The 114,011-nt window shown below is 35.6% G+C and overlaps 5 protein-coding genes across 10 annotated transcripts in view; 1 reads left to right on the top strand and 4 right to left on the bottom strand.

Annotated features, from left to right (window-relative positions):
- The window catches only part of LOC127838565 (uncharacterized), a 10,512-nt gene extending 8,304 nt beyond the window's left edge, over positions 1 to 2,208 (bottom strand). Inside the window, exon 1 of one of the 3 annotated variants that reach the window (XM_052366385.1) lies at positions 2,099 to 2,208. The gene's annotated coding sequence lies outside the window, so the exon portion shown is untranslated. Of the gene's footprint in view, positions 210 to 389; positions 741 to 2,098 lie in introns of those variants that run through there. The other 2 variants (XM_052366383.1, XM_052366384.1) reach the window with 2 other exon arrangements.
- A 7,774-nt stretch (positions 2,209 to 9,982) lies between these two features.
- On the bottom strand, positions 9,983 to 19,503 carry LOC127838564 (uncharacterized). Of its 4 annotated transcripts, none has more exons than XM_052366381.1 (2): positions 19,455 to 19,503; positions 9,983 to 10,985 (listed from the first exon to the last, which is right to left on the bottom strand). In XM_052366381.1, the coding sequence occupies exon 2, from the start codon at positions 10,979 to 10,981 to the stop codon at positions 10,049 to 10,051; it is 933 nt and encodes a 310-aa protein (XP_052222341.1). In that variant the 5' UTR covers positions 10,982 to 10,985; positions 19,455 to 19,503; the 3' UTR covers positions 9,983 to 10,048. The 4 variants fall into 4 exon arrangements, with proteins under 4 accessions (XP_052222341.1, XP_052222338.1, XP_052222340.1 ...); XM_052366378.1 differs by lacking the exon at positions 19,455 to 19,503 and adding an exon at positions 19,029 to 19,151; XM_052366380.1 differs by lacking the exon at positions 19,455 to 19,503 and adding an exon at positions 16,123 to 16,328.
- A 27,477-nt stretch (positions 19,504 to 46,980) lies between these two features.
- LOC127838572 (actin, adductor muscle-like) lies at positions 46,981 to 67,476 on the bottom strand. The gene is made up of 4 exons (XM_052366393.1): positions 67,261 to 67,476; positions 64,804 to 65,027; positions 63,754 to 64,271; positions 46,981 to 47,917 (listed from the first exon to the last, which is right to left on the bottom strand). Exons 1-4 carry the CDS (start codon positions 67,384 to 67,386, stop codon positions 47,178 to 47,180), a joined length of 1,608 nt encoding a protein of 535 aa, XP_052222353.1. The 5' UTR covers positions 67,387 to 67,476; the 3' UTR covers positions 46,981 to 47,177.
- On the bottom strand, positions 48,448 to 50,907 carry LOC127838571 (uncharacterized). The gene is made up of 2 exons (XM_052366392.1): positions 50,671 to 50,907; positions 48,448 to 48,675 (listed from the first exon to the last, which is right to left on the bottom strand). The coding sequence occupies exons 1-2, from the start codon at positions 50,794 to 50,796 to the stop codon at positions 48,448 to 48,450; spliced, it is 354 nt and encodes a 117-aa protein (XP_052222352.1). The 5' UTR covers positions 50,797 to 50,907.
- Positions 67,477 to 77,173: 9,697 nt separating the features above from the next.
- On the top strand, positions 77,174 to 105,212 carry LOC127838562 (kelch-like protein 3). Its single transcript, XM_052366375.1, has 2 exons — positions 77,174 to 77,308; positions 102,334 to 105,212. The coding sequence occupies exons 1-2, from the start codon at positions 77,306 to 77,308 to the stop codon at positions 104,089 to 104,091; spliced, it is 1,761 nt and encodes a 586-aa protein (XP_052222335.1). The 5' UTR covers positions 77,174 to 77,305; the 3' UTR covers positions 104,092 to 105,212.
- Positions 105,213 to 114,011: the final 8,799 nt, after the last annotated feature.

Here is a 114,011-nt window from a genome sequence, read left to right on the forward strand (position 1 = left end):
GTTCATTTATAAATTCAAAAGCATCACGAATAGCAACAACGCCGTCGCCGATCACAACATTTTCACTTTCACAGTGAGGATGTGATTTCGCAACTCCAATAATCAGTGACACATGCGGGCTATTTTAGATGGCAGATAAAAACCAATTGGGAGTGCGGGCACATCATTCAATCAAAGCCGTTGAGGTTTAATTGTATTTATTGACGCTGACCAATAAAGCCATGACGGAAAAGACCTACACAAAACAATGACAATATTTTACAAACAGAACAAAACAAACGATACTACGAAATATGAATTAAATGAACTACACATTAATTAAACTAATTCACACACACTTCATAATGCCATAATACACAATGTTCAATAAATGAAACTGTTTAACTCACCAGGTTGGAATAAAACAACGACTATGGACTTGCGTCCACTAGACGGTCTCGGCAAATGCAAGCGTGGTCAGTAATTTCATAATGAAATCAACAGGTACGTTTGAATGAAAATCTTGCATCGGATCAATTCTAAATAACGATTGGACATGACCACAATTGCACGAGCTTTCATGGGTGAACGAACACTGGCGAGAGGTAAATGTATGTTATGTAAAAAGGGAGATAAGAAATTGACCTTACTACATCTGTCTTATTGTGAATTTGATAATACGATGTGCTTTAATATGCATAAGTGAATGAACATTTTGTTCTGTCCTGTTCTGTTATCGAAGCCACACAAACATTTTCAGACTGAGAGGTGCCCTGTACTGGTTCGATAAAATGAAGTCAAGTTAAACTTAGAAAAAATTAAATTATTGGTTTTAATCATATATATACTAAAACAACATTGAGTGGTAAACTAAATATTATTGTAACACATACAATCGAGCATTATTAGATGGACGCCGGATGTGTCGTTTGTTTGCACAAGCGAGCGATAGGCTGTGTGGGAGTTGCGGTCAAATTATAGGACGTTACCATATCAATACAATACAATGCTACGGTTGACATTCATTGATATTCATATGGTTATACATTAAAATCCAGAGGGCGAAAATAGGATAGTGTGATAGTACGATGGCGACAATGTGATACTATGATGACGACAGTGCGACAAACGATGGCGACAGTGCGATAGTACTATAACGACCATGCGATAATACGATGACGACAGTACAATAACGCGATAGTACGATGGCGACAATGCGATAATACGATGACGACAGTGCGACAATACGACGGCGACAGTGCGATAGTACGATGGCGACAATGCGATAATGCGATAGTGCGATAGTACGATGGTGACAATGCGAGAGTACGATGTTGACAATGCGATAGTACGATGACGACAGTACGATAACGCGATATAACGATGGCAACAATGCGATAATACGATGGCGACAGTACGATATGACTATCGCATTGTCGCCATCGTACTATAGCACTGTCGCCATCGTATTGCCGCATTGTCGTCAGCGTACTATCGCGTTTTCGCATTGTCGCCATCGTACTATCGCATTGTCGCCATCGTACTATCAACTTGTCGCCATCGTTCTATCGCATTGTCGCCCTCTGGATTGTAATGTGTAACCACGATGACCCTAACGGTATTCCGTACATTCCCTAAATGTATCGAGGTGACTGATTCCAAAATCGGCGACAAACACTGATCGCAATTACGGCCTGCCAAGCTTTAAAGCTGCGAAAATATTAAATTAAAGTTGTATTATTGCATAAACTCTATCTATAATGCCCTCTGATGGGGTGCAGAAACTTGGCAACATGAGGGCTTGAACGGAAGAAATCGTGCATTGACAAGGCGATTCATGTGCCGTTAAAGCCCTGTTATGTGTTGTTCATATCCATAATCTGGTCCACACGCAGTTACTTCCCTTCTCCAGCCTTCGACGACTTTCCAAGCATAAATGGGGAACTGAATAAGCACCAGTTTCCAGTTTTTAGGCAATGCCTATTTCAATCCACTTTTCAACTTAAACCATCTACACTCTCTTGACAAGAGCTTTATTGTATTGGCAACGTCAATGAAGTTAAGGTTATTTACTCAACACTTTCAAAAGACTATGCTGTAAATTTAAGTGATTATGTACCTTCAACGATCCTGCTGTAAATTCCAAAATAATTCCTCATTTCTTACTTTGCGCGGCTGCATTTCAACTTTGCATTAATCCACTGTTTAAACACATTTTAGATCGTAAACTGCCTATCCGAAGGTAAAGCCTCGTCATTTCAGATGATGACCGAGTGAGGCATATGTAAAACACAACCTTGAACTGTATTAAAATAATCAAATTATTTTATCGATGTCGAATGAACAAAACATTGTTTTCAATGTTATTTTAATTTATTTTGGTATGTGTGATTTGTTTATGCAATAATAGCGAAAATACACATTTTCTCGGACATGATCATCTGCGGGCGCTCTCAAAATCCGTTCCTGCCAAAGTGCGCAGCGGATTTCTCGAGCGCCCGCAGATGATCATGCCCTCGAAAACGTGTATTATCCCTATAATGAAGATTTAAAACGCGTCGCATACGAATGTTGGTTAACAGACTTTATTAAGTCCCCGAAAACAAAATACTGATGATAACGATGAAATAAAATGAGTGATTAATTTTTGTGTGCTTGTTACTTCTAAAGAAGTTACCTTTACTTCACAAAGTTTCCAGGTACTGTCTTCAGAATAATCTTTTTTATTTGCAAAGTTTTCATGTAATGTCTTCAGAGTTTCCTGTTCTTTATAAAAAAGTTTTCAGGTACTGTCTTCAGAGTTACCTCTTCTTTATAAAGATTTCAGGTACTGTCTTCAGAGTTACCTCTTCATTGCAAAGTTTACAGGTACTGTCTTCAGAGTTATCTCTTCTTTGCAAAATTTAAAGGCACAGTCTTCAGAGTTACCTTTTCTTGAAAAGTTTACATGTACTGTCTTTAGAATTACCTGTTCTTGCAACGTTTGTAGGTACAGTCTTCAAACCGATATAAACGGCAAGTGCTGAATTAAGAAAGCAAAGTTTTCTATGTCCGCACGTTTGCGTGTGTTCTTTCTTGGAAATGACACATACATATGTACAGATTCAGGTGATTTTCTGCAAAAAAAGTCCGTAAAACGGTCCGGATCCCAAACCGAAATAATAAAAACTATTCCCAATGTCCAAACAAAATTAAATATAACTATTTTATTTGCTTGTAAAGTGTCTTATGACTTATGATTATTAGATTATATATCTCACTTTTATTTTTTAAACAACCTACAAAATACATAACTATAATTTATATGATATTTATCCAAAATGGCCAGAAAAAGACCTGTTTTGTAAGTATTTATTGATAAAAAATCCCAATTTGATCCTTTTTGTCAATAAAAAATCCAAAATTTGCCAGTTGTATCAATTAAAAATCCCAATTTGACCAGACTCCTTTTCCCCAAATGGTTGGAAAAAACCCTGAGGTTCGATTGAGTTATCAATATACATGTTCACAGACTGGCGAATATACATCTATTTATTCCAAGGTTGTGTTACAGATTAAATTAATAATGATATCGTGAACGTCTCCCTCCAAACTATAGTATTTTTGCTGCTAGGGAATGAAGACAATTCTAGTTTTTAAACCTTAAAGGTAAACATGTAGGAACGTTGATTTATTAGAACATGACCCAGATCATTGAGACGGTATACAATATCAGTGCCTCAACCTTTAAGGTGAATATGTAGGAAGGTTCATTAAGTAGAACATGACACATCGATACGGCATAGTTTGTGAGTTTCTCAATACAATGTGAGTGCCTCAACTTTTAGGTCAATGTTTAGGAAATTGTATTAAGTAGAACATGACACAGATCATTGAGACGGTATAAAGCACTTAAGAGAATTATATATTCATAGAAGTAGCGTCGTGAAATAAAATAATTTGATTGAACATTAATATATTCATCAGAAGGCATAGACAAGTCTTGTTGAAAAAAAAAAGATTTTGACCTTCTGTTTCTATATGGTTGCTGGTCAAATTATTTTTAATATTTTAAATTGTGTAATGCATCCAAATGTGAGTACGGTTTTTACTACGTAACTACGCTAGTCAATAGGCTGAACAGAATGTATGTCAACAGTATATGCACTCACTGTATTTTGTAATGTTTTAAATAGGTATTGGAGTAATCCTATAAATTTCGTAATGTTCATTTCTCGACTGACAAGAAGCAACTCACAATTGTGTTCGTTTATACCGAAAACGAATTACGCGGATCGCCATTTTAGTTTTTCGCTTTCGAACAACTAAGGTTACTGCAACGCATTGTAAAAGTCGGTTTGCTCTTAACTACGCTAAGAACGATTACCACCGCATCTGCCGCATATGAGGCTATTAAAAAATTGCGGGAAAATATCTCTTTTGCTGATAAACAAGAATAGTGGGATGTTTTGTAACCTCGTTTTTAGCGCATGCTACATGTACTACGGCGGGATTTAATTTTATATTTCTGGGAAACGTTCTTTTTTTCTCAACAGATAGCTGCGATCTTTTGTATTTACGGGTGCTAGTAGAAGGTTAGGCTTGTTTATTTTCACTGATCTCATTTTATAAAACGTTGAACATGAGTTCACCAATTACTAATGGTATGCCATAGACAACAACAAAAAAGCTGTATAATCGCTAAAACCGAATATAAAAAACAACAACTAAATAAAACAAAAAATGAAGAATCGTCTATTAAAAAGGTAGTCGGCGTAAATGCTGACTTTGAAATAAAGTGTGCAATTTACGCTTCTAAATAATTACATTGAAAACAAAAGTTAAACTTTTGTGTGTGTGTGTGGGGGGGGGGGGGGGGGGTTGTTCACTTGAAAGTCATATTCAGCGCATGAAATGTGTGTTATCATTGTCAAACCACACATTAGTGAAAGAAGATAAAAATTATACTACTGGATTGCACATCATTTGTGTCATCACATGCCTTATTATGAGTGTATTTTTTCACGATCGAAATATATCGACTGTTCATATTTGATTTACACGCAGTTTTCTTTCGACACATTTAAATAAAACTTTCATAGCCGCGTCATGCGAAAATGGGTCTTTTGCGTTTTGATCAGCGTATCTTAAGCCCAACATGTGCATTTGCGCAGTCTCGTCAGAGGCGATGCTGTTCCCTATAAAATCACTCAATGTGTTATGGTCTCATTATGTATCTCCTGACCAGACTGAGAGATGCGCAGACTGAGTGGGCTTTATATATATATGATGGGCGCATATGGAATAAGACCCATTTTCGCATGACGAGGGTCATTAAAAATCTCATAGCGAATTGTAAATGACACATTTTAGCAAAATGTTTTTCGATACAAAATTGAATTCAAAATAACAAACTTGTAAATAAGGGCAGCCTATCCATGCGTTCAGGAACGATTTTCAGACGTGCTGACCGAGTACGGCAAACATTTGTGGTTGGATTATTAAATGATTTTCATCTTATCGTGACACTATACTATTTCGGTAATGTTTATTTTCTCATCTTGAAAATAAAACTGTGTTTATCGATAGTCAATCATATATTCCCCGGACGATTTAGTAAACTAGTACTGACCCTGAAATTCTGCGAGATTGATTTTAACGCTTAATTGTAACTGGGACACAATTTGTGTCGTTTGAACATACAGAGAGTAGTCCGGAATTCATTACACTTACCAGTGCTACATCCTTTGCGCTGAGCACAGACACAGTGATGTAGCCAACGTTCAGAGGTTTTATCTCGAATTAGCCTATGAAATATTCGAAATATTCATGCGTGTCTGCTGGCGTTATCTTAAAGTCATGTAAGGTGAAAAGCTGGGTCGAACAGCGACGCCGAAAAAGCGCATTAGTGCTCTATACCTATGTTTAGGTCAGAGTTGTTGACACCGTGTGAACTACTAGGATAACAGGTAATGCATAAACAACAAAGTACGGATCAAGAGGGCTGTCTTTAAGACTACCTAATTCGTGAGTAAACAGTAATGCTCGCAGATTTATTTATTTTTTTATTTTCATCAATTATCTTTTCGTATATTTTGAATTTGTATATGGTGTCAAACATCAACAGTTTTGGACAGGGCATTTCCATCATTAAATAATATTCTTAATGAGATAGGTATTCGATATTCCAACAATATTCATTAAATGTGATGGTGATTGCAAACTGTCTTTATATTCAACGGTCTAAATATGCTGTCGACAAGCGAGACACAACACGTGTCCTCCAATCAGCGGTCTAACTGTGCTGTCGACAAGCGAGACACAACACGTGTCCTCCAATCAGCGTTCTAACTATGAGTCACCTAGCGAGGCACAACACGTGTCCTCCAATCAGCGGTCTAACTATGCTGTCAACTAGCGAGACACAACACGTGTCCACCAATCAGCGGTCTAACTATGCTGTCAACTAGCGAGACACAACACGTGTCCTCCAATCAGCGGTCTTACCATGCTGTCAACTAGCAAGACATAACACGTGTCCTCCAATCAGCGTTCTAACTATGCTGTCAACTAGCGAGACACAACACGTGTCCTCCGATCAGCGGTCTAACTATGCTGTCGACTAGCGAGACACAACAAGTGTCCTCCAATCAGCGGTCTAACTATGCTGTCGACAAGCGAGACACAACACGTATCCTCCAATCAACGGTCTAACTATGCTGTCGACTAGCGAGACACAACACGTGTCCGCTAATCAGCGGTCTAACTATGCTGTCGACAAGCGAAACACAACACGTGTCCTCCAATCAGCGGTCTAACTATGCTGTCAACTAGCGCGACACAAAACGTGTCCGCGAATCAGCAGTCTAACTGTGTGTCGACAAGCGAGACACAACACGTGTCCTCCAATCAGCGGTCTAACTATGCTGTCAACTAGCGAGACACAACACGTGTCCTCCAATCAGCGATCTTATTATGCTGTCAACAAGCGAGACATTACACACGTGTCCTCCAATCAGAGGTCTAACAATGCTGTCAACTAGCGAGACATAACACGTGTACGCCAATCAGCGGTCTCACTATGCTGTCGACAAGCAAGACACAACACGAGTCCTCCAATCAGCGGTCTAACTATGCTGTCAACTAGCGAGACACAACACGTGTCCTCCAATCAGCGTCCTAACTATGCTGTCAACTAGCGAGACACATGACGTGTCCTCCAATTAGCGGTCTAACTATGATGTCAACTAGCGAGACACAACACGTGTCCTTCAATCAGCGGTCTAACTATGCTGTCGACAAGCGAGACACAACACGTGTCCGCTAATCAGCGGTCTAACTATGCTGTCGACTAGCGAGACACAACACGTGTCCTCCAATCAGCGGTCTAACTATGCTGTCAACTAGCGAGACAAAACACGAGTCCGCCATTCAGCGGTCTAACTATGCTGTCAACTAGCGAGGCACAACACTTGCCCGCCAATCAGCGGTCTAAATATGCTGTCGACAAGCGAAACACAACACGTGTCCTCCAATCAGCGGTCTAACTATGCTTCAACTAGCGAGACACAACACGTGTACGCCAATCAGCGGTCTAACTATGCTGTGGACAAGCGAGACACAACACTTGCCCGCCAATCAGCGGCCTAACTATGCTGTGGACAAGCGAGACACAACACGTGTCTGCCAAGAAGCGGTCTAATTATGCTGTCAACTAGAGAGACACAACACGTGTCCGCCAATCAGCGGTCTTACTATGCTGTCGACATTACTCTCCGATATATAACGTTTCCATACAGATTTTTTTTAAACTATAAATTAAAATTGCAGTTAATGACGCTAAGAGAGTCGTGTTGTGTTGTTTTTAGTTGTAAGCGTTAGCTCACGACTAATGTAGATTGGTAGATTGAGTATACCATCGCACACCGTTCCAGCAACTGTCGATATGTCGATCAAATGAGTCGCGTTCTGAAAAAACTGGGCTTAATGCATGTACTTAAAGTGTCGTCCCAGATTAGCTTGTGCAGTCCGCACAGGCTAATCAGGAACGACACTTTCCGCTTTTGTGACATTTTTCGTTTTAATGAAGTCTCTTCTTAGCAAAAATTCAAATTTAGGCGGAAAGAGTAGTCCCTGATTAGCCTGTGCGGACTGCACAGGCTAATCTGAGACGACACTTTACACACATGCATTATGCCCAGTTGTCTCCGAACACGACTTAAATGAAACCTCAAGTCTACCGGTAGTGTACATGCCCTCGTGTGGTTCACGTCCCCAAGGTAACATTGTAACAACATATGAAACATCCGTTTACCTGAATAGTTTATCGATTAATAAATCAATATTAAATCAATGCGCACTTTTGCAATTTGCTTGTATACGAAACCAGTTGCATCGTTAAAATCACAAAGAATGGTATAATAAGTATTCCAATAACGCCAGTCCGATCTTGTTTGAAACAAGTGCGAGTGAATTAACGTGATTGTTTACTGAGATGCACTTCTACCAACGTATGAAAAATGTCGTTGTCGGGAAAATTAAATAAAATTAATTTAATCAGAAGTAACTGACAAATATACTTTAAAAAATCAGTTTATTACGTCCGTTTTTCGATGTTCAAATTTATATTATTACACTCTATAGTAATAATCTTAAAATACAATTACTAAAATGTACAATTGCTATGTTCTGCATGTATATAGTGCGATGTATCAACAAAACTAGACATAAAACATGACAATCGCTCTCAGTTTTCCCGAACACATGTAGAATATAGACATGATGTTTAAATGTTTAATTTTGCGAAACCATCCAAAAAATGTCGTTCTGAAGGTTTGTTACATGAATTAGAAGGACAGATCCTTCCTGGAAGTAAGCGGGTATCCACAACGTCTAAAACATTGCCCAATATAAATATTGAAAACACACAGACGGACAGGTAAGCAAAAAGATAGAAAGAATTTAAAATAAATAACATAGACCTCATATGTAGTCGTTATAAAATACAACTCATACACTCTCATAGGTAAGTTTTCATTTAAGTTTTAACACACGAATTCATTTAAATCATGATATTAAATTGAACTAAAAAAAGCTATTGAATTGTTTAAAGAACATCTATGACGTATTCAATTCTAAAATAAATAACATATGAAATTATATACACATGATATGCATACCCTGTGATAGAAATACATATATAATGGATTACGTTATCAGCGTACTAAAATGTATAACATGCATAAATGGACATATAAAACATCATGAATTTGCATTAAATTGCGTTTGAATATATAGTAATGAAAAATAACCAGAATTATGATATTAATAAGCAGCGCCATTTTATATACAGTGGCCGTTGGTCGTTATGGACAAGTGACCGTTATTCTCATATGCAATTAAGAGTGATTTTCGTCGGGGGGGGGGGGGGGGTTGATCCAGATTGGCAGTTGACCGTTATTCTCAGGTGGTCGTTAGGTCAGTTTCGACTGTACTCATACATTTATTTGTCTCGCTGGAGGATATTGTAATGTATTTGCTGGCATTGCTGCATGTATTAATGCATTGGGTGAAGGAAAGCATTTATCTTTACGCTGGATATATATATATATATATATATATATATATATATATATATATATATATATATATATATATATATATATATATATATATGATTTGCATTTTAAGAGATCTTCAATTTAGATTGTCATTTTGATGGAGTCAAAGCTGAGTTTCATTGCGACATGTGTTGGTTATTTGTGGAATTTTCTGAAGTAACTACATTTTCATGTATGTTCAAATTGAACTTTGATATATGAAAGACATAAGGTGGCACCAAAATGTGCGTATGTCGTAAAAAGTACTCAGACACTATACATTTTTTTTCGCAATTGTGAAATATTTTGATGAAGAGTTTTTGCTGAAATACTAACACTTATTTATAAGTATTTTCACTTTTTAGTAGGGTCATATCTTGTTAGAGCTTTTAAGATTTACCTTTATTTTGTAAAAACATAACAAATACCTAAGATTTATATTTTCACGCCATTTGGAGTTACATGAAACAAACATGATGTTAGCCCTCAGATTAGCTCTCAGGAGCTTGTTGTTCAGTGCTGATCTTGTCCGGTCCTTCAAACAATCTTTTGATTTTCCAGAAATTCGGAACACTAGATAACACCGTCTTCCATGAGTCGAACGGTTGCTCATAGCTTACGCCGCGCAGCTGAACATAGTCTTTCTTTGCAACAGGTGTCCGGAAGGAGCTCCCGTATTTTACGGTCAGATACTCCGTCGCGTGTTGAGGGCAGAGGAGCCTCGAGCCCATGTAATTGCAGTAACAGAGGTCACCGAACATGTTTCCGGCCTTGACAGAGTCTAAAAGTGACACAACGTCTTCGTTGACGTCTAAAACACAACCCTTAAGTAGATCAAAACACGGAACCTGAGTATCCGGGTCTTTAATTAGCGTCTCGTGTAGCACGACTATATCTAGCACCTTCTTCCCTCGAAACCGCACGCGCGCGCAGTCACTGTAGGCAAAGAAAAGACTCATGAGGTACTGATTTTGATGCTCCAACAAGAGATCGGAGAATTCCGTATTATTTTGAATTGTGGATTGAATAAGCTCGTACGCATGCGCAACTGTCATGTGACGTGGAACGATCAACCACGTGTCCATGTCAGCGTCCGCTTTATGGCGGCGATACACGTGAAGTAAGGATCCTTCTCTTAGAACGGTCATTATCCCGTGCTGCGCGTACACTTCCGCAAACACCCGGGCTACCAGCGTCAGAACAGGCGATGTGTAGTCAGCGAAATCGTAAGCTGTGAGATTCAGGTCCCACGTGCACTGATTAGATATGCTGATATTTCCAGGAAACAGCTCCGCGCGCCGCTGCACGTAAACTGTTGATACATGCACGTTGTAGAGGATTGATCGGTAAATTAGGGAGCCCACTGATAGAAATATGAATCCAACGACCAGTAAAGCCCTTTGAAGCCATCGCTTGTACGACATGGCACTGAAAAAAATTAAAATAGCTGTGTATATCAATATGATATAAATTTGCAATACCCCACGAAACCGTCGCCCCTTAAATGTGTGCTTGGCTTGTAGTTTTTATAGAAAACTCCATTGTCTTCTAACACATAAAAAATACTAAAACAACAAGTGTAGACTAAACACGTGAATTTATATCCATGCTCAAATAAATAGTCGAGCCATACGTTCTGCGGACCAGTACACAGACACGTTATGGAAAACTTTATGTTCGGGCAATCAGAATCTTGTCTTCGTGGGCTGAATTGAAAACAAAGCAAGTGTGAAACTCAACTTTATACTGATTATAAAAAATAACCGTACACAAATGGTACGTATGCGACATTCGCCGATGAAAGTATTTACGGCGTGAAGAACTGCGACATTGATATAAAATAAATAAATAAAATATTGTTTTATCTAGATGCAATATTTAGTTCACAAAAACAAATGAACTACGCTATGCAATATGGGCCTTCTTACGACCGATATGAAAAAAATATGTTATTATTGCTGTAAATAAATTATTTTCGAAAAAAATACACGGATAATTTAGCAGAAATGAGAATTGGTAACATGTGATTTAAACTACCTGCTGCATTCAAAGCCTCCTTCGTTTAGTGCTAACGCATTAGATTTCGCTTCTAGCCAGTACAAAGGCACTTTTCTGCAATTCATCTTTTTTGCTTGTTATTATATTATAAAAGTATATTTCATATAAAGCATTTTTACTTTAAAAAAATTAATAAAATTTTATACAAATATGCAAAACCTTAGAATATCTAGCCAACAAATAATAAAAAAGAAAGAACGTTTCAAACAAGATTTCCAAAAGGGACACCTTAATATCCACGTGTTAACACTACATCAATATCGCTAAACGCTTCAGCGATTTACTCTAGTAATTAGATAAGATTAGATAAGATAGTTCATTAAAGTCTCATCATCATGTACCTAGTAAAACATATAGAGAATACTAGGTTAGCGTTGAATACAGAGAAGTTTATGTTGCGAGGCTTAGAACGCCGGAAGCGCGAGCCTTGGCGAGCGCTTTCGGTGTTCGAGCCGAGCAACATAAACTTCTCTGTATTCAACGCTAATCCTAGTATTCTATTTATCCCATTTGATTTTTTTCAACGTGACATTTAACATAAATAAATCTAATAACCTTAACAATAATTTTAATTCAGTCACAAAAACGCTTAAAATCTAACAAATGTAACCATGCGTAGTGATATACATGTATTTGTTCTGGTACGCAAAATAGTCTTTAAAAAATTCACACACAAACTGTAAAACAAGTAAAAATATCACCATATGCCTACATTCAATTTTACGCAGTATGCGAATTTTAACACATTACGACCGCGAAAAGAAGATTTTACTTTACTATAATTTATTTTATTTTCGAAAGAAAATGATCAAAATCCAATATGGCGGCCATTGCTCCTGACAAAATGCTGTCGATGTCAACATACATGTACACCATCGACGACCTAGTTCTGGCTACCATAACTTTAAATGTCGCTTTTTATGATTTTTGACTGGCGCGACTTTGTACAGGTCTTTTAATACTAAATAAACTGTACGCTGAAGTTTCTTTAGCTATCGAAAACCTTGACAATTTTGACGAGTAAAAAGACAATTGCAGCGACTGACACTTTATTTGACAAAATATACAGGGCAATACGTTTTCCGACTTGGGACGACGAATTTAAGGACGCGCAGAACGTGTTTTTTATATAATGTTATGGGTATGCCGTGTGTGATCCGATGCATCAATGGCGCACATGTTAAAATCATTTCCTCGAGAACAGGGAACGACAAAAGTACAAACAAAAATCAAAACATTTAAGAACTAGTATCTTACCTTTAATTATCCTTTAAAATCCATCTAATAATCCATTTAACTCAATAATTGACGATTTTGCATCTAGGGTCTTTAATAATTATTTTAGCATAGTTAAATAAAGACCCTTATGCCATTCTATCACTTTATTCAAATGAGTTTATGAACGCGATAAACTTTCTTCTTCGTCACACGCTACGTCATGTACTCTACATTACTGCTGTTCAAATGAACCGGAGCAGTTTACCTAATAATAGCCGTTGGTAAACTCGGTTGCATTTGCAGATTTCTGCATACAAACATAATTATGTTTAAACTTGCACAATGTTTTATTTATCTATGGTAAATGCCCTTTTTGTACGAGAAAATAATCTTATATATAAATACACAAAGAATGGAAAACATTCCAGTACACAACAGATAAATGAGTAGAAAATACCCGTGTACAAAATGGGACGTTCCCAATTCCAGTGTGGTGCTATTTTTACCATCTTATACTTTACACAGCTCTATGCCTAACGTGAATTAAATAGGAAAGCAAACATAGCAGATTATTCATGAACTGTGCGATATGTGTATGGCTTGTTGTACATTCTTAATATTTAAGTTAAATGTCAAAAGTATATGCTTTGGTTATAAACAATGCACATTACACGAAATAAGGAAAATGTGATCAATTGACAATTCAGATATGTCGACATACAGTACATGTAGAAAACATGTGAAATAAGTCGCGTTTATAATAAATCGTCAAAAAAATGGGGAAAATGACGCAATAAGTATGTCATTTTATGACGCCATTCATTATACGGATGGCGAAAAATTATGACATATGACTAGATTTAAAGGTTGAAGGTCGAATAATTGTGTAGCTTAAGTTTTGTCGACTTTGTTTCTTATGAAAAATCATTCAGTGGTAAAGAAAATATAAATAAAAAAATAACAAAACAAAAATCGTGTAATTTTATATTTTATTTCAACATTTCTTTTGGTGAATATGTAATATATATATTTTTCTGCAAAATATGCACATTTTCTTCTAATGGGTGACTTAAAATTCGATCAATGAACCAAACAATATCGACCTAATTTTAGCGCATATCGCATGACGTCATTTAAATAGTAGTCCGTGCACGCGACAGGTATATTCCACAGTGTTGAATACAAGCAAGTATATTCCACAACGTGTTATACCGTCAATGTCGCGGTGAAAATGGGATAAATATAAAATAGCTTTAAAACATAGTACATAAATGCCACTCACAATTGAGTTATAAGAGACTAAACATATTATAAAAATACAGTTCAGCATCAATAACCAAAACTTTATGAATACATTTCACTTCAACAAATAAGAATGTTGATCAAGTTTTCAACTTCAAATGTCGGTTTTAATTAATACAAAATATATAAGAGTAAGATAAATCTTAGATCTAATTGCTATGGGTGTGTTAAATATCATTTTGCAAATCAAGTGCCAATATAACTTCTAATTGGAGCAGAAAATTGAATAAAATTTAAGTTGTCAAGATACAAATTATAAAGAAGTGTAATGTCTACAAACAAAATAAAGATGATTAAAGGATGGTTTAGTTAGTATGGTAGTATTATGCAACAAGAAAGGAGATAATTCTACCCCAGAAATTTCCTGTTATACTAGCGTGGAATGTATACCGTCTTATGAAAATTGAAAACGTGATATTAAACAAACTTATGATACAGCTGTTATAATACAATGTATTTAATATCATACCAAGTCAATAGCTAGTAGTCTACCCGCTGATATCGAAAGCCAGTGGAGCAAAAGTTTAGATTGGACTTAATGACTTCAATTTAATACCGAAGCAATGGGTTTAATATATTTTTCAAAGAGCAAGTATTCCCACCATATCTACCAATTAAATATTTACGCGACTACGCGAAAACAAATCTGACGGTTCACCGATAAGATAGGCGAAAACCACTGAGTCGTTCATTATATCAAATAAGAGGTTTCGAAATACATTTAGATCCATGAAAATATCGATTACAATCGAAATTGTATATTAGATCGATGACACTAGTTGAGCTTTCAAAGCAGTCCCTAAACCAACAATAATAAACGACACGTTTACCTCAATATAGTTTTCGATTTTAAAAATGCTTTTAACAATAAAAAGACAAAGATATGCACTTACATTTTATGTTCTCCCATTAATTAAGATTTAATACATTTTAGTTAAACCTCTATTTTGGAAAACGTTTGTATCGATTGCTACCATTTGAAAAAAAACACGATTTACGAAATTGAATAACTGGTCAGATTTATTGTATTCTTATGTAAGTTTTCAATTATGCATGTCTGACACACAATCCGAAATATGTTCATATAACTATATTCATATTTATAAAAAAAATATTTCACTGTTTCAAAACCAGTCTGAATCATCATTAACAAAAATCAGAGTATACCTTATATGTTGTGTTTTGCCACAAACAGTACGTGCCGAATATCCCGCTGGTGGATTCGAACCTCGTTCGAACTATCCAGCTATGGTATCTTACATCCTATTTTCTTAATTCATCGATTGAGTTCCACTTTTATTTTGTAACGAATTAATTAACAGTGACGCTTTCCATGATATTTGTTGTCAAGGTGTCGCATACCTTATTATCGACTGTAAATGGATCCGCCCACCTTTTACATATGCTTGCAAAATTCAGTCAAATTGGTTCGATTCTTCATGACGTTTGAAGATTTCGAAATTGAACAGTTGAATAGTTTATCAGACATTTATTCCAGGTAGTAATTTAATGTGATTTATGAATATATGAGACGTTCTCTGTGTAAGGGGGGTTGAATGCATGTTCGTAAAGTATCGTCCTAGATTAGCCTGTGCAGTCCGCACAGGCTTATCAAGGCCGACACTTTCCGCTTGTATGATATTTTTCGTTTAAAGAAAAACTCTTCTTAACGAAAATCCAGTTTAGGCGGAAATTGTCGTCCCAATTGAGCCTGTACGGACTACACAGGCTAATCTGGGACGACACTTTCCGCACGTGCATTAAACCCCCTTTTCACAGAGCGCGGCTCATAAACAGTGAATGGGTTTTGGTTCACGAGAACGGCCTTTGAAGTACCAACTAATAAGTACACAATACTCTTAAACACTTCAGAGAGTCCTTTTAATGAATTCCTTGTTTGACTATACATATTTGACTTTAAGAAATTCAACAATTTATTAACATCAAATAAAACTATTCTAACGAAATAATACAAATAACAGCTTACGTGTTCGATAAATCTGAAAACTAAATGTAGTTCCGCAAAAAAATCCTATTCGAATTTCGGTTCGCTGTTTTAAACTATATCTCCTTATAGTTCACACCAATCGAAATGTGAGCGCTTCAATGTAAACTCGTTTGTTAAATGCGGTTTTGAGAGACTCGATCACAACACGACGCAATAAAATTGTTTCAACCTTTTGTTAATATTCATTTAAAAACTTTCACGCCAAGACCAGCGAGATATAATTTCGACCATTGAAAAACTGGTAAAGTCTAACTAATTTCCCAATAATTGCAACTCTTTGACCTGTCTTTTAGTCGGAGATAGTAAATGATACCTGAAAACAGGAATGTGGGGTCATTGACATAAGAAAAAGTATTTAATTTTGATAAAGGTTGTCTCTTTAAACCACAGAGGCAGTGTAGATGGGAAATGAAATGACAATCCAGACTAGACTGCTCGGACTGTTACAATTGAGCCGTGCTCTGTGAAAAGGTGGTTTAATGCATATTCGTAAAGTGTCGTCCCAGATTAGCCTGTGCAGTCCACACAGGCTAATCAGGGTCGAAACTTTTCGCTTTTATGATATTTTTCGTTTACAGAAAGTCTCTTCTTAGCAAAAATCTAGTTTGGGCGGAGTACGGTCCATATCTCTGCAAAAAGCGGTCTAATCAATCCGATAGTTTAGAGTATGGACGAGAATTTGAGTGAATATACAAATCATGTAAATGACTTCTTCTTTCGTATGGATTACAGCTGTATTTTAAACAACAAACATCTCATACTTCCTACGAATGCTTTCGTATATATATACTGTAAACAGTTGGAACTTATATATATATTGTGCTTGAACAATATACGACTGTTTATGACAGTATGGATAGTTCCAACTGCTTATTTTTATACATACATTGTTAATTGCATTGTTTGCAAATTCAAAATTACATTTACTGTAAATTTGTATTCGCAATAGGGATGGGTAGGATAAGAGAAGAAACTTGCTGACCCTCCAGTTTTCAGATCTACTCCAAAATTTGATCCCAAATCAAACATCCGTGTTAAAGTAACAACTTAAACGAGAACGTTTTAAAATTTTAACGCTGCATATCACGAAAACGCTCTTTTAAAATCGCTCTATCAGCAAATAACAATAGTCTGACCTGTTTGTTAATCGGGGATAGTAAATGAAAACATGAGTGGGAGGTCATTGACATTAAAGACGATTGTTATATGTTGATGGAGGTTTTCTTTTCAACCACATCTGCAGTGTAGATGGGCAATGAAGTTACAATCCAGACTAGACTGTCCGGATTGTCTCGAGGCTGACAATTATTTATTTAGTGCCTAACAAGTCATACTCGTGGATTAAATCGCTTAAACTATCGTGCGAAGGCATTTTATGTATGTATAATTAGTTAAAATTAATGATTAGGCAATTCTCCTAAACGCTCCATGCAGCTTTATTACTAATTTCATTCTTGACTTCATATATTTGACGTACGCTTATTCAAAATAAATTAACAGCAAATACAAGCACTTGTAACGAATCCATACATAAAGCAGCTTACTTGTTTGATAAAAGTGGAAACCGTTTGTAGTTTCACAAAATTACTGTGTACATTTCGGTTCACAATTTAAAATTATGTTTCCATATAAAACGTTAAAATTATATTTCAACACAACACATTGTACATTGTGGTAAGGTTTATGCGTTGCGAATCAGTTCGGGACGAAAATATGTAACAGCGACGAGTGCTGCGTGAACTTCAAAGACGATTTTACCTAAAGTGAGTCAAGGCTAAGTCGTTGTTGTAAACTGTAAACAGTGGTTTTAAAGAGACACGAGACGTGAAACGATCGAGATAAAATTAACGCTCTTGAAATACTGGTATAACACTTACTTTTAAGTGGATGACATTGAATTTGTATACGACAAAAATTTGATTTGAACTGAATGAGTAGTAAATTGATTAGCTATTTGATCCGGATATTCACATCCCGATGTTGTCTTTTTATTGATTTCTTTATCTAATTGAGTGAGTTTAATCAATGGATATTCGTCGAAGCTGATGTTCAAATACCCTGATGTTCTTTATTGATGCACTTGACAACCGAATGAAAACCGTAGCTGTCGACGATGTTAATACACATGGCGAGCTTAAATACTTAAATTGTATACAATTACCTTAACTATGGTAACAAGTATCTCAAAAGTGCTCCAAGTAATTGCTTTGTTGACATACGCCTGTAAACGGTAACCGGATAAATAAGCCTGGTTGATATGACAATGTTTACCTCTGGCATCAAGTTTTCACGTAAATACGATGTTCTACACACTAGAACTTTAACATGTATCGTTATATACAATCACATCTCGCGAAAGGTTTAAAATTGTATAATGATTGAACAACAGCAAAATATATGAGTCGCGTTCTGAGAAAACTGGGCTTAATGCACGTGCGTAAAGTGTCTTCCCAGATTAGCCTGTACAGTCCGCTCAGGCTAATCAGGGACGACACTTTCCGCCTAAATTAGATTTTTGCTTAGATTTTTTTCATTTAAACGAAAAATGTCATAAAAGCGGAAAGTGTCGTCCCTGATTAGCCTATGCGGATTGCACAGGCTAATCTGGAACAACACTTTACGAACATGCATTATGCTCAGTTTTCTAAGAACACGACTTATATATATATATATATATATATATATATATATATATATATATATATATCAACCAGTATGCGCTGTAATGATTAAAAGAAAAAAGTATATTCATTACTAAGGTGTACGTTTTAGTCACGTCTTCGAAATCGTTAATTGCCACGTACAGTTTGAATAAACGTTAGCAAAAAAGAAACAAAAATATTTTACCTTAACCTTATATGCTAATACAATTAAATAAAACTCACCTATAAACCATTATCTTTAAATTTCCCTATAAAGAATATTCATGTAGAAATTCAAAAGCATCACGAATAACAACAACGCCGTCGCCGATCACAACATTTTCACTTTCACAGTGAGGATGTGATTTCGCAACTCCAATAATCAGTGACACATGCGGGCTATTTTAGATGGCAGATAAAAACCAATTGGGAGTGCGGGCACATCATTCAATCAAAGCCGTTGAGGTTTAATTGTATTTATTGACGCTGACCAATAAAGCCATGACGGAAAAGACCTACACAAAACAATGACAATATTTTACAAACAGAACAAAACAAACGATACTACGAAATATGACTTAAATGAACTTCATATTAATTAAACTAATTCACACACATTTCATAATGCAATAATACACAATGTTCAATAAATGAAACTGTTTAACTCACCAGGTTGGAATAAAACAACGACTATGGACTTGCGTCCACTAGACGGTCTCGGCAAATGCAAGCGTGGTCAGTAATTTCATAATGAAATCAACAGGTACGTTTGAATGAAAATCTGCATCGGATCAATTCTAAATAACGATTGGACATGACCACAATTGCACGAGCTTTCATGGGTGAACGAACACTGGCGAGAGGACGAAATTCCCACAAACAAAGTAATGTCTGTTATGTAAAAAAGCGAGATAAGAAATTGACCTTACTACATCTGTCTTATTGTGAATTTGATAATACGATGTGCTTTAATATGCATAAGTGAATGAACAATTTGTTCTGTCCTGTTCTGATATCGAAGCCACACAAACATTTTCAGACTGAGAGGTGCCCTGTACTGGTTCGATAAAATGAAGTCAAGTTAAACTTAGAAAAAATTAAATTATTGGTTTTAATCATATATATACTAAAAAAAAACTTGAGGGGTAAACTAAATATTATTGTAACACATAAAATCGAGCATTATTAGATGGACGTCGGATGTGTCGTTTGTTTGCACAAGCGAGCGATAGGCTGTGTGTGAGTTGCGGTCAAGTTATAGGACGTTACCATACCAATACAATACAATGCTACGGTTGACATTCATTGATATTCATATGGAATACCATATTGCCATCATGGTTATACATTAAAATCCAGAGGGCGACAATATGATAGTGTGATAGTACGATGGCGACAATGTGATAATATGATGACGACAGTGCGACAAACGATGGCGACAGTGCGATAGTACTATAACGACCATGCGATAATACGATTACGACAGTACGAAAACGCGATAGTACGATGGCGACAATGCGATAATACGATGACGACTGTGCGACAATACGACGGCGACAGTGCGATAGTACGATGGCGACAATGCGATAGCGCGATAGTGCGATGACGACAATGCGATAGTACGATGTTGACAATGCGATAATACGATGACGACAGTACGATAACGCGATATAACGATGGCAACAATGCGATAATACGATGGCGACAGTACGATAGGAGTATCGCATTGTCACCATCGTACTATAGCACTGTCGCCATCGTATTGTCGCATTGTCGTCACAGTACTATCGCGTGTTCGCATTGTCGCCATCGTTCGATCGCATTGTCGCCATCATACTATCAAATTGTCGCATTGTCGCCCTCTGGATTGTAATGTGTAACCACGATGACCTAACGGTATTCCGTACATTCCCTAAATGTATCGAGGTGACTGATTTCAAAATCGGCGACAAACACTGATCGCAATTACGGCCTACCAAGCTTTAGAGCTGCGAAAATATTAAATTAAAGTTATAATGAAGCCTTAAAACGCGTCGCATACGAATGTTTTCATGTACTGTCTTCAGAGTTTCCTGTTCTTTATAAAATTTTCAGGTACTGTCTTCAGAGTTACCTCTTCTATATAAAGATTTCAGGTACTGTCTTCAGAGTTACCTCTTCATTGCAAAGTTTACAGGTACTGTCTTCAGAGTTATCTCTTCTTTGCAAAATTTAAAGACACAGTTTTCAGAGTTACCTTTTCTTGCAAAGTTTCCATGTACTGTCTTTAAAATTACCTGTTCTTGCAACGTGTGTAGGTACAGTCTTCAAACCGATATAAACGGCAAGTGCTGAATTAAGAAGCAAAGTTTTCTATGTCCGCACGTTTGCGTGTGTTCTTTCTTGGAAATGACGCATACATATGTACATATTCAGGGGATTTTCTGCAAAAAAAAGTTCGTAAAACGGTCCGGATCCCAAACCGAAATAATAAAAATTATTCCCAATGTCCAAATAAAATTAAATATAATTATATCATTTTTTTGTAAAGTGTCTTATGACTTATGATTATTAGATTATATATCTCACTTTTATTCTTTAAACAACCGACAAAATATATAACTATGATTTATATGATATTTATCCAAAATGGCCAAAAAAAGACCTGATTTGTTGATAAAAATAATCCCAATTTGGTCCTTTTTGTCGATAAAAAATCCAAAATTTGCCAGTTGTATCAATTAAAAATCCCAATTTGACCAGACTCATTTTCCGAAAATGGCTGGAAAAAACCCTGAGGTTCGATTGAGTTCTCAATAAACATGTTCACAGACTGGCGAATATACATCTATTTATTCCAAGGTTGTGTTACAGATTCAATTTATAATTATATCGTGAACGTCTCTCCAAACTATAGTATTTTGCTGCTAGGGAATGAAGACAATTATAGTTTTTAAACCTATAAGGTAAACATGTAGGAACGTTGATTTATTAGAACATGACCCAGATCAATGAGACGGTATACAATATCAGTGCCTCAACCTTTAAGGTGAATATGTTCATTAAGTCGAACATGACACGTGTCATCGATACGGCATAGTTTGTGAGTTTTTCAATACAATGTGAGTGCCTCAACTTTTTAGGTCAATGTTTAGGAAATTGTATTAAGTAGAACATGACACAGATCATTGAGACGGTATAAAGCACTTAAGAGAATTATATATTCATAGAAGTAGCGTCGTAAAATAAAATAATTTGATTAGTTTAAAGTTTTCTATAAACTTTAAACATATTTTATTGTATATACACATTCATTTACAAGCAATTACATATAATAGACAGTTTGAGGTAGATGTATACAAATGGATTGGGCCTAGAGTTATACCAACATCATCGAAGGGCCCTCTCCATTATGACAGTTTTTTGTAAAGGTTAACAAGATGGGTATGCCAAAATACAGGTAATTTGGTAGTACAATGTTGTATGTGCATACTTAACAAATTAAAGGTAGAATCAAAATAAATCAGCCTGTTTTAATAACAAAATTGTTTATACAGAGTAAGTGGCTAATAGAAAGTTTGTGTATACTTAATATTGGACGAATGAGACATAAAGAGAAAAAAAAACTAATAATACAAATATAACATCATAATTATGAACAAAGATACACATGCTTGCAAAAACCCTGACCAGCTCGACCATATTCTTCCTTTCAACTTGATATTGAAATGCTTTGAGGGGTGCTATTATGTCCTGGTTAATTGATTGTTATACATTAAATCGTTTCGTTCGTTTGATAAATAACTGAACTTCTTGAAAAAGCTTACAATTATCTTCGTAGTTCAAAGTTTGTATGCCAAAAATGAGTTTTGATGCATTAATTGGATGAAATATACGCGTGTTTATAAACATTTGTAAGCGTTCGTCCTGATAGCGCGAACATTTAAAGAAGTAATGGTCCACGTCCTCGGTGTGGTAACCACAGCTACATATGGGTGAGTCAGTTAGGTGATTTTCAAAAAGATGCGCTTTCAGATCACTACAATGGTTTCTCATTCGAGCATGTATTACTTGGTATGTTCTCTCACCCTGTGAATAATATGCAGGGACTTTAGGTGCTTTAAATTTTTCTTTAAGTTTTGTTTTAAATTCGTCCAATGTATTTGAATTTCGTATATCAGGATCAAGATCATTCCATAGTTTGATTGCTGATGGTATAGCAGAGTTTGAGTATATTTCGAGTCGCCTAGGTAATGTGAGTAGATTATCACCATTTCGTAGGTAATACACGGAATTTTCATTTACGGTTGTTGGAAACATGTCTGAAAGATATTCTGGTAGGGTACCCTGTGTGTGTTTGTAAACTAATATTAGTTTTTGAATGCAGCGCCTGTGTTCCAGTGATACCCAGCCAATTTCAGTAAGTAAATTAGTTATAGATGATGATCTAGTTAAACCACTAACTATTCTGGCGGCGTCATATTGAATTTTTTCTAAAATACCTTTTTCATATTGTGTACAATTATCCCAGATGACCGACGAGTATTCTAATACAGGACGTAAATATGATACGTATATTTGGTTTAGCGTTTGACGTTTTAATTTGAACTTTAGCATTCTCATAGATCCTAATATTTTAGATGCTCTGTTAAGAATAGCGTTAATGTGATTGTGCCATTTACCATTTTGACTGAACAAGAGACCTAGGTGTTTATGGGTTTCAACAAAGCCCAACTGATTTCCGTCAAAATGTAGTTGAGGTTTTTGCATGTCCAATAATGAGAAAAAGACAACTTCAGTTTTAGAGGGATTGAAGGAAACCAACCATTGTTTGGCCCATGTATTGATTTGAGTAAGGTCATTGTTGAGGATGCTTTCCATAAAAGCATGGTCATTTGAGGTGACTGAAAGTGAGCTGTCATCGGCAAATAGTCTTAAGTTACTAAGCAAGTTTTCAGAGATGTCGTTTACATAGACAAGAAAAAGGAGAGGACCTAAAACAGATCCTTGGGGTACCCCAGCTTTGATAGATATCTCATTGGAAAATGTGGTATGAACAAACACCCGCTGTGTGCGGTTAGATAAGTAATTAGATAACCAGTTAAGGATATTTCCAGATATTCCATACTGCCGTAGCTTGAAAAGAAGCCCTTTATGCCAGACGCGATCAAACGCCTTGGAAATGTCGCAGAATACCATGCACGTGCTTTGTCTTTCGTCAAATGCTTTGCATATTTGATTATATATGTCAGTAAGTTGATATGTTGTCGAATGACCAGGCAGGAAACCCGATTGATATTTGTAAATAAGTTTGTTTAGATGCAAATGATTATATACATATTTAAATACAACTCGTTCCATTACTTTTCCTACGCAACTAATAAGAGAAATAGGCCGGTAGTTTGACGGTTGCTCTTTGTTACCCTGTTTGAAGAGAGGCATTACGTTTGCCTTTTTCCAACAGCTAGGAAATATGTTTTCTTTAATGGATCTATTAAATAAAGTACAAAGCGGTTTACATATTGTGTTTAATGTTTGTTTCAGCATTCTATGACTGACTTCGTCTGGACCGCTTGCTTTATTTATAATAAGATTATTTAGAACGTCCTTAATGTCTTGTTCAGAAATGTTAAAGTCATTTAAAATCACATCCGTTTTCAATTCAATAGACGGCAAGTTTACATCTCTGTCATCAACATTCGAAACAGAAACAAAATAGTCATTTAGTGTGTTGGCCTTTTCGAAATCTGTTATTGAAACAGACTGATCACTATTGATCAGAGGCGGTATTTGTTCACAGTTTGATGAATTTTCTTTTACTAGGCTTTTGATTAGCTTCCAGTATTGTTTGGGGTTTGATGATGAAAAATCGCTCATAGTGAATTCTATAGAGTGAAAAAAAATCTCCTTTGCGTACTTTTTCATATTGTTAACTTTGTTTCAAAGGTTTTTATATTTGCTCCAGTCTGATGCCTTTCCGGTAAGAATTGCTGTACGTTTATGGCGATCGCGCGAACGAGTAGTTCTTCGAATTTCGGATTTATACCAGGGTTTGTCTTTAGGTCGAATAGTTACAAATTTATTTGGAATGCAGGACTTAACAAGAGAAAAATATGTATTTATAAATTTGTCGGTGGCAATATCAACAGTTCCGTGTTCTATAAATGACCAATCAGTAGACTCAATTAATTCATTCAATAACGTAAAATTCGCTTTTTTATATTCCCATATTCGTCGTTTGTAGGGCTCCTCTAACATGAAATCGGTCTTAACGTGCACATAAGTTCCGTAATGATCTGTTATAGTTCTGTCAGTTTCAAAAATACCGGCATCAAAGCAGTGTACGCTACTTGACAGAACTGTGATGTCTATTAGAGTGCTAGAGTTACTTGTAACACGAGTTGGATCTGTATGTTTCGTAAATTATTAAGCGTCATGATATCTTTAAGTTTATGGTTACTCGGATTCAGTTGGTCTTCATTTATATCACCAACAAGTATAATATGTGGAGATATTTCAATTGCCTTTTCAATACAAATATTTAACTTGTTCCAGAAATCCATGGTTGAACTTGGTTGTCTGTACACTGTGCAGATTAAGAAGGTTTGTGAATGATCTTTGATTTTCACCCAGATAGATTCTGGCAGTAAAAGTTCTAGATCAAGAATTCGTTGTGGACTTAACAACGATGAGGTATAGACAATTAACCCACCAGAATGTGCATTTTTGTCTTTTCTGAACATTGTATCGAAGCCCTCAATTTGTAATAAATCATCACCGATATCATGTGACAAGTGTGTTTCAGTGAAACATAAAATGCTATGTGTACATTCAGAAAATGTGTCTCGTATGTAGTTCATCTTGTTTCTTATGCTTCGAATGTTTAGGTGAAAGACAGTGAGACATTCAGGGCTTAGAGGGCCAGGATTACATTCGATATCGCCGGATAATACCAGAAGAAAACGTAAAGAAATTATATAAAGAGTTAATTGACTGGAAGCTATGCAGTAGTTGTCATGAAAAAATGTTGGCACATTCGTTTGTATCAATGACATACCGCTGGCAAGTGTATACATAGAGATGAACACTGCTAAGTTCGATGTACCTACGTAATAGAGAATATTGCAAAGCACGTGCATGGTAAAAAGCATGAAAGACGTCATAGATTGTTTGAGAAATGTGACATTAAATAGAGGAGTTCGAAATGTCAGTCTCAAGTTGACACCCCGGTTTCGGTAATAATGTAGACCGATTTCCTGTCGCCACTGTGCTATGTCGTTACCCATTGGGTGGTAATATCAATGGAAAATAGAATTGGTAGAAGCGACAGAGAAGGCGGTCTAAAATATATTTGCAAACAAAAGTTTTGTTGCAAAACATTTGAAAGAAATGAATCTTGTATGGTCGAGCTAGCCAAAGGTTTGAAACATAATACAATAAAAACATTAAAAAAATAACGTACCGCATCGCGCACTATCACATATAGTGTCCCCGATGTCAGCGAGATATAATAATTCTAAATTACATCATTGAACAATTAAATATAATTTAATATATTTAAATTAATTGAATATACAAAGGTTTTAATTGCTTTCCTCTTATACAAGTCTTAAGAGTCTTTTCATTTGAGAGCGGTCCACATAAAAACAACCTAGCGCTTGATACAAATAGCTGTATACAATTTCCATACATAACATACAGTTGGATCAGTGAATTAGAAAACAATAAGTACGATATATAAAACAAAAGGTATAATTTTTAAACTGTCCTTAAATACACACACAGTGGTATCAGCGAATTATAAAACAATACATTTTTTCGATACAGAAAACAGTTTATAGCATTCTTTAACTGTTCTTCAAAAAACACCAATACTTTCAAAGGTTTGATCCGGAAAAAATAACACCCGGCAATTTATGTATAAGTAAGGTAAGGGGTCTTAAAAAAATGTAAAACTATAACATGAGCCGTATAATGGACGTTAAGACGCTTTCCCTTAGCAATTAACATGGGACGTAATCAAGAAAGGATTACCTCCCCTCCCCCCCCCCCCCCTCAGAATTTTACAAATAGCGATTTAAAATAATGTACCTGGCGTCGGCGCTAGTTTATTGGCATATGCTTTTTCATTTAAACCTCGATGCATTTGAGCACGATTTTGATTTGCAAATTAATGCCATCATCAAAATAAATTATCAACTAGTCCTGGTCAACAATAGTTCTTGTCGGAACTCGCCTACGACTGATTATTTATGCATGCCTCGTTGCGTTTGTGCAAGATTTTCATGAGTACATTTAACCTTTATCAATAAGTTATTACTGAATCGAACAATCTCATGCAATAGGCAATTTTAAAAACATTATTTTAGATTTAATCGTATGTTAAAATTAACAACATTTTATTTAATAACTGCGTTTTACTTAATGTTTTCATAGGTCAACACCAGGCAAAAGATAAATAGAATTACATATAAATCGATTGAAATTGCTTAGTTCAACCCAGATTTCAAATAATAGCAAAAAGAAAAAGAAAATCAACACTAAGCACAAAGAAGATACAATAATACTATCATTTATCGCGTTTAGTTACTTCGCTCTACAATGTTTACAAAGATCACCACCTGGTATGAAAAGACAAAATAAAATATCTCGTAGATCGAGAGCAATTACGCAGGTAAACAAAGTGTCCAAGGAAGAACAAGCTCAATTATTCTATTTAACAGTATTTTGCGATATAATTATACTGTTAAGTGAACTTGTGAACACAGAAACATGAGAAAACATAACATGCATTTTGTTAGCACAATATGATGTGGTATCCGTGTCAGTAAATTGCTAGAGATCACAATCGTTATTATACGGGTTTACATTTGTAAAAGGTAATATTTTAACTAGTAGGTTGTCAAAAATAATAATTGGACTAGTAGGTTGACACATGACGCCTTATTAGATTATGGCTTGTATTTTTTACCAGATACAGTTTGTCGTGTTGACACTCGTAATAGGATATTCACGGTGTATTGAACCTCATGTCAGGTACACAGTTTAATATTTGTACAAGAGTGTAGTTGTTAGTATACACGGTATGATGATTATACAATTTCGTGATTGAGCTGGCAAATGCACGATGTTAACTGAATAGCACACCATGTATGTGTTTAATAGCATACGATTTGCATTTGGCGGTTTATGTGGATATAGGATATTGATTTAGTGCGTATTTTAAGTCAATTCAGTGCTTATCACGTGTGAGGCAAGTATGTCAATTTTTGTAGAAAGAAATAAATTCTTCAGTCAGGCTCAGTGTAAACACGGAGATGTATTTTATCGTCGAAAGCCGACAATGAAATAGTGTATTTGGAATTTAGATAATAAATGTATTAACATTTTTAATAAAACAGTTGTTGGAAAGCACAGGGAAAAATATGTTTGTTATGACAGTGGCATTGTATCAGGAAATGCGTGTTGTTAATGGAGAAAATAGACAATATAGAAAGATATCCGACTATAGTTGTGGTAAAGAAAGGACAAAAAGACAACGGATTATAGTGATTAGTATGCAAACAATAATAATATGAATTTGGAACAAACGACGAGTGCCTTTATATGCTAAAAACTTGATTTCGTGTGAAAAATGAAATGGATACACAGGAAAAAAAATGTTGTAATGATGGTGGCATTGTATAAGGAGATGCGTGTTTTTAATGGAGAAAATAGACCATATAGAAAGATAGCCGACTATAGTTGTGGTAAAGAGAGGACAAAAAGACAACGGATTATAGTGATTAGTATGCAAACAATAATAATATGATTTTGAAACAAACGACGAGTGTCTTTATATGCTAAATACTTGATTTCATGTGAAAAATGAAATTGACACACATTTTACTTAATATGTTCTGGGTACCATTTATGGTAAAATCGCAAATGGTATCAAGTAGATATTACAGTGTAATTACATATTGTGCATCAGCATGATCGTCTTAAATAAGGTATGTACACAAAATGTTTAATATTCAGCTAACAAATACTACGCTACGAGAGTAGTTTTGAAGCACCATTATACTATTAGTGTTTGTACTTTTAATGTTTGTACAGTCATTCCATGTGTTCAGCCAGTGGCTTACCATCTCGGATTGAAGTTACTGTTGCCCTGTCGCGTATCAGTATGCGCTTTTCACCGTTACCGGAGTGATCAGGCAGAAGTCCATACACTTTGCACCAAGCGACCCAACTTTTGGTTAACAGCTTGTTTCGAACCAACTGTCGGGCTTCATATGCAAGTTCTTCACGGAATTTAGTTAGGTTCTCCTGTATGAAAACACCATCTTTAAGATTTCTCCGGGCTTCATATAACCTTTGACGGGCGCAACTATTTGTGAATTTCACTATCACTTTCCGCTGTTTGCCATCTTTCTTCCTGCCGACTCTATGGCACCTATCAATGTCCGCTTTAATGAGTTTGATGCCATTTGTGGCGGCTATTTGGAGTACCTTTTCCTCCACCCGGTCGGTCTGGGGGTCACCTGTATCGCCAGGAATGTTTGTTATGTTAAGAAACATTCGTCGTCCATACTGCTCAAGTTCGTCAATCTCAAGGTGTTGAGTTTCGTGATCTTTTCTTAATTGATAATTTTCCGTTTTTAGTTTTGTTATTTCATCATTGAGGTGAGCAGTTTGGCGCTTTACTTCTATGTCAATAAGGTTCTGAACTTTTGTTGAGATTTCGTTCAGTAAATCCGGCTTGATTTGTTGCACTATTAGTTTGCTTAGCTGTACAATATCATCACTAGAAAAGTTTGACGCCATCTTTGATCGTACAGGTGAATCGAAGAAAACAGAATCACTATCGTACTCGTACTCACTTTCAGATAAGTGTTTTTTATTGAACGAATGTTGATGTGACGGAGAAGACGAGTTGCGTTTTCGTTTAGATTTAGATCTAGGTCTAGGCTTCTGTTTTCGCTGTGTTTTTAGCTGTGTTTTAAGCATTTTTTTTAATGACACCCACTGCGCGCCAAAATGTGCGCCCCCGTTTTGGTTGAAAAAAAGACTGTTTACTGTGATTAATCACTGATAATCATTGAATACTTAACACTTGTGGCAACAAAAAACCTTCATATATCCATTTCACATGTACATATCCACTACATCGGGAACACCGTATTTATTTTACATTCTCAGACTCTTACAGAAAAAATCTTCAACCATCTTGTTAAACCGGAACCGGAAAAAAAAATAATAAAAAAAATAATTTGATTGAACATGAATATATTCATCAGAGGCATAGACAAGTCTTGTTGAAAAAAAGAAGAAGATTTTGACCCTCTGTTTCTATATGATTGCTTGTCAAATTATTTTAAATATTTTAAATTGTGTAATGCATCCAAATGTGAGTACGGTTTTTACTACGTAACTACGCTAGTCAATAGGCCGAACAGAATGTATGTCAACAGTATATTCACTTACTGTATTTTGTCATGTTTTAAATAGGTATTGGATTAATCCTATAAATTTCGTTAAGTTCATTTCTCGACTGACAAGAAGCAACTCACAATTGTGTTCGTTTATACCGAATTACGCGGATCGCAATTTTAGTTTTTCGCTTGCGAACAACTAAGGTTACTGCAACGCATTGTAAGTCGGTTTGCTCTTAACTACGCTAAGAACGATAACCACCGCATCTGCCGCATCTGGGGCTATTAATAAATGCGGGAAAATAACACTTTTGCTGGGATGTTTTGTAGCCTCGTTTATAGTGCATGCTACATGTACTACGGCGTGATTAAATTTTATATTTCTGGGAAACGTTCTTTTGTTCTCAACAGATAGCTGCGATCTTTTGTATTTACGGGTGCTAGTAGAAGGTTAGGCTTGTTTATATTTACAGATCTCAATTTATAAAACGTTGAACATGAGTTCACCAATTACTACAGGTATACTATAGACAACAACAAAAATGCTGTATAATCGCTAAAACCGAATATAAAAAACAACAACTAAATATAACAAAAAAAATGAAAAAATGTCTATTAAAAAGGTAGTCGGCGTAAATGCTAACCTTGAAATAAAGTGTGCAATTTACGTTTCTAAATAATTACATTGAAAACAAAAGTTAAACTTTTTTTTTTGGGGGGGGTCACTTGAAAGTCTCATATTCAGCGCATGAAATGTGTGTTATCATTGTCAAACCACACATTAGTGAAAGAAGATAAAAATTATACTACGGGATTGCACACCATTTGTGTCCTCACATGCCTTATTATGAGTGTATTTTTTCACCATCGAAATATATCGAATGTTCATATTTGATTTACACGCAGTTTTCTTTCGACACATTTAAATAAAACTTTCATAGCCGCGTCATGCGAAAATGGGTCTTTTGCGTTTTGATCAGCGTATCTTAAGCCCGACATGTGCATTTGCGCAGTCTCGTCAGAGGCGATGCTGTTCCCTATAAAATCACTCAATGTGTTATGGTCTCATTATGTATCTCCTGACCAGACTGAGAGATGCGCAGACTGAGTGGGCTTTATATATATATGATGGGCGCATATGGAATAAGACCCATTTTCGCATGACGAGGGTCATTAAAAATATCATAGCGAATTGTAAATGACACGTTTAAGCACAATGCTTTTCGATACACAATTGAATTCAAAATAACAAACTTGTAAATAAGGGCAGCCTACCCATGCGTTCAGGAACGATTTTCAGACGTGCTGACCGAGTACGGCAAACATTTGTGGTTGGATAATTAAATGATTTTCATCATATCGTGACATTATACTATTTCGGTAATGTTTATTTTCTCATCTTGAAAGCAAAACTGTGTTTATCGATAGTCAATCATATATTCCCCCGACGATTTAGTAAACGAGTTTTGCCCCTGAAATTTTGCGAGATTGATTTTAACGCGTAATTGTAACTGGGACACAATTTGTGTCGTTTGAACATACAGAGAGTAATCCGGAATTCCTTACACTAAACAGTGCTACATCCTTTGCGCTGAACACAGACACAGTGATGTAGCCAACGTTCAGAGCTTTTATCTCGAATAAGCCTATGAAATATTCGAAAATATTCATGCGTGTCTGCTGGCGTTATGTAAAAGTCATGTAAGGTGAAAAGCTGGGTAAAACAGCGACGCCGAAAAAGCGCATTAGTGCTCTATACCTATGTTTAGGTCAGAGTTGTTGACACCGTGTGAACTGCTAGGATAACAAGTAATGCATAAACAACAAAGTACGGATCAAGAGTGCTGTCTTTATGACTACCTAATTCGTGAGTAAACAGTATTGCTCGCAGATTTATTTTTTTATTTATTTTCATCAATTATCTTTTTGTATATTTTGAATTTGTATATGGTGTCAAAAATAAAAAGTTGTGTACAGGGCATTCCCATCATTAAATAATATTCTTAATGAGATAGGTATTCGATATTCCAATAATATTCATTTAATATGATGGTGATTGCAAACTGTCTTTATATTCAGTTTTCATTACCATTTACATCATACATGTACTTCCTATGCTTTCAGAACGTCAAAAAGGACCATGTTGTTGTTATTAGGGTGAGCGTTAGCTCACAATAATGTTACAGACCATATTTTGCAAATCAGTATGTGCTTAGAAGCCTTAGGTACGGTATGAAAAAACAACCACTGCCTGTTGCAGCAAACGACAAATGCTATATAGAGCGTCTACTAGGAAAGATAACCACCACATTTGCCTTTTTATAGGTTACCACTGGTACATTGCAGAGGGTTTATATGACTAAAAGTGTTTAACAGCTTGTAAGTCGAGATTGGCTAGTCTAGTGTTTATCATTGAAATCTGTACATATTGGCTGCTTTCAAGCCCAAATGCATGTCAAATAAGATTAGCCTGTGCATACTGATTAGCCTGTGCAATGCGCACAAGCTAATCAAGGACGACATTTTACAACAGCGAACACCTACAGTGCCGTCAGCGCTTTGATTTTGCCTAAGTTGTCTCTATAAAATAAATAGGATGATAAAAAGTGCACACAAATCTCGACCCGTGCTTTATGACACACTCTTTATAAATTTGAATGGCGTGTGTTCTTTTCAAACATGCGATTAATTTAAAAAAATGAGTTGCGTCTCAAATTATGCAATAGCGAACTACTTGAGTGCCTTCAGCGCTTTCATGATTAAAGTTTTCGATTTGTGGTTTTATTATTCTTTTTTATCAACAAATAAAAAAAGATTCATAATTCTATTGGCTTGGAATTGGGAGTAATTCTCGTCTCATGAAATTAACTACTATGATTAAACTGTGTTGCATGATATAAATGCCATTCAATAAAAAAACAACATAAATGCCAATACATGACGCGCGAATCGAATATTATACATTTTAGTTTCGTAGCGGCGTACGCATCGGATATCTAAAAGTATAATAATAATAACTTTATTTCACGAAGATATCACATTAAGAAATCACATTTCTTTTTTACAATGTGGTCTTCAAAAACACAGTATATATAAATATAACCCAACACTACTACAACTAATAATTATAGGTTATTAGACGTTTCACTGTACAATACGGAGATATATTTGGACGAGCACACAGTTTGAAGTCATATTGGACGAGCCGTTAGGCGAGTCCAATATGACTTCAAACTGTGTGCGAGTCCAAATATATCACGTATTGTACTGTTTAAACGTCTAATAAACTTTTTGTTCTATATCCTCATTACCAAACCAGCTTTCCGTATTTTTATTTTCATTCATTGATTACGCACTTTATGACGTATCTTGTGTGACGTCATTTCTCTGACGAAACATACTAGTATAAGCAAGACTCTGCATTTTAGGGACAACAATATGGAGGTGGTAGTGTTTAATAAATCTAGTAGCAAATTATACCATTTTGATAGCATTGAACGAATCCAAAAGGCAAAACGTATTTCGGATTGTGTGTTTGTCATGCATAATTGTTAACTTCGATAGGAATAAAACAACTCGCTCCGACAGGATTACGAATTCGTAAATTGTGTTTTGGCCTTTGGGTCAGAATGGTGAGCATGTGTACAAACGCTATCAACAAATACTGTGGTTTAAAATTCATTTCGATAAATGGATGGAAGAACAGAAAATGGAAATGCATATCATTGTAACTTAGTTGTTATTAGGCTAGCATTGGATTAAAGTTGTCATTGAGGTTAATAAAATTGATTTTTTGTTTTGCTGTTGCATATTTGTTTTCAATTTCTAGCAATAACAATATCACTTGCTTTTGCATTTTTTTTTAATTTCATTAAATATCACATTCTCGATTCGTTTTTTTTATTTCCTCTCATATTTTCAATAGGAAAGTATTAAAAAGAGACATACAAGCAAAATATCGCCTATGTGAATCGATTATAGTACATTCGGATACTTTTTCTCGGTAACGGCTTTTATCGTTATAAAACAATTGCTTAGTGCACGTGTACTCAACTGTCCAATATGGAAAAATACAGACTTTTTGGATCCAATACCGGAATATATTGGACGGTCACGTGGTACATATGAAGAATGCCGATTGGATGAATTTATTGGATATAGAATAATAATAATTAATAATGATAATTATAATAATAATGATGATGATGATGATGATGATGATGATGATGATGATGATGATGATGATGATGATGATGATGATTAGCGGATTTTTTCTACGGATTGATCAGAACAGAGCAGAACAGAACAGAAAGTGTATTCATATAACATGAACAATTCCAATTCATCGTTATATACACAAAACCAACAATATATAGGCAATAAACACATGCATAGTAATGCGAATGAGACCAAAATAGTATATAATAAGGTGTTAAAAATGCACATCGGCAATTATATATCCCACTTTTGCATTCAATACATCAGTTCTCATTTTAAAAGCATTTTTACAATATATCGCGAGTTTATTTAAGACTTTGCTTTCAGTAATTATTAACAAAAGAATAAATTTATGCATACTAAATCGGTTAAAATATAATGTGTCAATATACATTTTATAATATCGGTATAAAGAGGACATACAATAACAAAATGATAATCGTCTTCGATATCATTTGAGTTACATATATTACATTTGCATTCGTTTTTAGGAATACTTATGTCTCCCAGATTCAATTTTGATGGGGAAAATATATATAAATACCACATCAAGCAACACGTTCAACACATATGTTGTACGTGTATCACATCATACTTATAGAAAACGTATTTTTCGATCAAAATCACACGATCCAAATAATATTAAACGATTTTATAACACGCTTAACACGTGTGTAAATATACGACGTGCAACCCTGTAAAGCCTACAGGAAGTTAACCCTTTGCATGCTGGGAAATGTGTCGTCTGCAAAAATGTCGTCTACTGAATTTCTAAAATTAGCATTTTCTTTGATTTCTTTCAAAGAATACTATCAGAATAGCATACAGTTTGGATCCTGATGAGACGCCACGTTCTGTGGCGTCTCATCAGGAACCAAACTGTTTGCAAAGGCCTTCAAAATTCGGTTCCAGCACTGGAAGTGAAACGGGTCCATGTATTTTTACATGAATGAACAGTCCACCGTTATACTAAAGGTTTTATGGGTTCGCGATGATATATATTTGTCAATCTGTCATCAGAGAAATAATCGTTGACGTAAATATTAATGAATATCCAGGAACTTGTTAAGCACATTTATATATGTTTAAATTTCTAAATGATTTGAAACCATTTATGCCTAGCGTCTAGAAAAAGGCCTTGGCAAACAGCGTAGACCTTTAAGAGACGCCGCATGATGTTTGCTTAAAGAAATTTCGGTAAGAAATATTCTAAATATAGAAATAAAAGTACTACACATCCCTAATTTTGGAAATAAATTGATCAAATGTAGAAGGATGGGAGAGTCCACTAGGCATAAATAGGTTAAATAAAAGTGAATACTTGTATGCGTTTTCAATGTTTTACGTTCTTATGTACGATTTAGATTGCTTGCTTAATTATAAATCCGCGAATTGTGGATAAAATATGTCACAGTTTATATCTGTCAAACAATGGTGTATTGATTTGCATTCTAAATTTTGATGAAATCCGTTGATAAAAAAAATCAAGAATTGTGAAAAACGCAAGTGTTGTTTGAGAAGTGACATTGATACATTGTACCTTTAACCAGTTAGTTTTGTCAATACCGCTATATTCAAGAAGATTAAATACTAGATTTCGAAAGTGTACGAGTAAAGTGTGTGTATCTGGGGATTAAATTTCTAAATTGATATCGAACACAGGTGAATTAGTTCAACTACAAATGCACGGTAGTCTCATTGTTAATTTGCCATGAGAGTAAATAGACCAATTTCACAATGCTACCACTGTTGCTATTTTTAGATATCACGTGACGTGTCTAATTTCAGAACGAGGTCGAACTTGTAACTGTCATTAGCGGAGAATATCGAAGAATATCTTTCAACAAATTTGCCTGGCGTCATGTAAAAGTGACCAGTCACAAGGAGTGTAATTTCAATCGGTCGCTCATTCACCTTGCGCCATGAATTATTCACATCGCAGACTTATTTCTAGCACAGGTGGGTAGCGTGTGGCTATGATATTAATTAGTGAAAACATCATTTTGAATGATAAATAATCATATTATAACGAAAAATTACCTTTTCTGAAAAAAAATATTTCACTATCAAATATATATATAACAAGGTATGCAACTCAATATCAGCCCAAAACGGGGTGCATCGCTTTGAACAACCATATCTTCATCAATTGTGCAACGATTTTCACGATCTCGGTCTTATTCAACGCAGAAATGAATTTCCTTTCTGGAAATGTATATGTCTTGCAATATTTTTACAAATGCTGGGTCAACTTTTAAGAAATAACACGATACACAACACGCATGACCCAGTTGACAGTGATCATGCTGTCTTTATGAATGAAATCTCCAGTTGTAAAGACACACCTCCGCATTGGACCAATGAAATCACTCGTATGTTTAAAATTTCAGTTAGTTGAAATGTATGTAAACAAAGGTTTCAAACGGCGCTGGACAGTTAGTCTTGATGCAGAATGTATCGACAAGAACGGTAATAATGTTTTTTCATACGTTTTATTGAATTATGGTATCGAACTACATGAACTTTGTAGGGAAGTTGCCCTTTACTCCGTGAAGATTTCAGTCATAAAGACAGCATGATCACTGTCAACTGGGTCATGCGAGTTGTGTATCGTGTTATTTCTGAAAAGTTGACCCAGCATTTGTAAAAATATTGCAAGACATTACATTTCCAGAAAGGAAATTCATTTCTGCGTTGAATAAGACCGAGATCGTGAAAATCGCTGCACAATTGATGAAGATATGGTTGTTCAAAGCGATGCACCCCGTTTTGGGCTGATTTTGAGTTGCATACCTTGTTATATATATATGTGATAGTGAAATATTTTTTTTCAGAAAAGGTAATTTTTCGTTATAATATGATTATTTATCATTCAAAATGATGTTTTCACTAATTAATATCATAGCCACACGCTACCCACCTGTGATTTCTAGCGGAATCTCAGTTCAAAATCAATATAAAATCAATAAATACTTACAACCAAGCATGAATAGCAAATAAACGGGTTTTTATAATGAAACTAGAACGAAATTTTACTGATAATGTGAACGATCTCGTTCGTCAAATAAATGCTAATAAATTGAAATTCTATAAAAGGTAAATTTGAGCATTTCTGACTTTTTTATTTATATTTTAAACTGTGGGTTTTATGGCTAGCTCCTAGAGAATTTTTTTACTCATAGAGGTGCAAACACGGAAAGTTCCGAAGAGTCCGCCATTCATCGACATCATTCGGGTATATAATCAAATGTAAACCAATTTATGCGTTAACCACTCAGACTCATTGGCAATAAACAACAACAACAACAACATTTATTAGCTTTTAAGCATAAAATTGCTTTTTAGCCAAATGTATAATATACACGTGTAAAGACATGGATGATAATAATTATGAGAATAAGGTAATAATTATGAAAACTATGCAATGGAAGAAGTTAACAAATATTTTACTGATTTATAACCTAAGATATGTTCCTTTAACATCGATAATGACAATTGGTAATAAAATCATGTGACACAAATATTTTACTGATTTATAACATAAGATACGACATAAATATTTTACTGATTTATAACATAAGATATGTTCCTTTAACATCGATAATGGCAGTTGGTAATAAAATCATGTGACACAAATATTTTACTGATTTATAACATAAGATATGTTCCTTTAACATCGATAATGACAGTTGGTAATAAAATCATGTGACACAGAATACATTATTTTGCGAAATTATGTTCACTTTAACATCGATACGTATCAGTGCTCATCGAATTCTGAGAGAAAAAATTAGTCTACGTAGATTAATTAATGTGTCTCTAAATTGTTCCGTAAACAATTCGCATTATATATGTATTTTGAAAGATTAATGATTTCTTTTTTATTTTGTGTTCCCATTAACATATCAAACTTATTTAATGTTGGCCATGCTTGATAATATGACTTTAAATATTATTTTCTTATATCTTTGTATAATGGACAAATTAATAAGAAATGGTATTCACTTTCTACAACATTTAGATTACAAAATTTACATTTTCTGTTATCACGTGCAATATTGTGGTATCGACCTCGTTCTATTTCTAATCTGTGTGATGATAGGCGGAATTGAGTTAGTGCTATTTTAAATTTCTTCGTTGTAATGATATCCAGGTATGGTTCGGTATTAAACGTGTTCTTCGTGCGGCAGTATGTGTTTAGTCTTGACGAATTAATGATTTCACTGTACCAGTGCTGTTTATAGTGATCAAATAATCGTTGTTTAATAAGATTATAAGTGTATGTTTGTTCAGATTTTTCTGTCAGGGTTTCTTGTTCATTCCATACATAAGTTAAACCTAGCTGCTCGAGTATTGATTTGATTTGATAAGCCCAATTTCTATTGTTGTATGTTATGTTTTGTTCTGCGTCATTGAACATGAATGAGTATGTTATTTTTATGAGATTATCATTTGTACATGATATTAATTTAAACCAATATTTAAATATGTGTAATTTACGTATCACTGATAAAGGGTATCGTCCTAATTCTCCATACAGTGCTGATAGATTTGTTGATTTGTTGACACAAAGGATTTTTCTTAAAAATTTTGTATGTATAATTTCTAATTCTTTTCCTGAATCATGTCCCCAGATTTCCGCAGAGTAATGAAGAACGGGGGTTACTAATTTATCAAAAAGGTTTAATTTTTCTTTAGTAGGGAATTCATATTGGTTTACAACAGAAAAAAGGCGATGAAGTGCTCTGTTACCGTGTTCTGATATTGATTTTATTGTTTTATACCAGTTTCCGTTTTTAAATAAAGTTACACCAAGATATTTGAATGATGCGACTATTTCCAACGGTTCACCATATAAAGTGAAGTTGAAACTTGTTTGTCGGTTACTTTTTTCAAAAATAACAACTTTTGTTTTACTAATGTTTATTTTTAATTTATATGTATTACAATAGTTTTCAATGTCATTTAACATTAGTTGGGCTGATGTGGGTGAAGTTGAAAATAGGACTTGGTCATCAGCATACGATAATAAAAAGAATTTTATATCGTCGATCGATATGATTTCTTCAATATTAGAATTAATATTTTCGATAATGTCATTAACGAACATCATGAATAGGATGCTTGAGCAAGGGTCTCCTTGTTTAACACCAGAGTATGAATTGATATATTCGGATATTTCATTGTTTAACCGGACGGCTGATTTCACCGACGAATACATCGCTTTGAGTGCAGAAATCATTTTAGTGCTTATTTGTTCGGTGATTAACTTTTGCCATAGTAGTGAACGATTTATACTGTCATAACATTTAGCATAATCAATGAAAATGCAATATAATTTTTGACCAGAGTTTAACACTTTGTTGATTATACTGTTCAGTATAAAGATACAGTCGACTGTGCTCTTTCCCTTTTGGTAACCAAATTGACAGTCAGATATAATTTTGTTTTCATCACACCATTTAGTCATTCTGTTTAAAAGTACCTGAGAATATATCTTTGATAAAATATTATTTAATGTTATTCCACGGTAATTTTTGGTATCGCTCGGATCTCCGCCTTTAAATATTGGTGTGATGTAACCCACTCCCCAGCTTTCAGGATATTGTGCAGTATCAAATATTGTATTGAATATGGTTTTAGGGTACGGTTTAATAGAATTGTATGTTGTTTTAATTATTTCAGCTGAAATATCATCAGGTCCACTAGATTTGCCATTGTTTTGTTTGAAAACTGCTTGATATATTTCCGACTCTGTAATTGGTGAATCGAGTTGTTCAATTACGGGTTGTGGTGTATTTAAATTATGTTCGTTTATTTCATTATCTATACTGTCACTTGGTTCGTTTCCGATTAAGTCATTAAAATGATTGAACATTTCGTTAATTTTAGGTTGATTTGTATTTTTATTATTAGGTTTATAGCATTTTTTGAGTGTTTTCCAAAACGTTCTTGGTTGTGTTTTTGCAATGTTATATAACCTCGTGCTTTCATTCATTTTGTATCTATGTTTTGCTTTTCTTCGAATTACATTATAATTTGTTCTGTAATGTACAAATTGTTGTCTATTTGGGTTGGACTTATTCTTATTAAAGTTGTTTTTTGTGTTACGGAAATTACATTTTGCAGTTCTACAAGTATTATCAAACCATTCTGTCGGTTTTTGATGCGGCTTTTTATTGTTATTAATCGTAAACACTTTTCCAAATGTCTGAACGCTATTTTCGTGTAAAAATTGTGTAAGAATATTAATTTGATTATTAACATTAGTTTCAGTAAAAATTGTATTTAATACTTGTATATTTTCATCTATTAACAAGTTAAATTCTTGTGATTTGTCATTATCAAATATTATTTTTAATTCTTGTTGTTTTGTTTCCTTTTTGTTGTTTTGTAAGTTAATATTATTTACTGTTAGAAAACTAAAATAGAGCCCAGCATGATCCGAGAATTCAGTCCAATCAAGTATTTCAAATTCATGAATGACATTCCGATGGAATGTGTCGTGGTGTGTTAGTAAATAATCGGTTACGCTAAGACCACGTGTTGAGGTGAAAGTGTTATTACCTGTTCTATCTCCGGGCATACGACACAAAAACACATCCAATTTAAAGATGATTTCAAATCTATCATCAATAGTCACTTGCAATTAATATGTTTTTATACAATTAAGTTTATTTGCAAAACATTTTTTATTCAGATTCAGCATCTTTAAATACAATAAATAGAATAAATCTAATTAGTATACTAATATTTGTTTCTATAAGCTTAATTAAGTTATTTTTACTTCAAACTGAGAAGGAGTTGCTTTCAAGATTGCGAGCTGCAGCAGAACAGAAAATCATGGTCGAATGGCCGGAACAACGGTCAATTAAACGATAACGACCGACGATATCGATATCGCACAATACGATCGAACCAATGGACTCGTGACATTTTAAAAGGTTTTCTTTCAAAAGAACATAACAGATCTAAACAATGTGTATCGAATTTTATAATGGATGAAACCGACAACAAAAAATGAAATAAGCCATCATTTTAAAATACTGGTATTAATGGCACAAAGGGTTTAACATGTCCTGATGTAACACGTAACGGGGGCAACCAGCTAATGCATCAAGCGGATGCAGATGTGTACTAAAATCACAATCTCAGGTACCAGATTGAATCAGTATCTGCCTACGTTATTTCCTACTGGGGCCTTTTGGCGTTAGAAGAAAGAAGGCAACAATTCCAATGTTACCTCTATGAAACACGGTTTTTCTTACAGTTGACCAAGTAACCTAGATTTTAAGTACATGACACAGATTCAAAAACAGCATATACTATTGCAAAAATATACATTCTGACATATTTCATCAAACTTGAATCTTAAATGTGTTAACTAGATTGGTAACGGTTTTCTTACATTTAAACTGGCAAATGTTTTTAGTTATAGAGTGATAACATGGTTTTCAAGACATGAACAGGTGAAATGGTTTCTGAACGCAAGTGACCCAGATCCCGGTTTCGCCTAGATCTTCTAAAGATTAATATTCTTACAAAGTTTCATCAACATTGAGTCATAAATGTGGCCTCAAACGTGATTTTTTTATTTACCAAAGGTAACTTGTATAATAGAATAATATTGCAAAGATTAAATTTTATCGCAGTCCATATGTGTCTTTTTCTGAGAAAACAGGGCTAAATGCATGTGCGTAAAGTGTCCGCACAGGCTAATCAGGGACGACACTTTTCGCCTAAACTTGGTTTTCAGTAAGGAGGGACTTCATTGAAACTAAAAATACCATAAAAGCGGAAAGTGTCGGTCCTGATTAGCCTGTGCGGACTGCACAGGCTAATCTGGGATGACATTTTACGCACATGCATTTAGCCCTGTTTTCTCAGAACACGACACATATAGATAATGGCTTATGACAGTTAAAGTGCCAACTACAGTTTGATGAAAAAGTACATACATTTGCCATGGAATCAAACATAACATTGAATATATTTTTATATCATGTAGTGGGATGTTAACGCCAAGAAAGAAGATAGAATATAAAAGATATAATTGGAAATAAATCAAGGTCTAAACCCCGTCTGACATAGCTTCACCGAAATACAGAACCAAGCACCCACAGACAAATTTCAAATCGCCTCGGTGACGCAAAATGATTTTAATTGATGTATACTTTAAAGGAATCGTTGGCCATAAAACATGTACCTCTTAGCAAACACTAGTTATGGCCGTCCGGCCTTTAAGAGAACGACTAGTAAACCGTTAATCAGGTAGCATACCGAAGCCAATGACTGAGATTTGGTATAATTTTAAGGGGTTACTGCGAGGTGATTAATGTGCCAGAAGGTCTTTAGTCATGTTGACTATATCTCATGTTTTGGAGGTGACTTGGGGATCACTAAAAGAATAGTCGAAGTGATGTTTGCTATTTCTTATATTATACCGCACAATAATTCAACAATTTCAACTGCACTGACTCATTTTAAGGATTAATAAAACAATAAGCACTTCAAGTACTTATTTACGCTTTATCAAAATAAAAAAGGACATGAATTAAAGTTTATAATTTGAGAACCGGAATGTTGAGCTGGATGCCCTGTAGACAATTAGTGAAGTGCTGCCTACCGCTGTATTTTTCACAACCATTATTATTTTTTCCACTAAAAATGACCAATGAAATCCATCTTAGCATGATTTGTTTTCAACTTATATTTAACTGTGACCATATATTCGCAGTGCCTATACCACGTGACTTTTTCGGATCTGTGTTGGGATCTCTTTTTAAATATTTGACCATTTTTAATGGGATAAAGTGGAGAGCCCGCTCATTCGTAAAGGTTTTCTATAGGTATCATGATCTTTTTAAACAAATAAGCATTTTTTTAGTAAAGTGCAACCGCGCGTTTGAACGGTTAGAAAAATTTCGGATCAGTGTGTGGACTTCATATTACAAACGCGCGGTTGCACTTTACTGAAAAATACTTATTTGTTTAAAAAGAATATGACACCTATAGAAAACTCTCACGAATGAGCGGGCTCTCCACTTTATCCCATAAAAAATGGTGAAATATTTAAAAAGACATCATTAAAAATGTTAACTTGGTCGCGCTTTATTCTCCCAACACACATCTTAAAAAGTCACGTGGTATAGGCACCGTGATATTGGTTCCTTGTTTTTATCTGTGTCAGATGGACAAAAATCGTGTCCAAGGCAAAATGTTCGCGCTTTATATATTGAACTTAGAATGCGTTCGTGCCGCTGTCACAGATGTATTTTTAAGACCAGTATCTTGCCTAAATTGATAATCCGTAATACGTGAATGTAAATTGACCATGGTTGTAGAGTTTCATCATAATAATAAAACTATATGTAGACATTTGAAAGAAATATATCAGTTAAGGCAATACTTATTTATGATTGAATCTTTGAACTGACTAAAAGTAATTGTGTACAGCTAAGCATCGTCAAAAAGTCAACGCTAATTTGTATGTCATTATTTTGTTTAAATATATACTAAGCTTGTGATTTATATGAAGCATACGGTGTGCTTGATTTCAAGTCTCAATTATCGAAATATAATACATAAATAATGCACCGGTCGAATACTTAACGCATATATCTGTGTACCTTTGTACTTGAATGTTTGTATAAAAGAAAAATAAATCTTCTCCAAGTCAGTAATGAATGTGCAGTGGTCTCCCTTTTATGGGTTGCCAATAATTATTGGACGAGAATGTGTGTATCAAAGAAAAATAACTCTTCTTTAAGTCAGTAATGTATTGTGCAGTGGTCTCCCTTTTATGGGTTGCCAATAATTATTGGACGACAACGCATTATCCCATCGATCAAAATTGAAAACTTTAACTTCGTGAGGTGTCTAGTTTAAAACTAGGCAGCAAACAATCAGTTCTGCGGCCAAACCCAATCTGTAATAAAATAGAAATTCGGGCTAGGCTTTTTGTGGAAATTTTAAGTTGTTATATTTTTGTATTATAATAAAACTTCATTAAACAATGCATTTTCAACAAAATAAGGATGTAATTTTTCTGTCGCATTCTAAATAGCGATACTGTCTAATGAACGTATTCATTATTATTATATATGCTCATCAAGATATGGTTTACAATTGAATTTGAACGCGCACATTTTTATTAAGTCTATTACTTTTCACCTTGCTAGGAATGTATCGGCAAATACGGCCCAAAGTCTATATGAAGTATACATGTGGGATAAAATCGCTTTAGGGAAAACCAATAGTTAACGGCTTAATATGTCCAGCAATGTCATACACAGCACTTACATGCATTTGTAAGGTAACACATGTAGTTGCCTCTTAACATGTAAGTAGGTAATGTTTACCATATTTCGTGACTTGTTTGCATCGTTCATGTCATGTCATGTGACTTTGTGTCATGTCATATGCTGCCTTACTTTTTGAAACGTTATTTTACGTAACATTCTATAATGTTATGTTACATATCTTTTTGTCATGCAATTTTACCATACTTTTTGTTAATGTCACGTTACTTTTTCATGTCATTTTGCCTGATATTTTTACATGGTGTGTTACGTTACTTGTTCCTGTCAAGTTACCTTATAGATACACACTATTTGTTACACAACAATTTGACATGTTCTTTTTAGTCACGAAACTTAAGGGTGCAACTTGCCATGATCAGTTACGTTACACTGTTTCACATAATAATACTTGATCTACATTTTGCCAAGTCCCGTTGCATCTTTATGTGTACGCTACTTTCCGACCATTTTTGTCACATTACTTTTAACTTGTTCACGATATGTAACGTTAATGTATTCAAGTCAAGTTGTATAACATTCTCTCATGGTATGTTTAGTTAATTTTGCCATTAAACTGAAACTTGAACCGTTTATTTGATCAGTTGACCGTACGTGTTTACAGATTTTAACTGATTTCAATCAATAACATAAGTTCGAGCACTGTTTTTGGGGGAACCGTATATAGATATATCATACCTTTTTGAAAGTCAACCGGAGAATGGTTAGTTCAACCATGTCATAAGCAAAGGTTGACATAGAAGTAAACATGACCGACATAATATTGTTGCATACTTGTATAAGGCATGTTGTTCATGGTATGGTGTTCATTTCAAAATACCGACCGTTATATCTAAAGAACAATTTAATGTGAGCATGACTTATTGCACGTATTAGACTTGGTGGAGTTTTGTCTTATTGAACGTGTGTTAATGTTTTTTGTTTTTTTTTTTGAAAATTAATTATGTTATTATATTTACAATAAGTATGCATCTTCTACTGCAAAAGTTCCTAGTTCACATAATGCAGGTCGTCCTTTGAATCCATGGGCGTGTACAGTAAGTCTGCTGCTATATTTAGACGCGTCATGTTAAAACGGCGGTGAAATAGACATGCACTTCCTGCAACGCGTTACGATTTTAAATCAACCAAAATGTCAATACTGGCCACCATTAAGGTATTATAGAGCGGAATGTTGGTCAAAAGTGGATATTTAAAAAATGCTATAAATAACTGGATGTTGTGTATTATAAAACATGATTGGCATCGTTACATAGCATTTTACAAATACTTTAATCTTGTGTAAATTTCAGTTTTGGTAATAAAACACACGATTAAATAAACCACCAGGTATGTGTGAACTTAGAGTGGACGTAAATTCACGTAGCAATGGCTATTGGATATTTTGTATTGTACGCGAAATCACAAGTTCAAGATATGTTCTGCGAATTTCTGAGCGGCCTATGCGATCTCGAAAACAAATCGAGAAGATCGGTCTGTGTGGATAAATAAATGGACACCTGGATCTGCTGTATCATGAGGTAAACTTGTACAGTCGTTAGTGCTTTGTTTATGAGAAACTGGTCAACGATGTTTTATTTTAGTTCCACGTAAAGATTGCATGTCGCATAGCATATTATATGAAAATAAAAGGCATGGTACTCATGCACCAGAACGCATGAAAATGCAGTGTATATATTAAAACCAACAGGTCGGTGAAGACTGACTTAGATAAATTATTAAAAGTAAAGCGCTTCTCAGTTTGCTGTGGTATTAAATTAGCATTTTTTCAAACTTCTTTCCTTTAAAACCATTTTACTGACCAAATTGAACACATCCGTTTTTAGTTTTTAAATGTAAACACAACATGACATAAAATGTAATGCATTGTGTTCGGAACAAGTATGAATTTGAAGCTTTGATTTGATCGATAAGAAATCAACTTTATTTCCACTATCCATAACAGTCTCTTGTCAATGAGTAAAATAAACATTTTGAGTAACATTTCGTATCCCTAGGATATCAATCAAAGTTTCACGAAGCGTAATCATCGTTTATCATAAACACAAAATGCTTTACTTTGCTGGCATTTAACATGTGTTATAATTATAAAATTAAAGTCTCGCGTTAAACGAAGTGAAAATTTGAGTGCGCTTTAACCTTAATACTGCACAATACCTAATTGGTCGTTTAGTTTCATTGTTTTTAAAATACGATTTCATTAAATTCCCTTAACTTTACTGGAAAGCAATGTTAAATAGAGTAAAAGTCTTATAACGTGGCGTTTTTGCAATAATATTTATTTCTTCACAGGAGCTGTGTCAATTAAAATTAATAAATTATATTATAGTAATATAAATAATATCACAAGTTATGTAAAATGTAACATTAGAATGTTGCAAAAGTTTAAATAAGTTTGTCTGCAAAGTGTCACATTGTAAAAAGTTAAATTGATTAAAGTGTCTAGTTCTATGAATAGTTTAGAAGCATTTCCTGTGCACAATGGAGGGTCCAGACTCGTCGTATTCCTGCTTGCTGATCCACATCTGCTGGAAGGTGGACAGGGAGGCCAGAATGGAGCCACCAATCCAGACGGAGTATTTCCTCTCAGGGGGAGCAATGATCTTGATCTTCATGGTGGATGGAGCCAGGGCGGTGATTTCCTTCTGCATCCTGTCTGCAATACCTGGGAACATGGTGGTGCCTCCGGACAGGACGGTGTTGGCGTACAGATCCTTACGGATGTCGACGTCGCACTTCATGATGCTGTTGTATGTGGTTTCATGAATACCAGCAGACTCCATACCCAGGAAGGAAGGCTGGAACATTGATTCAGGGCAACGGAAACGCTCGTTACCGATGGTGATGACCTGACCGTCGGGAAGCTCGTAGCTCTTCTCGAGGGAGGAGGAGGAAGCGGCGGTGGCCATTTCCTGCTCGAAGTCCAGGGCGACGTAGCAGAGCTTCTCCTTGATGTCACGGACAATTTCACGCTCGGCGGTGGTTGTGAACGAGTAACCACGCTCAGTGAGGATCTTCATCAGGTAGTCAGTAAGATCTCTGCCGGCCAAGTCGAGACGCAGGATGGCGTGGGGAAGAGCGTAACCTTCGTAGATGGGGACAGTGTGGGTGACACCGTCTCCGGAGTCGAGCACGATACCGGTGGTACGTCCGGAAGCGTACAGGGAGAGCACGGCCTGGATGGCAACGTACATGGCCGGTGCGTTGAAGGTCTCGAACATGATCTGTGTCATCTTTTCCCTTAAATATACAAAATGCAGTTCATCGTACCGTTCTACAAATCTTAAAAAAACACGTAAAAATGATTTTAAAAGGAACGTCAACATAATATTCGTTACTGATTTAAGCATGTCAGCGCTTTGATTAATATAATTTTAACTTTTAAATAAAAAAAAATGTGAATCTAAATATCAGAATGTTGGCGTATTAAAAACAACATTTCATTTTTTGAACCTCGGCAAAATGTTGAGACATTCATTTCTTTTATATATTTTACGAGTTGCCGAATTCAATTAGTTTATTCGTCTTTATTTTGATGACTATATAAACAATTCAATATTAAATGAATTTGATTTTATATTTGAAGTAATTAACGTTGTAGTCTTTGGTTTAGAGGTAACTCAGTCATACTTTCCGAATTCTGCCGTTGCTTTGATCAACGCGCAAAACGCAAATTGCCTCTCTCAGAGCTTTGATTTTCGAATGAAGTGACGGGAATGGGAACGATAATTACCTGTTGGCCTTGGGGTTCAGTGGGGCCTCGGTCAGGAGGACGGGGTGTTCCTCGGGGGCCACACGGAGCTCGTTGTAGAAGGTGTGGTGCCAGATCTTCTCCATATCGTCCCAGTTGGTGACAATACCGTGCTCAATGGGGTACTTCAGGGTGAGGATACCTCTCTTGCTCTGGGCTTCATCTCCCACGTAGCTGTCCTTCTGACCCATACCGACCATCACACCCTGGGGAAGAGGTAAGAATAACGATTTATAGCTTCCGGACATGTCATATAAGATTTTAAGAATGTTTGTCATAACATCTGAGCATTCGGACCACATGTTTTAATAAAATTATCGAAAATGAGCGTTAATCTGAATATTAATGGTCTCAATAATGAGTTTATCGAAAGTGTTCTTTACTAAGAATGGTTATTGTTTTGTTCTTCGAATAATCAGAATATGGCCGAATTATTTTTCCCCAATGAAACAAAGAAAATGTTAAGTGATCAGTAGACGGGAAGAGAAAATAATGCCTATAGGACTACATGTGGTGGGCGGATAAGACGAATTAACGTCAAGGTTACAGGGTTTGAATGCACTCTTTCAAAGTATGGTATAATGACGATTTTCAAAATCATGGTAAATAATTCAAAAACAAAATGTTAACATAATGTTTAAACAAACGTAATAGCACTCATCAGTATAACAATGTTATAAATATTGGTTCATTAATGGATTATTATCACTTGAAAATAGGTCAAATAATCAAGTGATTATAATTCTTATCCTCGATAATTTGGATAATACGTGAAATGAGTACTAACATAGCGTTTATATTTCGCTTATAAATACTTATGATTGCATGGCCCAGTTGTAACCGATTATTTTTTGGTTCGAGTCACAGGAAAGGCACTATCTTTTGTCCAACTTTTTTACTTGATATTAAAATTAGTAAAGGACTATTCAAAACATTTTAGATTTTATAGTAAACATACCTAATGACATTTTTCGAACATAGGAATATCTGTGAACAAGTCCGTTTAATACTGGTTATCTTTGTAGACATTGATTATATTTACCGCTAATGAGACAGGAATGTGATAAAATGGGCTGTGTTCTAAGAAAACTGGGCATAATGCATGTGCGTAAAGTGTCTTCCCATATTAGCCTGTGCAGTCCGCACAGGCTAATCAGGGACGACACTTTCCGCTTTTATGACATTTTTCGTTTAGCCCATTTATGCCTAGCGTCCTGAAAAAAGGACATTGCAAACAGCGTAGACCCAGATGAGACGCCGCATTATGCGGCGTCTCATCTGGGTCTGCGCTATTTGCTTAAAGGAATTTCTGTAAGAAATATTCTAAATATAGAAAAAAAGTATGCCAGATACCCCTAATTTTGGAAATAAATTGATCCAATTTAGAAGGATGGGAGAGTCCACTGGGCATAAATGGGTTAAAAACCTGTGCGGACTGCACAGGCTAATCTGGGACGACACTTTACGCAAATGCATTAGGACCAACGCGACTCAAATACCGGAAGGCTAGTCGGAAACTTGAGTATGTACTTGATATAATACTATACCAGGTAGACCCTGATCAAATTTGGCATTACGACTCTAAAATTTGATAGATGAAAATCGTTATATTTGCCAGATTTGATATTTAAATATAGGTGGATACTTATAAACTAAATGAAAATGGGGTAACTGTGTTTACCTATATTTATAAATTATTCGGAATTAACACTCGTTCGTCTCTATGGCTTATAAAAATTGAATGTATTTGCGTCGCGAACTACCTTCACGACGAGTCTGCTATTGCTTTATCAAATTCTCGTGTGTTTTTTTATGCCTTATCAATATTACAACGATTCGTTTTTAATAGCTCTGTAGAATATATGTAATCTCAAATATAATCCGTGTTAGCCGTTCTAGAGTTGATCCACTTTAAATAACTATCACAGTGACATAATACGCAACTTTCAAGATACCGCGTTTAAAACACTCTGTGTCTCAAATTCAGTCACAACCGGTCAAACGCAAGACCTCTTGAATTGAAGAAAAAACGTTAAGGACTAGCACGCACGTTTTAAAAGAAATATGCATTATTGTTAAAAATTGTGTTACTGAAAGCACTCTTCTTGGAAAGTTAATGACTTAGTGAGCATCTGAAATTTCAAGGGTACAGTGATGCAACATGGCACACAAAAATAGCACAAGGAATAACATCCACATACCTGATGTCTGGGCCTGCCGACGATGGAGGGGAAGACGGCTCTAGGCGCGTCGTCGCCGGCGAAACCGGCCTTGCACATACCGGAACCATTGTCCACAACCAGAGCTGCAACCTCGTCGTCACACATGTTGATAAGTTAAGTGTTTTATCCGAACGATACAAAACTAAACACGGCTGGTGTGGATACCTCCGAGGTTAAACAGAGACTGACGAACGCACGGCTTTCGCTTCGAAGATATTTATATCCGATAGCGCGCTCAGTTCCTAGAAAGCTTGCTACACATTCCTCGAGCATTGCCAATATATGGGATTCGTTCTATCTACCTTCAATCGCACATTCTCGGCCCTTTCCGTCAAACATCGGATAAGTACTTATTGATAATCAGCGAGGGGTACCGAATGATCTACCCTATGTGCGGATCAAAACCAGGTGCTCTGACAGACCGACTAACGCACGGAAAGATGGGCAGATTTTATCTGAGTAAAACACAAACACACATCGTGGCAACGAAATGTGCAAATGCTAATGAACCTACAATGAAGTACGCGTGTCGATTCGAAGGATCTTACATCATACTATGGGCTTTCCAGTGTACATATATTTCCATTTCTATGATATATAAATACACAATATAATTATATAATAAAAATAAACTTTCAAAACAAACGGTTAATGCCTTATAATAATCAAAATAAAATTACCAATAATATTCAAATTCAATACGAAAAGTTGTTGCTTCGAATAAAATGCTTTTTATTATCCTACGTAATATGGATTTAAATGACAATAATAACTATTTCAGTGTATCCTGTAGGGCTCCTTGTATAGGCAATTTTAGATCATTTCCACTACATAAAAGAGGCTTTGCGTGTATTTCGAAGCTTATCAGGTCCGTCCGCGCCTGCATTATGAATTTACCCAGACTTTTCCTAATATACCGTGTTTCTAACATTTCCCCAAGGAAACAAACATTACACATTCCACTGGATGAGTAACGGAAAATGTCAATCGTGATACATCGACTTTCTCCGGAATCCTCCGTAAGATTGATCTTAATACATCGGCTATCGCCGAAAACCTCCGTAACAAAGATGTCGTGTTGGCTGTAATTATTTACACTCGGGATTTTCCGCGCATACGCGCTGACTTCTTGGCAAACGCACTGATTACAGCAATGTAACGCTTTGCATACCAGGATGTGTTAAGGCAATACATCATTTCGAAATAAACATTAAAATACATGCATTGTACTATCATATTTAGTAACAATATTGTATATACATGTATATGAGGCGCGTTCTGAGAAAACAGGACTTAATGCATGTTCATAAAGTGTAATTCTAGATTAGCCTGTGCAGTTCACACAGGCTTATCACAGACGACACTTCCCGTTTTTATGATATTTTCTGTTTAAAGAAAGTCTCTTTTTAGCAAAAATCTAGTTTAGGCGGAAAGTGTCGTACCTGATAAGCCTAATCTGGCTACTCTGGGACGACACTTTACGCACATGCATTATGGCCAGTTTTCTCAGAACACGACTCATTATTAATACGTGTATTTTTATAAAAATGAGAGTAAGTAATTAGCATCATACCTAAGGTGGTCCCTAGAAAATACGTCGACCATTCCACTGTTGTAACGAATTTAAAAAAAAGTAGGCTAGCCGTATTATATATCGTACCAGGTATTAAAAAATAAATCACCTAGAAAGGAAAAAAATATGACTCTTGAAATTTACGTACTGAAAATAAAATTTGAAGTATCTATGTACCGGCTGTGCTAATGTGAGTTCTTTTTCATGATAGATCGAAAGTGGAAGAGGTGACTTATATCAACCATTTAACAAAGCCTTATAAAAAAAGTAAAGCACATAACAAGTATATTTGAATGTGATATAAATTTTATTTTACATTGGTTGATACATTAATTTTAACGCACAACTGAAGTTATATCAAATACCGACAATAGTGCTTAGGCGTTAAACACCAAACTTTTGGTTAAGGTCTAAAAAACGACCTACTTAATGTGTTGACCAATGAACAGTTACTTTCTAGTTTTTTTCTGATATTTTTTGTTTTTGTTTTGTTGTAGGTATCCTATTTTAAAGATTGTAAATAGAATGTTTTAGAATATTAAGCGAGTTTACAAAAAAATGCAACAATTGCATGAAATAATTAACTGTTTATTAACGCACCTTATCTCCTTGGGTGGCCGTTCTTATCAAAAGAAGTTTGGCCTTTTTTAGTGTTGCAACAGTTCTAAAACAGATAAGACGGTTTCGTACTTGATATCGATTTATGATTTTTTTATTTATCAGTTCTAACACAGGCAGTACGATATCGTACGGAACACGGATCTGTGATTTTTCCATAATTATTTTACTTTCTAATACGAGGGGTTTACGGGGTCGTTAATTTCATTTGACAATCTTTACTGATGTCAAGATAACATACACGTATACAAGAAACTCATATCGTCATATGTCGATGTTTTTTTTCTATTCTTATCTCTTTCAGTGCTGGAACCGGATTGTGAAGGCCTTTGCAAACAGTTTGGATCCAGATGAGACGCCACAGAACGTGGCGTCTCATCAGGATCCAAACTGTTTGCTATTCTGATAGTATTCTTTGAAAAAAAAATCAAAGAAAAGCTTATTTTACAAATTCAGCAGACGACATTTTAGCAGACGACAAATTTCCCAGCATGCAAAGGGTTAATGAACGCATACAGCACGTGCTGATTTAATAGTCCATTTGAACAAGAATGTACATATTGACCTTAGATGTTATTGTTCAGCATGTATAGCTATTAGCTACCATTTAGAGCGTTTAAGCATGTACAATCGTTTTCACTTTCCTATTCTTTATTTCTTTGTGATTAAAGCTTAAACAAACTTCATATCACTTGCGGCGTTTACGTTAAACAGATTTTTTGGACTTTTGCGGAAGCATATAGACCATTGAATTGTTATAGTTGACAATCGGTATTTTCCTCGACATGTAAAAAGCACTGGTTACAGTAATTATAAAAATAATATATGCATACACGCATGTGTTTTGCCAATAAATCGATACGAAATTCCTTTATAAAAATTAAAACTTATAAAACTTATCAATAATTATATAACAGTAAAATATTTAGTACCATGTTGGAATATCAATAAATTTATTTTATTTTTTGAATACGAGCTAGTTATTAGCATGAGTTGTAAGGTGGTCTCAATATTAAACACCGACAATTTCAATATTTTAACACAATAAAAAAGTTATAAATGAGCATTTTTAAGGAGATAAATAAATTAAATTATTGAAACGTATAATTCTAGATGCTAGAACTGTAATACTGGTTATCAATTGGTTTGCAAGTGTAAATTATTTTTCATGAAGGGTCGAACGTTCAAGAGATGTCCATTGGATCGACGATATAACAAAACCCTATAAAAAGTTCATTTTAATATGTTAAGGTGTCGCAAATGAATTCATCTTTTATATTGGATGACAAAACTGATTAATTTTCACTTACAACTGAAAATAATCACCGTCTGCAGGTGATTAAAATTGAAGTTTAATTACAGGTATTTGTAAATTTATTTACTTATAATTTTGAGTGAAAAATATCTGACATTTTATATCATCGAACGTATTTATAGTATAACCTCCATTATGGTCATATGCTATTGCTGGCTATCATTGTGTTGTTTCGTAAATTGCCATAACATACGATCTTATAAATATATATATATATATATATATATATATATATATATATATATATATATATATATATATATATATATATATATATATATATATATATATATATATATTTATATATATATAAACAATAACGCTGTATTTATTTTATGCCGAAGCTTTCGACCTCACGGTCTTCATCAGCGGCCATTTTTTATTTCAAGATGTTTCAAATATATATATAGCTATAGGTAAAGTTACGTATTTTTGACTTAATTTTTTTCCAAGAAATTACTATACGAAATCGTTAACAAGACACTACTCTGCAGAATTATTCATTTTGTAAAATGACACATGTGTTAGCCACCTATGGTTAATGACACCATCGCTAAACACATGTATGTTATACAATTTGATTTTAAAAAGCTTTTGTGCGAAACCAGATGATTGAGCTTGTCTTCTTTGATACATATGCCTCTCTATTGTTTTCTTTTTGGGGAAAAAAGACATACAACATGTATTATAATAATACTGACTAAAGATATAGATCAGTGATAATTTGATAACATTACTGTTAAAATTGTAAACTTAAAGGGATCATGAAAACAATTATTGTACATAATCAGTGGTAGTTGACAATTATCACTAAGCGTGGCGAAGATCTGATCAAGTGGCTGTGATGTTTACCGGAAATGAAATGCTAGAACTTAGTGATAAGAGAACAGTATTTTTACGGGCAGAACCAAATGAACGCGAACGTTAACCTAGTATCCAAATCATAGACTTGTTATAAGCAAATCTTGATTATAATGAAATCATGGTACCGGTATATTGTTAACCCTTTTATGCCTAGTGGACTCTCCCATACTTCTAAATTGGATCAATTTATTTCCAAAATTAGAGATGTCTAGTTTATTTTTTCTATATTTAGAATATTTTTTACAGAAATTTCTTTAAGCAAACAGCACAGACCCAGATGAGACGCCGCATCATGCCAAGGCATTTTTTCTAGACGCTAGGCATAAATGGGTTAACTACATCCAATCGAGTATAATTGCAGACTTCTGTACGATAGTTTGTTAAAGAGAAAGCTAAAGGTAAAGGAGGATGTAATTAGCCCGCCCAACTCTATTCGCCATCTGTCTTGCCATATTACATCGGCATGCCTGGTTTATAACGGGTTAATATTCCCCATGCAAAAAGATAATAATGTTTTCTACGAGATATACATAGGTGTATAGACACGACCTTCTTCCCTTTGTAGCCTTCTGGAACTTAAATTGACCTGTCTTCGGGAATGGTTGAACTTTCAATGGGCATTCAAATGATGTTATGGGTTCAAAATGAGTTAAGTGTGCCATTAGATATGAATTCGAGAAATTATTGTAAATGTGTGTGTTGCGTTAGAAGTTCATTTGAGTGACATTGCTTCTTAAATTTGAAAGGAAGATACTCTCATAGGCAACACATTTCGAACTAATTACACCCGCTGAATGCAAATATTTGCAGATATTTTAATATTCAGTTGAATGAAAACGCGATTATTCGAATACCAAAGTTGGTGATATGTGTAAGCGTTGGATTATTGTTTTACCGCCCAGTTCAAAGTAATTAATACCAGTCCCGGAGAATTTTCGAGTATTAACTTGAATGAAAATACAAAGATATGTATAAATATTTCGGTATTTGCTGCAATCCGTATACTTTTTATAAACAAGGTATTTCAGTACAGGAAACACACTTCAGTGATGTTTACACCAATACACGTGAATATTCGAATATGCGTTTCAATGAAATGCCAATAATCGAATACAGATGTTGGTATCCATAGACTTAAAATAAGCAGTGTATTTTTGTCCGAAAATGTTGTTCTGTCGCTCATTTGCTCGCATCATAGATTTACGTCGTTATACCCATAAGGGATATAATACACGTACTTATAATGATATTTGATCGATATTCTTATATAATTATTATTCGAGGGCAATGCAGTGTGTGTTTTCATTCGAAATCGGCCCCATTCCCAATGAATAAAAATATTTCTTTTCCCCAAATGGGAGCTAAAAATTCCCAATTGAAGTTTTCCACACAAAAAATATTTTTTTTAGAACTCAATATTTTTTTCATCTCCCACCCATAAAAGTTCAACCTTAGTAAATACAATATTTGTATTCTTAATTGTAAATCATTTTTAGCAAAACAACAACAACACTGATTTCCCAATTTTAGTTAAAACGCCGCAAATTTTCCCAATCCAAATTAGTGTCCATTAGTTCGTGGATTGACCAATCCACGTATTTAACACCAACCCATCGGAATATGACCGACGCAAATTTCTGTTTTGTCCAAAATAAAAAAAAAACGATATACATGTCCGCGAAAAAGAACTTTAAAAAAAAAACCACGATATGTCATGCTAAGGAATGTAAATAATTTTACGTTATACGCAGTCATTCTTCATCTCACACGCTGTGCCAATTGAGAACTGCTCGTCTGCTGCCGCTGAACTAAGAACACCAAATACATCTTATGTTTATCGTTCTCATGCTGGAACACACTTTGGTTTCAAGGACGAAAAAAGTATGAGCCGCGCTCTGGGAATACGGGACTTAAGTTTGAGTCGCGTTCTGAGAAAACTGGGCATAATGCATGTGCGTAAAGTGTCGTCCCAGATTAGCCGGTGCAGTCCGCACAGGCTAATCAGGGACGACACTTTCCGCCTAAATTGGATTTTTGCTAAGAAGATACTTCATTTAAACGAAAAATGTCATAAGAGCGGTAAGTGTCGTCTCTGATGAGCCTGTGCCGACTGCAAGGGCTAATCTGGGGCGACACATTGCGCACTTGCATTATGCCCATTTTTCTCAGAAAACGGGACTTAATGCATGTGCGTAAAGTATCCTCCCAGATCAGCCTGTGAAGTCGCCACGTGCTTATGAGGGACGACATTTTCATGGCATTTTTTCGTTAAAAAAAGTCTTAGCGAAAATCCAGTCTAGACGGAAAGTGTCGTCGCTTGTGTGGACTGCACATGCTAATCTGGAACAACACCTTTCGCACATGCATTAAGCCCCGTTTTCTCATAGCGAGCCCATGTAATACAATTACTAAACTAGTCAGATAATATTTGATCGATGTGTACGCAGACATTCTTCATCTTACACGCTGCGCCTAATCAGAATTCCTGTCTGCTGCCTCTGAACTGAGAACACATGATAGGCCATACCAAACGAATCTTATGTTTATGTTCTTGTGCCGGTACAAGTTTGGGATCCTTAACGAAAAGGGACCTTTTCACGTGTTGTTAAGTTGAAAAAAATATAAAAACAAATTGTTTCAGATTCGCAAATTTTTGTTGAAGTAATTATATGTGCCAGAAAACAGTAATACTGAACATTTACCATGCTTTGATATTAAGTATATTATGCATCTTTTAAAGATATTTACAACGGAAAATTATAAAGCGTTACAAACGCGAAGCGATTGAATAATTTATCGAGTTCTGTAACTTCTGTTGTTATGTTACATTTTGAAAACGTACAAGGATTGCTGATATGAAGTATAAAATACACAACTGACTCTGTGAACATGGATAGACAAATGGTTTTAATGATTTTTGCCCCAAGGGTCAGTGGTTCGAGCTCAGTTGAGGATTTTTTTTTTCTTTCTTTATTACTTTTGTATTGGAGCTATTTAGTTCTAATGTTTACATATATCAATTTGTATTGGAGCTATTTAGTTCTAATGTTTACATATATCAATTTACAGCATTTAATGACAATCTTGAATACATGCCATAATCAGTGAAAAGATCCCTTTAATACGTGTGCGGGAAGTTTCGTCCAAAGCACATGCTATTCAGGGGCGACGCTTTAAGTGAAATTTTTCGTCTAATTGAAGTCTCTTGTAAACGAAAATCAAGTCTAGACAGATTGCCTCTTTAACGAAAATCAAGTCTAGACAGATTGCCTCTTTAACGAAAATCAAGTCTAGACAGATTGCCTTTTTAACGAAAATCAAGTCTAGACAGATTGCCTCTTTAACGAAAAACAAATCTAGACAGATTGCCTCTTTTTCCAGAGTTAGGCACAAATGTCTTAGCAATATGCTTATAGAATGACACATGTTAAAGATTAGAACTACCCGAGTTTCCTATGCACCTCTATACCATCTTCTCAGCATAGCCTTTGTAATCCATTCGGTACCCCTCGCAGATTATCAAGAATCGTACTTATCCGATGTTTGACGGAAAGGGCCGAGAATGTGCGATTGCAATGTAATCGTGAGCGAATCCTCGATAGTAAGCACGCGGTGTAACCGTATCTATGCAAAGTAAAGAGAAAACGAACCTTGCTCTGGGAAAACGGGGCTTAATGCATATGCGTAAAGTGTCGTCCCAGAGTAGCATGTGAAGCCCGCACAGGCTAATCATGGGCGACACTTTCCGATTTTTATGTACTGTCGGAAAAGACGTTTCTTTAGTTTGACGGAAAGAGTCGTCCCTGATTAACCTGTGCGGACTCCACAGGCTTATCTGGGACGACACATTGAAGTATACCATTTTATTACAAACAGTTATTTTATCATTATTTATTATCCTTATAATCCAATTCCTGCCCTTAAGATCCTTTAAAGGGATCTTTTCACGCTTTGGTAAATTGACAAAATTGAAAAAAGTTGTTTCAGATTCGCAAATTTTCGTTTTAGTTATGATATTTGTGAGGAAACAGTAATACTGAACATTTACCATGGTCTAATATAGCCATTATATGCATCTTTTGACGATTTTAAAATCTAAAAATTATAAAGCGTTGCAACGCGAAACGATTGAAAAATTTGGAGAGTTCTGTTTTTGTCGTTAAATTTTGTGAAACTACGAAGATTGCTTATATAAGGTATAAATTACGTCTAATGTGTGTATTCGGAGGAATAGCTCAGTAGGCTAAAGCGTTTTTACTTCAGGACTCTGGCAGGACTCCAGGGGTCACTGGTTCGAAACCTGGTCCGGGCAATTTTTAAATTTTATTCTTGATTTTTTACTGGAGCTTTTACGATCCAATGTTTACATTTATCGATATAAAGCATTTAATGAATAAGTTAAAAAATGCCAAAATCTGTGAAAAGGCCCCTTTAAAGCTAACTTAATGTGTTTGTTTAAACGCTTTTTTAAAGGAAACTCCGATTACGGATATTTTTGTTTACTCCTAGTAAGACTTAATTAATTGGATTGGAAGTCAGTTACAACATGCAAAACCATTTTTCATCTTTATCATTACTTTCTTTCATTTTCTTATTTTATCATAACGATCATCTTTACTATTAATTTCATCTGTATTAACACTTTCATCTTCATCATAACTTTTATCTTCATCATTACTTTCATCGTCATCAAAACATGTACTTCCCACAGAACAATTATGATTTGAATAATTACCATTATTATTATTATTATTATTATTATTATTATTATTATTATTATTATTATTATTATTTTATTATTATTATTATTGTTATTATTATTATAATGATAATGATAAAACGAATAAGGATAATAGTTATTATATAACAAATAATTATTATTATCATAATCTTCATCAGTACTAGCAGCAGCATAAACAGTTCCATTATTATTACGTCATCATCTAACTTAAACCACAAAAAGTAACCGTAATAATTTGTTTTACTACCACTTGACCTCAACCAAAACACATGTTAATATTTTTTTTATTTCTCTGACTTGCATTGATATGAAGTGCAGTTGTTTGTAAATACGTAATCGTTAAAGGGACCTTTTCACAGATTGTGGCATGTCTTGAAGTTCGTCATTAAATGCTTTATATTGATAAGTGTAAACATAGGATCTAAAAAGATCCAGTTAAAAAAAAGAATAAAATTAAAGAAAGAAAAAAGCACCTTCAACTGGGCTCGAACCACTGACCCCTGGAGTAAACGTCTAACACTTAGACCATTCGGCAACCCGTGCTCGTAGAGAAAATGATGTATTTTATTATTTATAATAAGCAATCCTCGTATTGTTACAATGCATTGTATCCTGTATGATTTTATAAGCAATATGGTAGTACACACTTGCGAATAGTGAAGAGAATTCAGATGGTATTTTTAGATATCCACCCATACCAGTAATTATTTATGCAGATATCCAGAACACATTCAACCTATCGAAGTATATGTGTCATGTCTGAATGTCATTTCATCATATCATTATTTTACTTTATGTCACAAAATATAATGATAACAAAAGAACTCTCCAAATTATTCAATCGTTTCGCGTTGCAACGCTTTATAATTTTCAGGTTTTTAAATCATCAAAAGATGCAAATAATGGATATTTTAGAGCATGGTAAATGTTCAGTATTACTGTTAAATACCATAAATGCAACGAAAATTTGCGAATCGGAATTTTTTCTTCAATTTTGTCAATTTACCAAAACGTGAAAAGGTCCCTTAAAATTACTCAACATTAAGTAAAAGTGGGGGTTTGGTAAACACACATTTCGTTATGCATCACACTGGTAAACATTTTCTTTGCAACGATATCGGCACCATCTTTGAAGCAGCATTTGTATGGTCAGTTCAATATTTTCGCATTAATCGCAAATTAATGAAAGACAATCAATATCTACTAATAAATTCGATTGATCATTTTTGAAAATAAAAAGTATATGAAAGAAACTTTAAAGTTATAAAGAAATCACAACATGAATTACAACATTGTGATTTTGTGTTACACGTGACAGTCAATTTTCAAAAACACAAGTTGGCATTTGCAAAATAGCAAGTAAAATCTAATAGTATTTAACCATGTAGGGAATACATGAAGGAAGGACACAGGAACAATAAAAAGACAGGAATAGACAACCCAGCTATCATGACACCAGAAGAAAACTTCTGCCTTAAAACCCGTTACCATGTATTTTACAATTGGACAGAAATGTTACCAGAAATATGCTAATGCATCGGGTATTTCAATAGTTCGAAATAAAACATTAATCGGATTTTACCGAAATCCGAAAAATATAGTGTACTTTAATATAAAAATTATATGTTGAAACTTGTTATAATGCTTAAATAATGCTTGGGTCCCGATAGTTTAATTATTTATTCATTAACCGATGAATATACATGTATAATAATTACAAGTAGCCGGAGTTGAGTTAAACCTTTACAGTTACTAGCGCCAGTGTAATATAACCATACTTGTTACTAAAAGACGGGCTATATATGGTAGTACACTCTTTCCGATTGTAGAGAAAGTTAAGATGATATTTTCAGATATCCACCCATAATCATTTATGCAGTGCTCTGTGAAAAGGTTTTTTTAATGTATGTGCGTAAAGTGTCGTCCAAGATGAGCATGTGTAGTCCGCACAGGCTAATCAGAGACGACTCTTTCCCCGCTGTTATGATAGTTTTCATTTACAGAGAGTCTCTTCTTAGCAAATATTCAATTAAGGTGGAGATTGTCGTCCTTGATTAGCCTGTGCGGGGCGACACTTTAAGCACATACATTAAACCCCATTTTCACAGAGCACGGCCCATGCAGGTATCCAGAACAGGTTCAACCTATCGAAGTATATGTGTCCTGTCCGAATGCCATTTCATCATATCATTATTTTACTTTATGTATGATGATGTTATGTTTCTTTTCGGAATGATTCGTCTTTTCAAGACTTTTTCGAGTGTCACCATTTATTCACCTCAGTTTTAAGCATATTTGTCTAGGCTGTCTAGCATAGCTGTCATGTTTGCCTTTTGTAGTCAGAACGAAATCTAGGCATTATAAGCAGACATTTCTTAAATTGTATTCGCTTTAATAACTTGTCTTCATCGATTACTGTAATCTGCAATGAAAAATACTAAATTTGTATTCATTTGAATCTTGTAAGATTGTAATATTCCCATATATTATTATAGCTATCATGATGCAAAAAAGTTAATGCAGGCTTTAACATCTTATTTCTCCTTACTAAAGCTATATTATTTTTAAGTAAAAAATTTGGATTAATTTATTTGTTTAATGTGTGCTTGACCATCTTGCTATTAATGTACATATTTTATTTGCTTAGTGTTTGCGCTTATATTGTTGGAATTAACTGATTTCCTATTTTTAAGAAGCCCATTGACCACGTCCTTTGCCATGAATATTGTGCGATCTGATTACGATTTTGTTGTTCACATTAACCCTCACATTTTTTAAAGATGTACCATACATAGTCGCCATTTTTTCCGAAATGCGATTATGGAATACTTTTACCTGTTTGCATATGTTTTGACATCAGTTAACAATCATTATTCGTCATTTAATGACAAGTTTTGTGGTATAGCGAAATAAATCGAGCAAAAAACTTTATCAAGTAGAATGTTTGTATAGTCTTGTAACAATTTTCATTAAATATGATTTCAAGTGAAATGTTTGTAAAGTCTTGCAACAATTATCATTAAATATTATAAAGTACTACTCCTTTAATGTATCAAGCAAATGTGTCAAGCAAATATTTGCGACCTATGACATGTCCGAACTACTAGTATAACTGGTGCAATTGCCGACTGTGCAGGTAAAATAGTACACAAGTTATAATAATTTAATAATAAGTAATACATGTACAAATTTAAAACATTTATTCCGCGGATATCGATCTATTTCTCACAAATTCTCATCAACGTATAACATAGGCAGATAAAAAGATCGCCATAAGGTTGAGACCCTGGGTTACAACACACACAATGTTGGAACATGTAAAACAATAGGCGAAGCACTCTCACCATGTTTGAATGCGCCCCTGTTCAAGTGGTCGCCCTTAGGACGACAAGGGAACTGAATGCTCATAAAATCACTTTGCTTTTGTTAGCCTCGTAGTATTCAAAACACGACTTTGTGTAAATTGAAATGACTTAGCAGGAAAGCAGTTGTCCGAAAGAAGGGCAAAAAGAAAAAGCAAAGTGTCTCCAACAATTAAAATGTTAAATTATTAAATACGCATATAAATAATTTTACAAAAGTAAAATGTAACATTAGAATGTTGCGAAAGTTTAAATAAGACGTTTGTCTGCAAAGTACCAGATGGTGAAAAGTTAAATTGATTAAACAGTCTAGTTCTGTGAATAGTTTAGAAGCATTTCCTGTGGACGATGGAGGGTCCAGACTCGTCGTATTCCTGCTTGCTGATCCACATCTGCTGGAAGGTGGACAGGGAGGCCAGAATGGAGCCACCAATCCAGACGGAGTACTTCCTCTCAGGGGGAGCAATGATCTTGATCTTCATGGTGGATGGAGCCAGGGCGGTGATTTCCTTCTGCATCCTGTCGGCAATACCTGGGAACATGGTGGTGCCTCCGGACAGGACGGTGTTGGCGTACAGATCCTTACGGATGTCGACGTCGCACTTCATGATGCTGTTGTATGTGGTTTCATGGATACCAGCAGACTCCATACCCAGGAAGGAAGGCTGGAACAGAGACTCTGGGCAACGGAAACGCTCGTTACCGATGGTGATGACCTGACCGTCGGGAAGCTCGTAGCTCTTCTCGAGGGAGGAGGAGGAAGCGGCGGTGGCCATTTCCTGCTCGAAGTCCAGGGCGACGTAGCAGAGCTTCTCCTTGATGTCACGGACGATTTCACGCTCGGCGGTGGTTGTGAACGAGTAACCACGCTCAGTGAGGATCTTCATCAGGTAGTCAGTAAGATCTCTGCCGGCCAAGTCGAGACGCAGGATGGCGTGGGGAAGAGCGTAACCTTCGTAGATGGGGACAGTGTGGGTGACACCGTCTCCGGAGTCGAGCACGATACCGGTGGTACGTCCGGAAGCGTACAGGGAGAGCACGGCCTGGATGGCAACGTACATGGCCGGGGCGTTGAAGGTCTCGAACATGATCTGAGTCATCTTTTCCCTGGGACACAAAGAAACCAAAAAATTAAAATTACGGCGATATTGCGAACATGTTTTAATGACCAAAACACGTACGTGGTCGAAACTATTATTCCCTCAAAGGTTGTATTCATTAATGATTAGCCAAGTCATTAATATTGTAATACACTTTGGTAAATAACAACTCGTGAATGTGGCCTTTGATAATCGTTATGGGTGAAAAGAATATGATTAAGCGAAGAATAAGAATAGGCTTTTTAAACCCTCAGCGCTTTGACAGCTTATTTCATCGAAACGTGCATTACAATCATGTTAAATAGTGGGGTTTGCTGTGTTACGAGAAAATGGCGTGGTGTTTGAAATACTCTTTTTAACAATCACGCATTGGTGTTTTGGATACCTATAGGCCATTATGGGTCATTAGTATATGTGTTCTATATGTGCTTTGGTAAACAAAAGCGAATAAATAGGAGTTTTGATTGCGAACGCTCAATTTTTTATATTTCACCCAGAAATTAACAATATAAGAAACAAAACCCCGTGGAAATAATTACCTGTTGGCCTTGGGATTCAGTGGGGCCTCGGTCAGGAGGACGGGGTGTTCCTCGGGGGCCACACGGAGCTCGTTGTAGAAGGTGTGGTGCCAGATCTTCTCCATATCGTCCCAGTTGGTGACGATACCGTGCTCAATGGGGTACTTGAGGGTGAGGATACCTCTCTTGCTCTGGGCTTCATCTCCCACGTAGCTGTCCTTCTGTCCCATACCGACCATCACACCCTGGGGAGGAGAGAAGATACCGGTAATAAGGAGTGTAAAAGTAGATGAAATGACGGACATATGGTTTGATACATTGCCAGTGACCCTAGTGCAACTGAGATATTTTAACCCATTTATGCCTTGTGGACTCTCCCATCCTTCTAAATTGGATCAATTTATTTCCAAAATTAGGGATGTCTGGTATATTTATTTCTATATTTAGATTTTTTAAAATAGAAATTCCTTTATGCAAACAGCGTAGCCCCCGATAAGACGCCGCATCATGCGGCGTCTCATCTGGGTCTTCGCTGTTTGCCAATGCCTATTTTCTAGACGCTAGGCATAAATGAGTTAAAAAGGGATGCGAAAAATACGCCAATAACCTAGCCATCTTTTAGGAAAATTAGTAATACCACCTGGACTTGCCCATTAATGAGAACGTTATTTGGGATCATTTTGCCAGGCTAGCACCAATAACTTCAAAAATGCAATTCCCACATAAATCATGTTTTGTTTATTACCTTGCATAGAATGTTACTATGTTTTAGGTTTTTAGATGTTGTTAATTAACACGTGTTTCTTTCTTAAAATTAAATGATCATTTGCTTAATTTGTTGCATCATTTTATTACGAATTCGGTCGAAAGCCAAGATGTTGTCTTTTGAGTTAGTCTTAAATGTATTACATGTCAGAAAAGTGCACTTTTATTATTCAGTTGCGTAATACTTTCAATATAAATTCAAAACAATATCATAATTTACACTGTTTTTGGGTCTTTCATACACGGCTGTCGGATATACTTATATTTTATCTCATTTAAAACGTATCTCTTAAAGAAAATTGTCTTTTTTTTTCATATTTATAATTTAAGTGTCTTTACGTCATGACCTATGCTAATACAAATCAATTCATGGCATTGTTATTGAATAGTGTTATTCCATTTAATTAATATAGTATAAACTAAAGTCATGAATGCGCAATGTTAATTCATTCTAATTAAAATGTATGTAAATACATTAAATCATATTTATTATTATTAAGTTCATCATTTATGTCTTCAGTATTACTATTTATTTTAGCTTGCGAGTAATCGCCATTATTATCATAAACTTTTGGCCGCCATCTTGGTTTAGCTGGTATGCATTCATTCAGACGAAGGCCTATTTATCGCCTATCAGCACCTCAAGTGTTCTCATATTAATTACCGGGCACTACACATTTCAGAAATAATCGTCTGCCAGATCTAAACATCCCGTTCTTGAAACTGAGCCAAATATTTCTGTTTATTCATTCAAATGTTCAGCGCATTTCTAATCTCTCGAGAACATTCCCACTAATTTGCCTGCTGCTGATAAGCCCCGCCTATTGGCATGTAAAACTTACACAGTACGCGTGACTCACGCGGCTGGCATTGTACTATTGCCATATATGGCATTCCAAGATGGCGGCGGAAACACGTGATTGTGCAGACGGGAAAGAAAATGGCGGACCCGGCGTTTTGACCCAGTTTTGGGGAAACTTCATAATAATATATATGCATAATATTGAATACAAAGAATATTCGACGAACTTAATACTTATGTATAGGCTTGATATAAGAATCATTATTTTTTCATTCATCCTTATATCTTTTATCAATAAAATAGCCGCGTCAAACACGGGACTTCGCTTTAAACAAAAACATTGAAAATATAATGATAATAAAAAGGTACCCGTATTTGTTTAAACATTAAAGAATAAAGACATTTCATAAAGACTGAAAGTGTATTTCTCGTGTATTACTTGTTCAATATTAGTAAATGAAACCATGTAATTGGCAAATAATTTAAATCAATGTAGTCATACTAAATATAACTCGATGAAAAATGTACACTTGCTCAAAATTAATTTAAGAAAATGCATTTCATAGTTATTAATATACTTACAATGACAATTGACAGAGAATCAGTATCTTTTCACAAAACGAGAAGAACAAATCGGCGCGCCATAGTCACACTTCATAACGAGTCATTTCTGATAATAAATTTTAATAAGAGTTTTCGACTATCATTAACTATGAATAAATGGTGCGAGAAATATCCTGATGTAAAATCCCATTAACACAACAATTAGTTCATTTCTTTGCATTGTTCCTGCCAGGACTACGCATGCTGGTATAATTAATGTAAGGATACTGTGAATGAAGAGTTCAAAGGTAAAAAGAATCAAAGTTATTTAAATAATTATGAATATATAAACAACAAAATCCACATACCTGATGTCTGGGCCTGCCGACGATGGAGGGGAACACGGCTCTCGGCGCGTCGTCGCCGGCGAAACCGGCCTTGCACATACCGGAACCATTGTCCACGACCAGAGCGGCTACTTCGTCGTCACACATGTTGATAAGTTAAGTGAGTTATTCCGACGGAATAAAAATACGGTACGGCTTGCTCCGAGTTTGCAGAGAGACTGACGAACGAATGTGTGTGTACACCGCTTATAAACTAACGCGTGCTCAGTTCCAAGAAATCTTCCCAGATTCCCAGAGCTGTGCCCATATATGGGGGGTGACTACCATCTAAATTTGGCGGAAGAACGCCAGATGTAGGCCAGCCGCCTCGTTATCGCCTCCACAGCCTCGCTCTCGCTGCGATCAGCGAGACGCGTCTGGTGGCCCGCACGTGGATCTAATTTTAGATTACGGAGATTTCGTTTTCGGCATGTTTGTATTGACATGGGTCTTAGCTCATTTATGTATTTATGATTGCTAGATGGTGCTTTGTTTAGTTTATTCAATGTTATAATATGAGGTAAAAATGTTTAAAAAATACCGTCTTAAACCATGTAGAAGTATGCAATGAGTATTTCGGATTTGAAATAAAACGTCATAGTTCGGCCGGATAGTAAATACAGAAACTAAGTTGTTAACCAAGTCGGAAGCAACATTATAACGATTTCTGTAGCATAAATCTACACATAAATACATAAATACATGTTAAATTGTTTGTGACCATTTCGGGGGTTTATGAAACTAAACAATATCAAAACACCATAATATGTATGTGTTCAATAACAAGACGATTAATCTAAACACCATGTAAACTTTCAGTACAGAACTGGTATTATTATTATTATTATTATTATCATTATTATTATTATTATTATTATTGTTGTTGTTGTTGCTGTTGTTGTAATTATTGTTATTATTATTATCATTATTATTGTTGTTGTTGTTGCTGTTGTTGTAATTATTGTTATTATTATTATTATTATTATTATTATTACTATTATTCTTACTATTATTCTTACTATTATAATTCTGTTTTTTATTATTATCATAATTTAGCGGACGAAAAAGTAGTAGTAGTGGAAGTAGTAGAATTGGATGCACTAGTAGTAGTAGTAGTAGTGGTGGTAGTGGTAGTGGTAGTAGTAGAAGTAGTAGTGGTAGTAGTAGAAGTAGTAGTAGTAGTAGTAGTAGTAGTAGTAGTATTAGTAGTAGTAGTAGTAGTAGTAGTAGTAGTAGTAGTCGTAGTAGTAGTAGTAGTAGTAGTAGTAGTAGTAGTAGTAGTAGTAGTAGTAGTAGTAGTAGTGGTGGTAGTGGTAGTAGTAGTAGAAGTGGTAGTAGTGGTAGTAGTAGAAGTGGTAGTGGTAGTAGTGGTAGTGGTAGTAGTAGTAGGTTGTAGTAGTAGTAGTAGTGGTAGTAGAAGTAGGTAGTAGGTAGTAGTAGTAGTAGTAGTAGTAGTAGTAGTAGTAGTAGTAGTAGTAGTAGCAGCAGCAGCAGCAGCAGCAGCAGCAGCAGCAGCAGCAGCAGCAGCAGCAGTAGTAGTAGTAGTAGTAGTAGTAGTAGTAGTAGTAGTCAATACAAGCTAAGACCAGCATTACCAACAACAAAAAGACATGTGTTCGGTAAATTTCATCCCGTTACCCCTTATTTGACCCCTTTTCAGCCCTCAAAACAAGCCGCGTTTACAAGCGCATGCATCACACGCCCTACATGTAATTTCGTGCCCATGAACCAGTTAATTTGAACACCAGTCTAGGTATTGCTTGTGGATGACTCAGCAATATTCACGTTCAAGGCATGTAGACATGCGTCTTTCATACATAAAGCATCGTTTTAACATTTTCATCACGTATTTGAAAACGCTCGGCGTTTCATATCGGTGTGAGTTAGAAGTACTGCTATAAACTATTTTTGTTTCTAAAAATACTCTTAAAACCATAGAAAAAATATAAAGGTAGACAAATCCTGTTTATTTTACACATTTAAATTCCCTTGCCAAGGTTTTCAGTTAATGTCTTGCAAATTATAAAAAAAATATTACTTTTATTATTTTAATAATAAAACGATTAATACAAAGCATACGCGGAATTACAAATTATGTACAACCAATCGGCATGTAATCGGTGCTATATAATTACTAATAATTGTAAGTGGGTTATCGGTCCTATATTTCATTTGATATCAGATTGTTATGATCGTATTGCCACGTGCATCACATTAATAGACCTGGTTGATTGCAGATGCACCATTCTCCGCCCCCATGTTGAGTAATGCGTCCTTCTTAAACTTGACTAGGTGTATTCTAGTTAATACATGATTTCGATAAAAACGGATGCGTAATATTGACGCATTCCAGATGGAAGCATGGACAGAAATCGAGCACAAGAGTGTCACATGTCGTAGTGAAAAATACACCGGAACCATAACGAGTAATGGTAGCTGTGACTGAAAACATATGCATATCATTAATCGCAAGTCTAATATTATGGAATAATGATTTTGATGTATAAGACAGATGGGTAGACGAAATAAACAATATATGAACACACGAACGAACGCGAGCGAACGAATTAAATGTACAAAACATGTATACCGGTAATTACGCATGTACAATCGTTTGATTTACAGTTTGTACGTATTTCACACATTTTACAAAAAGGCTAATCGGACGCGTGTGCTGAGAACGATAATGCATTGAATAGGAAATTAAATATGTGCTTCCATGGCTGAAACGAAAATTATATCGTACATACATAATTTGGGATGTTCAGTACCGTATAGTCTGAGGTCTTTTATAAATTTGGTCAAGTCTTTTGAAAAAAAATCGTGTCTATATATTATTGTCGAGAGCATGTAGGTACCCTTTTACATGAGTATTTTTGTGCGAGAAAGAAATAAACGTGTGTATGTTATTTTGATCATAGGTTAAAATGTTTTGACGAAATTAATAGAAACGCCTTATGGTTATTTTCAGATTACTTTAGCTATGCTTATGGTTTACGGCGAATCAATGTGAAGCAAATCACACAATATGTTCAATTCATTTAGAACATGCATTCATTTATTTTATCATTTGGCTTTTGAAAGTTAATACTCGAAAGTTGCCGACGATACTTATTCGAAATTCCGATTCGGATATTGGATTTTTAAAATTAATTTGGGAAATTCTGACAAAACCAAAATTGAAGTTGGTACCACTATAAGTTGTTTGCAGAGGGCTGTCGTGTATCAGTCAATGATCTGATAATAGCCATCATCAATAAACGAGATCATTGTTTTGATAATTAGCATACAACGGGCTATCAGCGTCTCTGGCATGTAATGCGTCCCACATAGATAAACCTTGTCCACATTAGTTAATAGCAGAGGAATAAAAAAGTGCATATCTAACAGTCTTCATTTAACTTTGAATTATACTTACCGTAATGCCGCGCTTTATCAGTACTTTATTCAAAAGATTTTACCAATGGAATTTTTTTACGATTGTACGATGAGCAACATTTATTAAGTACCTTGTTTTTTTTTAACTAATAAAAAAGACTTCGCATTTTTTAGAGTATTAACGCTTGCAAAATCATATAAGAAAACTTCTTATTATCTTTCATGATTAAACAAAGCACCCCAAAACGAATGGAGATTCACTCTGGGAAAACAGGGGCCGTATTCCAGTAGCTTCTTAAGTTTTCACTTAAGTTATGACATTTCTTTAATAAATTTCTTAAGTTAAATTTGAAATGTAAAAAACAAAACATGAGGCACTTAGTGTTTCTCTTTAAGAAATTCCTTTAAGAGTTAAAGGAAGTTTACTTAATTTTAAATATATATGAAAAAAAACACAGAGTAAAGAAATTTATTAAGTTTATGAAGCTATCAGAATTTAACTTAAGTGAAATCTTATGTTTAAAGAAAAAATGGCGGTGATAAGAACAAATATTGCGCAATATTTTAACTTAAGTTATTTTTAACTTAAGAAGCTACTGGAAAACGGCCCCTGGACTAAATGCATGCGAAAAAAGAGTCGTCTCCGATAAACCCGGACAGCCCGCACAGGCTACTAAGGGATGACACTTTCCGCCTTAACTTGATTTTCATTAAGAAGAGACTTCCTGTAAACGAAAAATACCATAAAAGCGGAAAGTGTCGTCCCTTTGTCGCCCGCTATTCTTAGACGACACTTCATGCACATGCATTTAGCACCGTTTTCCCAGGACGAGGCTCAATTTTGTGCAATAAATCAGTAGGGCACACACAAACGTAATAATCGAGATGCTCGTTATCAGAGAGAGCGATCCGAATTCACAGCGTGTGCGGCCTGCATTTAATTACCGCCGTCCCATGGGGTAAAGGTTCGCCCCTCCATATTAATCCAACTTCATACGAGCCCGAGATTAGTGATTATCGATTACGTCACGTGAGTGGGAAACTGATCCGATCTCCGATCACTATCACAATATTACTAGCATGTGTAATCGAATGTGTGTGTGTGTGTTTTTCGAAGTTCGTGAGGGTTTTCCGCGCCCGAGGCAGCAATACACGTGGACCGGGGGTCAGCATTAGCAGTCCTACATAACAAACCAACTAGACTCATGTAAGTTGGGACTAATGTTAAAATATAGCTGCGATCACCCGCTTTTACTAGCGTTTACGGAAAGGTTTTCCATAATGTTGTGTTTTTGTTTGGAAGGGAAGCCGGTAGAAATCGCGGTATGGTGTCTACCAAACAAACTCACATGCTTCCGGGAAAGAGCATTGCACTCGGGTCGCCTAGGCGGATAGCACGTGTACCAATTACTGCGCTAAGCGAACAATCGCGTAATCGAATGGTGTTGTACTTTGAGGAAAAGAGTCGGGGCCCAAAAGTTGGTTGTTTAAATTTTTAAACTGTCCCAACCAACCATTTTTTTGTGCATATTCTAAAGTTTTCTTGTTGTTTTTTTAGGTCGATGTAGACCATGTAGTTCATTTCTTTCTGCATCGGATCATATTTGCAAAATTAACTATTACATTTCATGTATACAGAAAGACATGTTCAAAGAGATAAGAAGATTTCTTTCGTTGACCTACGACATAAACCTGTTAAATGACTTGTTTTATAATGTAGAATATGTTTCACGAAAAACAACGTGTTTTTTTTTCCGAACTACCTACCTTTTTTTGTTTGGTGGGAACAAATAACTTGTCAAATCAAATTAGCTGATATAAGAACTACTACTGAACACGTTTGCGCATAGTATGTTGTGCATGTGTGCAGTTGCGTAGCTAGACTATTTATTATTTGTTGACCCAATCATAAAGTCACCATACACAATTAAATGATTATCCAAGCCGACGCTTTATTAAACACTTATAGCTTGTATGCTATATACTGCTAATAATTTGTTTAATTTTAGAACAATTGATAAATAACAACTACTTCATATATTATAACTATTGGAGCATAATTAGTGACCTACAATAGAAACGCTAACCTTAATTCAAATCAGGCAAGTGGCTGTATAACATGTATACACATATAGTTTTAAATCATGATCTTCATTCTTGAACGTTTCACGAAAAAATTGTTTAGTATATAAGTCATTAGTACAAAGGGTTATATGCAAACATAAACGGTTTTAAACCCATTTATGCCTAGCGTCTAGAAAAAATGCCTTGGCAAACAGCGTAGACCCAGACGAGACGCCGCATAATGCGGCGTTTCATCAGGGTCTGCGCTTTTTGCTTACAGGAACTCATGTAAGAAATATTCTAAATATAGAAACAAATATACAAGACATCCCTAATTTTGGAAATAAATTGATCCAATTTAGAAGGAGATTTATTATTTATTATAGTCTCATCCAATATTTACATTTATCACAGATCTGCATATATAAAACAATAAGATAAAACATTGGCCACTCATAGAGTGAGTTATAAGAGACTTATAAGACTTATACATGCCAATTAATATGCATGTTAAAATCTATATTGCCACCACCAATCTTACTTATTTGTCCTACAGATTAGTTGTCGAATATTATCCAAAACTGTGAATTGTGACATTATCGCACAAATAATTAAGGATGGGAGAGTCCACTAGTCTTAAATGGGTTAATGTCGGCCATAACTAAATGCCTCATATCGGCTCAGAAATTGCCAGCATTTGTTTGCTGATTGAGTCAGAAAGGCATGTTTGTTGTAAATTTGATCATATAATAATTTATCTGTCTATAAGATTAAATCTTGCGACGCTCAACTATCAACGCCTCCAATGTTCATGATTTTTTAGACCTTTTTTGTCGATATTTGCGAACAAGTTCAACACCCGGCCATACTAGGCCTACACGTAGATACGCGTCGCTGCTTCCGGGCTCTTACGCACTCACTTCGTAAGACAGGTTGGCTTGAAAATACGTTAATGTGAAAAGGGTGTATACGCAGAGGCAAATAACAGGTGAATAATGTAACAGGAAAATGCGCGGTAATTGGTTTCACGGGAATGTGTTGTTTTTCGCGTTCGCTCATACATTAATAGTTTCATTTAAATCATATGCGAATAAAAAAGAAGAACGATTATAAATGACGAGAACAATCAACATGAGAGACATCAAAGAGTGTAAATTTAAACAATCGACATTACGACACACGACGTGATAATTTATCGTATTACTTGCAGAGAAATTATTGAACAAATACCAGTAGAAATCCCTACACTATTTGCAAAACTTGTTCAAAAAGCATCAATCTGTGTTTAGTTGTGCTTAATTGCCCACAGAACTCAAGGTTCGCACCTGGATCGGAAAAGCATTCAGGAGCTTATTCTCGCAACTTAGAGACGTTCATGTATAATACATACGTATGCATCAGTGATTACTGTACATCTCACACGGACGATTTCGGATAAAACTAGAAATTCCTGAACACTGGAAAAGCCCAAACTAAAAACAGCCTTCTCGAACATCATCAAGAAAGGCTTAACAAGTTATAATGCAACACTTAAGGCTGGCTACCGATCGAAATTCTGTATGACCTCTCTAGCTAATGTCAATTAAAACACTAAATGTAAATGTCAATATTGTTTGATTGACGCCGATTTATGACATGTTGGTGATGTACGTTTATAAGTATTGTTGTCTGCTAGCGTATATTCAGTTGATATATTCCATATCATGCGCGATTTTTTTCCATGAATGCCCATTGATTATTAAATAATAACATTTATCCTTTATGCAATTAACTCAAAGTACTGTTTACAGTTGCATGTGAAACGACGTGTTTAACGAAATAACGTTTTAAAGGCTGAAGATTTTTATATTGTGTTGCTATAGGAAATATCTGTATTTCATAACCGTTTTGTTCTTCATCGATAACTGTGTTTAATATACATGTGCATATTATTATGATGTTATACATTAATAATTGTTGTACGTTAATGAAGCAAAATAAAGTTACGTTAGTATGCTTAAACTCAATTGTTTTCATTCAGGTAAAGGCATTAGGTTTAGTGTTGGAAATACAAATTTTGACTAAAACAACATGTCCTTTTTTACTTTTCTTAATTTTACAATCAGATTTTATTGCTGTTTGATAATACATGTAAAATACATGTATATGTGTTTAAAAAAAATCTTTCTTGTCTTAAATTCAACCATTTTAAAGTGTACACACGTACGTGTCATATTAATTAGTACGCAATATATGATTTATAATCATTTAACGACAGGTCTTCTGGATTGTACGTGGGCTTACATTTTTACATTACCGTGTTACTGACTTTTATTTTTTAATATTCGAATAGAAATAAATGTCAAGTTAGACACCTTGTTCCGTAACATATTGTAAATAAAATGGTCGGAGCAAAACTTCGGGGCCGTCTTAAATAAATAAATAAGTTTTTCTTGCTTACGTTCCTCTATTTTAGTTTTTAAGATATCTAAATGCGATTTAAAAAATAATTTGAGCCAAGTATACTATTAATATATGTAATAATATTATTCATATGAATCTTATGCGTTTTGACGGTTGTCATTGGCAGGACTATATTCACCAAGGTACCAATCTATACCGGTGAATGTCTAAAAATAGCACGATGCTCTCTGGATTTCTTGGAAATCATGAACAACATGCCAAACCAGGTCGGAACGAATAGGAACCCACGTGACCGCTTTCGGGTGACTTCGGACAGTTTCATTGTGCATCAGAAGTTACATAGTAAATAGTAAAAGCACGACAAGCATTAAGATGAAACAAATTATGTAGTCTGCAGGAAATACCTGGAAGCAAATTACGTCGAATATTAATCATACAGGCTGGCATATTTGGCCATGTAACTCTTACTTGTAATTAAGGTGTTCCCCGCTGTGCTGCAATCCCACGTACGTACATACATGTGGATATTAATAGACGCTCGAGTATTGCACGCCAATTCCAAAATATCGAGATAGTAAAGCTTAGTTAAGGTGAATATATGTTTAGCCTGTATTGTAGATTGATTAAAGGTGACACGTTTGATTCCCACTGTTTCATCATATATCCCCTCAAAGAAATGGTACGTTCCACCAATAGAACGGACTCCAAAATGTCGAAATTAGTAAAATGCTCTTTATGAAAATGAAGTTGCCGAGTAGCGATACAATTACGCAGATAGGTTATTTATGATAAATTTTACAATTGTTTATTGTCGGACATTTCTACTATACACTTGAGTTAAGTCCGTAATTACAAATGGGCATCATATTATTTCAACGTCAATCTAGACGGCGAGAACACAAGTAATTGTCATTTGCCCATTTTATCTATGCTAGACTGTGGAATCATTCGTTGCTGACAGTATGCTAAATTCAGTAACATTAATATTAAAGTTAAATCAACTTAACACATTGATTGTGTTGTAAATGCTGTGTAAAATGATAGTTACACCGCAGAGTTTTGACGAATAAGTTTTACAATAAACTATAAAACGTTGGTGAAAATGATGTTTTATAACAACTGCATAAAGATTAACTTTTACACAATTTTAAAACGCAAACAATCATATTGTCTTGTTATTTTTTTAATTCTGATCTTGTCATGATACATCACCTAATATTTTTATGCAAAACCTCATAATAATAATATCGAACGGAAACACACTTTAAGTGAAGTAACTCCATAATGTATTATTATTAATCTATCTAAGTTACCTCCCTTGCATGGTACATGTAAAGCGTTCCGTACACGTTAGTTATTTCTATGTGTAGGAATCGTTATTTCCGAACATGTGTTTCTTAATGAATACTGATCATTGCTCTTGTCGTTTTCAATTCCACTTCCGCAATAATTACCCAGTAGCTAATAGCTTTTAAATGTACTTATGACTTGATTATGTAGTTAATGTGTCATTTAGTGTCTTTTGATTTATACTTTGTTCTACGGTATACAATTGGCCGCTTCAAATGCATAAAATTTATATATATTTAGTGTGCATAAAGTAAAAAGTTCATGGGTGATGTCATTTAAGTGAAAGCAAGTGTACTTGCTGTCAAACGGGAACAACCCGGACACACCTATTCGATTGATGAATAAATAACATCACAGTCTACTGACCTTTAACCAGTGATTCACATGCTTGCTCTGAACAAAATTTCGTCTGGCGTGTTCAATAAGTTTGGGGCACATTCTACTTTTCATCAACGGAGGTCTATAACGACGTTTAAATACATCGTGACGTTTTCATGCGTTAGTGAGTGTAGAGATGTGTATTGCCATTGGTAGTACATTTATTACGTCACTTATGTTTAAACCTTCTATGTTAGATACCGTCAACTTGATATCTTACATGTTCAAGTAAATGTAGCTAAACATTGCAAAACTAAAGCTAAACATTTCAATTATGTTATTGGCGCTTTTCTGTTGATGCTTCATTAATTCATAGGTAAAGGGAGGCAAGACAGACTGATTTCCTGATACAGTAAAATACCAGGGTGATAATTGCCTCCCCTATTGGTAAATTTGCCAATATTTTTTGTTTTGTTTGTTTTGGTTCTATGGAAACATTAAAAGTAATGACACAATGGTAAGTGCAAGTTCGTTATTAAAGTATTTAAAATTCAAGCCAAAACTCTTGATTTAAACTCCGTAAGTGATCAAACAATTTCTGGTTTTCGATTGTTCATTATTAATATATATATATATATATATATATATATATATATATATATATATATATATTATATATATATATATATATATATATATATATATATATATATATATATATATATATATATATATATATATTATTTTGTGTATGGAAGCATTTCTGAAATGTATCAATGAACGGTAATGTAGTGATTTTCGACATTATTCAATCTCTTGAAGAAATTAGCTAAAAAAATTGCATCGCTTTACGAGTGCAGTCTACAGTAGATATTGTGTACATGAACAATTCGGAAATTCACTCAAACCAAATCACTTATTAAATTTTAGTATTTGTTTTCCAAGAATTCATCGAATCGTCTATTATTTTTCTTGTAAATACTTATTTGACTGGTTTTATTGACTGAATTTGATAATAAGTACGGTATGTTGTATTTACATGTATATATATATGAAATGCTTATCATCTGTGCAGTAGGAGCTGTTAACAGGGGGGGGGGGGGGGGCTTATTAAAGTTAAGGGCACGTAAGCGGATCATTAACGGGGCTGTCCAACAGCTGTTAACAAAAAACGCCAACATTTTGATAACGTTTGATTTTCTTGTCTTGCAAATACTTAAGTTTACGGCCTTTGAGTCAGTACTGACAAACTGTGTGTTATGGTTTCCCGTTTGTAAAATTGAAAATGTAAGCGACTCGTCCGATAGATACGACAATTTAAGAAGTCAACCAAAAAGTATAAATCATGTGAACATAATAATTAGAAATGTTGATATAAAATATGTCACTCCATTTTAGTTTAAAATACATGCATATGCGCCACCACCTTGCCTTAGTGCCAACTTCTTGGCATCGGCTCTATCTCTGGTTAAAATGCAAAAATATCTAGTAGATCGATCAGAGGTCATTTTTTCAAAGAGCATCTTGTATCTTTTGAAAGCGATCTGTTGATGTCATAAAAGATTCAATAGGATGGAAATTTGCTTGTCAGTTTCATACAGGCAGAATAATCGATTTGCTTAAAAACAACTCCATCATGTCACAGCTTAAAACGGTCCTCACGTTTTAAAATGGCTTGTTACTTTATGTTTCTGTACCTTGTTGGATCTTCGCTGAATCTCCCTACAATGCCCGAATTTTAAACTAAGGCAAAATTAACCCAATATATGAAACCTACACTGCCTCAAAACCTACTATTGCCTCTACATTCCTCCATCGCTACGTTAAAAAAAAAATCCGGTTCTTAGCGCCATATCGGAAATATAATTGGCTCATGCATAATGCATCTTCAAACAGAGGTTGCGCAAAGAACTAACGGCCATGATGTTTCAAAACATTTCACTTTAAAAAACAGGTACAAAACTCCGCCTTTGATCCTGATACAAGTTCTAAGTGCATCAATTGATTGTGTGGCACATGGGACCCTATGCTAAATATCTATATGTTCATTGCATGAATACATTATTTGCATCATTTATGATTTATTTTGTGCATGCAATATGAAAATTAATCAACGTCAATTAGTCTTTGTAAAAGGTTTTTAGTTTGGCTTATTTTTTTTTCAATGCTTAGGAACATTTTTGACAAATTCTTGTTGTATAAAAATATTTATTAACTTCATATAAAGAAACTCTCAATATTTCTGGTCTACTGCTTTACGATTATGTAATTAGATGTAAAATGCATTTCAAATTTGCTAATTAATACGATTACCGTTTTTTAAAGTGATTCAATTTGAGTAAAGGGGCTATCTTGCATGAATGTTTTGTTTATAATGAGAATGCAATACTGCTCAAGCAGCTGGAGTTTCACTTCTTTATAATGAGTTCAAAACTTGTTATGAAAGCATTTCAATGGGTTTCAATTAAAATTTCCGTACACGATAATGGAAATTATAAGAGATAAATTAGGCAGTTATTGGAAAATGTTTTATTCCGCTAGCGCTCAAACCGGTTTAAACCACAGATGCTTTTTATTGACCGTTCCAAGGTGATGATCCCAGTATTAATAATTTAATGTTTATAGTTGTAGTCCTGTTATGGGAGTATTGGATAACAACATGAATTTATCTCGTTATAATTTCTCGATTTACATTCTTGTCTTTATTATTTTTTGATCATCAAAATATATAATACATGTTAGAATTGTCTACGTTTGATTTATCTTTTCTTTCAGAAAATTAGTATTCGACCTCACTTCGGTCAAACAGAATTAATGAATTTAGGATGTTGGTATTGCGCTGTTTCAATGTATTGTTAGTAGGCAACTCTCACTCAGATCTAGCTTGGGTATGCACGAAAAACCAATTGAATCAAGGTCAAGTTCATTGTAACTAAAAAGGAAAAAAAACTGTGTGCCGCGCAATAACTGGTACGTAGTTTACACGCAGTTTAACATTTTGCATGTGAAGGAATTCGTATTAAGGAAAAGGACACTGTTACTTAATTAAACAAGCCAATTATCGTAATAAGTCGTAAAAGGTTGAGAACCTGGTTTCGTGGTATAGTTACGTTGCCCGTTTTCGCAGTTTTTTATGATATATAAGAGAACGAAAAAATGTCTTTTTATTCGATATGCCTATTGATATTGAAATATTATTAAAAATTAGAAAATTAGAAACTTCATTTTATTTAAGAATTTTTATATACATCAAAATAAAGTGTGAATCAATAAACCACCGCACGCAAAAACTCAATAAGATATTTTCGTTAAAACAACTATCGTTACTAAAAAAATCTATTAAAAAAAAAACAAAGTTTATTGATAGATCTTTGCGTAACTATTGTGCTTTCTTATATTTATTCAATTAACATTGCATTAAAAAATAACTGACAAAATACAAGAGCTGTAAGTTTAAGCTAGCATTCATAATTTGTTTTGTTCTAATGTTGAAATGAAAATTTTAAACTATATATTACAGTCTGAAATTTTCATTCAAAGTGTGAAAGAGTCAATCGTTGATACACTTTATTATAAGTGAATAACTATACAACCGGTAAGAACGAAAAGGTAAACATCAAGCGACAATATTACCGGGTATTGTACCGGTCTCCAATAAAGTTATTAACTCAATAAAGGTGACATTTACTGCCTTTGCGAACAGCGGCAATTGTTTATTTCCAATAATGGTTTGTCCGATGCTGAGAACATTTTGGTTCCAGCAGACTAGCTGCTAGCGAGTCCTTGTTTGATTTATTAAAAGCAATCCGGGTACCAGACTATTGATCAGTAACCAATCTCTATCGGCATAGAGAGACTGGATACCACATATGGAGGTAAGATTTAGGACATTTTCGATCAAATAAAAACCAGAATGTGATATAGAAGTATAGGTATATTCTATAAGATGGTATCATTCTTTCTAGATTAAGTATGTATTAAATAATCATATTTATTATTCATGTACGTGTATGTACATTTGCAAACATAACATAAACACAATTTATATATAGTTCAACAATTTATACCATTGCTATGTAAAACAGCGTTTAATTAAATTATCGACTTTCAATTAAAATTTGGCCATTTTATTTAGCACATCAACCATGGTGCTGTTAACGAAAACTGTTGCATCGATTTCACTTATTACAAGTATTCGATAAGAAAAAGAATATTGTTAACCCATTTATGCCTAGCGTCTAGAAAAAAGGCCTTGGCAAACAGCGTAGACCCAGATGAGACGCCGCATGATGCGGCGTCTCATCAGGGTCTGCGCTGTTTGCATAAAGGAATTTCTGTAAGAAATATTCTAAATATAGAAATTAATATACAAGACATTCCTAATTTGGAAATAAACTGATCCAATTTTGAAGAATGGGAGAATCCACTAGGCATAAATGGGTTAATAAAGTTTGGATTTGATTGATGATTTGTTAACGCAATGGCGTGCTTCGTAAAGAATGCCACCGTAAAAATACAACATTCGTAGTACTATATTTTTTCAAACTTAGTTAACATGCATCTTTAACGACTACCCTTTATCGTATATCGCACAATAAAAACTCCCTTAATCATACCCGTATTTCACATGCTTTCATCGCACGTTATGTAAAACATGATTAAAACCACGTCCCTTCGTGAACAACACGTACATGATCACCTCATATACACTTACACGTACATTAAAAGTATACAACAAATCGTTTAGAATACGTTTCATTCTATATAATAGTTTTATATATTCAACAACTACCATACACATATAAACCAAAATGATCAGTCTACAACGCACTATATATACGAAATCCCCAAGACTAGCATTCGTCAAACATATATGTCAAACAAACATTAAGTATTCGCATCAAATACACCACATCATTTAGACTACCTCGAGTTCAATACACCACATCATTTAGAAAACTCGCATCTAATACACCATATCATTAAGACAAACTCGCATCTTATAAATCGCATCATTTAGATAAACTCGCATCTAATACACCACATCATTAAGATAAGCACGCATCTAATACACCACATCATTAAGAAAACTCGCATCTAATACACCATATCATTAAGATAAACTCGCATCTAATAAATCGCATCATTAAGATAAACTCGCATTAAATACACCATATCATTTATACAAACTCGCATCTAATAAATCGCATCATTAAGATAAACTCGCATCTATTAAAGGGGCCTTTTCACAGATTTTGGCATTTTTTAACTTGTTCATTAAATGCTTTATATCGATAAATGTAAACATTGGATCGTAAAAGCTCCAGTAAAAAATCAAGAATAAAATTAAAAAAAGGAAAAGAACATTGCCCGGAACAGGTTTCGAACCAGTGACCCCTGGAGTCCTGCCAGAGTCCTGAAGTAAAAACGCTCTAGCCTACTGAGCTATTCCGCCGAGTACACATACTTGACGTATTTTATACCTTATATAAGCAATCTTCGTAGTTTCACAAAATTTAACGACAAAAACAGAACTCTCCAAATTATTCAATCGTTTCGCGTTGCAACGCTTTATAATTTTTAGGTTTTAAAATCGTCAAAAGATGCATATAATGGCTATATTAGACCATGGTAAATGTTCAGTATTACTGTTTCCTCACAATTATCATAACTAAAACGAAAATTTGCGAATTTGAAACAACTTTTTTCAATTTTGTCAATTTACCAAAGCGTGAAAAGATCCCTTTAAATTCACCAGATCATTACATAAGACAAACCCTCATCAAGTGCACCACATCTTTAACACTACCTCGCACATATATAGGTGTTTATTTCTATCCAATACGCCATAGTAGGCACATGAGGACAACATAAATTCACAATAAAATTAACAACAACGTAGGCAAAGCAAAATGCAAAAAAATAAATAAATAATAAGGATAATAATACACACGCACGCCCATCCGCATACACCCACACTCACTCACGCGCACACGAATACACCCACTCCCATACACACATGCCCACACTCACAAGTAAACTAAACATACATAAAACGTACATGGACAACACAATAATCATGAAAACAAGCGGAGAAGCCCATTATGAGTGATAAACAATTATAATCGAAAAATACATTACAAAATAATAATAATCTAATAATTTATATATCGCATCGTTAAGACTGCGTCTATTAATATATACCGCATCGTTAGATCAAACTTGAACTCAACGTTCCACATAATTAAGAATACCCGTCATCGAGACTAAATCACAGCTTAAATACCAAATCCTTACGACTACCTCACAGCCTTTATAACAACCACATGATTAAGTCTACCTCGGACTCTATAGCACATTATTAAGACTGCCTTTCATCATTCAGCATGTACCAAATCATTAACCCATTAATGCCTAGTAGACTCTCCCATCCATCTAAATTGGATCAATTTATTTCCAAAATTAGGGGTGTCTAGTATATTTATTTCTACATTTAGAATATTTCTTACAGAATTTCCTTTAAGCAAACAGCGCAGACCCTGATGAGACGCCACATCATGCGGCGTCTCATCTGGGTCTACGCTGTTTGCCAATGCCTTTTTTCTAGACGCTAGGCATAAATGGGTTAAAACTACATCGCATCGTAAAACCACACAAGTAAGACTAACTCGCATCTAATACACTACATCGTTAAGCCTGTAAGTTTTATATGTACCACATCATAAGACAACATGTCATCATATATACCACATCATGTAGTTACATTGCGTCCCGTACTACGTTAAACGGTAAGGCTACCTCGCATGTTTAGACCACTCGGTTGACACCACATCGCATCTAACATTCCAAATCATTACGACTACCTCGCATCTTTACACCATACCTTCGCATTCATACACATATATTAAGACGTTATCGCATCAAATGTAAATTGTATAACATAATTATTAAATGAAATCTCGTGTGTTAAGAAGGGGTGGATTGAAGCAAGTCCCGTCTTAGCCAAAAATAATTTACTTAAAATGTTCTTAAAAAGTTACTAAACTATAAACTTTACCAAGAATATAACCTACAATTTGGTCCGGTACGTGTGCATTATGGAAACATGAGTATAGAATATATCTAAATATAGCGATGTTTACCCCAGCTTCTAACAAGATAACATTTAAAACGACCAATCAAACGCCTGAAATAGTGTGCGTTAACATCGTGTCAATAATGATCTAGAACGCTATATGACATACCTCTGATGCAGGCAGTCTTGTCAGGCGTTGTTTGCAGACACGCGTAAATTAATCATGGGGTGTTTTATCTGATCAATATTATTGTTTAAATATTAACTGACTTTCCATCGACCAGCTCAGCCATAATGACGGGTTCAAGTTTCTGTGACTTGCTATTATCCGTTTATATTACCAAATAACAATTGATATTTGTTATGTGAACTAGACTTTTGAATTCATGTACACTTTTTACCAGCGACGCAAACTCGAATTGATTGAAATAAACATACTGTACTTATTTTTGTACATTGACGGTCTTTCATCGAAGCAATTGTTCTTTTCAAAAATTGTTAAAACGTTTAAACAATGTTTGAACAGTTAGCATTGTATGCAGTGGTCGATTGGTTCTAGAATTGTCTGCAATGGTTCACTGTGGCTCTCGCATTGCTTGATTCCTCCGTGTCTGCAAATAGTGTATGTATGATTGTCTTCAGGTATAAAAGGGTTACATTTAACGCTGAAAAACACAATGTAAGACAATAGAAGATTGACGAAAACGACTTAATGATATTTCAAGTATTGTATCGCGATCATCAATTAGAAATCCTGGATAAAACGTGTGCCATTGACTGGTATTTTATTGCAATATAACGTGAAAAAAATGCACATGTCAAGACAACTCTTAAGAGATTAATTGTGTTCTCATATGAGCCTTGTTCTGAGAAAACAGGGCATAATGCATGTGCGTAAACTGTCGTCCCAGATTAGCCTGTGCAGTCCGCACAGGCTTATCAGGGACGACACTTTCCGCTTTTGTGACATTTTTCGTTTAAATGAAGTCTCTTCTTAGCAAAAATCCAATTTAGGCGGAAAGTGTCGTCCCTGATTAGCCTGTACGGACTGCATAGGCTAATTTGGGACGACACTTTACGCACATGCGTTATGCCCAGTTTTCTCAGAATGCGACTCATATAATTGAAATGCACGTAACCCGACTTAAAATATCTCTTCGCCAAAAGTATTACTTTCAGGCAGCAAAAGAGTATTTCTTCCAACTGATTATTAAAAACACATAGCTTCTCGATATAATATTTATAATAATCCTAGAATAGGACATAACGTAGTATTTTTATATTAAATCGTTTCCCGTCATCCAACGCAACGGACTCCAGTTTCTAGATTCCGTTTTAAGTCGCGCTATTGTAACTTTTGTGACAGGTCACATGCTATTATCCGTTTATTGTGACATAATCTTCATCTATATAAATAGATGATTTATATTTTGTTTCACATGGAATGTGCTTTCTAATCATGTTAACAGAACATACAGTTCATTTACATAACTTGAACAATTCATGTTATATGCATTTTTTACAGCATTAAGTAAGTTCAAAAGAACTTAAGGATTTGTGTTTGTCAATAAATGCATACATTTATTCATACAAGGTCGGTTATAATAAGATTTGTGAATATATTAATTCTTTTATTCAAAATGATGACAAAGTGATATTCATCTTAAATATCTTTTGTTTGGCATTAATCACATTTCGTTCAATTGTTGTGTATGCTTTTTTCGGAGGAGGTTTACTTGTACTCTTAATAGTTCCAATTTTCAACATAAAGATGATAGTCTTACAAGTGATAAATGCAATCGTAACTTAATTTTTTTTAAGTGTGTCAAGGTAATCTGGAAATTCTAGTTTTGAAATTGTGAACAAAAAAATTATGTGAAGGTATAACGGAAATAACCATAGAACGTAAAACCAGCATTCTTAAGCAAGTCTCTAACGTTTGATAAAGAATTATTTCATCGTTTTACATTTTCTACATGTAATCGCATGTTTATAGTGTACTATTATGAGTTAAAAATGCAATATTTTTTTTGGAGTATACAACCCCGCATACTGCTGAATTAAAGTAGAACATTTTAATACCAAGTATAGTTTTTAAATCGTTTATGTACTCGTGCAATGACCTCCCTTTGAGTGGTTTGCTTACACGATTGATAATACTAGTAAACAGACAGACAATTTATTTCGACTTGTACATTGCAAACAAAACAAACAAATACAGTTCAGCATATCAACAAATATATACATTTATTTAATATTTATTTATGTATATTTATTTACCAAACAAACAAGAGGATGAAAATAGTAATAACATGTATCTCGTTTAATTCTGAATCAATGATCGTTCTTTAAGTGATTTGTTTTGTGGTTTTTATGCATGTATATAAAAAAAACAATTTTAATAATACCGTTCTATTTTTGCTTGTTACAAACGTCAAAAGACAGTAGGATTTAATAGGCTTTGTTCACATGTTGTTCTTATTTAGGAAAATATAGGACTTACGACAACCAAATGGAGGTCGGCCTCGATGTCGTTCGAATTGCGACACAAACAATATCTTTGGTTTCTAGCAATGTTATGTCCAGCATATCTATGGTCACGGTGACGGTCCACCTGTTTGACTATGCAGTGGATGAGCTCACGGTGACGGTCCACCTGTTTGACTATGCAGTGGATGAGCTCATAGTCTTGATCCCATAACTGATACAATCCCAAGATAATTAAATAAGATGACATTTTCTAGTTGCTCGTAATTATAATTTGTGTGTTATTTCCGCCTTTCTTGTATTTTGTACGTAAAATTTTATTTGGTCAACCTTGAATGATTCACAGCTTCATATCAAGTATTATTCGTTTCGGTGTTTGTTCAAAAAATATTATTGTATCGGAAAAAAGGAGTTAGTAATAAACAAATGTTCTTAAGTTATAGTTTCGTAATTAGTATTACTCAAACATTGTTCAATATCATTAATAAACATTTAAAATAGTGTCGGTATGTCCATTGCAATAAACCAACATCGCAATTCAAGAAATCTTGCAAATAACCCATATGCTTAATACATCATTAAACGTCATCGTAAACGGACTGAACAATTTTTAACGATTAACCATTTATACAGGTCTTCATCAGTTTATTCCAGAATTCGATTAAATATTATCGAGTCGAAAAATGTTCATGGGGGTAATTTATTTTTAGATCTGTTTTGATTATATACATGCTTTTTATAGAAAAATGTCATCGACAGTACTATGCTTAGTGTTAAGCTATTGTCTATTTTGGTTTATTTTACATAAATATAAACAGAATAATAAGCGATTGCCACCCTGTCAATATAATATTTGCAGTAATGCCATTTTCTAACAACTGTCTTGTATAACGTTAGATATTAAGTACACGTCTTATTACTGTGTGATCACTTTGTTTTTAAATGATAAATACAAAACAGCTCTCTAATCTTAATAATTTGCGGATCAAATGTGTTACCTTTTTATAAATCTTCAACCTCAGGATTTGTTAAATTAATATTTCCCATTGTGTTTCCTACTTAAAAATATTCGTAAATAATATTATCAATTGAGTGTCATTTAAAAGAATCATATAATTGTATTGCCTTCTGTATGTAAATAAATCGTCTAATTCCCAGAATGTTCCCATGTCATTTTAGTTTCTTCCTCAACAATGATGTTCGATGATGTTCGATGAGGTATATGGCTTAAAACGCTGAAAAAAAAGTCAAATTCTACATCGTCGCCTTATTCTGTGATTTTTTTGCAAATTTCCGATTTTTGGGGGGATCTCGTATCATTATATTTTAGATATTAATTCCTGTAAAAAGTGTATTTAGATTTTGTTTATTGGTACTTGCAATCCCTTTTCGCTTCTTACATCGAATCTCTGCTTCCCTTATCTTTACACAAAATGTGTATCGTTTAGTTTGTCAATATTAACTATTCGACCGCTACACATTTGTATCACAGGTGGTTAGCGTGTGGCTATGATATTAATAAGTGAAAACATCATTTTGAATGATAAATAATCATATTATAACGAAAAATCAAATTTTCTGAAAAGAAAATTTTCACTATCAAATATATATAGAACAAGGTATGCAACTCAAAATCACCCGAAAACGGGGTGCATCGCTTTGAACAGCCATATCTTCATCAATTGTGCAGCGATTTTCACGATCTCGGTCTTATTCAACGCAGAAATGAATTGCCTTTCTGGAAATGTATATGTCTTGCAATATTTTTACAAATGCTGGGTCAACTTTTAAGAAATAACACGATACACAACTCGCATGACCCAGTTGACACTGATCAGGCAGTATTTAAGACTGAAATCTTAACGGAGTAAGGGCATCTTCCCTGCAAAGTTCATGTACCTCGATACCATAATTCAATAAAACGTATGAAAAAAACATTATTACCGTGCTTGTCGTTACATTATGCATCAAAACTAACTTTCCAGACATTTTAAACACACGAGTGATTTCATTGGTCGAATGCGAAGGTGTGCCTTTACAACTGTAGATTTCATTCATGAATACTGCCTGACCATTGTCAACTGGGTCAAGCGAATTGTGTATCGTGTTATTTCTTAAAATTTGACCCAGCATGTGTAAAAATATAACAAGATATATACATTTCCAGAAAGGAAATTTATTTCTGCGTTGAATAAGATCGGGTTCATGAAAATCGCTGCAAAATTGATGAAGTAATGGCTGTTTAAAGCGATGCACCCCGTTTTCGGGTGATTTCGAGTTGCATACCTTGTTATATATATATATATTTGATAGTGAATTTTTTTTCAGAAAAGTTAATTTTTCGTTATAATATGATTATTTATCATTCAAAATGATGTTTTCACTAATAAATATCATAGCCACACGCTTACCACCTGTGATTCGTATATCACAGGCATTACATACTGCTATAAGTTACCATAAGCATTCGTGCGATTGTTACTGGAAACAAGCGCATGCAATGTTCTCAGTTTAGTTACAAGATCTACCGCTACTATTATCTGTTTACATTACGCATGTTATAACTGATCCCAACTTGAACTGGGCAATATTGTTAGAACTCGTTTGGTTAAGTTGCCCTTATTGTAGACCTTGTATACTTGAGTGTAAAGAGTTGTTCTGATCTGTAATAAAAAATTAATCAGGAGGTGTTAATCTGAGAACATTATTGCTTGAATATTTAATCATACTAATTACATCCCAACGACCATCGCAACAGTCGTTACTGACTCCACTTTGTGGATCCCTTTTGACGCGGTAATGTTTTGTTTGTTATTTGTTATAACAGAGGTAATCACGTGATAGTCAATATGGCGACGTCAATGCCGAATCAGGTATTTCTTCGTCGTTTTATACCATTTAGTGCTTGTATTACATTTTTAAATACCGTCCACTTTCCAGCCATTTCAGCAAGAAAGTTACTAGCGTTTATTTCGTATTAATATTCGCTTTTTATTCGCTCTATACATCTACTTTACTCGCTGCGAAATTTCTTAGCGGGCTGGCCTAATAACGCTCCACTAAGAAAATTTGCAAGTAGAAGTGGGGAGTAAAGTCGAGATATAAAGCAAATTTTAATACGAAATTAACGCTGGTCACATTTTAACTGATATGGCTGGAAATTGAGCGTTATCTTGACTATCACGTGATTACCTCCTTTGTATAAACCTATTTTAAATAAATCAAAACACATGTTGAATTTCCATTTATAGCTCACCTGAGCACAACGTGCTCATGGTGAGCTTTTGTGATCGCCTTTTGTCCGTCGTCGGTCGTGCGTCGTCCGTCGTGCGGCGTCAACATTTGCCTTGTTAACACTCTAGAGGCCACATTTATTGTCCAATCTTCATGAAATTTGGTCAGAAGATTGGTCTCAATGATATCTGGAATGAGTTCGAAAATGGTTACGTTTGCTTGAAAAACATGGTTGCCAAGGGGCGGGGCATTTTTCCGAAAATGGCTATAGTAAAATCTTATTAACACTCTAGAGGCCACATTTATTGTCTGATCTTCATGAAACTTGGTCAGAAGATTCATTCCAATAATATCTTGGAAGAGTTCGAAAATGATGCCGATTGGTAAACAACATGGCCGCCAGGGGCGGGGCGTTTTTCCTAATATGGCTTTAGTAAAACCTTGTTAACACTCTAGAGGCCACATTCATTTTCAGATCTTAATGAAACTTGCTTAGAAGATTGGTCTCAATGATATCTTGGATGAGTTTGAAAATGGTAACGTTTGCTTGAAAAACATGGTTACCAAGTGGCGGGGCATTTTTCCTTATATGGCTATATTTGGCTAAAGTAAAATCTTGTTTACACTCTAGAGGCAACATTTATTGTCTGGTCTTCATTAAACTTGGTCAGAAGATTCATCCCAATAATATCTTGGACGAGTTCGAAAATGATGCCGGTTGGTTGAAAACATGGCCGCCAGGGGGCAGGGCATATTTCCGTATATGGCTATAGTAAAACATTGTTAACACTCTAGAGGCCACATTTCTTTTCAGATCTTCATGAAACTTGCTCAGAAGATTTGCCCCAATGATATCTTGGATGAGTTAAAAAATGGTAACCTTTGCTTGAAAAACATGGCAGCCAAGGGGTGGGGCATTTTTCCTTATATGGCTATATATGGCTACAGTAAAATCTTGTTAACACTCTTGTTTGCCCAATCTTCATGAAATTTGGTCAGAACATTTGTTTCCTGTGTAGTAAAGTTTGGTTTTATTATGTCATTATTATGTAACATTAACTGTATTATGTAATTTTCATAACACAGAATTTTCAAAATTAACATAACTGTTTTAGCCATAAGCACTTATGATAAGCCTATCAACAAAGAGATAGCTGAAAGAAAGACAACATGTTCATGATTTTGCAGTATTTATCTCCCTTGTTTAACCTGTTTCAGTTATCTATTTTTAGTTCTGCTCTGTAATTTGGGAAGATATTGATCATTGATAAATGGACTGTTCTGAGGGAAAATAATTACTAGTCTGCCAGTGATATCTTCTGAACTGAATAAAATAAGCTGTTTTGGCTAATTTAATCACCTCTTGATGCTTTCTTGAAAAGGTAACAGCTCTACACTCTAAATTATTTTTTAACACCAGCCTCAAGACATTTTGGCATTATAATAATACTAAATTATTCTAATTATTTAGATTATTTTTATTTGGTATTTTCTTAATTAGAAAGACTCTATTGTATTTCAATAACTTTAGTAAATACTTTTTATTTTTACATTTGATTCACTGAAGTTTCCTAATCTCCATAAATATTGTTATTTAGATTAAGTAAGACCTATTTTGTAAACCAGATTTTTGAAGCACTTCTAGACTTACAGTAACTAATATCTAATCAGTTTTTTGACAGATTGTGAACTTCTTTTTACATTCATTAAGGTATTTGCTGTATGTTGTTCATTTTTTGTAACGATACTTATATTCCTTAGACTTGGCTTGTACCTGTTCTTAATTCTTTGTCATTGTTCTTTATTTTCCGAGTTCTTGGAATAAAAGTAAGTTATTTTTGTTAAAGCTGCTTTGGTTTTCACTTATAAATAATTCTTTGAGTGTATTCAGGCGTCTCTGGCTGGACGCCTTTAGTTAATTGAATTACAACCAATCAGTGGTGTCATCCTGACCGGAAATAAGCGTTCGTCAAATAAATATTTCCGCATTTCATAAGTGCTCACAAAGTTACATAACTCGTAACCGTCCTGTGACCGGTTCATTTGCGTAAGCGAAGGACACCGCACTACCACACCTGGATACGACAGTTGAGTTCGATAATGGTTTGGATCGGTAAAAAAAACATGGCCGCCGGGGGGGGGGTCTTTTTCCTTATATTTATATGGTAAAAAAGCTTGTGAACACTCTAGAAGTCACATTTTTTGCCTAATCATCATGAAATTTTGTCAAAACATTAGTTATGTGGATTTCTCAGACGAGTTTGAAAATGGTCGTGATCAGTAAAAAAACATGGCCGTCAGGGAGTGGGGCAGTTTTCTTTATATGTATATAGTGAAAACATGTGAACAGTCTAGAAGACACATTTTTTGCCCTATCTTCATGAAATTTGGACATATCTTGGAGGAGTTAAAAAATGGTTCAGGTGTGTTAAAAAAACATGGCAGCCAAGGGGCCATTTGTTGTTCATTCTTCATGAAACTTGGTTAGAACATTTGTTCCATTGATATTTTGGGCTGCAAAGAACAGGTCATTTCTTTTTATCTCAGGTGAGCGACTTTGGGCCTTTCAGGCCCTCTTGTTTCTTTTTTCGAACATCTACGAATACTATTTTCTCGTAAAGTTAATATCTATTTATGTTTTGTTTGCTATACCTAAATGATTTTAAAAAAATAAAATAACCAGTAAGTCATGTTTAAATTACTTATTGGAACGCTATTTCCTTGCAATGTGAATTTAACTCATGTATGCCTAGCGTCTAGAAAAAAGGCCTTGGCAAACAGCGTAGATGCATGATGCGGCGTCTCATCAGGGTCTGCGCTGTTTCCTTAAAGGAATTTATGTAAGAAAAATTCTAAATATAGAAATAAATATACTAGACATCCCTAATTTTGGAAATAAATTGATCTAATTGAGAAGGATGGGAGAGTCCACTAGGCATAATTGGGTTAAGATATTGTTATAAATGTTCTTGAATAAGATTAGCTAAGTATTATTTCTAAACAATGCCTTATTACAAGCAGTTTTATAAATTTTTGAATAAAATTAGATTATTACGATGTTAGTATATACTGCATTATAACTAATGATAATATGTTATGGTTTTGCATTGGGATATTTGTAGAATATATCAAAATTGTGTATGTAATTTTGTGGACAGATATTTTAGTATAGATTTAAGTTGTAAACATAATAAGTAAAACCCCGATTATATAAAAATAAGTTATAATTATGCCCCCGAAGAAGGGCATATAGTGATCGCACTGTGCGTCCGTCTGTCCGTCACACTTTGCGTTTAGGTTTCGAAAAATGATCATACCTTCACATGTAACTTTCATAATTGGTATGCATGTGTATATGGACAAGGCCTTTCCATACGCACACAAATGTTGACCTTGACCTTGAACTTAGGGTCCGCGTTTAGGTTTCGAAAAATGCGTTTAGGTTTCGAAAAATGCTCATAATTTCTATCAAAGTGTTTATCAGGGGGCATATGTCATCCTATGGAGACAGCTCTTGTTTTCTTTCTGTGTTACATTTTAATTAAAATAGAACACTGCCACAAGCTTTTCACAGTGGTGATTGAATGCACAGGCATGCAATGCAGCCCATTCATTCCCAATGCAATTATTTAATCGATGTTGAAAGAATTGTCTGGATCAAAGATAAATGCCATGCATTAATTGCAATCTTGGCTGCTTTGTTCATGCGTTGAATATTTCATGAAACCGATTTTCATGTATGCGAATACGCTCATTTGATTTTTTGCGATACTTCAGAGAACTATTTTTTAAATGGGACAATTTATGCTAACCTGAGAAAATAGTTCTGATGGGGGAGCTTTTAGGAGCCCGTGTTGTTCATCCGTCCGTTCGTTAGTCCATCCGTCAACTTTTGTTCTTCTATCGACTGATCCTCCTGAACCGATATGACGATTTTAATGAAACTTCACGGGAATAATCATGGATGATAGAAATACATATACAAATACAAAATGAAAACTTCTTTAAAAGAAAACTATCTGCAACCTTAAAAGTCGGGTCTCTAATATTTGGTGCACGACATCGAGAGGTAGTCCTCTTCTTATTATATTCAAATCATTCCCTTTGTCAAAATTTGCCCCACTGTAAGGTTTTATTTTTATTTATATGTGTATAGTAATAACTCTATTTTTTTCTAATATTATCTCATACAATATTTAAAGTCTGTGTCATACAGAGTACAACAACATAGATAAAAACTACAGGTATTACACCAACATCGCGTATACTACACATTACATGTTATTTTCTATACGTCTCAGGTGAGCGACCTTGGGCCGTTCTGCTCTCCTGTTTCTCATTTTGATATTCTTCTATTAAACTCCTGTTTTGAAATGCAAATACAGGTATACCCATTTGCCATGATTGACTTTCGTCTAAACCTTTAATGTTCTTAAAATTCATACATGATATACTTTTAATATTTTTCCACACTTTTGTCTACCTTCGTTGGTCGTTATAATTATATCAAGATCCTTGAAGATTTTCATAACAAAATGTGATTTTTTTCGCGCGACTGTTAAAGTCATTGCATGCGTTATTTGCAGTCAGGTTTGAATGAACCTTGGCGTGATTTATCTGAGGAGTATCGTTTGATTATTTAATGACTTTTTATCGACCCACTCAAAATGTCTTCAACTTATAGATTCCTTTGAAGTCTCACTTTTTTAACGTCTGTGACGTTCTATAACCAGTTTATTTTATCGCATTGTCATCTGTTATTGGTTGTTAATATTATGCTTGACTAAATTTTACGGAAACCCTATTCTCGTACCGCTAAGTTACACGTTTCGACGTCCCTTTTCTCATTATATTATTAAATTAAGTTGAAAGTAAGTTGTCAAACAGCCGCGTATAACCTCTGTCGAGGTTACTAGTATTTCGGCCTTGAACTTGTTACCATAATTTGAGCCAGCTTAATTAACTCATACCTTTAAAACATCATTTCAATGACGTCAACGCTTCATGAAAATAACTAAATGGGTATATGAGAAATGAAGCATTCATGATAATAAAGGCTCACACATTTCCCTTCAAGTTTGACCTTGACATTGAGCCGCCATCAGTGCATTCTTCGTCTCCATGGCCTTATCATTATCCCCCGCCAGAGGCGGAGGGATATTGTTTTGGCGTTGTCCGTCCGTCCGTCCGGCTGTCCGTCCGTCCGGCACTTTTGTGTCCGGAGCCATATCTTGGAAGTGCTTTGGCGGATTTCATTGAAACTTCGTATGAGTATATATATGCATAAGAGGATGAAGCACGCCAAATAGCATTGTACACCATCAGTTAAAACCGAGTTATGGCCCTTTGGATCTTGAAAAAATGCTTTTTACTATAGGCACTTTTGTGTCCGGAGCCATATCTTGGAAGTGCTTTGGCGGATTTTATTGAAACTTGGTATGAGTATATAAATGCATGAGAGGATGATGCACGTCAAATGGCATTGTACACCATCTGTTTAAAACAGAGTTATGGCCCTTTGTATCTTGAAAAAATGCTTTTTACTATAGGCACTTTTGTGTCCGGAGCAATATCTTGTAAGTGCTTTGGCGGATTTCATTGAAACTTGGTATGAGTATATATATGCATAAGAGGATGATGCACGCCAAATGGCATTGTATACCATCTGTTAAAAACAGAGTTATTGCCCTTTGTATCTTGAAAAAATGCTTTTTACCATACGCACTTTTGTGTCCGGAGCCATATCTTGGCAGTGCTTTGGCGGATTTCATATAAACTTGGTATAAGTGTATATCCCCCGGCAGAGATATTGTTTTTGCGTTGTCCGGCTGTCCGTCCGGCTGTCCGTCCGTCCGTCACTTTTGTGTCCGGAGCCATATCTTGGAAGTGCTTTGGCGTATTTCGTTGAAACTTCGTATGAGTATATATATGCATAAGAGGATGATTCACGCCAAATGGCATTGTACACCATCTGTTTAAACCAGAGTTATGGCTCTTTGTATCTTGGACAAATCTGTCAGTTTGTTCATCTGTCCGATTTTCACCCATCCTCAAACAAAGCATATGTTGCGGGGGATATCAATTCTACGGATTTGCTTGTTTTATCCAATTTTCTTGAAAATCCTTCACATGAAGGATAGGAGAGAAGATCCATGAGATTTAGACCGGACAATAAAATGGAGGCTCCCACTTTTGACCTTTAAATATGACCTACACCTGGAGTCGGCATGACTTACTCTTTTTTACTGCACATTGTCTCAATGTGTATTAGAGCGAAGTTTTTCAAAAATCCGTCAAAAGACATAGGAGACGAAGGTGTTACGGACAGACTGACTGACGGACGAATGGCGTCTCTTTAATACCCCGTCGCGCTTTCGCAGAGGCAGATTTGAATATACACTGTAAATGGCTTTATCCACTGATGTTTAAAGCGTTTACTTACTACGCTACCATGAATAAGCAATCATGTTATTTATTTCGCAATTCTTATTGTATGGCACGACATTTCCCATTAAAGGTTATGTCATCGGTTTAATGTCATCGGCCGACCTCAGCGAGTCATGCGATGCTCGCAGCAATAATGAATTAATCATGTGTTGTGTATCTGATAACATTGTTGTTTGAATAGTGTATCATTCAACCCACATCCAATCGAACCTCGTAAAAGTCCATTGTTGTTTGAATAGTGTATCATTTAACCCACATCCAATCAAACCTCGTAAAAGTCCATTGTTGTTTGAATAGTGTATCATTTAACCCACATCCAATCGAACCTCGTAAAAGTCCATTTTTGTTTGAATAGTGTATCATTTTACCCACATCCAATCGAACCTCGTAAAAGTCGTTAGTATTTCACCTGGACAAAGTTCATAAGAACTGTTACCATACCTAGGTATTTAAGTAATAATTGTTCATACTTTTGTCCAACTTCAGGGGTTTGCGTTAACGTGCTGGCTTGAGGCCTTTCTTGGATCCTAATGTTATAATTTCTTAACCCTTTCAGTGCGGGAACCGAATTTTGAAGGCCTTTGCAAACAGTTTGGATCCAGATGAGACGCCACAAAACGTGGCGTCTCATCAGGATCCAAACTGTTTGCTATTCTGATAATATTCTTTGAAAAAAAATCGAAGAAAATGCTAATTTTAGAAATTCAGCAGACGACATTTATGCAGACGACACATTTCCCAGCATGCAAAGGGTTAATGAGCCCCATTCTGGGAAAACGGGTCTTAATGCATATGCTTAAAGTGTCGTCCCAAAATAGCCTGTGCAGACCCATACAGACTAATCGGGGCCGGCTTTTTCCGCTTTTATAGAATGTTCTGTTTACATAAAGTATCTTCTAAACGAAATCTAGTCTTGGTGGAAAATGTCGTCCCTGATTAGCCTGAGCGAACTGCACTCCGGTACGACACTTTATGAGCGGACTGCACAAGCCACTCCGGTACGACACTTTACGCATATGAATTTAGCTCTGTTTTCACTGAACGCGGCTGATTTCATGATCATTCACTTCGTAATTATAGCCAGGTCGGGTATTATACTTTTCAACTAAAATGTAATCCTTGAAACCAGTCATTGCTGGCTTTATTTTGCGTTATTCGTGGTTTGTTTATGCAATAACATAATTTTTAATACAGTCATTACCTTATATTTGTAACGCTTTTTATCTTGTAAGTAACGTTAAAAATCGCTAAAAATATTCTCTGTAACAGCAAGGGTCACTGATTTAATATTTGGTCTATGACATAGTATATTGGACTTGTACTCAGTTTGTTCAAGTTCCTTGGTTTCAAATTTCTCCACTCTAAGGGCTACTTGTTTTTTTTTATGTTAATAGTAAAAACAATGATTTTAAATTGGTTTCATTTTGGCCCATACCACATGAGCTATGTGTAATACTGTGTAAAAAATCTAGATATAAACAATAATTTCACAAACATCACTAAACATACACATAACAGTTAACGCATTTATGCCTAGCGTCTAGAAAAAAGGCCTTGGCAAACAGCGTCGACCCAGATGAGACGCCGCATGATGCGGCGTCTCATAAGGGTCTGCACTGTTTGCTTAAAGGAATTTCTGTAAGAAATATTCTAAATATAGTAATAAATATACTAGACATCCCTAATTTTGAAAATAAATTGATCCAATTTAGGATGGGAGAGTCCACTAGGCATAAATGGGTTAAGTGTCTAAATGCGACTTGAAACCTTTATGCCCTTTTACTTATACTAGCTTTTTACTATCTTTTAAATGAACTGCATCCTTGCAACGTTAGCCCGCTTATTGTGTGTGTTGTTAGCTCACCTGAGCACAACGTGCTCATGGTGAGCTTTTGTGATCGCTTTTGTCCGTCGTCCGTTGTCCGTCGTGCGGCGTCAACATTTGCCTTGTTAACTCTCTAGAGACCTAATTTATTGTCCAATCTTCATGAAATTTGGTCTTAATGATATCTTGGATGAGTTCGAAAATGGTTACGTTCGCTTGAAAAACATGACTGCCAAGGGGCGGGCATTTTTTCTTATATGGCTATATATGGCTATTGTAAAATCTTGTTAACACTCTAGAGGCCACATTTATTGTCTGATCTTCATGAAACTTGGTCAGAAGATTCATCCCAATAATATCTTGGACGAGTTCAAAAATGATGCCGGTTGCTTGAAAAACATGGCCACCTTGGGGGCGGGGCGTTTTTCCTTATATGGCTATAGTAAAACTTTGTTTACACTCTAAAGGTCACATTTATTTTCCGATCATATTGAAACTTGGTCAGAAGATTAGTCTCAATGATATCTTCGATGAGTTCGAAAATAATTATGTTTGCTTGAAAAACATGGCTTCCAAGGGGCGGGGCATTTTTTCCTAATATGGCTATAGTAAAATCTTGTTAACACTCTAGAGGCCACATTTACTGTCTGATCTTCATGAAACTTGGTCAGAAGATTTGCCCCAATACTATCTTGTTATCTCAGGTGAGCGACTTTGGGCCTTTTAGGCCCTCTTGTTTTATAATTATTATATAAACGTTCTTAAATTACTTGAAACCCAATTGACTCATAATCTTTTTTTATAGACGCACTTTATTAGTAAATATGTGCTGTGTTACATTTCTATAAAAAGTGCGTGCTTTTGCGGATGCCCTTGTCCGTCCGTCAATAATTTTCACGTGTTCTTTCGTTACTTCAAACGTGTTGCAGTGTACATGAACATTATGCACTTTATACTGACTTTCCCATGGGCTCTATGCGCAATTTTAAGTAAAATGCATTTGTCTGAACAAAAAAAATCTATTCGGTACTTCCGCACTTAAAATAGCGGAAGTAGCACACATTCAGCATCGTGTTTAATTTCCTGAAGTGTAGCCGTAGAATCACTGGCATCGGTATAATTATGCTAACATAAACGAGGCCAGGGATTTTTTATTTTCTGTTTAGTGCGTTTTTTTAAACCTACATGGTTAAAACGGCGAAAATTCCAAACAAACGCTCACACAAATTTCGAAAGATGTTCGATTGGACGGCGGAAGTAAAAATATGATAGTATTTCTAGAAAAGAAATTCATACATGGCAATAACAACTCTAATTGAAAACGAGTTAATTAGTTATACATGCATATACAATCAAAAGGATATCGGTTAACCCATTTATGCCTAGCGTCTACAAAAAGGCCTTGGCAAACAGCGTTGATGCGGCGTTAAATCAGGGTCTGCGCTGTTTGCTTAAAGGAACTTATGTAAGAAATATTCTAAATATAGAAATAAATATACTAGACATCCCTAATGTTGGAAATAAATTGATCCAATTTAGAAGGAGATTTATTATTTATTATAGTCTCATCCAATATTTACATTTGCCTTGGCAAACAGCGTAGACCCAGATGAGACGCCGCATAATGCGGCGTCTCATTAGGGTCTGCGCTGTTTGCTTAAAGGAATTTCTGTAAGAAATATTCAAAATATAGAAAAAAATATACTAGACATCCCTAATTTTGGAAATAAAATGATCCAATTTATAAGGATGGGAGAGTCCACTCAGCATAAATGGGTTAAATCAATACGAGTCTATTTCACTGTGATGTTCATTTGAGCTGTGTGTTGAAAACGCTAAAAATTCGTTCAGAATGCGACATCAATGAAAATGTTTGACTCTTTAAAAATAATATGTTTATGGTTTGTGTATTATTTAACCCTTTCAGTGCGGGAACCAAATTTTAAAAGCCTTTGCAAACAGTTTGGATCCAGATGAGACGCCACAGAACGTGGCGTCTCATCAGGATCCAAACTGTTTGCTATTCTGATAGTATTCTTTGAAAAAAAATCGAAGAAAATGCTAATTTTAGAAATTTAGCAGACGACATTTTAGATGACAAATTTCCCAGCATGCAAAGGGTTAAAAATAATATATATTTTTATGGTTTGTGTATTATTTAAAGGGGCCTTTTCACAGATTTTGGCATGTATTGATTTGTCATTAAATGCGTTATATTGGTAAATCTAAATATTAGATCTATAAAGATTCAGTAAAAAAAATAACTTTAAAGACAGAAGTAACGCTCAAATGGGCTCGAACCACTGACCACTGGAGTTAAAGTCTATCGCGTAGACCACTCGGCCATCCGTGCTCATACAATGAGTGAGGGATTTTATACTTTATATAAGCAATCCTCGTAGTACCACAAAATATAACGACAACAACAGAACACTCCAAATTATTCATTCATTTCGCGTTGCAACGCTTTATAATAGTCAGGTTTTTAAATCGTCAAAAGATGCATACATGTATAATGGATATTTTAGAGCATGGTAAATGTTCAGTACTACTGTTTCCTCACAAATATCATAACTACAACGAAAATTAGCGAATCTTAAACATTTTTTTTAATTTCGTCAATTTACCAAAACGTGAAAATGCCCATATTTTCAAAACATGTTTTATTTTAAATTGTGTATTTACCAAATCTGCGCCGTGAATTAAAGAAACTAACAATCAACCGATATCGGCCTTAGTAAAAATGAATAGTTTATTAGCGGGTGATCAATAAGCTAAGTGTTCGTATGTTTGCTCAGTAACGGATCGTTATCACCTTTGATTTTACAATCTATATAACTTGACATTTGATCGGAGACATCGAAGCGTTTCGTTTCCCTTCGGTTAATTTTCGTAAGTCACTTTAAATCGAAACTTATTTTTAAATTTGATTTGTACTGATTTTTTTAATTGCTACGACTTCCAAAACAGGTAATTATACGCCACCGATAATGATAATATCTGCTTCTTTAATACATTACTAGTTACTGGTACTGGGCAAACCACACCAGATAACTGAAGTACTCTTACATTGATAACTAGCTTAGATAATTCCGCAAAGTTAGAATCGAAGTATAAGCGAGTCACTTATGTGGTATGTATGTAAGTTCGTTAGTTTTTTATGCCCCCCTTCAAAGAAGAGGGGGTATATTGTTTTGCACATATAGGTCGGTAGGTCGGTCAGTCGATCGGTCCGTCACTAGATGGTTTCCGGATGATAACTCAAGAACGCTTAGGCCTAGGATAATGAAACTAAATAGGTACATTGATCATGACTGGCAGATGGCCCCTATTGATTTTCATGTCACTAGGTCAAAGGTCAAGGTCACAGTGACTCGAAATAGTAAAATGGTTTCCGGATGATAAATCAAGAATGCTTACGCCTAGGATCATGAAACTTCATAGGTACATTGATCATGACAGGCAGATGACCCCTATTAATTTTCAGGTCACTAGGTTAAAGGTCAAGGTCACAGTGACAAAAACGTATTCACACAATGGCTGCCACTACAACTGACAGCCCATATGGGGGCATGCATGTTTTACAAACAGCCCTTGTTTACTTCAGTTTTTGATCCTCGTTCGAACTTCTTAAATTGTGTTCAATTTTCACGACACTTCTCACGTTCAATATTCATCAGGATCAATATTGCGTGTCCTTTGTTCCAGATTAATTGAGCCGCGTTCTTGGAAAATGGGCCTTAATGAATGTGCTTACATGTCATCCCAGATTAACCTGTGCAGTCCGCACAGGCTGTTGAGGAACGACACTGTCCGCTTTTATGGAATATTTCGTTTAAAGAAATCTATTCTAAACAACTAGGCAGAAAGTGTATTTTCTGCTTAGTCTGTGCGGATTACACAGGCTAATCTGGGACGATACTTTACGCACATTTCTCAGAACGAGGCTCAATTTCAAAATAAGCGACAATCGGCCATCTTGTTTAAAAGTTTGACTTATATGAAACTTCTATTGAAGTTCACTTTATTTTAAGACGTTCTACCATGGTGCGTATAAGATTTACCTTGATCAGCTTTCTGATGTTAAGCAAACTTCTTTCGTAATGTTTAGCAAACTTTTCTGTAGGTTTGGAATTTAACCCTTTGCATGCTGGGAAATTTGTCGTCTGCTTAAATGTCGTCTGCTGAATTTCTAAAATTAGCATTTTCTTCGATTTTTTTTTCAAAAAATACTATCAGAATAGCAAACAGTTTGGATCCAGATGAGACGCCACGACGTTCTGTGGCGTCTCATCTGGATCCAAACTGTTTGCAAAGACCATCAAAATTCGGTTCCCGCACTGAAATTGTTAAAGGTATACACTCGGTCTGAATGACTGAAGACTGCACGGGCTACTCTGGGACGACACTTTACCAACATGAATTAAGCACGGGTTTCACAGAGCAAAGCTCAAGTCTAATATCTCTATTCCAGGAAAGTGAGAGAGACTCCCCGTCGCTAGAAGAGACTCCTCAACCATGGCGTCTGCGCGTGGCGGCGCTCGTGTTGGACGCCCTCGAAGAAATGTACTTCTCGGGCCGCCACACGGACATCGAGATTCTCGTGCAAGATCGCTCCTTTCACTGCCATCGCGTCGTTCTGGCGGCGGTTTCGAGGTACTTTGACGCCATGTTTGCTTCCGGAATGCGAGAGTGTAAGGACGGTTTGGTCCGGTTACAGGATATCGAGTACAACACTTTCGTCGATATTCTTGACTTCGTGTACTCCGGAAAGCTCAACATTTGCGAGGAGAACGCCGAGGAGCTTCTACGGGCGGCGACGCTATTTCAGATCGCGCCGCTGCACCAGAAGTGTCAGGACTTTCTCTTAGATCACGTTACCATTGAAAACTGTATCGGCGCCTGGCGGCTCGCCAAGTCACACGAGTGTACCGAGCTAGCGAAGAAATCGTGGTACATGATCCTGGAATGCTTCGCGGAAGTCTGCCTGACGGACGACTTTAAATACCTGGACGCCGATGAGATGTTTCACATCATAAACGACGACGATTTGCACGTTTTGAACGAGGAGATTGTGTGCGATGCGGTGTTTCGTTGGTACCGTTATGACTCAGAAAACCGCATGGACCATGCTTCGAGACTGTTCGAATATTTACGGCTTCCGTTACTTAGTTCCGAGTACCTCTTGACGGAAGTAGAGCCCATGGAACTCGTTGTAAAGAGTCAGAAATGCAGGGAGATTGTAAAGGAAGCGATCAGCTACCATATGCTGCCCTCCAGGCGGCCGGATTTCAACTCCCCGCGGGTGACCTTCCGGCGGTACGCCGATATGGAAGAAGTGCTCGTTCTAATCGGCGGGTACAACGCCACAAACGAGAAGGTTACGGACGTGCTTGCGTACAGCTTCGCGAGAAAAACCTGGTTCAAAATCACTCCGCTGCCTTGGCCATTGGGTCGGGAATTTAATTCGACCGTGTACGGAAATGACATCTACGTGTCCGGCGGCTCTCAAAAGTTGGACGCCCTAATGCACTACCGCTCGGACACGAACGAGTGGCAACGCTGCCCCAACATGTTAAAAGGGAGGCGGCGACACGCCATGGTGGCGGTCCGGGACTCTCTATTCGTTCTCGGCGGTTACGACGACAATCTACCAGAAGAGGCCAACAGAACGCTTAGCGACATCAGCGAGTATACAATCAGTTCGCGCATATGGAGCCAGTGCGGGAAGCTCCTCACGCCCGTTCGTTCAACGACGGCGGCTGTCAGCAAGGAAAAGATCTTCGTCTTCGGCGGCCTGCTAGCGGACGAGAAGGAAACTAATATAGTGCAGTACTTCGACACGCGGCTGCGCACGAGCAGTCGAGTGGACGACCTCCCATACCCGTGCAAGATGAGCCGAGCCGTCGTCTGCGACAAGCGCGTTTTTATCGTCTGCACCGACGGAAACATTCTGACGCTCACGGACGATTTCGTGTGCAAGCGCGCCGCTAAGATTCGCCATTTCAATCGCCGTCGTTTCGGCGCTATACATTATAAAGGGAACATCCTGATAACGGGTGGCGAAAGTGGATCCGCTTTGCACACGGACATCTTTACGTTCAATCCCGACGTCGAGAAATGCGAGGTGATAGCCACGAAAAATGTTCCCTCGAGGGCCAACTTTGCTTGCCTTAAGCTAGTTATTCACAAAAAGTTCTTGAAGTTTGATGTCTCCTTCGACCAGTCTTGACCTTATATATATATTGTAAACCAGCTGTCGCTTCTTACGTCAGCTTCTATTCTTATACTGACTCATGTGTATTCCCGTATAAAGCTCGATTAATGCATGTTTGGCATGTAACCAAACAGTATTCAGGGTGCAGAATCAACGGGGTTCAAAGGGGTTAACACACGGGCTGGACAGAATGTAAACACACCATTAATAACTTAATTTTGCAAATATCTCAAGTTATTGAAATACAGTTGCACAAATCTTTAGCGCTTAAAAGACAGTTTTTCTTGAAGTTTTTGCCGAAATCTTCCGATTAAAAAATAAATCATTGAAAACGTCTGCAATCGGTGCAAAAAAAATCACGTTGCGTGCAGCACTACCGTGGACATGATTGCGTTTCACATTGAAGTTTTGGCAAAGATTTCGTGCCTTTTAAATAAAGTAATTATGATGTATTTCACATTGCCATAAGCAATATACAAACTGTCTTTTATGCACTTACTGAAATTCTCAACAAACTTAATTGTTTAAAAGTTATTTGAAGAAAAGCACCACATACAGTTGTATCTACATCCATTAACATTCAATTGTGAACCCCACAAAGTCACGTGATCCTGCATCCTGGTATTATGCCGTACTAATCTTCTACAAATTCAATCACGAATGGTGTGCTCAACCGTATACTAGTCATATTGCATGGTCGTATGGTATATTGTTGTTTTTTCAAATGTTCGCATGGTGAAATTAACTTTTCAATGTTGGAAAAACCCATGTTAGACCTAACTCATGGTGGCATGGTAATTAAAAAAAATTCTTCCGGCTCAATGAATATCAAATTGCCCTACGGGGAACATTAATTTCGAATGGTAGTATGTTAAACTTAATTTTCAAATGTTCGTTCGTGAAATTTTCATGTGGTTGTTTTGAAAGGTTTATTTCAAATGGTCGTATGTTCAATTTTTGAAGTGTATTTTCAAACGATCGTTTGATAAACCTCATTTCAAGATTGTCGTTTGTTAAATTTTGTTTTCAAATGGTTATATGGTGAACTTTATTTTCCAATTTTCGCGGAATCAACTTTATTTATTTCAAATGATCGTATGATAAACTTTATTTTCGTAAATAAAGAATTTCGAGCAGATAGCGTTTGAGTTTCCGTTCTTTAAGCAATAACAGCACGTCTATTAAATATATTAATTAACGCCGAATGGTAAACCTTAGTTGCAGTGATAAAAATCTACTCGTTTACATATAGATTCTCCATGCATCGATTCGTTTATTGGCTGTCTTGATTACATTATACATAATCCATACAGCCCACCCCAAACGGGAAGCCTAACCATAACCCAGGGTTATCTGCCCTATACCATGCCTCGCTCGTTGTAATTGTCCTCATCCCACCTCAAACACTAATTTTTGTTAGCTGTTAAAGACAATGATTGGATATTTTTTGCCGACCAGTTAAATATAATGATACAATAAATGTATACAGCAATACGATAAACATTCTTCGTTATTTGAATACATGGCAAATACATGACAGGACTAATTTATATACCGTAAAACTAGGCAATCTGCAACGTCACATTTATATATGTCCATACAACCTAATTTCAGCGTATACGTTCCTGAGCGCCATATGGAAATACGAACTTAAATATGTCATTGACTTTGTCTGACGATGAAAAAAGGAAACCGTATAGGAATTTTCAGTTTCTCCAGAATGTATAGAGGGAATAGGTTGGTTTCGGTAGATTATCCATTGCAATTTGTGAGCGCTCAGAGAAATTATTTTCATGAATTGCTACGAGCGAAAATTGTTTATTTTCTATAATCACGAGTGGATTAAAATGGATTATCTCCCTAAAACTACAAGTAGTCCTTCTCTATATTTTTTTTCTTCGATTGTTTTTTAACCATTTAAAAAATGGTGTGTGTGTGGGGGGGGGGGAGCTTATAAAAATCTCAATCAACTCACGAGTACCGGTAATCTTAAATCCCAGCTATAAGTTTATTTGCATGTTCCTCTTTAAATTTAAGGTTCAGTCGGACTAAAAAAGCTGTTATGAACACCAAATTGAGCACGATGGTCAAAATCTTCTAAATAACTGGAAAACTTAAAATTAAGCCAGAATATTGACTTAAATGTTCGTGAAAATATGTATTTATTATTTGGAAGTTTGATTTATTCATTCTTATTTACAAAAACATACGTTAGAAGATTAAGAGTAACAGTATTAAGACATTCTGAACATATTGCTTCAAAATCTAAATTGTGCCATACTATGGCTGATTGGGTCATTGTCGACCTGATATGGCTTGAAGTCATTCGGGGGTGACTAGAAGCCGATTCTTGTCACCCTAGGGTGACTTCAAGCCGATTCATGAATCGGCTTCTAGTCACCCCATGGTGACTTCAAGCCATTTCAGATCGACAATGACCCAATGAGCCATACTATGAACTAAGCGATACGGTGTCTTCCTGGACTATTCGTTGTATCTTCCCTCAAGTCTCAAAGTATGTAAATGACGTATTTTTGCCACATCGTTATTAAATCCCCTGCAAAATTATCCTTTTTTGACGATGCTGCTTCAGCATCGTCTAAGTTATCGTACCATAGAAAATTTCTTCACAATGGCGAGCTATGTAAAAGACCGAGCCAGTCCGATTGAGATAGTGTCGATTTTCTAATCGGCATATCTCGCTGATTAGCATTGGTAACATTCTCCAGCAGAGTTGTCGTTCATGCCTCAACATAGGGTACAACTAAAATGCGTATATGACTCATATCGGCGGATATGACTGAAAAGTGCGAATATGAACAGATAATGGCTTTTTAAATGTATTTTCCTTTATTTTTGTTATATGAAAATCGTTCTGTGACGTCGCTTATGTGTAATGTTACGATCGAATGAATTTAAAAGCGTTTTTAATTGGCATTTTAATTTAGTAACTCCAAATTAATATCCGCGAATATGAACGACCAGTCAGACCACCGCTTTTATTAAATTGCTCTATTTTGAGGCAGTCTTAACATATTTATCACATATTGTGAATTTTTAATTCAACAGTGATTTGTTTATAACAAAACTGCAAAAAAACACGCATAAATATTGCCTATATTCGTTCATATTCGCACTTTTCGTTTATATCCGCGGATATGAGTCATATACGCAATTTAGACGGACCGCTCAAGGTCATACTCCAATGGCCGCGCCCATGAGAGAATCTTCACACTCGTGTCAAAACTTTCTTACAGCATACATCGGCTTGTTTGGCTATTTAGAAACTGTCATTTAGGATATATGAGTTATTAATTAACTTAATCTCCGCTAATGTCAACAATGGATTGAATTCGAAGGATACATTCTGTTGTGACTTTGCCCCCGATCCGTACCGAGCCGAGAGAAGACAGGACGTAGACCAGACGAGTAATGCGGGTTTTAGCGTGTACCGGTAGTGACGACAGACGATGCAGGTGGAACTCGTGCATTCGAAGGACCGAGACGAAGCGAACAACAGCTCTTGATATTGAATTGTGCATATTGTAAATATACTTGTATTTTAAAGAAGAACGTCTCGGTTTTAATAGTAGAATCATATAATTTCACATTATTGGCGACGAGGATGAGATTTCACATTATTGGCGACGAGGGAAAACTTTAAAGTATTAAATTTGCAATTGGGGCTTTTCTGCACCAGGCAAATTTAGGAAAATTTGACACTCGTTATTCGGACGTGAAAGTCAAAAAGAAAAACCACGAGGCACATGAGGTCATCGTTTTGAAGAAGAATACTTCGGGGCTTCTTCTGTCCTGTACCTTTCTTCAACCAGTTGGCTGTCAAGATTGGGGCTTCACTGCACTAGACAGTTCACGGCAAGACACAGTCTTCATTTTTTTAAGGTGAGGGGAAAGATGTGTTATTTTGCAAATTATTGTGCAGCTTTATGTAACATATTTGTTTACTTAAGAGTAAATTGTTGTTAATGCTAAGCAAGATTTCGGCTTTCGTGATTATCAGATGAAAGAACGGGCATGTTAATTGTGCATTAAGGTCATTTGGGAGTTATATAAGGGAGGTAATTTCTGGTAGCCATTCAATGGTGTAAGGACGAAAAAAGGTTGGGTATCATTTACTGGATGAAAATTATTAAAAGGGTGTAATTTTTTGTACTTGGTAGCCATTCGCGGTTTTTCGTACACATTAGAGTTGGTACCGGTAAAAGAAGTTTTATTTAACTGTCCAATTGGGTTTGCCTTTTGAATGTATAATTGAACATATAAAATCTGATAGGGAATATGATAAGGGACACTAAAGCCAAATTTTGGGTTAGATTATTTAAAGGAAATATTCTTACAAGCAAGCATTAGGAAATAATCTTAATAGAGTCATTATTGACATAAAAAGGGCACAATTCCATTACAGGAAATTGTTGATATTTGTGTGATTGCATTTTGTCCGTCGTACGTCGTTCGTCGTACCTTGCATGTTTCCAAATCCTTATGTGATTGGATTTTGTCCGTCGTACGTCGTCCGTCGTCCGGCATACCTTGCGCATTTCCAAATCCTTGTGTGATCGCATTTTTGTCCGTCGTACCTTGTGCATTTCCAAATCCCTGTGTGATTGCATTTTTTCCGTCGAACGTCGTCCGTCATACATTGTGCGTCTACAAATCTATGGTGGGCCATTGATGTCATCATAGGACTTTACAAACCTATGGTGGGCAATTAATGCCATATTGATACTTAACATCTCTATGGTGGACCATTGAGACCATACAAGACTTTACAAATCTATGGTGGGCTATTGTAGTCATCATAAGACTTTATAACTCTATGGTGGGCTATTGAAGTCATCATAAGACTTTACAAATCTATGGTGGGCTAGTGAAGTTATCATAACACTTTACAACTCTATGGTGGGCTATTGAATTCATCATAAGACTTTACAAATCTATGGTGGGCTATTGAATTCATCATAAGACTTTACAAATCAATGGTGGGCTATTGATGTCATCATAAGACTTTATAACTCTATGGTGGGCTATTGAAGTCATCATAAGACTTTACAAATCTATGGTGGGCTATTGAAGTCATCATAAGACTTCACAACTCTATGGTGGGCTATTGAAGTCATCATAAGACTTTACAACTCTATGGTGGGTTATTGTTGTCAACATCAGATTTTTCAAATCTATGGTGGGCTGTTGATGTAATATTAAGCCTTACAAATCTATGGTGGGCAAACTGTGTCATATATTTATTGTCATTTTTTTGTAGACGCATTTAGAATTATTCAAACTTTAATTTTAGTTTGTTTTGAATTATTTTGAATAATTTTTTGTGTGCTGACAAATCTTTTTAGTAAAAATCTTTCATAATTTAGAATTAATTCATTCATTTATAAAACATTTAGGGATTTTGTAAATATTTTTGTAAATATAATTGACTTATTTGTTTAAGTTTTTCATTGATTGAATTAAATCTAAATCTTACTAAATTGAGCATTTAAGTTTGACACACTGGCACATCTTGACCCAACGGACAGTAGGAAAAGGACATCCTCAACAGCTTCACAAAGAACAATGAGAAGTCCGACTGGGGCTGAGTTGAGCGCCTGGATGAGACAATTGGATCGTCAGCAGGCAGAACTGTATGCAAGAACAACCATGAGAAGTCCCACTGATACTGATTTGAGTGCCTGGAGGACGCAGTTGGATCCACAGCAGGAAGAACTCGACCTCGAGATTTCACGCCTTACTGATGTTATTTCAAGTGGGTTGAGAAGACCAGCACTCACTCCGTCAATCAAGAGGGGTAGACCAGATGTAGATGGATCCAAATCAGCAATCAGTGTTTCAAACCCTGCAGTAAGGTTGCAGTTTGAAGGGCCTACAAGGTTTAGAACCTCTAGTCCGAAGTCAGAAGAAATCCATACTGGGGCGTATCGCTCCAAACCAGAAGTCACTCCTGGGGCGTATCGTCCCAAACAAGAATTCTATACTGGGGCTTACAGCTCCAAAACAGAATTCAATACTGGGGCGTATCGTCCCAAACAAGAAGTCTATACTGGGGCGTATTGTCCCAAACCAGAAGTTTATGCTGAGGCGAATCATGATCGAGCAGTTTATCCTGGGGCCTATTGTCCCAAACAAGAAGTCGTCGATGCAGGGGTGTACCATTCCAAGCAAGATGTCGATGCTAGGGCGTATCGTCCCAAACAAGAATTCTATACTGTTGCGTAGTGTCCCAAAGAAGAATTCTATACTGGGGCGTATTGTCCCAAACAAGAATTTTATACTGGGGCGTATTGTCCCAAACAAGAAGTCGTCGATGCGGGACATAGAAGAAAGGATCGATCTCCATCAAATGAAAGTAGCCCAGTGAGGAGAGGTAATCCGAAAGACTTGCCCAAAAACCTCAAGTACGATGGTTCCACCAGATGGCTATCCTTCAGACAGAAATTTGAGAGCTATCGCACTGTCAACAAATGGTCAGCCAGTGAAAGCTTGGACTACTTGAACTGGTGCTTAGAAGGAAAAGCATTGGACATCTTCTCCATTCATCAGCAGCAAGGACCAAACATTACCTTCATTGACATGATGGCCAAGCTTGAGTGCCGTTTTGGGGCTAAAGAGTTACCAGAAACGAGCAAAGCCAAATTTCAACAGGCAACCCAGAATCAAAACGAATCGTTGGAAGACTGGGCAGATAGAGTCCTTTCCTTGGCAATGCCAGCCTTTCGTGACCTTCCAGAACAATATTGTACGGAAGAGGTTATTTCAAGATTCTGCCAGGGATGTCTGGATAAAGAAGCAGGGAAACATGCGTGCTTAAATCGACCTAAATCGATGCAAGGGGCCATAGACCTGGTTCGCCACCATCAGTACATCAGTACAGCAGTTGACGGTAAGGTGTCGCGCCAGAAAAATAACTCCGTGAATGCAGTCAGCAGTTCAGAAGACAAGATTTCAAGATTGGAAAAGAAATTGGACCTTTTGATGGAAAAGTTGGTTAAAGCAGAACCATCTAACAGCTCCAAACCTAAAGAAGGGTTCAGAGGTTTTTGCTATTTCTGCAACAAACGAGGGCATTTGCAGCGCGAGTGCATACACTTTAAAGAAGACCAAGCACGAGCTTGAAGAAGGAAAATTAAATGTTCCTAAAGAAAGAGGCTCACAGAACTTTAACTGGAAGAGGCAGGAGGCATCTAACCAGCCAACCCGCCAACATACTTTAAACTTAAAGGGGCAGGAGGTATCGAGCCAGCCACCCTGCCAAAAGTAGATCAAGGCTCACAATGTTCGAACCAAAGTATGGAAACACCATCAAGTACAATCCAAATGAATGAAATTGAACATGTACATGAAAGTGAAGTCATAAAAACTACTCAAACATCAGATGCTACGTGTGTCACTCCTTTACAACAGGAAACACCATCAGAAATAAGCGAAGGTTCCATTCGAATAGTAACAGGAGGGTCATCTGCAGTAAAAATAATAGTTGGTAACATTCCGGTTTTGGCGAAAATAGACTCTGGTGCTGAAATAACTATTATATCAACCAATGTGTATGACAAATTGGAAAGAAAACCATCCAAAGTCAAATGCAATTGGCAGATAAAGATTCAATCTTAAAGGGTTTTATAATCAAACCAATTGGACTTACATTAGGAAATCAGACTTTTAAAGAACGTGTCTATGTAGCTCCAATTAATGATGATAAGCTGCTAGGCCATGATATTTACATCATTTGGGAATTCTTCATGACATGGCTTCTCATACTCTACTTCTCAACGGTGAACGTAAACCCGTTACTACTTCTTTTAAGGAAAGTACACCAAAGGTTGCCAGGGTAATCATTCCTCGAAGAACTGTAATACCACCTAATTCAGTACTGAGAGTTAAATGCACCTTGTCATCAGAAATGAATGCAGACTTTTACTTTCAAAAGAACGAGGAGTTGGAACTTTTAGCACCTAGGGTGGTGCGATCAAAGGGACAAGAACCAGTCATCTGTCTTTTGAATCCTTCAGAACATTATCAGACACTCAAGAAAGGCAAAATCATTGGCAATGTTTTTGAGTGTTGTGTTGTTGAAGAAGATCTTGGAGAAAAGAATGGGGTTTACAATCCCAGCGTTGACAGATTACAGAAGAATGGGGTTTACAATCCCAGCGTTGACAGATTACCGAAGAATGGGGTTTACAATCCCAGCGTTGACGGATTACCAGAGAATGGGGTTTATAATCCCAAGGTAAGCCAGTCACATGAAAAAACAGGTAGTACACCAACAGTTCCGGATCACTTGAAAGATGTGTATCAGGCGTCCATTTCCAAGCTGAACATTGAAGAACAGAAACAACTTGCAGATCTTTTGATTGAGTACCAAGATGTTTTTGCAACGAATGAATTCGACTTGGGAAATTTCACAGAAATCGAGCACACTATTGACACTGGTGATGCTAAGCCTGTGAAGCAAAGAATACGCAGGACTCCAGCATGTTTTGCAGGGGAGGAGGAGGCACATCTTCAGAAGATGCTCGACGCAGGCGTGATACACGAGTCTACATCAGAGTGGGCATCTGCACCTGTTTTAATACGGAAGCGTGATGGAACTGTAAGGTGGTGTATTGATTACAGGGAATTGAACAACGTCACAGTCAATGATACCTTTCCGTTGCCATTGGTTGAAGATTGTCTGGATACGCTCTCAGGAAACATCTGGTTTTCGAAGCTTGATGCAAATTCAGCATACTGGCAAGTAAAGGTTAAAGCAGAAGATCAAAAGAAAACCGCTTTCATTACCAAGTATGGTCTCTTTGAACATGTGAGGATGGGTTTTGGCCTTACGAACGCCCCCGCAACATTTTCAAGATTTGTAAACTTAGTATTGAGAGGGTTGACCTGGAAAACTGTACTGGCGTTCCTTGACGACATTCTGGTGATGGGAAAGTCATTCCTTGAACATCTTACACATCTAAGAGAAGTTTTTGACCGATTAAGGAAACATGGTTTGAAATTGAAACCAAAGAAATGTATCTTCTTTCAAGAAGAAGTAGAGTTCCTGGGCAGAATTGTCACTGGGAACACACTCTGTATGGCGTCGAAGGACACTGAAGTTGTTGCAAATTGGGCGATACCGACATGTTCAAAAGATGTAGAGCGCTTTTTGGGATTTGCCAATTACCATCGATCATTTGTAAAGGGTTTTGCAGACATGGCTCAACCTTTGTACAACCTTACCGGGAAGAATACATTCAAATGGAATGTAGAGCATCAGTTGGCGTTTGACGCATTGAAAGAGGCGCTGACGCAACCTCCGGTACTGTCACTTCCTAATGGCTTTGATCACTTTATTCTTGATACAGATGCGTCTGATACAGGAATAGGAGGAGTGCTAAGTCAAGTGCAGGAAGGGAAAGAGAAAGTAATTTCCTACAGCAGCTGTACTTTGACTCCTGAACAGAGGAAATATTGCACCACTCGTAAAGAACTATTGGCAATAGTCCGTTATACAAGACAGTACAAATACTACCTACTTGGAAGAGTGTTCACGGTGAGAACAGACCACTCAAGCCTTACCTGGTTGCTGCGTTTTAAAGATCCTCATGGACAGATAGCTAGGTGGATAGAATAACTATCGCAGTACCATATGGTGGTTCAGAATTGACCGGGGGCGAAACATGGGAATGCGGATGCACTTTCGCGGGTTCCAGATGGGTTATCGCCGTGTTCTTCGTATCTATCCGAGATAAAGCTAAGTGACTTACCCTGTGGAGGATGTCTTTATTGCACCAGGGCTGAAAAGCAGTGGGGTCAGTTCATTGAAGAGGTGGACGAGGCAGTTACTCTTGCAACAGGTAGTTGGACAAACATACGTGTAAACAAAACGGTTGAGGGGAGTGCAAGTTTAGCGCCTAATCTAGAAGATG

This window comes from Dreissena polymorpha, chromosome 7 (assembly GCF_020536995.1).
Source record: "Dreissena polymorpha isolate Duluth1 chromosome 7, UMN_Dpol_1.0, whole genome shotgun sequence".
Lineage (NCBI taxonomy): Eukaryota > Metazoa > Mollusca > Bivalvia > Myida > Dreissenidae > Dreissena > Dreissena polymorpha.

Excerpts from the sequence above, each read along its gene's own strand:
- LOC127838571 (XM_052366392.1), bottom strand. The coding sequence starts at position 50,796 with ATGTGTGACGACGAGGTTGCAGCTCTGGTTGTGGACAATGGTTCCGGT. Across the intron at positions 48,676-50,670 it reads TCGGCAGGCCCAGACATCAG|GGTGTGATGGTCGGTATGGG; the intron begins GTATGTGGATGT and ends CCTCTTCCCCAG.
- LOC127838572 (XM_052366393.1), bottom strand. The coding sequence starts at position 67,386 with ATGTGTGACGACGAAGTAGCCGCTCTGGTCGTGGACAATGGTTCCGGT. Across the intron at positions 65,028-67,260 it reads TCGGCAGGCCCAGACATCAG|GGTGTGATGGTCGGTATGGG; the intron begins GTATGTGGATTT and ends TCTCCTCCCCAG. Across the intron at positions 47,918-63,753 it reads CATGAAGTGCGACGTCGACA|CGGCCATGTACGTTGCCATC; the intron begins TCCGTAAGGATC and ends CCTTCAACGCAC.